Source organism: Anabrus simplex, chromosome 6 (assembly GCF_040414725.1).
Source record: "Anabrus simplex isolate iqAnaSimp1 chromosome 6, ASM4041472v1, whole genome shotgun sequence".
NCBI lineage: Eukaryota > Metazoa > Arthropoda > Insecta > Orthoptera > Tettigoniidae > Anabrus > Anabrus simplex.
Window position 1 is genome coordinate 266,715,101 of NC_090270.1, and position 144,179 is coordinate 266,859,279.

Genomic DNA, 144,179 nt, shown 5'->3' on the forward strand with positions numbered 1-144,179 from the left:
GGGATTGCAAAATACAATGTTTCCAGGAATAATAATAATAATTATTATTATCATCGAATACGCCAAGGATCCTATTCCCATACCGTGTTAAGGCCCTCCCCGTTTTATTTTCGGCGAGTGCATAGTTCGAACTGAGCTGACACATAGGCCTACTGACGAACAACCGAACGAGCATGCAGCTTAGTTGAATGACATTTTCCTTATCACCTCGACTGCTTGTTTACATAATGAGACACTTTCTTAAAACTAAATGTTCAGCGACTTTACAGAAACATCTCATCAAAAAGGCTCACGACATACAGCCACAGGAGAGCGTACGATATAGAACCACAAGAAAACATAAGAATTCCCTTTCGACCTTTCCCTGGAGACTTGGATTTTCCGTGGAGTTTAAATTCTACGCGAGCGGCGTAAGCACTGTACACAGAAACACCGGTCAGCTGCGCGGTCTTTTTCACCACGTCTTCCACAGTCCACACAGGATTCTAATCTCGTAGGCTACTGTAAACGCTTAAAACAATGTGTTTAGATTTCCTACTTAATTTTTCTCCACTTTTGTTAGCTTTAAAGTATTTCACAGGGGACTCACAGCTGGCAGGCATTATTAATACTGAACTGCTGTTGCAACCAGTATTGCCAACAGTTTTCTTGTATCCATTTTCAACGTCGCAAATATTATGCGAACTTATCAGCAATGGAATGAACTCGAACACAGCTTAACAAGTACACAGTGCAATAAGATATCAATCTCATATTAAATTATTATTATTTTGCTACATGCACCACTGAGAACAGGAACTATTCATAGCCATCTACGTATGAAATATAAGAGTTGGTAACGAACCCGAATAACATACAACATGTGATATCTTTTCCATATTTACACAGGGAAAATATTTTTCATTCGTTAAGTCAGTTCACCAGAATATCTAACCAAATGGAAGGAATCTTCTGACTTCAGGAACAAGTAACAAACCTACGGAACTATTTAGCGCTGAGGAAGCCTTTTCACCGACCAGAAGTCTGACTAACATCAAAGGGACCGCTAAGGTCTTGAGTTGACTCTCAGTTTTTTAAAAAATAGTATCCAGTTACGTGTACCTACAGTAGCCGTCAGGTTCTGTACTTAAACCACTCATTCGTGTACCTACCAGTGCATACAATGCCCAACTGCGTATCCTTTATAATTATGTTATACTTCGTCAAAATAGACCTCGGTATAAATGAACGCCCTAGTCGCTTGTTAACACGTATTTACGAAAATGAGAAGGCCCGTGGTTGGCTGTTCGCATATTCGGAACAAACAACAATCAGGTCCGACTACCTGCAGGCCTACGACACGCTGCTCGCCGCACATTGTGGGGACAACGTTCTCGAGATTTCTCAAAATTTCTCGCGAGAAATAATGCCTGCGCTGGCCTTGAGAAATCCCGAGACCTCGTCTCAGACTGCCCATCACTAGAAGCAACCTAATGTGAGCGCATTGTGACAACCTGTCAGGCAGTACACACTACACCAAGCATTTTTGATCGCGTGCGTAACTCGCATGGGACGACGAGCGGAGGCTTGTATTCAAGCTTAAGGTGGTTTTTTTTTTTTTTTTTTTTTTTGCTATGGGCTTTACGTCGCACCGACACAGATAGGTCTTATGGCGACGATGGGATTGGAAAGGCCTAGGAGGTGGAAGGAAGCGGCCGTGGCCTTAATTTAGGTACAGCCCCAGCATTTGCCTGGTGTGAAAATGGGAAACCACGGAAAACCATCTTCAGGGCTGCCGATAGTGGGATTCGAACCTATTATCTCCTGGATGCAAGCTCACAGCCGCGCGCCTCTACGCGCACGGCCAACTCGCCCGGTAAGCTTAAGGTCATCACGTTGAACATTTCCTCAGATACCTGCTCATAGTCTTTCAGCTGCCGTTACAGACGTACCGCGTAAATGTACAAAAGTTTGAATAAATCTGTAAGTATAGATTTCCGGACCGATGTTGTCATAACCTTTTCTTCTCTCTATGTGAGGAATCCATTCCTAAATTTTTGTTGTCGAGTTTTGGTACAACCTGCATATATTTTTTGCAGGAAAAATGAATACAGTTTACTCTATTTTTTATAGCTGAATGAATGATCAACGTTAAGGCCTTTGGTTCAGGGGGTCATGGGTTTGATTCCAAGCCAGGTCGGGGATTTTAATCGCGTCTGATTAATTCTCCTAGCTGGGGGACTGGTGTTTTGTGTTTGTCCCAACATCCTCCTCTGCATATTCAAACAACACACCACATTATCAACCACCACAGAAACACGCAATAGTCATCACATCCCTTTATATAGTGTTGGCACCAGAAGGGCATTCAGCCGTAAAACAGGGCCAAATCCACATGCGCGACACTGTCGTATGCGTAACCCCACGGATATGGGAAAAGCGGCAGAATAATAATATTTAAGTTATAAACTTCATAGTTGGTTCCGTATTGAGTTAAGATTACACGTAAAGTAAATACAAAAAATTATTTTCACCTTCAATACATATCAATCATGCAATGTTTACAATAACATTACAATATTATAAGGTACTAGTTTCGGTCTTGTAAGGACCATCATCAGCCAAGCCAAGACAAGTGTCAATTATATTGCTAAAACAGGTTGATGCGGTGAGATGAAATATGAATTGATGGCCTGAAAATGGGGTGAAAATTATATACATATAAAATGAACAGTTGTATGTGACAAAATTATATAAATAGTGACAATAAAATCTTTAAAAACATAGTATTTGTCAACTATTGTCTCGAAATAGAATAAAATAGACAAACTCTGGACTTTGTTTATATCCGACTGAACCATTTTACATGTGCAACTCTGTCAACTAGAGCCGTTTTATTCTATTTCGAGACAATAGTTGACCATTACGATGTTTTTAAAGATTTTACTGTCACTATTTATATAATTTTGTCACATACAACTGTCCATTTTATATGTATATCATTTTCACCCCATTTTTGGCCATCAATTCATATTTCATCTCACCGCATCAACCTGTTCTAGCAATATAATTTACACTTGTCTTGGCTTGGCTGATGATGGTCCTTACAGGACCGAAACTAGTACCTTATAATATTGTAATGTTATTGTAAACATTGCATGACTGATATGTATTGAGAAGGTGGAAATAATTTGTTGCATTTACTTTACGTGTAGAATAATAATATGTTTATACAACAAACAGTCTGCTGTGGCCAATAGGAGTTAATATTGCTCAAATTTCTTTTTGTAGATGAATTTAGAAATCCCTTCTAAGCTATTTCTGGATATAAGTGCATATTTCTTGAGATTTTAGGTCACAGAAATCTGGGCCTAATGATGACAAACAAGAAGAAAATGAACAAAACACACCAATGTTGCAGCCTTTATTTTAACACACATAAAAGATGAAATAACAATTTTAATGACGAGAGCGGAAGTATCTCTTGAGGTACTTGATCTGAGCTTTGCTCTCCAGCTCAGAGAGCTCCTTGACGGTAGGAGCCATCTGCGCCACGTGGTTCTCGTACAAGGATCCTGTCAGCTGGCGTTTCTGACCGTAGACCACCTTCCCATCAAACTCATCCATGGGTACCTTCATGTCAGGTTCAATCTGCTGAATGGTGACATTCAGATGCTCTTCGATCTCAGCTAGGTACTGCACAATAACAGAGAGGATAATAGTTAGTAAATTTCAAAAAATTAAAACCGGAGGATACTGTATGTAGTGATACAGTAAGTCCAGATCACCAGGAAAATTATTTTGCTTAATGGCTGTGGTGCGATGATGTTTTAAGGCGGGGAGGGGAGCGGGGAAGGGGTGGGGGAAGGACGGACAACAAAATTTATAGTGTAAGAGATATGAACACATAATGGGATTAAAATGACAGGCCAGCATTGAAGAGGGAACAATAGAGAGGTGAGACAAGCACAAACATGCTTTTTCTGCTTCCCAGCTTCATCAGGAGGGTGGGTTTCAACACTCATTGGGGGCATCTTGACAGATCTTCAGTCTTGATGCAAAAAGTGTAGGATAAGAAGAAAGCTGGATAAAGACGGATACAAGAAATGACATGGATAAAGATGGGAAAAAGAAAAGACATAAGACAACGAAGACTATGGTAAAAGATACTTTACTGTGCAAATAAATAATGTTAAAAAGTAGTTTTGTTCTTGTTTGTTTTATGAATGGGCATGTGTTTAATAACTAAGGGCACATAATCTATAGGAATAAAATTATAACTTTTCTGTACACTCCAAATTTTTGTCTAAAACTTCCTTTTTATCTTGGATTAGGTATAGAAAAGTCGGTAGAGAATTCAGTTCAATTCTTGTCTCTTATGACACAATGTAAAAATGGCTCAACAGAATTTCTTGAAACTAAAAATTTAAATTCAAAAATAACCAAGTTGTGCATATTATTTGATTAGCATACAGTGGTGTAGCATTTAAAAGGGGCCCACGATTGGAAATGTCAAATTTTCCCATTACTATCAGCAGCACTGAAAAATTTAAATAATTAAAATTGTGCAAAACATCATTTCCAATCCTTCGTATTTTGTGTGTTTTTACCATTCCAGGAATAATAATGAAATTTTTCTGATTATTATGTTTTTCACAAACTTCCAAATACCTCCAGAAACATTAAGACCTATCTAAAAAGTAAACTTAACAATGACAGAAAATGTGAAAGGAACAGGGTTTCAAAACTCATTGTGGGGCATCTTGACAGATCTTCAATCTTGATGCAAAAAGTGTTTTATACCCAATACAGTCTTACTGTATGAGCTATAGAAAAGTAGAAGTTCACAAATTTGCTTTATTATTATTGTTAAGTCCATCAATGACAATTGTCCACGATATAAAAATACTGTTCAGCCGCCTTGGTAATGAACTAACGGGTGAAAGTGGTGGTTGTTTTGTTTGCTTTTGTAGGATGCACGACCCCTTGATCATTAGCCCCTATTAACATATTGGGACGGGCCCCGAGAATTCTCGTACTTTCTTGGCCGACCGTTTGTGACGGGCTATGAGAATTCTGGTTTTTATGGACCTCATGTTTCCTTGATTGCTGCTACAATCTGATGGCAAAATTATAAGTTTTAAACAGTATAGTTATGGACTAAATAGTATAAGGCAACTATTGCTCCATCATTTGATTGTATTGAATTTGTATTGAAAAGGTGGATCAAAATAACCAACAAATTGTTAGTATATCATAGCAGAATTCAATACGGGTCTAATAATGAGATTAGTTACATGTAAAACTTGCGTTTCCGAGGATGATATCCACACTACGGCTTACTTGTTTGTTTCGTAATCCGATACTACGTGAAAGTGTATGTTTAATTTCATTCTGAAAAAAAATATAGTACCGTATATCTCCGAATCCAAGATGAACCCCACTTTTCCCTTCAAAAAATTTTAATCAGGCTCAAAAAGAAGTTTGTAAAATCATATGAATGCCTTGTTGTACAGCAGGCCTACGCATTTTCAGATTATTTTTAGACGCCGAAAATTGACTTTCGTCACACTGTATTTCTTTATTTTTGGCGGCTACACAATTATTCTTTATTTCCGTGGGTTTAAGGACCATTAACTTAACATTGGCATCATAATACCGAAGAGAACTCGTTGAAAACTTTCCGGCAATACCTATTCCATGCGTCTCTACAATACAACGATCCATCAGGAAATTATTCTTGCTGTCTATAAAACTGTTACTTTTACGCAGCGTCAGATATAACCGGCTGCCGCTACACGCACGTCTCGCTTGTCGGGTTCGGCCAAATTCAGCGGCTAGCGATGTATTGGCCTAATCGCGAACGTTGAAAGTCAACGAACGAGTTTATTGCGCCACGGTATGGCCATTCCGCCCTTGCTTTTTCGTGCACATACCTCAATATTTCATCTTCGACTTCTTTGAAGCGTCCTTGTTGCGGATCACTGATGCATTTTTTGTACAGTACGCATTTTTTAGCTCTTTGTCTTTACCCTAACGCCAAATATTGGCTTTAGTTAGGCCTATGCCGTATTTTCTTGCGGCTGCACAATTATTCTACATTTCCGAGTGTTTAATAAACATTAACTTATAATTGGCATCATAATATCAACTAGAACCCGTTGAAAATTTGCCGGCAATACCTTTCCCACGTACGGTATCTTTACAACACGACTATCCATCACGAAAATATTCCTGCTGTCTATAAACCTTAATTTTACTAAACGTCAAGTACAATAGACGCGTTATGACTCTGCCACTGAGTAGCCATGGTTTTTCTAAGAATTCGAAGGGTCGCATGCTTTGATGCCATTCTGCAGATTTGAGAAACACACAGGCTCTGTACAACCGGTTGTCGCGTCTAGCGATGTGTAGTAAAGAGGCGGTCGTTTATTGTCAACGAGTTCTGTGCCCGTGTGAAAAGAAGCAGCGTGGTTACCGCGGTAGTTGCCAGTGGTATCCATTAACTTACTGTTAGGCCACGAATGCAACAACCCTTGAGTTTTCGCATGAGATTCTGAGAAAAAAATAGTCTTGGATTCGGAGGAATACGGTATCACTACAGAGATTTCTGTGGCAAACACCTCCGCTTTCTTCTTCAAACAGCGTCACCTAACCTAACCGTATATGTAGCCTATCATGAAAACATATTTGAAACGCATGTAGAGAAATAACCTCCTCGCGAAAATTTTACATGTAAATAGCCGTAACTAGACGCGAGAAGATATGAAATATCCTCTGAAATCAGTGATGTACTCTGCCATATCTTGAGGTGTATCACACTCTTACTTAATTTCTGTATATAACATTAAAATTAAGATATCGTTTAGTTCAGTCTTTATTTTTAACGAGTTAACAACTGCTATCGGCCATGTTATTTACGCATTTATTACGAAAACGTGTTTTTCACTTTCATTTCGAATTTTCTTTAGAGAACATCAGTCAATAGGTATTACTAATAAACTCCAACATCGCCTCTGAATGTCAACGAGAGAGCTCGCAAATACCGTACCGAAGATGATCGATAGCATTTTGTTGCAAACGTTTCAGTTTTCTTATTCAAACAGCGTCACATATCCTAACTTAACCGTACTATACGCATGATGAAAACACACTTCAAGCGCCAGTAGAGAAACTATACCTTTCTCGCTATAAATTTTCATATTAGCCTTTCCGTAATTTAACCAGACGCGACAAAATATAAACCAACCTCTGAAATCAATTAAGCACTCTGCCATATCTCAAGGTGTATCCCATTCTTACTTAATTGCAGTATTTAGCCTCAAAATTAAGCGGTCATTTAGTCAGCCTTAATTTTAACGAGTTAACAACCGTTATCGGACATGTTATTTACGCATTTATTACGAAAATATGTTCTCTTTCATTTCGAATTTTCTTTACGGAACAACTGTCGACGGATATTACTAATCTACTCCGACATTGCCTTCGAATGTCGACGAGAGAAATCGCTAGTGCACATAGCGAGGAAATGATGCCGATGGTAATCGATCGCATGCAATATCATCGCTGGGGTGCATAAATATCGGTAACAGAAAAATCGCGCGCCCTTAATCGCTCGTAATAACGGATGCGCCAGTGATAGGGTTCTCGCTGTAACCGAAGGACGATACACAGTTTAATATAGGAATTTTGAAGGGACAGAAAAATGTTGCCGCTATAACGGAGTTCTCGTTATATGCCGTACTCGCTATAGCGGACTTCTACTGTATTAAAAGGTGTGAAAAACACGAGAGAACAAATAGGTAAACATTTTCTTCTCTGGCTCATAAAATAACGAGAGCACTGAAAGGTGTGAGAAACACCGAACAAATATGAAAACATATGCACGGGGGCCAGTAAAAATATCCAAGTATTATTGCAGATCACACTCTTTCTAAAACAAATGTTAGTAGAAGCCTTTTATTTTGGAGCAGTGGGTTATTAAACATCATTTTCTGGTCACACTCTTAAAACAATGAGGGTTCCATTCGACCATGTGCGACCGGGACGAATCAGGAGGAATGACTGACCGCCACTTTGAAAAACTTTGACCGAGTCAAATGATCGAGTCGAATATCGAAGGTGCGAGTTCAACATTCGCGACCTCTGCGCGCTTAAAGATCCGGATGCCAGTCCACTTATTGAAAGATTTTAATGTTGTCTTCATTAGTAAGAAATTTCATGTTTTCCGTATACATAACTAGGCGGCTATCACAAGTCAGATATGCACCACGTCAGTCAATTTCACATGATTATGTTCCTAATCCAGATATAGGTTACCGTATCACGTGACAAAACTTCACTGTACCACTCAACACAAAATAAGTTTCTAACTTCCGCATGGAATGCAAATTCAAGCACAAATAAGTTAACTTTTTCTGTAATCATGAAACTGTGGCGACGGCTCTTACCCGAGTTATAAATGAAGTTTCTTTCATAAGGTATGACAAATAACATTTTCAGGGCTAGGAAAAATGTGATCGTACTCATAGAAAGCCAATTAAATTGAAATAAACAAATAACATAGTTCAACCTATTCAATACAAATAAATAGTGGTGGTCATTTCTGCTGTTTTAGGAAAACGCCAACGAACTGTTTGTTTGTTAAAAACAACTGTTTTCCCAAACAGTTTGAATACAACAGGTCATTCGTTCATAACGAGAAAGTGAAGGACGAGTGAGTCACATGCACAAGGGGGCTGCGGGATAGGAAATGAGATATTTCACCACCTTTCAATCTAACTTGTTTCGTAATGTCTAAGCAGACAGCACAAGCTGAAGGCTGACGAAATACCTGTATGAAGGATATAGAGAAGAACGATAATACGAGTGAAGACTCCATTGTTAAGCAAAGGATATAGTCTGTGAAGACATTTACTTATCATTAGGCTATCAACTGACATTAGCGTTTTGTGATCGCGGCGGTCTGCTCATCGATACGGTTCCACACACCCGGAGTTTTTGTTAACCAGTCTGTTATTAGTGAAGTATCTATAGCAGTATTATTATACAGTGTCTATGTTCATCATATACCATTATAAGATTATTGTTCAACGAGAACTACTTTAAAAAATAGAAGTTACAGAATGTTATAGATAACAGTGATAAATACACACACAAAAAACGAGAGTATTCATAAGATGCACAATATTAGGAAAACACTTAAAAATTAATTATTCATATTTACATTAAGGAACATTAATATTTCGACCTCTTTTTGTAAGAGCTTTGCATTAATTACCAATCCAATTTGGGAAAGTAGGTCTTCAATATGGCACTGATGTGATCACTATGCTACACTTTATTATTCTGTTCACGTGGTACCCGTTATGAAAAATACTCAAGCACTAACTCTTCGTATTTACATTAAGGAACATCAACATTTCTACCTTTCTTGATGACAGCCTTGTTCTCCTTTCATTAATAATCAGTCCAGTTCGGGAAAAAAGTCTTTCACAGGGCACTGAAGTGGCCACTATGTTACACTTTGTTACGAATATTTGTGCTAAATTGGGATACACATGTTGGTGATTTTTCCACCAATCTAAGGGGCAATTAGATTCCCCTGCTTCATTTACACGAGGTAAAATGTCATCTTTCAAATACAAATCCAGTTCCTTGTTGGCTCGTGACAGAGGGCTGGTTTGAGGACGTTTATCTCCAATAATGTCGTTGAAAATGCTCCAAGCGCTTATTGGACAAGAGGGCTGAAATGCACCAGTTGTAGATGGAAGTGAGGAGGACGGAATGTCAATATTCTGCTTCTCGCTGGTCTGGGCGTTTCTCTCTATTAAGTCTACTACTAAATTACGCACCCTCTTTTTGACGTTATCTAGTGCCGCAGGGTCCTGAAAAACGTGGTCTTTATAGCGTGGATCTAATAAAGTGCATAAGGCAAAGGTGCTGTTGTGTTCAACGTTCTTGAACCTTTCTCCTAACCCTTTAATAAGGCTAGCAATTATGGCCCTCACTCCTTCTGTGAACTCGGCTGATTGCCCGAGTTTTTCGCAAATACCTTTCAGGCACCTGACGACCACAATCACAGAACTTCCAGTCATATATGCTTCTCCACTCAGAGAATTAGTCATTTCTTCAAACGGAGCTAGCACATTGCAAAGTTGACGACAAGCTTGCCACTCTTCGCCAGTTATTACGGGCAGATGTTTATCTAGCAGAGCAATAGTGGCCCTGATAGCTTCTTCGAGTTCAACAAATCGACGCAACATATAAAAAGTTGAATTCCAGCGCGTTGTGACGTCTTGGGAAAGGCGTTTAGGCACTGTATGTCCACTTGATATCTGGTACTTCAGTAGTTTTTCGCTTGCTAGTGAACTTCTCCTGAAGTAGCTGACAACTTTCTTGATTTTCTCAATGGTGACTTGCATGTCCTGAAGAGAACCCTGGACAATCAAATTTAATTTATGAGCAAAACAGCCATAGTGTTCCCACTTCAGAATTTCCTCAAACGCGTTTGTTATATTACTAGCGTTATCAGAAATTGAAAAATTCACTTTGTCATGCAGCTTCCAATCGGATAGTATGCACTTAATTTCGTTTGCCAACGCAACGGACGTATGGCTTCCAGAAAAACTAGAACACTTCAGTAAAACCGTCTTGAAGGAAAACTCTTTCGTAATGTAATGCGCTGTTACGGCAATGTAACTCTCTCCAACTAACGAAGTCCACAAATCAGTTGTTATGCACACACTCACTGCTTCATTCTTCACTGTCTCTCTTATTAAAGAAAACTGTTGATGATAGAGTGCTGGAACCATCACATTTGAAATAGTCTTTCTACCAGGTAATTCATAGCCAGGGATCCACTTCATAAGTTTAGAAAACCCTCTATCCTCAACAATACTAAAGGGCTGATAATCTAAAATAAATAAATCAAGTAAGTCACGATCAATTAATTTCTTTTGGGCAGATGAAACATTTTTAGTGACGTAAGACCTAATTAATCTTTGTCTTTTAGGCGCAACACATGAATCAGCAGTCGAGGCTTCGCTATCAGGCCTGCTAGTGCTAATACTAGGTTCCTCTCTACCTTCTGTAGGTCTAGTTGGTCGTTTTTCCGCTGAAGGTATTTCCTTAACACTATGACACGTTAGCTCAGTATATATTGCTATATGTTTTCTTTGCAAATGTCCTTTCAAATTTGTAATAGTTGACTTGTAAGAAATAAGTTGCTTGCAGATAGTGCAAAGCGCCTTATCATTGTCACTTTTCGTGAAATAATTCCACACCTCGCTTCGTTTTGACATGTTGTAAAACAACTCGCCTCGCTCAGCATTCGGCAAACTTAACACCGTTCCGTTTTAAAACGGGCTTGAGAACACCGGTACATCACCCGCCAACAGCCCGCAACCAGCAATAAGCAAAAACGTTGAAGAACTGTTCAACGGCTAAAAGTTGCTTTTCCAAACAGCTCTTGGCTCACTGCCAACTAAATACGAGACAAACAGTCGATTTGACAGCGAGGGAATGGGAGTGGTTAAGTAACGAGCAATGCCGATTTCAGGCCGAATAGCTCCGAACGCGCGGGTAGGTTCAAGGTTACATCAGTGTCTACTCACTAGCGAACAGTGAAAGAAACTGTGGACTGTATTGAAGGAAAAACAGTTTGGTGGAACTTTTAAAAACAGTTCGTTCGTTTTCCACCCGAAAACTGTTTTCTCCAAACAGTTGGGCGTTTTTCTGCCCATCACTACAAATAAATAAGAAATGTAGAGTTACATTCCTATTTAATTATAAGCGGAAGCCGTAATAACAAATATCTGTGATGGAATAGGTATGATAAAGATGTTGATTCCCATAGGGAACCTGAAATATTTGTTCCGAATGAGTAAGTTTATAAGACCAACTATATTGATATGTTTATATGTTCCTAATCCAGATATAGGGTACCGTATCACACGACAAATATTAGTTACACTTCACTGTACCACTCAACACAAAATCTAACTTTGAATTGAATGCGAAATACAAGCACAAATAGACTCACTGTGTTATTCAGCAATCTTGCTGCTAACCGGCAAGCAATACTGAACATTCCTGAGGCTAACAGTTTGCTACCCGAACGTGCAACTTATCATGTGAAATTTAGGAATTTAAGGCCTTTTTCTGTAATGGTGCAAATGTGGCAACAGATCTTACCCGAGTTGGAAATCACGTTTGTTTCACACGGGATGACGAGTAACATTTTGAGAGGTTGGAAAAATGTGATCGTACTAAGCAGTAATAGCAAAAATTGGTCACTCGACAAGTGAGGTACAATGAGAATCAGGACTTCGAATTTACGACGTGCGAAGCAGAAAAACGTGTTAATGAGGAACGGCTACACAAAATATTATAACCGTTCAATGGCAAGTGAGTCAGCTGTTGAGCCATTGAAGGTTATGCTAAAAAAATGATTAACAGGAATTACTCGGAAATACGTGCAGTTGTGTTAAATACCCGGAATAATTCGCCCATTCAAACAGGGAATTGGATGGATATAAGATGAGGAACAAAACTCATAAGCTCAGAACCCCGTGGTCACCGGACGCTTACAGTCACGAAATATTATTTTATATGTGGGCAGAAGTTAGTAAAATAAGTTTACATTCTCAACAGTATTAAGAAGCAAGTCTACCACATGGTATTCAGGTCCAGCGATGACGCAGAGGAGGCCATGACCTGATGCTACAGGTTAAATGATCAAGAAGGCGCTGAAGAGGATAGATCAATTACATACGTCATGGAGACAAAATGGTGAAGTGTTCCTTTGTGCACCTTTCCAATCAGATGGGATGAAGTTATCTTGGAATTCACTTTTTAACTGTCAAAAACAGATGGAAGAGAGGTTACAAGTCAGCGAGTTGAGCCTAACATATGAAATGCAGACCAATATTATTAGTATAACAATTTCAATGAACTTTTGTTTTATGAACAATTGATGGCATAAACTGAGATTGAAGGTTGAACTGATAGTAATTCGCACGTCTTTAAAGGGAACGTCTGCATTAGTAGGACTTAAAAAGAAATATTAAAGGACGTTGTAAAGATAATATTACTGTATCGAATAGCGATCTGAGATTCTAACACTGAATAAGGCAAGTCTTCTAGAATAATTGTGAGATATTGTAAAACGCCTGTGTCACCGTGTTAATTTTGTTTCCTAAGTTTCAGGTCCATGGACTCAAAAATGTGCGAAGATTTTTCCAATGATGTAATGATGAAAGCGAATATGAAAGCTTAAACAACCCAATGTCCTAACAGGCCCGGAAGATGATGCCAAAAACGAGGGCCAGACTATGATCAATGGAGCGAAGGACTGAGAGTGGTGTCACATAATCTTCACTGATAAGTACCAAGATTTCATTTCTTTACCCTATCTTCTTGTAGTTGCATAGCGGTAGAGTAGAGTGTATTTTACTTTTCATGATGAAGCGACATGTTAAAACAACTTGAGTGACCTAATGTGACTGTTACTTGTGCTCAATTATTTGTGATTACAGTTAAGTCTGATGTTATAATATCGAGATCATCTGTCATACGCAATATTTAGCTTGTAAATGCGTGTCTTACCGTGAGTTACCCGGAATTTTCATGTTTACGGTGAATGTAAGAAGGCGTGTCCTCATGAGTGAATCACACTAGTATTTCGTGAGGTGATGTAATTTAATATTCATTTGTAGAAGGTCTTCTTGCGTAGTAATACCAAGTGCATTCGTTGTGCAGTTGCGAATATTTTCGTGATATTAGTGTTGCGTTGATTGTGATACATTGGTGATGATGATAAAATTCTTCGGACGAATGCTTGTGAATTTTTGGGTAAGTAAGTGTGAATATGTATGGTGTGCTTGAATATGGTGAATAATAAGGATAGGGTCGTCGGTAAAATGTTTATGATGAATTAATGCTGTTATGGTAAAGTGGTTCATTGAGAAATAGATAATGGGAGCGTGATAAATAATTCGAGATTTCAATGAACTTACGATTAAGAAATGGACTTAAGCGTTTGTCATACAAATTAAGAACCCAAAATAGGCAAGCAGTTATGTCGTCATTATTCTCTACTATGTAATATGTCCGAAGGTTAGGAGTAGGGATTGATGTAGGGGCATCGAGACACTGTTTTCGCGACATGATACGGTACAGATACCGCTTAGTTTGAAGGAATGGTCACTCATAAGAAGTCTTCAGCATTTAATAAGCATAACATATGTGTAGTAGAAGGTCATACCAATAAAATTATCGTCACCTGGTAGTAGGTTGTATTACTGCGTAGTTGCTTATAGTATGTTTCTTGTAGATAGTGTGCCTTCAATACTTTTTCTTTCAGGAGGACAGTGCTGGTGGAAACAGATGCCACTAATAATTTTTTTAGAACGTTGATTATTTTAGTATCAGCTAGATATTGTGTTCTTTTAGGTGGTTGATGTGAATTCCTGGTACATGCTGTTGTTCATTGAATTATGTCATTGTGAGATCTAATTATTATGTATTTTTACACTGTAAGATCGCATTTTATGGATAGTCATACTGACAACTGGTCACCATTATGGAACTCAAGTTGGTTAGCAATTAGATGATTTATGAGATAATGGATGAAGTGTAGAGCATTGAAGATGAAATCTTGGATAATTTATGATAAAAGCAAGTGAAGTGAATTTGATTTTAAAATGTCATTCCATCCTATTATTTATGAGTGGTGGAGGATTAGTAGCAAATAATGATGATTGCCTTCAGCAAGTTCCGTATTCGTTTCCATCAAGTTTGTGTTTCAGTTCATTTAAGATTTTAATAAAGATTGATTATATATCTTAGCCAACAAAGACTTTCATTTCGTTTACTCAACTATTATCCAATCATCCTATAATGTATTTATCATTGTATTAATTTAAATATTAGACTTCATTAAACTGGAAAAAAAATCCTTCCAAGAAACTAACATTCGTCTTCTTATTTAAATGAGATACACTTAGTCTTACATAGTCTATTGGATATTATTATTACGATCATAAGAATCTTGCGTTAATGTCAGTCAAACTGCATAAATACTTAGTGAACGTCCATGCCCTGAGTGGAGACTGATGGGTCACCACTGACTCCAGCCGAGGCTTATTACAACATCCACGAACCCTCAATATCCCCGGGCAATGGACAGGTACAATACCAAACCATTATTAAACACAGAAGCCAATCTTGATGATTTTTTTATTTTTATTTTTTATTTTTAGAATTTGCTTCGTCCGCCTCTGTTGTGTAGTGGTTAGTGTGATTAGCTGCCAACCCCAGAGGCCCGAGTTTGATTCCCGCCTCTTCCACAAAATTTGAAAAGTGGTACGGGGGCGGGAACTGGATCCATTCAGCCTCGGGAGGTCAACTGAGTACAGGTGGGTTCGATTCCCACCTCAGCCATCCTGGAAGTGGGTTTCCATGGTTTCCCACTTCGTCTCCAGGCAAATGGTGGGATGGTACCTAACTTAACGCCACGGCCGCTTCCTTCCCTATCCTTTCCAATCTTCTCATCTCTCACCAAGGCCCCTGTTCAGCATAGCTGGCGAGGCCGCCTGGGCGAGGTACTGGTCATTCTCCCCAGTTGTATCCCCGACCCAATTTCACACACTCCAGGACACTGCCCTCAAGGCGGTAGAGGTGGGATCCTTCGCTGAGTCCGAGGGAAAAGCCAACCCTGGAGAGTAAGCAGATTAAGAAAAAAAGAAAGAATTTGCTTTACGTTGCACCAACACAGATAATTACATCTATATAAAATGTAAAAAATCCTCCTATTCAATACATCGTAATACCGTATTTATGCAAAAAATACCCACATATTTAAAAAAAAAATTTAGGCACGAAATTGGGGTGCGGGTTTTATTTGCGTCAATATTGGCTTTTTTTTTCTTTCAAAATCAGCCTTCCTAAAGTTAGGGTGCGGGGATTATTCGGTGGCGGATATGGTATATTACATCTATAAAGATGATAAGTTTACATTATCCAAACATGTTTCAACCCATTTTAGAGTAATCTTCAATGGAAATAAAGTCATAAAAACATAAATTACAATAAAACTCTATTTCTAAATAAATTCTTTAACATGTGGCTTATCAAAGTCTTGCAGTGGTGTCCTGGTGACATATTATTGACACCTAATTAAAATTTCTCTTCTTGAAATGTAATCTCTTGTCTTCTCTATATAAAAAAACTGATGTGTAAATTGACTTCCATCATTCTTATCAATGATACTGCATTAGGGAGGTAAGTGTTACATATATCTGTGTGTTGATATCAGCTGAGGTGCCGTATACGATGTACTGAATAAGAAATTTTTTTACATTTTATACTGATATAATTGAAAAACCATCAATACGGAATGAAATTCATACTGTGCAATTGACACAGGTAGGTCTTATGTCGACGATGGGATAGGAAAGGGCTAGAAATGGGAAGGAAGCGGCCATGGCTTTAATTAAGAACCACAGAACCCACTATCTCCCGGATGCAAGTTCACAACTGCGCGCCCCTAACCACATGGCCAACTAGCCTGACTTGATGATTTAGTAGGTCATTATTTATCACTAAAAAAAGTCTTACAAGGTACACTTTAATTCAATTCCCAACTTTTATTTCATCACAATCATTAACTTACATTTACTCCCTAATAATAATAATAATAATAATAATAATAATAATACAAATCATTTCCATGAATGGTGTTGACAGCACCACAAATGACGTAATGGAAAATTACTGTCAACTAGCCAGCCCATTAAATAATGCTCATCAAGTAACCCCCATATCATGAGACAACATTTCCATAAAGATGTGACGGTATGTTTTTACGGCCGGCTTGTCACAGAGCCTGTCGCCAAGCATTTTAGAGCTGCTGCCAGCAGGTAGTTAGGCCGCTCCTGACCTGGAGAACAGACGCCTTTTGTAGCTGCTCCTCTGGAGAACAAACGCTACGTTCCTCTCTGCATTAACTCCCAGAAAGATAGAGTGCCTCATTTGCCAACTACACCGTACCGATGGTCTCCATCTCCTCCGAAGTTGCCATTAAGGACTTTGACACACTTCCAATCCAGAAGAAAATGCAGGAAAATCGTCTGCGCTGGTTTGGACATGTATTGCATGTAGAAGACAATACACTGGCAAAGTCAGCGTATACATTGGAAGTCGCTGGAAAGAGGCCCAAGGGACGACCAAGACAGCGATGGATCGATACAGTGCACAACGACCTGAAAGCTGTAAGACTACATCCTGACGTGGCCTGTGACCGAATTAAATGGAGACAACGAATCCATACAGCGGACCCTGCCACCAGGCGGGACAAACGCTAAAGAAGAAGAAGAAGTAACCCCCATATAATTTCTAAAACAATGAAAATATGATAATATCTCGTGCCAGTGACACAGCATTGCAACACCTTGCATTCTCTGTCGGATCAGCAAAGAGAGAGGACGTACTTCTGGAGCACTTCATTAAGATAAGTTCTAACTTTCAGTATTAAAGGGAATAAACAGAATTTAAACATAAATGTTTCTACATTTATGAAAAATTTTCATCATAAAAAAAGTGTGATTTGATAGAATCTGGTAATAAACTTTCAAGAATGAAACAGGACATTCTTTGTTTAATAGTGTATGTGTTTTACGGGTATGTTACAGTGTTACAGGTGTTATAATTGGTGTTCGACAGACTGAAAACTTAAAAAAGTTACGTTAACTCAGTCAACACTGTTCTTCTTAACAAATTAAAATGAATTCTCACCTGTGGCTCATTGTACCAGATGCAGCAGCCTCCCTCGTCAGTGAGGCGAGTGTTCCAGCAGTTGCGGCCACGAGAGGAACACCATTCTCCGTGGTACCATACCTTCTCTGGGACTGCCGATACCAGAGAGATGGCCAGACCCATCCTCTCTGCTCGTCCTACTCGTCCAATACGGTGGACATAGTTAGACTTTTCGTCCGGCAGAGTCATGTTGATCACTGGAAATAAGATAACACGCAATAATGAGTGATGTAAGATACTGTATTGTTTTATCGCTTTCACTGTTAAATTTACTGAGAGTTAAATCTGCTGATCTGTACTGTAATTACATATTGTATTCATTTTACAGTACATCTGCTATTCTAATGTGTCAAGAGGCCAATTTAGTCTGAAATTTCTTTCATAAATTTCTGGGTCAGATTATCCGAACTTTCAGACTGGCGGAGCTCCAGTGTATTTACCCGACGCTAATGAGCCCATTGAATACAGCATACAATTATTTCACAATGAAGTGAAGACATTTAACCTAAAATTGTAAGTGAGCTTGCATCCGGGAGATAGTAGGTTCGAATCCCACTATCGGCAGCCCTGAAAATGGTTTTCCGTGGTTTCCCATTTTCACACCAGGCAAATGCTGGGGCTGTACCTTAATTAAGGCCACGACCGCTTCCTTCCAACACCTAGGCCTTTCCTATCCCATTGTCGCCATAAGACCTATCTCTGTCAGTGCGACGTATAGCCCCTAGCAAAAAAAAAATGTAAGTGTACACTAATTCAATAAAAAAGCACATTATATTTAAGTAAATAAGAAATCTTAATACAAACTTAAATTAGTATATTCTGAGCTAACCAAAGGTACATAAAGAAAATAAAAATTAATTAACATGGGGTTAATCTCAAGTGTTACAAGGTTTACAGAGCTTCAAATGGATTAAGTTGTTTGCAATAAAGAACTAAGTTGATAATGGACAAGGAGGAGTAAGAAAACAATTTTCGAGGACTACTAAGACTTAAATGCAGCAAATGCAGTATACAGAAAAATTCCTCAATAATAACACTGAAATACACCTACAATACTCAGTTAATGCATGTACTTACTGTAGTCATTCAGCAAGTTTGTTATGTGATTTTTGGTGATGATCCAAAGTACTAAAGAGCCACGATCCTGTGTGGAGAAAAGATTTCTTCAAGTGTAGATTTTGTGTATCAGTTCTTTGCCATGGATGGTTTTTATTAATCATAGTAGGTTATATAAAATGCAGGATCTTGGTATACAATATCTTGTGTGCAAGTAGTGCAACTGAGAGCTGCCTATGTTCTAAAAGTTTTAGGTAGCCTGCTGAAGTTGAACGTAACATGTGTACATGACATTTAATGCCCAAGGTAATGAACACAGACATTTTGAACTCTCTGAAATTTAATATTTCTGATAAACCACTATACATATTAAATCTTCAAGAAGCTAGTAGATATCGACACTATTCCACGTGAAAATGAACCATTCTGGCAATTTCGGGTCCAGTGAAGTAAAGAAGAAAAGCAATGCTGGTGAGTAGCAGTATGCTTTCTGTAGCTTAGATAAGGAGCTCCCTTCCAATGCCTTATGAATGCCAGAAGTTTCCATTCTACAAAAAAATGTCTTGCCATAAATGCTCTCACAAGGTTTTCTAATTAACAAACAATATTTTAAATTCCAACTGTATGTATTATAGATTGTTAATTTTATGTCTGGAGGAAAAAAAAAAAAAAAAAAAAAATCTACGCTGTTCCATTATTTCTTTTACAAACTACCACTAATTTGCTTCAAACCATACTTACAGTACATATAAACGGAGCATATCAGATGATTTAAATCGGTACTTGTTGCCAGGAAGGAATGATAGTACTTACTGAAAGGCAAGCCTGTGATATCCAATCCTCTAGCAGCCACATCTGTGCAAATAAGAAACTTGACTTCTTGCCGTTTGAACCTCTCCAAGTTTCCCTTACGTTCTGCTGGTTTGCGGTCTCCATGCAGGCACACACACGAATAGGGGTTGCTGCGGTTTCCAGATCCACCACCTACAATGCACAAGTCAATTAATCTTCAAGGAAAAACAGATCCTTGATATTCTACACAAATGCTACTTATTATTTTATTTATTATTTTTTTGCTATGGGTTTTATGATGCACTGACAGTTACTTATACAAGTCACACTTAGGAAGACTGGAATGTATTGAAGGATGATAAGAATAAAAGATACGAGAAGACTTTCTTTGTTAGCCTTTTCTGTTGTCCAGAACAGGCAGAATTTTGGCACGCCGAGCCAGACCTGGGAAAATAGCAAGTCATTATTAGGGCTGGATTCTTACGTAATTACATATTCCATTCCTTTACTCGTAGAAAATTGAAAATGAAAAATGTTGATGGATTGTGGTTCTGACATGGTTAGACTTGGGTTTGGGTTTCACTTTACATATTTGTACACATTCTTGGTAATATTACATATGTTACATATTATGCAAAAATGTAACGTTTTTAATCATATAAAACAACATTAACTTTATTTAGTAACATTTAATTTTTTCATTTTCAGGCCATGAAGTCAACAGGAAATTAGCCACAACAATAATTTGCATAAAATACTCTGCAATTTACAGTGCAACGCACCTGGTCACCATGAATGTTAAGACATCAAGTCAGGTTTAACACTGTACATAGCCAGTTCAAGTCCAGTTGGTCAAAAAAATTTTCACCATCAGAAAGTTAGCTGGCAGGAGAGGTGGCAGTAGACAATTTCAAATCACTAGATTGCAAGCCAAAAGCCTTGACTCAGTTCCAAACCTCTCCATGGTGTTCATATGGAGTGAGGGCATATGATGCTGTTCATGGTGATTCATCCGTAGGATGGAGATGTTAGGCCTTCAGCAGAACACTCGGTGCTATTCGACAGGAGTAAGCTATGTGCCGGCATTGAGTCTCGCCCCTTCCCTTTTTACTACCATAGATCATGCCTTTCATTTCATCTCAAGTTGTCTGATGACATTGATGTCAGGAAGGGTATCCAGCTGTAAAAACCTGCTATGAATATTAAACTCATTTCACACCCAAACCCACAGAGAAACAGGAAAATAATTAGACATAAACTCTGTGATTTACTGTCCATAACATTCTTTTTATACATCTGAAGTATTATTATGCCCTTAATATTTTTATTTAATAAGTAACTATACTTACTGTCAAAATTAAAAAAAACAGTAGGTTATGTAAATCATCTAAAGCATCAATGATAATTTGTCCTAAAATATGGAGGTATTTAAAAAAAAACAATTCTCTCACATTACATCTAAAAGTCATAATAAAAGGGATACATGAACATTTTTGTAAATTTATGCATTAATGCTATTTATTACATATTTCTTTTATATTCACAACATTTTTATGTACACATTTTGCACTTTGATATTACATAAAAATATGGGCCCTAATCATTACAACAGCTCTGAAAGATAAACATCTTGAGGGCAGCCTGCCATCTCCAGAACGCAATCTTACTAGTAGGCCTACAAGACTAGTGCGTGGATTTGTGTGTGAACAGGAAGTGATGGAAAAGAGAGAAGGTCAAATATGGATGAAGGAAGTAATAAAAAAACTCACATTTTGGTTTTTCAGTTATTTGAACAGAATAAGCTTTCCTAAATCCAAAAATATGCACACCGATGGGCCATTACGTTATGACCACCTTTAGCCTACAGAACTGTGGGCACTCTGAGAGGTGGCAGAAGGAACACTGGAGTATCTCATACCACAAATGCAATGGCAGGTCTTCCAGCTAATGTACACTACAGGACAGTGGTGATGTAGCAAAAACCCACTTCTCCAAATCAAACTTCTAACCAACCGAGTAGGCAATGTGATTAGGATTGCATAGCTGTAAGCTTGCATTCAGGAAATGGTGGGTTTGAAAACCACTGTCGGCAGACCCAAAGATGGTTTTGCGTGTTTTCCTATTTTCATACCAGGCAAATGCTGGGGCTGTACCTTAATTGAGGTTAGGGCTGCTTCCTTCCCAATCATAGCTCTTTCCCATCCTTGCGCCGCCAAAAAACCTTCAATGTATTAGTGCGACATTAAACCACTACATCAAACCATAAATTGTTCAACTGGTTTCATATCCAGACTATCTGGGGGGCCTTCGCATTAAATGAAATTCACTGCCACGTTCTTCGAACCAGTCCTTTACAATTTTGGCAGTGTAACATTCCGCACTGTAGTGCTAGAAGTTGCAATCATGAGTAGGGAACACTACTGACATGAACACGTGAACAGGTTCCCAATAACGTCCAGATACTGAAAAGCTGTCAGCTATCATGAGTAGGGAACACTATTGACATGAACATGTGAACTGCTTCCCAAAAACGTCCAGATCCTGAAAAGCTGTCAGGTACTGGTGAACCACAATAATGGGCTCCAGTGTGTCCCATTAAAAACTCTCCCGAATCATCACACCTCCTCCACTGTTGTACCTATGGGCAATTTCTCAAACTGTGGCCCTGCAGATGGTTCTGCTGGCTTATGATATCAACAAACCACTACAAACACATGGCTGGACGTCATGCTGTCATTCACCCACTGATGTAAACTTTTGATACGTGCTCAAAACAGCGACATGAGAGCAGCTAACAAGCTGCACTGTTTCAGAGATCGTGGTACCAACGATCTGTGCCATCACAATTTGACCTCTACTCAACTAAGTGAGACTGTCCACTTTCCCCACCCTGACATCAGACACAACTACAGCTAGAAATCTGTGAAATTTGCAAGATGCAATAATTTAAATCTTTTATTTTTGACTTTTTAAAAATATATTAAGCTCACAATTGACCTATTTGAATTCAAAAGCACATTTCTGAATTGTGAAATAATCCAAAATTGGCAAATAATGCAAAATCACAATTTTTATGTGAATTCTGTATTTGACTTTAGAAAAATCTTCTTATATCACACCAATAGACATTGGCTGACATGTGACAAATTGTGAACGCAGCGAACTTCATAATACCAACGTGCAATCTTTGCGCTATGCAATATAGTGGTTATGTCTCTTGATAAAACCTCGTTAAAATCTTTTTTTCAGCTAAAACTTTTATATTATTTTGTTGTTTGAATTAGTATTTAGCAAAGTTTTAAATCTCTGTCAAAACAGATAAGTCTTTCTCAACGGATAACTTTGGAATTCTACAATGTTTGTTCTGATGTATTATATTAGTTTTGGTACACTTACGCCAATAACATTACCCGCGCCAACTACCCAAGCCTGTCTCCAGCACTCGCAAAGACCACGATGTTCTTTTAATAATCCTATATGGCTACTAGTTCAGCAGATGATGATAAAATTGAAAGAATATATCAAGAGATAGAAGATTTAATATAATATTATGTAAATGGTGACGAGAATCTAATTGTGATGGGAGACTGGAATGCAGTGGCAGGCCAAGGAAGAGAAGATAATGCTGTAGGAGAATTTGGATTGGGACAAAGGAATGAAAGAGGAAGCCAGCTGGTTGAATTCTGCACCGATCATAATTTAATCCTCGCTAATACTTGGTGGTGGTGGTGGTGGTGGTGGTGGTGGTGGTGGTGGTGGTGGTGGCAGCAGTAGTAGTAGTAGTAGTAGTAGTAGTAGTAGCAGAAGAGAAAATAAAGTGCTGGGAGAAATTTATTCAAAAACTGAAGGAAGACAGCAGAGGCAATATGAAACTATTGCTCAGAGTGATCAAAAACAAAAGGAATTCAGCTGAAACCATCAAAGCAATTGAGGATCCTAATGGAAAACTGGCCAGGAATGGAGGACATCAGAGAGGTTCTGAGGAATCATTTTGATCACCTACTGAACAGGACAGAGGCAGATCAGAGAACAAAAGAACCAGCTGTTGAAACCTGCCCAGACGAACCTCCCATTACATGGGCAGAAACAAAAGCAGCCCTTAAGAAGATGTCGCAAGGGAAATCCCCAGGAATCAATGAAGTCATCACGGACATGATTAAAGCAGCAGGAGTTCAGGGTTAACAGTGGCTACACAGAGGGCTCAATGCAGTTTGGAAAGATGGCAAAATACCTACTGATTGGAGCAAGGGTGTCATTATCCCCCTGTTTAAGAAAGGAAATCGCCAAAAATGCTCCCAACTACTGGGGAATAACACTTTCTCATGGGCTAAAAATTCTTGAGAAAATCTTAGAGAGCAGATTGCGAGTCATCTTAGAGCCACAGTATGAAGAAGAACAGTATGGCTTCAGGCCTAACAGGTCCACAACAGACCTAATCTTCAGTGTCCGTATGTAAATGGAAAAATATTGGGAAAAAGGCAAAGATCTGTTTATGGTTTTCCTTGACATTGATGACAGCACTGCAAGAAAGAAGATATGGGAATGCCTGAGAAAAAGGAATGTGCCAAAGGGACTGGTGAGGAAAGTTCAGATGCTGTATGAGAACTGTACCAGCTGTGTGTGATTGCGTGACGGACATTCATCCTGGTTCAAGACTGAAAGTGGAGTCCAGCAAGGCAGTGCACTATCCCCATTATTGTTTATCACCATCATGGATGACAATGAAGAACATCAAGAAAACCTCTGGTGAACTAAATGCAAAATAGCCTTTGCTGATGATGTTATGATCTGGGGAGAAACTGAGCAACAAGGACAGTCGAGACTCAATGAATGGAAGGTCAAGTTCCAGGAGTTCAATCTCAAGATAAGCGAACTAAAAACACTAGCAATGGCAATAAACACTGAGGGATGACCAGCAAACATCATGCTAAGAAACCATCCACTAGAAAGTGTGGAAAGCTTTACATACCTCGGCAGTGTAATATCTCGAGATACACTAGCCACAAAGGAGGTGGCAAATAGAGTGCAGAAGAGCTCTCACTTTTACCAGCAAGTACGAACACTCCTATGGGATCCCACAGTACCAACAAAATCAAAGCTGGTGATGTTCTATCAGTACTTCATACCAATCTTAACCAATGGTATTGAAACCTGCACCCTCACTAAGAAAGACTCATCAAGGTTGCACGCACCCGAGATGAAGTTCCTTAGGTCCACAATTCAAAAAACCAAACTGGACAAATTGAGGAATGATGTGGTTAGGAAGGAAGCTGGGATTGTTACATCATTGTTAGATCAGATCAGCATGTCCAGACTGAGGTGGTTGGGGCATGTAATGAGGATGGAGCCAACAAGGACAGCATATGTTAACTTGGAGCGACATGTGCAGAGATGCTAACTTTCAAGAAAGGCAATTCGTAATGCAGCCATTCGGTCACCGGGGGGGGGGGGGGCGCGGCGTAGATTTTTTTTCCCCCCCGAGATCTTACTAACTTACATATCGTTGAAAAAAAAAATCAATGAACAACATACAATTCAACCAGTTATTCAGAGACTGGCATATAAAGAGTGTAAGATTCTTACATGCTAAAGTAACAGGTGATCTGCAGTACATATCTGACTGGAGGTTGAATGATCATTTCTTTTGTTGAGTATTGTAGTTGGCGAACTTGGCGAACGAAATGGAATTCGATGGGGAGCTATCAATATTAATAGGGCTTATGGAAGAAAGAAGGTAGAACTGGCTGAGTCAGCAAAGAGGATGCATCTGGATGTGCTAGGAGTAAGTGATATTCGGGTAAGGGGAGATAATGAGGAAGAGATAGGAGATTATAAGGTGTACTTGACGGGTGTTAGAAAGGGAAGGGCAGAGTCTGGGGTAGGGCTCTTTATCAGGAATACCATTGCACGCAACATAGTTTCTGTTAGGCACGTAAATGAGCGAATGATGTGGGTAGATTTGTCAGTGGGAGGAATTAAGACAAGAATTGTGTCCGTGTATTCACCATGTGAGGGTGCAGATGAGGATGAAGTTGACAAGTTTTATGAAGCATTGAGTGACATCGTGGTCAGGGTCAACAGCAAGGATAGAATAGTGCTAATGGGCGATTTCAATGCGAGAGTTGGGAATAGAACTGAAGGATACGAAAGGGTGATTGGTAAATGTGGGGAAGATATGGAAGCTAATGGGAATGGGAAGCGTTTGCTGGAATTCTGTGCTAGTATGGGTTTAACTGTTACGAATACATTCTTCAAGCATAAGGCTATTCACCGCTACACATGGGAGGCTAGGGGTACCAGATCCATAATAGACTATATCTTAACAGACTTCGAATTCAGGAAATCTGTTAGGAATGTACGAGTTTTCCGCGGATTTTTCGATGATACAGACCACTATCTGATCTGTAGTGAACTAAGGATCTCTAGGCCTAGGGTAGAGAAAGTGAAATCTGTCTGCAAACGAATAAGGGTAGAAAATCTCCAGGACGAGGAAATTAGACAGAAGTACATGGATATGATTAGTGAGAAGTTTCGAACAGTAGACAATAAGCAGGTTCAGGATATAGAAAGTGAATGGGTGGCATACAGGGATGCTGTAGTAGAAACAGCAAGGGAATGCCTAGGAACAACTGTGTGTAAAGATGGGAAAAGGCAAACATCTTGGTGTAATGATGAAGTGAGAGCAGCCTGTAAATGTAAAAAGAAGGCTTATCAGAAATGGCTCCAAACAAGGGCCGAGGCAGACAGGGATTGGTACATAGATGAAAGAAACAGAGAGAAACAAATAGTTGTTGAATCCAAAAAGAAGTCATGGGAAGATTTTGGTAATAACCTGGAAAGGCTAGGTCAAGCAGCAGGGAAACCTTTCTGGACAGTAATAAAAAATCTTAGGAAGGGAGGGAAAAAGGAAATGAACAGTGTTTTGAGTAATTCAGGTGAACTCATAATAGACCCCAGGGAATCACTGGAGAGGTGGAGGGAATATTTTGAACATCTTCTCAATGTAAAAGGAAATCATCATGGTGGTGTTGCAAACAGCCAAGCTCATGGGGAGGAGGAAAATGATGTTGGTGAAATTATGCTTGAGGAAGTGGAAAGGATAGTAAATAAACTCCATTGTCATAAGGCAGCAGGAATAGATGAAATTAGACCTGAAATGGTGAAGTATAGTGGGAAGGCAGGGATGAAATGACTTCATAGAGTAGTAAAATTAGCGTGGAGTGTTGGTAAGGTACCTTCAGATTGGACAAAAGCAGTAATTGCACCTATCTACAAGCAAGGAAACAGGAAGGATTGCAACAACTATCGAGGTATCTCATTGATTACTATACCAGGCAAAGTATTCACTGGCATCTTGGAAGGGAGGGTGCGATCAGTCGTTGAGAGGAAGTTGGATGAAAACCAGTGTGGTTTCAGACCACAGAGAGGCTGTCAGGATCAGATTTTCAGTATGCGCCAGGTAATTGAAAAATGCTACGAGAGGAATAGGCAGTTGTGTTTATGTTTCGTAGATCTAGAGAAAGCATATGACAGGGTACCGAGGGAAAAGATGTTCGCCATACTGGGGGACTATGGAATTAAAGGTAGATTATTAAAATCAATCAAAGGCATTTATGTTGACAATTGGGCATCAGTGAGAATTGATGGTAGAATGAGTTCTTGGTTCAGGGTACTTACAGGAGTTAGACAAGGCTGTAATCTTTCACCTTTGTTGTTCATAGTTTACATGGATCATCTGCTGAAAGGTATAAAATGGCAGGGAGGGATTCAGTTAGGTGGAAATGTAGTAAGCAGTTTGGCCTATGCTGACGACTTGGTCTTAATGGCAGATTGTGCCGAAAGCCTGCAGTCTAATATCTTGGAACTTGAAAATAGGTGCAATGAGTATGGTATGAAAATTAGCCTCTCGAAGACTAAATTGATGTCAGTAGGTAAGAAATTCAACAGAATTGAATGTCAGATTGGTGATAAAAAGCTACAACAGGTCGATAATTTCAAGTATTTAGGTTGTGTGTTCTCCCAGGATGGTAATATCGTGAGATTGAATCAAGGTGTAGTAAAGCTAATGCAGTGAGCTCACAGTTGCGATCAGCAGTATTCTGTAAGAAGGAAGTCAGCTCCCAGACGAAACTATCTTTACGTCGGTCTGTTTTCAGACCAACTTTGCTTTACGGGAGCGAAAGCTGGGTGGACTCAGGATATCTTATTCATAAGTTAGAAGTAACAGACATGAAAGTAGCAAGAATGATTGCTGGTACAAACAGGTGGGAACAATGGCAGGAGGGTACTCGGAATGAGGAGATAAAGGCTATTTTAGGAATGAACTCGATGGATGAAGCTGTACGCATAAACCGGCTTCGGTGGTGGGGTCATGTGAGACGAATGGAGGAGGATAGGTTACCTAGGAGAATAATGGACTCTGTTATGGAGGGTAAGAGAAGTAGAGGGAGACCAAGACGACGATGGTTAGACTCGGTTTCTAACGATTTAAAGATAAGAGGTATAGAACTAAACGAGGCCACAACACTAGTTGCAAATCGAGGATTGTGGCGACATTTAGTAAATTCTCAGATGCTTGCAGACTGAACGCTGAAAGGCATAACAGTCTATAATGATAATGTATGTATGTATGTATGTATGTAGTTGCTGTTTGGCAAACGAACACTGGTGGCATGCTTTTCCTTTTGACATCATGTGCATCCTCTGCACTAACAGAGCACTTAACAGTTCTGTGTTCATATTAGCTGGGAACTCAATCTTGTTCTTCCTCACCATACGCAACTGAAAAATCGTGGCTATACACACTACAACATTAGATTTTGAGGAACGCAGTAAACAGGGCCATTCTTTCAAGTATTCCTCCCTAAATTTTTGAACTATATTTGGTTTATTACTAGCGTCACTAACCACGGTAACGTCACCACAGGTATTTTCCTGCACAAGAAATCGTTTCATTATTTCAAACCTTTCGCATTTTGTAACACACGATTAGATTATATCATAGAAGAGCAATATATGTCAATTTGGCAACCAAAATCGCAATAAATATTTCTTCAACAGTCACGCACACAGTATCCACAATGAAATGGAGTTTGTCATCACTTTGCCGCCAAAACAAAGACAAAAGAACTTGCATACTTGTATGGAAGTCATGTGACGAACAAAGACAACAACTCTGCAAGATATACCACTTCACAGGTGCCTATTTTTCCGGTACTGGAAGCACACACTGCGTTCGGCGCGTGAAAACTCGAAATATTCTTAAACGAGAGACAGGAAAGGGGTATAAATTATTCCTGAAAAATCTGAAAATAATATTCTGAGAATTCAAGTTGGCTAATGGCATTGTGTATCCTTTTGAACACTTCATACACTTAGATTTTAAAATCAACAAAAAATCGTAATTTGTGGTGTGAGATTCATAAAGGCGTAATTGTGATGGGTAATTCATAATTATTACGATTGAATGGTAATAGTTGGCATCTCTGTATGTGGCAGGGAAAATGATGGTGGGAAGACCAAGAACCCACTGGATGGACATAGTAAAGATGGACATTGCAGATCAGGAAAGGACACTGGAGGACGTCATTAACAACAGAACGTATCTCAATAAAACAGAAACACTGGATGGTATCAAATAGACTTCGTTATGATTAGGCACAGATTCAGAAACCAGGAGTTGGATTGCAAGACTTTCCTAGGAGCAGACGTAGACTCTGACCACAATTTGTTGTCATGAAATGCCATTTGAAATTGAAGAAATTGGAGTAAGGAAGGGATGCAAGGAGATGGGATCTATACAAGTTATAAGAAGAGTGTGAGGGATTGTTTCAAGGAACATGTTGCACAAGAACTAAATGAAAAGGCTGAAGGAAACACAAGAGAGGAAGAATGGACAGTTGTAAGGAATGGGGCTAGTAGAGCTGCTGAAGAAAGGCTAGGAAGAAAGGAAAGATCAACTAAGTATCAATGGATAACTCAGGAGATACTAAACCTGATTGACAAACGACGAAAGTACAAGAATGAAAAAGATGATTGGGGCACAAAAGAACACAGGCGATTAAAGAATGAAGTAGATAGAAAGTGCAGGACAATTAAAGAAGAAGGGCTGAAAGATATGTGCAAGGATGCTGAAGGTTGTATAGTTATAGGAAAGGTAGATGTTGCACGTAGGAAAATCAAGGAAACTTTAGGCGAAAGGAAAACTAGGTGTATGAATATTAAGATCTCAGATGAAAAACCACTTCTAGAGAAAGAAAACAAGGCAGAAAGATGGCAGGAACATATCCAACAGTTGTATCAAGGTAAAGAAGTAGATATGGCTCTGGAACAGAGTCTACTGATGCTGATGAAAGGGGAGACCCAATTTTGAGGCCAGAATTCGACAGAGCTTTGAGACACCTAAATAGGAACAAGGCACCTGGAATTGACAACATACCCTCAGAATTACTGCCTTATGAGAAACCAGCATAGCAAAGTTATTCCATTTAGTGTGCAAGGTGTACGATACAGAAGAAGTGCCATCCGATTTTAAGCAGAACGTTATACCTATTCCCAAGAAACCAGGTGCTGACAAGTGTGAAAACTACCATACTATTAGTTTAGTATCTCAAACCTGAAAAATTTTAACATGTATTATTTATAGAAGAATGGAAAGACAGGTTGAAACTGAATTGGGAGATCAATTTGGTTTCAGAAGAAAGGTAGGAACACATGAAGCAATCCTGACTTAATGTCTGATCTTAGAGGATAAGAACTACAAGCCCACATACATGGCATTTGTTGATCTAGAAAAGGCATTCAATGATGTTGACTGGACCAAGCTATTTGAGATTCTGAAGGTAATCTACAACTGAATTTCCGAAAATAAACATCAGAAATAGGTTTTCTGTCCTAAATAATTTAATTCTGGAAGAAAGTGATCGCGCGCGTGAAACCAAATCATCGCGATCCGCTGGCGTTGCCGTGCCGAGGTTAAAATTTAGGCCTAGATTTCAGATTCAAGACCCAGTTAGGCCTAAATCAGCAAAGGTAGCTGTGTTTGGTGATAGCCAAGGAAGGGAAATTGCGGGAGTGATAAACGACGAGAATATAGCAGCAACTGGAGAAATATATCCAGGAGCTACTATCAGCAGTGTCCTGGAAAACGTAGAAGAAGCAACTAGGAACTTCGGGAGCGGCGATGAGGTGCTTATCATCGCTGGGACGAACGATGTAGCTCACGACGACGCCAAGAATGTAAGATCACAACTTTAACATAAACTAGGGAAGCTGACCCACACTAACGTCTTTGTAGTGAACGTGCCCCACAGGCATGATTTGAGTAGAGACTCGTGTGTGAACATTAAAGTGGACAAGGTCAATACAGATATTGTTAAAATTTGTAAATATTTTTGGAATACTCAAGTTATTGAATGCAGCAGTTTTGAGAGATACTGTTATACAAAACATGGCCTCCATCTAAACAATTCAGGTAAACGAAAGATAGCAAATATTGTTGTAGATTTTATTAATCTTAAGATATGTACTGTAAAACAGGCAACTCCCTTGAGTTATAATACTGACCAGGAAAACTAGTAGAAAGAGCCAGCTGTACTTCAAGCTGGCTCAGTCAACTAGAAAATGAAACTCAGGAAAGTAAGGAATTTCAAGTTACCCAATTGCAACAGTCAAGTTTTAGGGAGGAAGGGGGTCTGAGATTGCTCTTGGTAAACTGTCAAAGTGTAGTAAATAAACAATTAAAATTCGGTACATTGATGGAATCTTATGAGACTGATGTGGTGATAGGAGTGGAATCGTGGTTGAGAGAAGGGGTGGGTAATAGAGAAGTATTTCCAGAAGGGTACACAGTCTATCGTAGAGACCGAGGAGATAAAAAGGGATGCGGGGGGGTGTTTATTCTGGTGAAGGAAACTTATTGTTCACATGAATGGTTTACCGATGAAAGGGATGAAATATTACGGATAAAATTAGTTTGTGATAATATGAAGGAGGTGGGAATTATAGGAACATACAGGCCTGGAAGACAGGAAAGAGACATGGAAATATTTGAGAAAATAATAGATTATACTCATAAAAACAATAATAATGATATGGTAATAATTGGGGGAGATCTAAATTTGCCTGAAGTTGAATGGAATGGAGCTGCAAGTGAAGCCCATGAACAGAAACTGGCAAATAAGTTAATTTGGGAGGGAAGATTTACACAAGTAGTACAAGAACCGACTCGTCTCAATAACTTACTAGATGTATTCTTGGTTAAACCATGGGAAATTGTTGATAAAACTGAGGTAATTGAAGGAATAGGAGACCATAAGGCTGTAATAATGGATGTAGGACTCGTACTAAAAAGGCTTAATAAGAGGGTTACACAAGACAAGAAATTGTACAGAAAAACTAAAGTTGATGAATTTGGGATTTACCTTAAATCTCAATTCAGTTGTTGGATAAGTGAAGGGAGTAACGTGGATACACTTTGGGCTAAATTTAAAGGAATCATTTGGGAAGGAGAGAAGAGATTTGTACCTGTTAAGAAGGGTAAAATGACCTCAGACCCTGTTTATTATACAAGGGAAATAAGAAAATTAAAAAGAAAATGTAGAATAGTAAACAGGAAAATCAAAGAGGGTAAGGAGAGCAGAGAAACTAGAAAACAGCTAATGAGGAAACTGAATAGAGTGAAAAAGGAAGCAAAAGAGAATTATATGAATGGCATACTTTAAGAGGGTAATGGCCACAAAGGGAAATGGAAAAAGCTGTATTCCTATATCAGGAATCAAGAAGGAAAAGGAATCCAAATTCCTACAATGGTGGGAGAAGGGGGTGAACACTATTTAACAGATACTGAAAAAGCAAACCTATTTAGTAGGGAATTCAGAGATTCAGTAGATGACTGTCCGGAGTTGGAAACCGAAACAAAAGATAGAGAGGGAGAGACACAGAGGGAAACAAGAAGCTTCTCATTCACAAATGAAGATATTTTCAGAGAAATCCAACTGCTTCAGCAAGGAAAAGCAGCAGAAAGTGATCAAATTACTGGGGAGGTATTAAAGACAATGAGGTGGTACATAGTGCCTTATTTAAAATTTCTCTTTGACTATGTCATAAATAATAGTGTAATACCAAAAGAATGGAAGGAATTTATAATAATACCAATTTATAAAGGAAAGGGTGATAAACGGAAACCAGAGAACTACAGACCAATCAGCCTGACCAATAGAATAGAATATATTTATTTATCACCTACAGGATGTCCCAATTACAGATGATGTAATAGTATAGTTTGTAAAATACTGGAGAGTTTAATATCAAAGTACATCAGAGGGATATGTGATGATAAAAATTGGTTCATGAGGAGCCAGTATGGATTTAGAAAGAAATTTTCTTGTGAGGCACAACTGGTGGGTTTTCAGCAGGACATATCAGATCAATTGGATTCAGGAGGTCAGTTAGATTGCATAGTCATAGATCTTTCCAAAGCCTTTGATAGAGTGGAACATGAAATATTATTAAAGAAATTGGAGGGAATAGGATTGGACGTAAGGGTTACACATTGGATAAGAACATTTCTAAATTCAAGGGTTCAGAAAGTCAAAGTATGAAATAATGTATCGCAGGAAGAGAAAGTTTGGAAGGGAATTGCACAGGGTAGTATAAGTCTTGTTACTTTTCTTAATATACGCAAATGATTTAGGGAACAATATAACATCAAAAATAAGATTGTATGCAGATGGCATAATTGTTTATAGGGAAATAAATAACATTGAGGATTGTTCAGAACTACAAAGGGACCTTGAAAGTATCCAACAATGGGTTGAAGAAAATAATATGAAGGTTAATGGAGGCAAATCAACTGTTACAACTTTTACAAACAGGAGCTTTAAAACCGAATTTGAATATACTTTGGATGAGGTAGTTATCCCAAAAGATGGCAAGTGCAAATACTTAGGTGTGAGATTTGAAAGTAATCTGCAGTGGAAGGGTCATGTTGATGACATTGTTGGGAAAGCATACAGATCGTTACATGTCATAATGAGGCTACTTAAAGGATGCAATAAAGAATTAAAAGAAAAAAGTTACTTGAGTATGGTTCGTCCATTATTGGAATATGCAAACAGTGTTTGGGATCCTCACCAAGAATACCTAATAAACAAAAGAGGAAAGCAGCAAGATTTGTAACATGGGATTTCAGGAGAAAGAGTAGTGTATCAGAAATGTTAAAGGAACTTGGGTGGGAAACTTTAAGAGAAGGGAGAAAACTAGACTTATACGATTATATAGAGCCTATACAAGAGAAGAAGCATGGGGAGATATCCGCGAGAGGCTTCAGTTGGAAAATAATTATATCGGCAGGACAGACCACAAATATAAAATTAGAAGGAATTTTAGCAGAAGCGATTGGGGTAAATTTTCATTCATTGGGAAGGGTGTGAAGGAGTGGAACAGTTTACCAGGGGTAGTGTTTGATCCTTTTCCAAAATCTGTACAGATATTCAAGAAGAGGATAAACAGCAACAGAGAAAATAAATGAAGTGTTAGAGGGCATTTGACCAGTGCAGGTTATTGTAAATAAAAAACTGTGTGTGAATAAATTAATTCCATCCCCTGGTCTAAGGAGTTTGGACAGCCAAAGTAGGGGTGAAGTACAGTGGGGACTTCGAGGGCCCTGGGACCGCTACGGTAGCTGTGAAGGCCCTTCAGGAACTCTGAAAAGTGGTGGCAAAAGGGGCTCTGGTTAAGACGCAGCAGGCCGTTATGCTACTTAGGTTCCAGAATGGCTTTAAAAAAAAAAGTAAATAAATGCAATGTAAAGTTTAATCTTATACCAGTTGTACAGTATCATTTGAAGTAATTTCACATACTGTATATCAGTTGACTATATTGTAAGTAGTACAGGAGATATAAGTAGAATTTTGTAAACAATATAATTTATTAAGGATGAGCTGTGTGTTTAATAGAAAAAATTGTTAGCGTAAATTGTATAATTTTGTATTATAGGAAAATTTTCTTCTCTTGTTAATTTAATATTTAGTGGTTGACAATAATGTATTTTAGTGTACCATTTGCCACCGAGGTAGACACCTCATTTGCAAATGAAGAGATTTTGATTTGATTTGATTTGATTTAATCGAGTAAGATACCGAGAAAGAAGAATTATCTACAATCTGTACAAAAATCAATCTGCAGTGATAAGAATCAAGGACTTCGAAAAAGAAGCAGCAATCTAGAAAGAAGTGAGGCAAGGTAGCAGTTTGGCCCCACTCCTTTTCAATGTTTATATTGAACATGCAGTAAAGGAAATCAAAGAGGAATTTGGAAAGGGAATCAGAAAATCACAATCCAAGGAGAGGAAATCAAAACCCTGAAATTTGCCAATTATATTGTATACTTGCACACACTGTTATATTAATCAGTAATAAAGATTGAAGGACCTACCAAGTTGATTGAGATATTTCTCAAGATTATCACAATCCAATTTTGTTCGACAGAAGATGATTGCTCGGTCCATCTTGTGCACGTCGATGGCACGCACACAATACTCTCCCTTGAGCATCTTGACTGCCTCTGACAGAGTTTCTGCAGTGTTGTTCCCTGGTCGCACATTATCCTTGGCATGGACACCGTCTGTCTGGATATGCTTTCTTAGGTTATGCCAGCTAGTATCCTTTTGAGGGTCTACCATCACGACAACATGGTGAACGGTTTCTGGTACAGCATCCTCACCTTTCAGGTCTACCCATGTGGGGAAGTGCATCAAACGTTCCTGCACAATAGAGTCAGGATTACCTTCAGGCAAACTTTATTGATACAGAAAATATGTAACTAATGAATATTTCAATGGCGGCAATCAAAGTGGAACAGAAGTTTACTTACCGCCATTTTTTTAACTTCAAAAGCATGTAAGGTGGCAGAACAGACTATCATCTGCAGGCGGCGACCATCTGATGTGATCTTTGGAATCTGCTTGTGCAAGCGGTCTATGAGCTCTGTGTAACCTTGCTTCAGTAAGCCATCAGCCTCATCCAAAACAAAGAACCTACACTGAGTCAGTGAAAGATGGCCACCAGAGATTAGGTCCTCCATACGACCAGGAGTGCCCACAACAATGTCAACCTGTGGAGAAATCAACATAATGAATGGCATTACTTTTATTTGGCTAGAAGAAACTTAAAAATCAAGTGGGGGAAAAAATAGAAGCTGAGTAGAATAATTACAATTGACCGTTTTATCCTAGCTTCATTGATTTGTTTTACATATTATCACTATTTCCGTTCATTCATTCATATATATTCCCTCCAAAACTGCTGGAAATGGATAATGTTATTGGTTATTTGCCCACCGTTAGTGAGGATGTTATATGGTCCTGGTGTTGAGTGTACATCATCTACTCAGAATTCTTCAGTAAATTATTTCTAAAAATTAGTTTCAATGCTATACCTGTTTCCTACTGAACCCAAATGGGTCATATCATTGGCCTAGAATATTAAAACTGGTAGAAAGTTACGGGAATAATGAAGTGGAGTTACACGAGATGCTGGATATATGTTACAATCCCGCTTGCTCAAGTCCATAGTCAGATAGTACATGTGTCATGGTCATTTGATTGCACAAGAGAGAAGCAATAGTATCTTCCACTCTAGAGAGAAAGTCAGCAACAGAGCTATTCAAAATTTAAGTTGGTAGGACTTCTGAACAGCTAATCAAAGCACAGTGCGATCGAGGCTGAGTAAGAAAAAAATATGGACACCAACATGAAAGCCCTCCTATATTGGTAAAAATCTGCAGGGAGATAGCATAAAAGAAGATTCAGACTTCTACGTAGTCGTAAAATTAAGACGATATATCCTACTAAATTATTGTAATTCATGAATGTGGCTATTAAAGGCAGGATGTTATGCAACTGATCAGGGGATTCCGTAAGCTCAAAGCCACGAGGTAAGTGCACGACAGGAACCCAAGCACTGTCCAAGAGGCTCACTCTGCTTTTTGGTTCTGGACGACTCGGACAGAGATGTGCGGTGTTCGCTGTGGAACGGGAATTTGAGCATTTCTCAGCCTAAAGCCACGTATACACTTGAGCATTCGCCCCGAATGAGCATGCGTTGCCGATGCGGGAGCGCACAAGCACGACCCGCATGCCAATCTGTTGAACAAGTTTCCACTGTGTTTGGACCTCGTGCGGACCGAGAACACCGTCTGTGTTTAGGTGTGGTGTAGTGTAGTGTTTTGCCTGATCTGAGGCTATAATGGTGAATCGAAAATTGATAGTCGCCAGTTATTGTTATATGTAGTTATTGCATTCCTTGAAAACAAAACGGAGAAAGCGGTGGTGGCAAAGAAAACTGTACGAAGAGAGATGCAATGCTCAATTGTTAAAAACGATTGGACATGAAACAGATGGCAATTTTATAATTTTTACGAGAATGTCATCCAAGGATTTTGAATGGATATTGCATAGTATCAGGGCTACGATTGAGAGGACAATACATTTAGGAAAGCCATATCTGCCGAGGAATGCCCAGCTGTGATACTGCGATTTCTGACTACAGAAGACTCTTACACGAGTTTGGAGTACCTCTTCAAAATTTCGAAACAAGCCATTGGCAGAATCATACTTGAAGTGTGTCAAGCCATCGTAAAGGATTATGTGAGGGTGAGCAAAATAATAATTAAATAAAAAAATAGTTTATGAATAATAATTTTATTATAGCAAGTACAGAGAAAAAATACTCTTAAGTATTGATGAAACTGCAGGTGTTTACATGTTAATTTTCTTGCGGCACTCATCTTTTGGAAATATTGCATGAGGACAGCAATTTCACTCCAAGCATCGTCCTTTCTTAAGGTATTTTAATAGAACTCATCCTTGGGGTTCCACAGAACGGGATACTTGTGGTAGGCCCTAGTACCCCAGGAGGATAAGAGAATTATTCTGGGACAATTACATTTCAAATTGAAATTATCTTTCACACACTTCCTTCACTTCACTTGCACGAGCGAGATCGCATATGCATAGCGGAAGCAGTCGGCTCATACTGTTCGGACTACTCCTCCCATCATCAAACGTCCACACCGAGCACGAACAGAGCACATACTCACTTTAAGGTACCGACAACATTCGGATCGGGCTGAGGCATGCGGATACATTTGGTTCGCCCTGTACTCACCTGAGCAAAACTGGGCAAACACATGCTCATTCGGGGCGAATGCTCAAGTGTATACGCGGCTTAATACATACTATTTTGAGAACGCATAACTGAATCCGCTAGATTTATTTTTATTAGAGAATTGGGAGTATAAATAACCAAGAATTTAGAGATATAAAGTCTCATGTTTATAAACCTGTTCATTGGGCATTATGGACTGAAATGGTATAAAGTCGCGGGACGCTTTGCAGTGCCACGTGTCGGAAATCGCGAAGTTTGAAGAGACGGAGTATTTACTGAATTGTGACAAGAGTGTAATGTGTACTTGTGTATAATATATGTATATATTTTCTTTGTGTCTTTTAGTGTAAAAATGCGAGTGATGTCGTGTGCAATGTTGTACCAAACAAGAGTGAAGAAAATGGATGTCGAGGAAGGCATTTATGTACATATTAACGCTGCCGTTATGACGATGTGAATCAAATAATGGGGCCTACCTGAGGGCCGAAATGCTGTACGGCTGACCATGGAACAACGCCGGATTCAATAAGTACCCCCTGATTCATATTATTTTCACATATGCATGATAAGCTGTAGTTAAACTTGTAAATAATTTTCTTGCATGAAATGATGAAGCTCAATGTTTATTTTTCAATGTAGCAAGGGTTAGCTAGATATAGGGAGTAAATTTCAATACCGATGCCTTGGGGGAGTGAATATGCGTAGAATAAGAAACATGTGTTGAGATATGATCTTCTATAACAATAAGAAACGTGTGTTGGGATATGATCTTCTATAACGTGTGATCTTCTAACATGATACTCGTGTGTGTAAATATGTTAATTAGAATAGATGGCAATCAGTTTGTGTTTATAGTCATTGGGATAGGCTAGTGATAGTTTGTGGCATGCTGCATGCATAATTTTAATCGCTGAGAGAGAGTTCATTGACATCATGAACTAGTGACCAGTCATGCACATTACAGTGGATATTCAGAGTCCATTTCATCAATAAGTAATATGCATTTGACCAGTACATGAAAATGTGCTGTGAGGGAATAGATATTCTGTCATATAATTCATTTTTGTGATTTAGTTGAGATTAGCTTTGCAGTAAGTCCTTTACTATATGAACGCTAGTAGCAGGTAATGAACCGGTGATATTATGGAATGAGATATTTGAATATAGTGCCGGCAAATGAAGTAAAGTGTTTCTCGATATGTTACGACGAATGCTGGTAAAAATTGCACCAGTAGTCATGTGAAGTGTGAGAGAAATATTGTGTATTGAAAGCATATGCTCATGAATAATTGATATTATAGCCCAAGGGGATCTCAGTTATATGGAAGATGATTTTTGAGAGGAACATATGGAGTTAATTAGAACAAAGAGATATTAGTCTGTGTTGACAGAAAGATTGCTGTGCGTGTAAAATAAATAAGGAATGAGTTGCGTTCACAGATAAGACATTCTTACTGCTCTGCGTGTATATTAAAGGGAGATTTAAACTACCTTGACTAGGGTCATAAATGACAGAATGAATGTCATTTATTATATAATTCCGATTGAATGATTGAGGAACAGCACATTGAGGTTTAAAGATTTAATATTATTATTTGCGGTATTCCATGGTAAGCTAGGAAATCATAGGTCACTGTAATGTTGCAATCCAGGTGGTTGAAACTTCGATTCCTGACCAGGTCAATGAACATGATATTCCTGGTAATTATGAATATGACTGATTTTGTTTTTGTTGCATAAGTGACTTGTATTTACTATGGATTTGACAACGCAAATTTTGATTTGCGGTTGCAACCTTTGTGTTTGATGTTGTGAATTCATTTCATGTGGTGGTTGTGTTTGAGGCAATAAGGTTCTGTGCTATTGTCATAGATTCAGTGTAGATTAAGTTTCTGGTGGGAATTCTAATTGGTTTACGTCCCTCTGCTACAAGGTCATGTGTATTTTATGTATTAGCAAAACAGCTGATTATGTGTATGTGAAGTAATATCGTAACAGTAAATTAAAATGTTAACTTGATTTTATTTGCATCAGGAGTAGTTATCGACCCGGTCGCGTTCCGTGTTAAGTGTATATAGATGAGAGGAGGAAGCCGATATAAAAGAACGATTTCAAGAATGATTTAATAAATGTAATAAGTTAATAATTTTAACATTAATATTTTTAACAGATGTAACATTTTGAATGATTTAATAATTTCTAACAGCTTCATGATTTAATGATTGAACTTTTTGTAATGATTTAATAATTTTAATATTAATATTTTTTTCTAATAATTTAATAATTGTGAAAGTATGATGATTAGGTGATTCAGTATCTGGTTCAATAATTTATATTCAGAAAGAACTTTATATTTTTCAATGATTCAAGGATAGAAAGAAGAGTGGATATAAAGTAAAGAGTTCATGTATAGAGGAACGTATTTCAATATTTTTGATTTCAAAAGGTCACTCAAATAAAGATGATAGATGTAAAAATGGTCAACTATATTATTTCTTTAGAAATAGGGTGGTAATCAAATACAATAAAAACCGACATGCATAAAAGGAACAAGTTCATTAAATTAATGTTGGTATATGATAATGAGATGAAAGAAGAGTTCAATTAAGTGAGATGTAGTTGGATGTATTTGGAGTTCAGTAACAAGATTGTTGTTTTCATGGTATAATTGATGATGGAAGTAAATTAATTTTGATACTTAGGCCGATGAATTTCAATAGATAATGTTTGTTAGTGGCCTGGAGTGAATAATTGAGTGAATAAAACAAATTTTACATATGAATTAAACTACAATATGGTTATAGTTGACCGGAGGTTATGGGTGACGTATCCATGTACAGCGAAATGTTAGCCGAATTCCTTTATTTGTGTAGGGATTTTTTTTCTACTTTGCCAAAGTTTATCTTTTTATTTTAATAAATTTGTGTTTTTACCAAAGGTTCTCATTCAGATCTTTTTATTTATCTTCTCTCTTATCCTTCCTGCTCAATAAGTTAAGGTTAGTTATATTATTCGAAGATATCTCTGTGGATATTACCCGTTTAGCGACCCTGGGATTCATTTTTGCTGGTGCCACATTTCAAACGCTGGAAGGGTAGAGGGTAGACTACTCTAGATTCTTTCAGGAAGAGTAGTGTACTGATGCCCTCCTTGTCCTTCCACCATTCCTCTCTATTGTATGTTATAGTGTTACAAGTGATCTAGTTAGTGTTCGAGGAACTGAAAAACTTTAGTCATATTAACTCAGTTGACACTCAAAAGTATGGCTTCCTTCTTAACAAATTTGTTCTTCTGGCATTCTCCTCATGTGCACAAACTACTTCAGCTTCTTTTAATGAGTCCTGTCCTGCAATCTCCCAACATCAACCCTCTATCTTGTCACTTCATTGTGTATCCTGTCTCATCTGTCTTTTCCTGCAATGTTTCTCAGGAACCTTCAGTCACTTGGATCCTACTCTTACTTCTCTCAGTCAATGTCAAGGCAGCAGAAGCATATGTCAGTATCGATGTACTCTAGAGAACTTCCCTGCATTTCGTTAGGTCATCTTTGCCCCATACATCTTGTCTTACAGTGTAGAAATATGTGGCTTGCTCAATTAATGTATTTATCTCTTTGGCCAATTTTCTATTGTCTGACAATCATCATCATCATCATTTCCCATTATCCAGCTGTAGCTGGGTAAGGGCAAATATAGTTCCTCTCGACTTTCTTCAGTTTTTCGACCACTCCTCCTCCAACACCGCGTCCCAGTCCAGGTTTCTTTCTCTAATACTGCGTTGGACTGTGTCCTTCCATCTCAATGGTGGTCGTCCGCGGCCTCTCCTTCCTCGCATCTGCATCACCTTTTTTGCCATTCTTTCATCACTCATTCGTTTTATGTGACCAAACAATCTTAATTGGCTCTTCTCTATTCTATTATTCATTTTGTCCCACTCCAATTTCTTTTCGGATTTTCTCATTTCTTATTTTGTCTCTTCTACTCTTCTGTATCATACTCCCCAAGAACTTCATTTTGGCTGCCTGTATTCGACTCTCATCCTTCTTTGTCATTGTCCAAGTTTCTACTCCGTAAGTTATTATGGGTATGTAATACATCTTGTACATAGTTTCCTTTGCTTCCATTGGCACATCTTTGTCCCATAACATGTTTCTTACACTATGAGAGACACCTTCCAGCTTGAATCCTCTTACTAATCTTAGCATCCAGTTGAACATTTTCCATTAATTCACTCCCCAGGTATTTGAACATCTCCATTGCTTCCAGGGGCTTGTCTGCAAGTCTAATCGGACCTTTCCCTTCTTTCTCCCTTCTAGTCATAACAAGAGTTTTACTTTTCTACACTTATTTTCAATCCACATTCTTCAATTTTCCCACTCACCACATCCAACTGTTCTTGAACATTCATGTCCTCTTCTCCCCAAATCACAATATCATCTGCAAATAACAACATGCTCATTTCTCTTCCTCCATATGCTGCTTTTGCTGTTCTCATGACGTCACCCATTACTATTGTAATCAGGATTGGCGATAGAACACTTCTCTGTCTCAGCCCACTAGTGATTTTGAACCAACTTGTCCTGTCAACTTGTGTTTGCATGCAACTACAACATTCCTTGTACATTGCCATGATCAATTTTATTAATCTCTGTCCAATTCCTTTTGCATCAGACTGTCCCAAACTTTAGTCCTGGGAACACTCTCATATGCCTTTTCAATGTCAATAATGTCATCACCATATCATTCCCATACTCCCATTGCTTTTCCATTAGTTGTCTCATAATGAAAATGGACCTTATTGCTGACCTTCCACTTCTGAAACCAAACTGATTTTCCTGTATCTGATTTTCAACCCTCAACCTTATCCTAATTTCCAGGATCCTCTCCATTATCTTAACAACATGAGATATCAGAGCAATTCCCCTGTAGTTCTTCAATACTTTCTTATTGCCTTTCTTGAAAATTGGGATGATTATTCATTTTTGCTAATCCTCAGGGACCACCTCATTTTCCCAAACAATCTTGAAAACTCAATATGTCCATTGCAGACCTACAGCTCCAGCTGCCTTTATCATCTCCACTGAAATTTCATCTATTCCAGCAGTTTTTCCATTCTTCATCTTTCTTACTGCCATTTCAACTTCCATTCATTGTAATTTCTTTATCCATTTCTTCATCAACTAATTGCCTTTCCTGGTGGTCCGCTGAATGACTCATTAGTTCTCATGTTCAGTAACTTCTGAAAATACTCTCTCCAACTATTTGTTTCTTCTGGCTTTGTTAACCCTCAAGTACCGAGGTCCGGTCACCAAGACCGCTACGGCATGGTTGTTTTTAAATATCTGGAAACTCCGCTGTTGCATTAACTTGTGCTGCTAGCTACCTTATCATTGGGTTCTCAAAATAACTTCACTCCAGTAGTATGACAGTAGCAAGTTCATGGTTACACGCAGTCGTGATTGATGTTCAGGAAGCAGCCTGTGAGACCGGACCTCAGTATTTACGTTATCAATGGATGTGAACTGTCTCAGCGATCATCGCATGCAAGCGGCCCGTGAAACCGGATCTTGCTGTTTTATTTATCAGCGAGTGTGAAGTGAACAGTTTCAGTGATAACACTTCATGTACGAGGTTTATGGTACGAACAGTCTGCAGGAACTAGTGTCACAAATAATACTGTTATGGATACTTCCAAGACGTGTTACAAGTGAAAGTTGTGCAGGAGTGGCTTGAAGAGGATGGAGAGTGATGGAAACAGTTGTGAAGACAATATCGTTATTCATAGTGACCATAGTTCGGACTCAAAAATAGTGAAAATCACGAAGTCGTAGTTACTGCAGTGAACGATGAGATAGAAGAAAACAGTGTGAGCGAATCTTCCGATGAAAGTAATAGCGACGCAGTTCAACCTCGTTATTATTACGGGAAGAATTGATATAAATGGTCATCAAAACCCTACATCCCTAAGCATTCTTGAATATTGAAACACAATATTTTGAGACTCCCAGCTTTACGATGTGCAGCTCAAATTGGTAATGAAAGTGAACCTGTATCTGATTGGAATCTTCTTATAACTCATGATAATCTCGGTATCATTCTTCGATTGACAAACGTAAAACTCACCAGAGAGAAGCGAGTGCAAATTACAAACAGGCTTGAGAAATGTAGATATGATGGAGCTGAAAGCTTTCATAGGTTTGTTATTTTACTCTGCAACTTTCAAATCCAATCATAAAATCACAAAGTCAATTTTTGCGACAGATGGTAGCCTACCGGGAGGGAAATGTTCTGCTTCGTGATGAGTAAAAACAGATTTGAAACTCTTCTCTCAAATCTTAGATTTGACAACACTGAAGACAGAAGTGAAGGCAGAGAGATTGATCCTACGACAGCAAATCTGAGGTATTTGACGCATTTGTCAGGAACTGTCACAGTGTGTTCAGTGTTGGATCCTCTGCGTGTATTGATGAGATGCTGGTCAGTTTCAGGGGGTGGTGTGGATTCAAGATGTAGACTTTATTAAGGCCTGATATTAAGACCATTTTGCTCATTTCCAACATTTCCTTCACTTTCATATGTTATTTAATTACAATCAGGTACCTGATTAATCAACTTTCAGTTTGAGATTTAAGGCTGAAGATGCCCTTAATTAAAGGGCGAAACATGTTCCTTTAATTTTATTTAATTCATTATCTCTTCTTATGTATTGAACAGGTGGAATCAATAAACTAATATTTATCTGACTTCTATGCCCAGTAAGCCGTGCAAGTATGGACTAAAACTAATGTGCCTTACTGACACTAGGAACAATTACTTCTATAATGGGTACATCTACTGTGGTCAGAACTCGGACGGGTTTACACTTAGTGTAGGAGAATGTCGTCTATCAAAACCTACTCAAGCAGTACTTCGACTCAGTGCTCCCCTATACAGATCTAACTGACATATTACTGCAGACAACTGGTTTAGTTCAATAGAGGTCTTGAAGTGTCTGAAAGACAAGAAACTTACATACGTAGCAATTCTCAAAAGGAATAAACTGGAAATTCCACGGGTATTTTTGCCATCAAAGATGAGAGAAGCAGAATCGTGTCAGTTTGGATTTACCAGAGACATTACTTTGGTATCAAAAGTCCCAAAGAAGGGGCGAGCCATGATTATCGTATCTTCTATGCACCACGACAGTGCAATAATGTTGAGACTAATAAGTCTGAAATTACAGTACACTATACCATAACTGCAATAAACGAGGTGAAGACGCCTTGGAAGAAAAATATGTGGTTTATTGCACTGGACGGTGCACACGGCGGTGGCCCATGGCCATTTTCTATGGGGTCCTGGACATCAGTGCTGTCAATGCCTTTGTCATGTACAATGCCTACAGGGATAATCCTGTGAGAACTAGGTGAGAATTCATGTTGGATTTCGCCTCCTCTCTTGTGAAGCCGCAGATGGAAAGAAGAGTGAACAATTATCATCTCACGTTCGAGCTGAGAGCTTGCATCCGCAAAGTTATGAGAATGCCAGAAGAACCACAACCCTCAAATGAAAAGTTGCAAAAAAAGGAAAACATGTTACCAGTGTGACTCAAAGAAGAAAAGGAAAACCTCGTACTTGGGCCACGGGTGCATAAAAACAATCTGTTTGGAGTGCGCTAGTGAAGTATTTACTTGCTGCATTCAGTACGAGTAGAAACGAGGACCAAGTTTCTGCCTTGCAGATTTTTTCCATGTTAATAATTTTAATTATTTTCCACCATTTCTGGTTACTCGTGACTGTGTTCTAAGTGACTGCAGTAGAATTTTGCATGTTACTTAGTGATATATTGTATTGTACCTTAGTTCTTTTATTGTTGTAATATTTTTCTGTGTTGCTACCTTTCGTCATAATTAAAAAGATTTGTCATCAAGTGACAGATTATTCCATAAGGCCTACTATTTGCGTATTTCCCCATCAGGAAAGGTAACTATTGAGTACTAGAAACGTTTCTAGACAATGTTGGAATTTATACATGCATTAAAATGTAAAACACTTTTGGCAGTCTCACTGACCGAACCTCGGGGTTAGTGTTACAAATCAAGACCTCGGTTTTTACGGGTTAGTATTATGCCGCCTTCATCTTTTACAAATCCGGTGTTTACTAACTTGATCCCTCTTTTTGTTTCTTAAGATACCATACAATAATTTCTTGCTGCCCTGCATATCATCTCTCAATTTCTGTGTGAATAAGGCCCAGCTTTTCCTCTTTTCTTCCTTCACTACTTTCTTGGCCAAATTCTTTGCTTCCACATATTTTCTTCTACTTTCTTTGGTCTTAGATGTTTTCCATGCTTTCCATGCTATTTTCTTTTCCTTCACTTTAATCTTTACCCTATCATTCCACCAACGTGTCTCTTTGTCTTTCACATTTCCTGATGTTCTACCACATACCTTTTCTGTACATCCAACCAGTGCTTCTTTCAAATCCTTTCCATTCATCTTCAACATTCCCCATCTCCGTTCTGGGTACCAACGGTATGATTTCCCTCTGAAATTCTTCTTGTATGCTTTTCTCCTTCAACTTCCATATTTTAATTATTTTCTCTCTTCTTAATGGGGATTTTTCAATCTTGCCCACTTTCAGTTTTCCTATCACAACTCTATGAACTCCACCAAAGGTTTCTTCAGGCATGGCTGTAACATCTAAAAGGTTCTTCTGGTGTTCTTTCTCTATGATTAAATAATCAATCATGGTCTTTGTCCATCAATCTCCCCAACCATACCTTGTAATCTTCTGACTGTTCTTCTTCCTAAACCAGCTGTTTCCAACGATCATTTGGTTCCTCATACAAAAATCCAACAACAACTTGCCTTCTGGATTTACATTTCCATATCCAAAGGGCCCTACAACATCTTATTTTCCCTGTCTTTGCATTCCAACTTGTGCATTTAGATCTCCCATCAATAGCACTTAATTTTCTTCTATCTGCCTCTCCACTTCCTCTAAAAAGTCCTCTATATGTTCACCCTATGCAATCCGTTTGTGGAGCATACAACTGAAATTGATCTTTCATTCCATTTTCAAACTGGAGTCTCATCTTTTCTTCCGAACATTATAAAATTATTATAAATTCAAATTTCACATGAAGGTTTTGAAGTACAGTACATACAGGCACCTCCAAAAAGTTCAGTGACACAGGCACAAAGTTGTCTACTTCAAGTGGCTCTAGATTGTTATAATATACAGCCCCATGAGATGACTGCCAAATCTCACCTTCAGCATGTGTATTCACATCATGTAGTCCCAACACAGAAATGTCTTGCTTATTACTTGTAACTGACATTACTCATACCTGCCAACTTTCAAAAAGAGAAATCCGGAAGATCCTCAAGCGGAATTTTTTTTAACAACACGTGCATGCGTAACAGTATTGAGACCTAATGAAAAAGGACGGCAAGGAGAAGGGGGGAGAGATTATAAACAATACTAATACAAGTCAAATACAATAGAACCTCGATGCATCATTCCCGGAACTGTCGTTTTCCCATATTCATCACTGAATTTATTCAATCCCAAAAATGTGCCATATAAACCAATGTTAAATTTCCCCGCATCTATCGTTTCTCGAACTATCGTTTTATCGCATGAATCGTCGAAAAATTATTTGTCCTGGGTCACAATTTTCTCGCATTGATCGATCATACGTAAGAAAAACATACGCAAAAGTTTTTTTGAACTTAGAGGGACTGCTGAATACTCTTAGCATATAACAGCGGCAACCTGTTACGCGAGAATATATGAGCAATTCGGAGATGCTAGTCTTAAACAAGGATCCGTAGTGCTGTGCGCAGGTTATTCACACGCAACCTTACTACGAGCCTCCTGGTGCCAACGGTTCTCCTCGGCCCATTAACAGACACCTAGAAGTTTTCTTATTTACAAGAATTAAAACGTACAGCATAAAACTCATAGGGCTGCCAAATTCGTTTAAAAAAAAAGAGAGAAAATCGCGCAGTGCGCCAGATACGTTTTAATTAGTCACAGGGTGATTAATCGCGTCGTACCCTGTGGAGTGTGTGGGATGTTAGAGGCCTGTTGACCGCTTTGTTGCCCTCTGCCCAATAGTCTTGTCGCAAGCCGGACCTAACCAACACAGACCAATAATCTTTTCTCATAGCCTACTCTTGTAACTAGTTCCTAAGTTGGCAGCTTCGCACAAGTCGCTGTGACATCGTTCGAGACGCGCCGCGTTGAATTTCTAACTTCTGTGACATAGTGTGGGCTGAGCTGCGAGAGCCGCGCTGTGTTGGGTATCTAACCTATCGTTCGCAAAGGGTCTGCGGAATCTTTTCCTAAATACAGGTTATCGCCGTAATATCCACGTATATCTTTAATTTGCAATAAGAGAACTGGACTTAAAGGTTTTCAATTATTACAAAATGTAAAGAAATGTAAAACGAAGCGGCGTAAAGGTCACGCTTATTATTTTCATCTCGCAGGCCTATATCATGGTTGCAATATTCTGATACCGGTATGTACTGTATAGTATGAGCTAAATGGTTAGCACGTGTTGTCCTTTGGTTCAAGGGGTCTCGATTGGGTCGAGGATTTTAACTTTCCTTGGTTAATTCCAACGGTTCGGGAGCTGTCTGTCTGATGAATTAAACATTAGAATTCATCTTAGATTGGGCCGCATTTTCATATGCGCCTATCACGCAACAACTTGAAAGACCTGCACCCGGCTCCGGAGGCCACGTGCCAGTATTGTTGTTTTTATTATAATAATAATAATAATAATAATAATAATAATAATAATAATAATAATAATAATAATAATATACTGTATTTACATAACGAAAAATGTCCCAATACAGTACCCGCATTTTATTATTCTGCTTTCCCCGTTTTTTTACGTTGCTCGCATTTATAGTTTTCCCGCATCCGTCGTCATTATCCCCCTGCCCCCTGAAAAACAAGGTTTTACTGTATATGTTATGATCACCCCTGAAATTAAATACACAAAATTACATCTTGATGAGTAACTCATCTGTTTTCACTTAACATTGGGAACACTCACCGTGATCGTATAAAACAAGAAAATTAAGCAGAATATGCCGTCCGAAAAGAATGATAATATAGTTTCTTAGTTGAACTCGTTACAAACACCACTAAAAATACTAAATCCCTTAGAAATTCGTCACACAATTCTACAAGTTTCAAAACTACCGCCAATGTTACACACTCACACAAACAAAGCCTTTCAGCTGCTACGCAGCAAGACGCAGTTACTAAAGTTGTTTTATATAAATTCACAGCCTGCTACTTTTCACGGATTTCTTTTCTTCAAAATTGCAGCCTGCTACCTGTTTGGGAACATCTCACTGAATGAAGTAGCAGTTGAGGTAGAACAGGTGACAAAAGCACGGTGATTATCGATACATTTACCGGTCGAATTTCAAACACTGTATCTCGTATTACCAGCTACTATCGAAAGTCAAACAAATCCGATTTGACCGCAGAAAGCAAAACCAAGCGCAGATATTCAAAATCCGTACAATAAAGTTGTTCATCCGTACAACCGTAAAACACACTCAAAAACCATACATTTTACAGAAAAACTGGAATATTTGGCAGGTATGCATTACGCTATTATTATTTGGATTCTAGAATAGTAACAAAATGATCGAAATATGACTACAATATATTGTATCATTACGATTCTAATACTGATGATTATCAATATTACTGATACCTAAACAATGATATGTCTACAGAAATGGCCATGTTTTCATTATTCTGACCTGGAATTCATTGATTTGGTGCATATTACCTAGCATAACATGGTAAAACACTGTTACAGTGAAACTTTCGCAGCTTTTTCAAATAAGTATATCGATACAGAAATAATGCTTTCATTGCAAAATACCCTATTAGATACAATACAACAATCTCATTTTGATACTAACCTTAGAAAGATCTTCTAGAGAATGATTCTCCGATGTACTCCGATGTAACCTTCCTAGCAAGCTGCATTAGTAGCATTGTCCTTCTTACTTTTGGAAGTACTTGATACATCGCTGAACTTCGTCACTTGATAAACCACTCAATATATCACCACGTAAATATGGTAGCACTATCGAAAACACAGGCTCTCTCGCTGTCATCCGCACGCAATGGGAGGAATGTGGCGCTTGGTCTAATGATGCAAACTGGAACATCGCATAGTCTACTGATGCAATTTACATTTTTACTAATTCCCTCTTTGTCGCTTAGGTTTTGTGTTTACTGACAACTAACGGCCTCTTGTAATGCAGCGGGGAATTTTTTATAAATAGTTCAAGCCTTCCTCCACAAGATAGCGCTAAAATCTCAATTATCGTCAAATGGCGCTTAGTCTACTGATGCATAACGGCACCCAATTTAACATGCTTTCTGCTTAGAAAATTCAAATGATCCATTAATTTTGCCAGTCAGTGTAGTTGCACACCTCTTAAAACTTTGTCTCCCTCTATGTCTCTTAGTGGGTTAAGAAATTGTTTTCAATAATATTAAGGAATATGTTCACTATTATTCCTGATAATGATGAGCCCATGGATAACCCTTCCTTTACACAGATTTTTTTTGGTGAATGCAAAACTGCTTCAGTTTAAGGTTGTACTTATAACGTTATACTGTACATGATTTTCCATAAAAGTCGGGAAAGATACCAAACTCGCACAAAACAAAAACCACATTAAAATCTGTATCAAACAGCAATCTGCTTGTTTAAACATTTTCGAGGATGTTTTCCAAGCAGCGGCTTGCTCATTAGCATGTATTTTCTAATTTCAACGGGTTGAACACGCATATTCGTCTTCATTCTTAAAAAATTGTAATGGCATCATCCAGAGGCTTGTGTCAAACATTTCCATTTTCTTACTTCAAACGGCATCACCTAACCTAGGTTAAACCGTGCATGTATTATGAAAACATATTTCAAGCTCCCTGTAGAATAATGTTAACCTTATCACTAAATTTACATAGGAACAGCTAACCTCTGAAAATAGTTATGCAAACCGCTGTATCTTGAGAAGAAGTATCACATTCTTATTTTATTTCAGTACCCAGTGTGTCCGGCTTCATGGCTAAATGGTTAGCGTGCTTGCCTTTGGTCCAGAGTGTCCTGGGTTTGATTCCCGGCTGGGTCAGGGATTTTAACCTTCATTGGTTAATTCCAATGGCTTGGAGGCTGGGTGTGTGTGTCATCTTCGCATTACAATTCATCACAGGTAGGGCCCCACTCTCATGGACGCGCTGGTCACCTACATGGCGTTAACTCATCGTAAGAACTGCACCCGGCCTCTTCGGAGGCCACATGCTATTATTAGTACCTAGTATTAAAATTAAGCAATCATTTACTTTAGCCTTTATTTCCAAGGACTTAACAACTGCTGTCATTGCACTTATTGCTATCCCAATGTTTGTTTCCACCAGTCGGAGTTGTGAGGAGAGCTCTGGTTCGCTCAAGATCGGCTCGTTTGTGCGTAATGAGGAACTGATACGGAAGATGATCAATCGCATTCAATATAAACGCTGGAATAGAGTGTATGAATATTGATAACAGATAAAAACTAACACGCCCGAATTTTCCTATAATAACAAATGAATCAGTAAAGGGCTTCTCATTGTAACCGAAAAATACTGCACAGATCAATATAGGAATTTTCGAAGGGCATAATAACATTGTCATTATAACGGAGGTTCTCTTCTACTACGGCCGCGGTCGGATGTGTATCCGAGTCGGACATCTCACTTTAGCCCTAACTGACCCTGCTCTAAATTCCTCTTCTGCCTTGAATCCTCCTTAGCAAGCTTATGATGCCTCTTGTCAAAGGTTCTTAATGTCCCATAACCAAACGAATGGAAATATTTGAGAATTTTAACATTTCCTTAATGTTAAATACGGGTTTTGCCCTATTGTGAATTACGTTAAATCGAATATACAATTGCACTGCTCTTATGGAATAATTTTTGGGACTTGAAATTTCTTCTGTTAAATGCGGGTTTACACTAAATCGAGGTCGCGCAAAATCAAAGTTATACTGTATATTTAAAAATATATTGTAATACAGTTCTATGTACCTTTATTTATTTTGCCCAGGGTGTAAGGACATCATCTATATACAGGCCTGACTATATCCAAAGTGATAAGACTATTCATCTACGAAATCACCAGTTTTATACTCTCATGCATATCTTAAGCAAAAATTGAACCTAATGGTTTAGCAGTACCAATAATAGAGTTATTGCTTTTAAGTCCCACTATCTACTTTTGAAGGTTTTTGGAGACACCAAGGTGCTGGAATTTTGTCGCGCAGGAGTTCTTTTATGTGCCAGTAAATCTACTGATATGAGGCTGACGTATTTGAGCACCTTCAAATACCACCCAACTGAGCCAGGATCGAACCTGCCAAATTGGGGTCAGAAGGTCAGCACCTCAACCATCTGAGTCACTCAGCCTGGCTTTAGCAGTACCAACATACTATCATTACCTTTTCAAGAGTTCAAGATTTTTCCCTAAACATATTGTATAAGCATCACTGGGAAATAGTCCAGCTCCTTGGCTGAAGGGTCAGCCTAGTGGGCATTGTTCAGATAAAATTTAAAAGAAAGAAAAAAAAAAAAAAAGGAGTTCATCTTTGACAGAAGTATTACACAATGCATTCAAGTTTTAAAAAAACCTTTTACTGATTCACAAGATGAATGAACACACGGTTGTTTTACAATGACAATGCACTGAACAACTACAACAAGGCAGTCAGTCACCTTAGCTACTTCAGAGCGTGCAAGAGATTGTCTATTAAGGATAAAGACAAAGGACAAAGATTCAAGGCTGAGGAACAATTCAGATGAAATCATTAAGAGCACAATGAACGAACGCTGTGGTTGTGGCAAAAGTATTGCATTTGCAGTATCAATTCCAGGTAGGTTTGTCTGTGTAATGGATATAATGAAAATTGACACTTCTATATAGTTAGGAGATCTGCAATTTTACTGAATAACACTTCTAAACATTGTCCCAGTAAAAATATGTAGGAATAATTGATTAGAAAAGAAACTAAAAAGCAGACTATGTAACTCTCAGCACTTACCCCAGAGTTCAATTCAGCAATCTGTTCCTTAACATTGACACCTCCAATGACGAGCAAAGCTTTCACCGTAGGGTTCTCAAGATACTTCTTGAATTTTATGATCTGGTTGTAGGTCTGCTCTGCCAATTCTCGAGATGGCTGGAAACAAGCATCATCATACGTTGAGTTTTAGGCAAAATCAATTCTACAGTATGTTATAGAAGGTAAATTTCATTTGCAATGCTCACAGGCCTTTAATGAGCCCCCTTTATTTTTAGTCATCGCACAGAGAAAAACATATTTGCACATAATCAAATTGTGAAACAAACATCATTACATTTCCATCACTTGTTGTATAGTGACCTGTATGATTCTTTTCCCCTTTTGTCTTTGTACTGTATTCCTAGTCTTTTCCCACCTGTACAACTTTTATATTTCTCATCTCTTCCCTTTTCAGTGCTTATAAAATCTATTTATACCAACATTTCCAAAAATCAAGAATGAAGATATGTTCAGAATGACCTTGCAACAAGTATATTGCCCTCCCTTCTGTATAATAATAATAACAACAACAACAGAGATTTTTACAGCGTCTTCCGCAACAGATTGAATGGGTACACGCCCACGAACCTCTGCTTCAGAAAACAAAACGGAAAATTGGCACTCGCAGATGATGAAAACACCAAGGAACTCGCAAGATACTTCGAGCCACTACTTAACTGCCCAGAACCAATGGAAAGGTTTCCACTTAAACCCCACCCGAACCCAAACCCAGACTCATCCCCACCTACACAAGAGGAAATACACCGACACATACAATGACTGAAAAACAACAAGGCATCTGGAGACAACAGCATAGTAGCAGAGCTTCTTAAAACATCTAGGAAAGAATTCTCTCCAAGAACTCACACAAATCATACAAGAAATTTGGACAACGGAAAAACTACCAGAAAATTGGACAAACGCCCTCCTCGTTCCACTTCACAAAAAAGGTGACCGAACAGATGTGAACAATTACAGGAGAATTTTCCTGGTGCAAGTCGCATACAAAATCCTCTCCACAGTCCTCCAAAGAACACAGGAACAACTAGAACCACTCATAGCCAAATACCAAGCGGGTTTCAGGCCCCACAGATCCTGTGCAGAACAGATACTCAACCTGAAAACCATCTTGAAACTATGACACACAAGAAAACAACCCACAATCTGCACTTTCGTGGACTTCCAGAAAGCATACGACTCCATTGACCGGCAATCCCTCTTCCAAACACTGAGTGAATACAGACTGGACAACAAGACTCAAAAAATCATCAGACTAACTCTCACCAACACAACCTCCTAAGTAAAATTCATGGGAAATATATCTGAAAAATTTCAGATAAAAAACGGGTGTCCGACTAGAAGATGGACTTTCGCAACTACTCTTTAACAAAGTCCTGGACAAAATCATGAGAGAATGGGAACAAGCTCTAAAAGCTCAAGGAAATTGGCAACCATTAAGTATGACAAGAAAACATGTAAAAATCTCCCGTCTCGCTTTCGCAGATGATCTCGCGATCCTCGCAACAAACAAACAACAGGCAATCAGCCAAATCGAAACCCTCACAAAATGCTCAGAAAAATTCGGCCTACAAATCTCCTCCTTGAAAACCAAGGACATGTGCAACCACTGTAGCCTCCAGAATTTGAACACGAAATTTGGCACAATCGAGAAAGTAACCGAGTTCCGATATCTCAGAGAAATTATAGTACCAACAGGAAAAGAACAGAAGGACCTCGAAGTCCGCATCCAGAAAATGAAGAGAGCCCTCGGCCGAATGCAAAACATTTACAACAAAAAATGCCTTTCAATCTTCACCAAAATTCGAAATTACAATACTGTGATCAAACCTGAAATACTATACGCGAGTGAAACACTGGATCTCCACAGGAAAACAGTACTTGAAGACATCCTGAAAGAGGAACGTAAAATCATCAGAAAAATTCTCGGCCCAAACCTGACTGACGAAGGATACAGACTGCAATCTCGTACAAAAACCGAGGAGCTCTCAAACCTTACGGCCGACATCAGAAAAAGACGCCTGAAATTTTACGGACACATCAAACGCCTTCCAGAAAACAGACTGACAAGAATCTTACTTGAGGCAACAGAGAACATCAAAACAAATAGGTGGACAACGGAAATCTGCCAAGACCTGGAAAAATCAGGAATCAAAGTGGCCGACATCGCTGACCAAACCTGCTACAGAACAAAAATCAACAAGTGGGAAGTAGAGTCAGAGAGAAACCACAAGAAGAAGACAGGAGCTAAGTGGACAGAAGAACGAAGAACCACGATGAGAGAAAAATTGAAGGCTACCTGGCAAAGAAAGAAGTGCACAACTTGTAAGTGAGCTTTGCGTGATCAGTTTTCTGGTCTTTTTCACATCTAATAATAATAATAATAATAATAATAATAATAATAATAATAATAATAATAATAATAACAAGGAGGAGGAGGCTGATCTGGGGCTGAGAAGAAATGGAACTGGGTTTAACTGAGTCCATATGTGTGAAGACAGAAGTGTATAAAGATGTGGAAATTGGCTTCGTCTTCCTTCTGTTGCACCCTCTTACCACAGTGACCTGTCATCATGTGAAGGAATATTTAACACGTTGAGTGCCAAGCGACCCCATATGGGTACGTGAGAGTAGTCACGTTTTTGAACTTCACGTCCCCATATGGGGTCGTACGTTCGTTCTAAATCGAGAACTGTGCGAACCCATTTGGGTGCGCAGTAAGTATGTGATTCGAAGCTGTATAAGTTATCTTCCTGCCATCTGCTGGTTGTCTATTTAAGTACGTGCATAGTCCACCTTCCATTCTGCAATTCCTGTTTTGGCGCGACCCCGTATGGGTAAGTCAAGAGTGCTATGTAGGGTGAAAAAGTAATTGTCTATCTCGCGCACGGATTGTTTATGTAATTGTGCAGTGCTGCGAGTTTTCTTTTCTTTTTTTAAGTCGTTACTAGTAAATCGAGCAGTAAAATACTTAGTGCAGGTAGTCTGGACGATATATCGAACAAGTCGGAAAATTACGCAAACGTAGTATATAGTTACAGTGATTTTGAACTCAGTACAGAGCAAATAGCGATCTCGCACGTTCATCCACATTGACAAATTACAGTCTTCAGCATACTCATCCTCGCTGTATTCTGGGTTTCCAAGCCAGCTGTTGCAACAATTATCACCGTCTTCAACGATATAGTCACTGGTTTCCCATATTGCATGATCATCGCTGCTAGGTTCTCTCACTCAAATTAAATGTTATACAAATAAAATTATATACTTATTCAATATTCCGTAACTACTTATTCTTCTTATAATAATATTCTGCTACGTCCTAATTAACCAAACTTACATGATTTTCACTACTTTATATAACAACATTTTATACAAGAATTCCCTACCTAAAATTGGAAGATCACCATTTACAAATATTTCCTGACCTAAAATCGGGGATCCTACTTTTTACGGCCCCAGTATGAACAAGCTAACACATCTCTCATAATCAACAGCATATATCGCGTCCCTGCAAAGGAAAAGATAATTATGACCGAGCGTCGGGACAGTAACTACTGTATAAGTACGACCCCATATGGGGGCGCGTGTTCGTGTACAATTCGTAATGACCAATACGACCCCATATGGGGTCGCAATATTTTACCTAATATACATAATAAGTTGACGTAATATATCATAAATACATCCTCATTTCAGCGATCATTTGCTTGGTTAAGTCTGTGAACGTTTTGGCACCAGGGAGTAACTCGATGTTATTAGCTCACGGCACTAGACGGCAGTCCTATGATATTCGGTCTGGCACTCAACGTGTTAAACAGGCAACAAAATGTCCAGCAATCTCGAGAAATATGTACTCTTAAACTTGCCACAGTATTTCCTGGCAATAATGGTCAAGAAAGACTGCGGAAACTTGCTCAGAAATGTAGAGCAACTGAATGGATGGACAAGAAGTTATTTAGACGACAAATCAAGTCTCACCATGTTGCCTGGCGGTTCGCACTATGGATTTTGCAGTTGCAGCAGCGTTGTATATAATAATTCATAAAATAATTACCAACCGACTGCAACAAAGGAAGAGGTGTTTGTGGATAAGGTTGTATTTGGATACAAAACACTGGAATCCGAATTTGTGTCGTGAAATAAGACTTGACAATGATCAGTTTGAAAACTCACTACATTGTTATAAAGTTCAAATGCCAGTTGTTTGTAGAGAATCCAGGAGCTCTCTTGTTCACCACCTCCACTGCCACTCTCCTTCTTGGCCAATAATTTATTATTTTCACTCCTACCATGTCCTTAAACTTTTACATTTCAAATGCACAATGCCTACCAAATCACCAAAATTTGTGATTTCAGACCAGTTATAATTTTTTTTTTAAATTTCGGTCTTGGTACTTGTTGGATGATATGTCGCACAGTTCAGTATGTAACTGGATAATACTGAAAAGGTTGATTCATTTCTCTTTACTCCAAGATATTTTGATGTGAAAACCACAAAACAGAATACCACACTAACGTATATAGCGTCTGCAGTCTCACACTAATCTAGCAATATTGCCGTGTTTCCCACCTCCATTGGAACACACTGCAATTCTAGAGGCAACACAATAATTGCCGGAATCAGTGCTGGCAATGCACAGCAACACTTGCTGGTAATCGAAACATATTGCTTAACATTGCTTCAAATTTCTTCGCCGTACTCAGCAAGTATATTGCCACGATATATTTCCGCAAAAATATTGCCCATCTAAATGCGCCTTCAAATCAATGTTCCCACCCAGGCAAGTCACATGAAATCAAAGCAACTGAACAGGGTAAAATGCCTGACATGCCTTAAAATTTTACAGCAAAAACGCAGCAAACAAAACTGAGTACCTCCTTCCCCATAATTTTTTTTTGTTCAACAATGCCGATTTCCTAATGTCTAACACTCAAGAAACATCCATGCAAGCTAGAAGCCTTGTCACTACTATGCAAAAGAATTTAACTACTACTTGTTCATCACACCACCCAAATATGCTGGCGCTGTACCTTAATTAATGACGCGGCCGCTTCTTTCCTACTCCTAGGCCTTTCCTATCCCATCGTCGCCATAAGACCTATCTAAGTCGGTGTGACGCAAAGCCAATTGTACAAAAAAAATATTTGTTCCTAAGTGTTTATCCTAGTGTCCCAGCCCCCTCCATTTGATTCCATCGTGGGCTATATAATTTTCATACTGATGTGTAGCATATCGGCCCATCGCTGTTTAGATCATTCCTCGAGTCTGTCTTCAACAGGTTTCCAATGCATAGTTCATCTTTGGAACTATATCTGAATTTGCTCAAAGCACATTTCCAAGCCACAGTAATCTGCTTTTGCCCATTTTCACTTGAACTGCCACAATGCAAAGTTGTATTTTTATGTCTATGTTGGAAACACAACCTAGTGACACAGGTTGACCATCGGAGCATCTCCGTCCCCCACGACTTTTCGTCAACTTTTTGTCTCTTCCGTAGTCGTCCAAAATTCTGTACCCCAGAGTATGACAGGATGGACAAGAGTGATAGATCTTGAATGTGAGGCCATTAATCCAGCGACTGCAGGGGAAGCCTGGTGTTGTCACTTTAACCATACTGCAATAAACCTCGTGTACACCTATTCCATAAATTGTCCATCATTCTTGTTAAATTCAAGATCTTTAAACTTCGTTACTCGAGGCAGGTCATTGCTATCAATCTAGATAGTTTCAATTTCTAGTGGCTCTGGTGACATACATCTGGTATTTATTTTGTACAGTTGCAGGCAATATTACACCAATCTGTTATGCTCTACTTGGGTTTAGTGTTGATCAAGCATGTTTTTAGTAGCCAATTCATTATCAGTGTAGAGAACAGCCCAGGTCATGCAGATTTGCGTAGCATCCATAATAAGCAGAAACAAAAGTGGTAATAAGGACAATTCCTGGCAGACACCAACAGTAATGGGGAAAGTTTTTAGATCCTACCACAATGGTTTGATGTAGCTATTCAGTACTGCATCAAACAGCTGTATCTACCTGACGAAGTACCCCAGGACACTATACTGTTAAATCAGGTGATGCAACTAGAGGCTCCTCAGCTAGGAGTTATGCAGCAATCCTTCACAAATTCAGCTTGGTACAGTAAAACATCATTAAGACGTTTCTGCAGAGGACAACAAAAATGAACATGTTAAGCGAGAAAATGTACTACTGAATATACGAATAAAAACTATCCAACAGGGATATAGAAACACTAGACACGATTTTTTCCGACATGAGGGCACTTTACGTCTTGTATCTGCGGGTACAGTGAAAACTATAACATGTCTTAAACGGTGTGAAAAACACGAGAGATTAAATATAAAAACCTTTTCTGCTGGGGCTTATAAAATAACAAGTGCACTGGAAGGTGTGAAAAACACCAAACAACAAATATAAAAACATAATATGCATGGGGGCCAATAAAAATATCCAAGTATTATTGTGGATCACACTCTTTCTAAAACAAATGTTAGTAAAGTCTTTTATTTCAGAGCAGTGGGATATTAAACATTATTTTCTAGTCACACTCTTAGACAATGAATTGGAGGTTACACTCAACTTGACCGGGAGGAATCAGGAGGAATGACTTTGACCGCCATTTTGAAACACTTTGACCAAGTCGAATGATAGAGTCGAAAGTCGAAGGTGCAAGTTCAACATTCATGACCCCTGCGCGCTTAAAGATGCGTATGCTAGTCCACTTTCTAAAAGATTTTTATTTTGTCTTCATTAGTACAGAATTTCACGACTTTTTCCATATTCATAACTAGGCTATCACAAGCCAAATACACAGCACGCTAGTTAATTTCACACGATTATGTTCCTAACTCAGATATAGGTTACCAAATCACGCAACAAAACTTCACTGCTCCACTCAACACAAAATAAATTTCTAACTTCTGAATGGAATATGAAATACAAGCACAAATGGGTACACTTTTTCTGTAATCACGAAACTGTAGCGACGGCTCTTACCCGAGTTGTAAATAACGTTCCTTTCACAAGGGATGACAAACAGCATTTTCAGGGCTAAGAAAAATGTGATCGTACTTGTAGTAAGCGGTAATAGCGAAAATTCATGATGCGATAGGTATGGTAATACGCTCCTAATCCAAACATAGGCTACTGTATCAGGCGAAAAATATTTGCTACACTTCACTGTACCGCTCAACACAAAATCAATTTCCAACTTCTGAATGGAATGCGAAATACAAGCTCAAACAGACTCACTGTATTATTGCTGCTAACCAGCAAGCCAAACTGAACATTCGTGAGGCTAACGGCTTGCTCCCCGAATATGCAACTTATCCTGTGAAGTTCAGAAATTTAAGGCCTTTCTCCATAATCACTTACAGGACATGTTTCGACCACTTAGTCCTGAGTGGTCGAAACATGTCCTGTAAGTGCTAATTTTATATTTCATTTTGCCTGAGGCAATAATAAAGTATCGATTAGGTGGTTATTTTACTAACTTCTTGACTAAGCGGTAATAGCGAAAATTCGTGACGCGATAAGCGAAGTATTTTTATATAGATTTAATACGAGCATCGGGACTTCCAATTTACGATGTGCTAAGCGGGAAAACGTGTTAATGAGGAATGCACTAACAAAGTTTCACTGTATTTTATCATGATATTCATGCAAATGTGTTAGAACTTCATTATTTGATACGGAAGTCTGATTGGGCAATGCTGAAACATTTTTGGTGATGGGTTAATTGATGACCTATCTGTTGTTAGTAAGTATTAAACCCACTTTAATTGTTAGATTGAAGAGCAACGTCAACCAGTTTGCTACATTCCCAATTTGAAAGAACGACACACCTGCAGCAGGTTCTTCTCAGCCAGTGTATTTTTCCTAGTTTCATTTGAAAGCAGCAATGAATTTGGTGATGTCTATTTATTCAAGGAGTCCTTTGACGGCTAAGGAGTGAGGGATAGGTGAGCAGAGGGATTTTTTAATACAGCTCAAAGCAACATGGCTGGTATTCTCTCGCTTTCTTCCGGTCAACCTGTGAATGGTCTATTCTATCGCTGATGATGTAGAAAGATTAGATTTTGCAATGTCTCTCTCCCTCCCCCCTATAGTTTTGTCCATTTTATAGGGTTTGCTATTCAGCTACATTTTTGCCATTTGGCCCTGTCTAGAACGTTTTCAGGGTTGAGATCCACAGCATGCATATCTTCCATAATGTTGTCAATCCCCCGCATCGGCAGTCTCCCTCACTGTCTGCATTCACCTGGGTCAAGCTTAGGACCGTTTTAATAACTGAATTGTCGTTGCTTCGCATGACATGACCATACCATCGGAGTTGAGCCTCTCTAGCTTTCTCCACGATTGGGGCCACATCAAGTCTATGTCGCACATCCTCATGTCTGACATGGCCCAAGAGAGTCAGCTCCAACCCCATCTCCGAAGCATAGAGGATCTGTCCATGTTTCCTTGTAAAACGGTGATATTCAACTCCATAGAGAGCAACTGGTCTTATCACTGTCTTGTAAATTATAGCCTTCTGGTATTTGGTCATCTCTTTATCACAGAGGTCACCAGTTACCTGTCTCCACTTTGACAATGCTGTGCTGACTCTCATTCGCGTGTCAGTGCGATCCAAGATATTTAAAATGGGTGACTTTTGGTAAAATCTGGCCATTGATGGAAATGGTTTCATTGGTTTGGGTGCACATTCTAGATATTCTAACTTTTTAATGCTGCACTCTTGTGGAATTACCAAATCATCCGCATATAAGAGTGCCCAGGGATGGGAACAATGAATATCAGCTGTTGCAGTATCCATACAAAGGTTGAAGATTAGGGGTGAGAGGGATGAACCCTGATGAACAGCAACAGAAATGTTAAAAGGCGGTGAGAGCTCAGCCGGACAATGAATCACGCTTGTGACGTTACGATACAGAAGCTGGATCCATTGTACAAATACCTCTGGAATTTCAGTTTTTATGTCTATACTCTACCTACTATGTTCACCAAACCTGGGTACTTTTTGCTGTCTGAACTGTTAAAAACCATCAAACATAAGCCCTGCTACGTGTTCAATATTCATGTTCATCAAAACTTACAGTTATACCTGAACTCCTGACACACACACACACACACACACACACACACACACACACACACACACGCGCTCACTCTCTCTCCCCCCATCTATCTCTCTCTCTCTCTCTCTATTGCTTAGAATTTATAAAGGATGGTATTTCTGTATCAGCTGTGTCCACAGTAACAAGGAAATTCACTTTCTAATTTTCCGTAATTTCTGTCTCTGTATGCACAAACATCACGAGAAAACGACTGACGAGAATAAATAATTTTATTCACACTGAGTGAAATGGTAGTTTAGGGGAGGCCTAACATTTATTTTTCAAATATTTACGTTATTAGTGGTCGTATCTTAATGAAAATCGGTATGCAATGTCGGGGAATAAGTTGATCTAGGCCAAAAATAATTGTATTCACGCTGAGTGAAATGGTAGTTTAGGGGAAGGCCTAAAATTTAACTATAAAATATTTATTAGTGCTCGTATCTTAATGAAAAACGGTACGCAAAATCGCGGAATAAGTCGCTACAATTTAGGCTTAAAATAATTGTATTCACACTGAGAAAAATGCTAGTTTAGGGGATGGCCTAAAATTTAATTCTCAAATATTAATGTTATTAGTGGTCGCATCTTAATGAAAATCAGTATGCAAAGTCGGGGAATAATTTGCTATAATCTAGGTCATAAATAATTTTATTCACACTGAGTGAAATGGTAGTTTAAGGGCAGGCCTACAATTTAATTCTCAAATATTTATGTTATTAGTGGTCGTATCGATAAATACTACATAACTAAAGTTATATAGTATTATATTTCCAATCATTTATGTCTTATACATTGTTACCGTGCTGGCTATGATCACAGATATTCATGAATTTGGTTTTTTGTTACTAAGTCCATATCAGCGCCGAGTCAAGAGAAAATAGGTAAACATAATTTAATGAAAATCAGTATGTAGTCAGAGAATAAGGAACTACAGTCTACGTTATAAATAATGTAATAAGACGCCTTAATATCACAGAGTCGAAAGAAAACTAAATGTGTAGGGCTACAATATAGAAAGCTCATAAAAATGATCAACAATAACATTACATTGACCATTGTTTGTTGTGATGTGCTTTGTGTCTTCTGTTGCCACTCATCTCCAATAGATAGGATTACTGCTGTGTACAGAGAATTTTTTTTAAATTTGCTTTATGCCGCACCGAAACAGATAGGTCTTATGGTGAGGATGGGATAGGAAGGGGCTAGGAGTGTGAAGGAAGCGGCCTTGGCCATAATTAAGGTACAGCCCCAGCATAGTCCTAGTGTGAAAATGGGATACTACGGAATACGATCTTCAGGGCTGCGGACAATGGGGTTCGAATCCACTATCTCCCGGATCTAAGCTCACAGCTGTGTCCCCCCTAATCACACGGCCAACATGCCCTGTCGTACAGAGTGTAACAGACTGCCTGAATATTGGCGGGAAGTAACTGGGGAGTTAGATAACTTCCTTCTTTAGCATGGCATTGCTCTGGTTCATAAATTTTCTGATACTACTGGTACGTAACACACTGGTTCATCACAGCGTTCGAGCTATTCAATCCCTATTCTGAGGCACTGATTGGAAAGAGCAGTGTGCATATTTAACGGAATAATGGCAGAGGAGTGTTCAAGGCTGTCTACGGCTTGGTCATTCCAGCTCTGGAACTTTGGACTGTTAGATCGGCACCGTAGTACTGTTTGTTAAGTGAGAAAAGGTGCAGTTTTTCATTTGATTGAGTATTTGATATGATAACATTGCTTTTAAACGCTACATTCCTACTGACGTTTTTTTAATGACCTATGTTGACTTCAGTTAGGAAAACCACAATATCAGTCTTTCTGAGAATCCCGTAGCAAAGCACGGGTACATCAGCTAGTCTTCTAATATATGTTGACTATTATTTACCACCTAGTCATTAGATGAGGTAAAAATATCACTTCCATTCGAACATCACTTTCAGTCTCTTTTAGGTTGGTACTTGAGAATTTCTATGGAAATCTTCCTGTATCCATTCTTTAAACACGATTTTTCCATCTTTCTTGATAACAATGTATATATTGTATCGCTGATTCAATTTTCAGTTCCTTCAATACTGTTTCATTTGAGTTGTGTAGTTTCAAAACCCCCCTATCTCTAAGAAAAATTTTTCAGGAAGGGTAAAAAACTGCCACGACTGCATTTTACACTCCTTTTCAACATTTTTTAAACTTTTATTTTAATTACCTGATACTGAACAATATACACAAAATGTATGCAGTTTCATCTCTACATTTTTGTACTAGGGCAATATTTATCTTGAACATAGGGGGTTTTGAAAGTCACAGGTGGACATGGCGGGGTTTGAAAGTAAACATGGATATCGCAAACGTACTCTTGCTGTCTAATGCTCAATTTTTACTTCACTTACTAGCATCTATGTAGCACACTGAGATGGAAAACGAATTGCAAACATGAAATACAGTATAAAATGTTTAAATGTTCATTGAGAATATGCAATGCATTTGTCTCTGAAGAATAAAAACATAATCATATTATTGCAATCTAATACAAGGATACAGAATCATCTCTTGGTTCACAGTATTCTTCTTCCTCTTGCTCTTCTGTAGTACTGCTACGATGTTCAGCCTGTTGTGTTTCCAGCGAAACATAAAACTGGAGATCTGCAAGCTCCATCCATCTAGCCCCTTAATGTTTCTCAACCAATCTGCACACATCCTTCACTTTTGCATTGTTTAATGGAACATTGCCTTTTTCGATTAACTGTGGAACCAGTCCAGAAAAGGTTTTGCCTCTCCTTAACACACTCTTTGACTGGCCAAATGTGCAACGGTAAGCAACTTCCCCTTGTACCAATATGTTGTTTTTCTTCCTTTTTAGAAAAATTATTTTCGCAGGACTGAACTGAAAATGCCACAAGTCGACAGGTTTTAAAAGTTACAAGTAACTATTCTCATTTTGGTTCCGTATTGAAGTTGACATATATCTCTATAAATATTATAATAATATAGGTTTTAAAAGTCTCGAACAGCAGTCTTCCAGTCAAATATTGGTACTTCATAACCAGGCTGGAGAAGCTTCCCATGTCCACTGAAAATATTGTTGTATACCTCCGGCCTAAGGATAACTTCTCTTTTTCGAACAACTTTCTCTATACGTGCAAACACCCTGTCGGGTAGTAAAAACGAATGACCAACTACAGGAAAGTAAATTTCAACTTCTTTCACATTCACTGGTGCATACAGAAGCCACTTACTAACCATACCAACAAGAATACTGTTTTTATTTTGTCCGCCGCATCCATCTGCAAATAGGCGTACAGTTTTCTTTTGTGACAGATCAATGCTGTTAAGAGCATGAAACAAACAACTTGCAATTTTATTTCATTTGCACCTCTACGAAAGTCAGCTTCATTCCATGAATAGATCATCACATTTTCGTGCGTCAGTGATGTCTTAGAGCTTCCAAACACTACAGTGAAGTTGTACACATTTATTTGCCTGCTGAAGTAAGCACTTTGGTCATTTAGCTTGGGCAATAGCATGTTCTTCTGACAATGAAAGGAAACACACTGAATAGACTCATCTTCTCTTAAATATTCATAGAATGCACTGTATTTTAACTTGTAGATTCGTTTCTTGGTCTGCAGGGCAACTTTTGCATGTTCTGATGTGCAATTTTGTAGTTCCTCGTCTAGTTGTGAGCAAGTTGAGCAAACATCAGTCTTCGGACTTCCGAAACCAATATTATAGTTACGATTCAAGATCTTCCTGAAGAAGGCGTGCTTTGCCTGCAGTTCAGGTTCAACAGTAGTATTGTATTGTCTCCACATTTCTTTGATATTTAGTTCACATGGCAGGTACATACATGCCGCTGACTTCGTACAGCAGTAGTGCAGCTTTTTAGCACGAAACGATTCAATAAATTTACAGATGGCCTCACGTTTTGGTTTATTGGCATAGCTTCTTCTGTCTTCCCCTCTTCTCTCCACCAGTATTCCCTCAGATTCAAAATGACGCTTTAGAACCCCTTGAATTCTTCCCTTCTTCAATAGGAGAGCTCCTATAAATGCTTCTCGGCAAACTGGTACCATCGTTCCATCCCGTTTCCGAATAGTGTACATGAACGTATGAGCTTTTCTGGATCTGATACTGTAACCCGACCTGCGTCTCGCCAGTGGTATACACGAAACATGCTTGATAATGAAACTATCCTGCTGCAGTTTTGATGCTGTAGAGTAGAATACCAAGTGAAACTAATTCACATCTAACAAAGAAATATCTCCGCACTGGTAGGCCTTGGATTTATGGCCGCACATTAGTGTGGCAGAAGGTCCAGCCGACGAGTACCTGCGTAATAAACACCCTTTTCACTTACGAGAATGTGTATGTTTACTAAAATATCATAGGTATTTATGAATGGCCTGCATCGAAAAAGAAAGGGAAATTCGCTTCTCAACGTGAGCATAGAAGTTAATATCAGAAGCTGCACAAAGCCACAATGGTACGGGCTTTCGGGAATCAAACGTGCACTGGCCGAGATTCGAACTGCGGCCATTTTTGTGAGAGGAGAACGACCAATCCAGCACAACACCGTGCGCTGAGTTCATGCAGCACTGCATGTCTTCTAAAGCTTATTCTAGAAGTACAGTTTCTGCTACAGTACTACAATTATGTTCACAAGAGAGGAACGTATAAGAAAACATACCTTGATATTTTTGTTTCCTTGCATTTCCACTGCTGTTCGTTATGTAATTTCTTCCTACCCTTGCCAGGGCTACACTTCTCAATACATCTATGAGGAGAATCCATTAGCAATAGACAATACACGACAATGTGTCAACACAAATGCTTCCTCTCACGGTCACGCCAAGAGCTCCTCACGTGCTTCACACATGGCCACGTATTGCCTTCCTATTGGCCGGCGGAGATGGCGGGTTATGTTATCTATGCTCGAGCGCAAGGTGTTGGAGATGGCGGAATATGAAAATAACCCTGTACTTTGATATTGAATTTCGAACGGTTAGAGCAGGTTTTGATGCGTACTAATAGTATACAGCGGTGAACATGCCCACAGTGAAAATTGGAGATAGGGGTTTTTGAAACTACACGATTCATTTCTTTTATGATCCCATCAAGTATAACCAGCTGTTTTTCTCACGTATTTCACCTCATTAGTGGGTAACTATTAGCATCAGTTTTTCTTATTGTCCATGCTTCACTTCCATAGCACAGGATTGAAATGCTAAGGTTTTATATACAGGTATGCAGGTATGTGAACTACAAATGGCATCATAACCTGACTTATAACTCCCAAAATGTTACTATATTTTGTGATTTTATGAAGTATGTCAGCTTCTCCTGTATAATTTATAATTCAGGTAAGTAAATTCAATTACTCTTTCCAGTAATTAAGTGTTTAAACAACTTTTGATTAACATGGGTTTTTCCCCATAGGAATTGGGGACAGACAATAGAAATCAATTAATAGAGGTGTAGGGTAAGGATGTGGACTTCCCCATCTGCTACTTATAATTTACATAAATATTGTTATCAAAGAGTAGAGGCAAGAAAAACATGGCAATATACTGTACAAATCATATTTCCTCGTGTATCAGACCTCCTTTTTGTTCATTTTTATAGCCACAAAAAGTAAGTGGAGGGAGGCAAGTCCAATATGTGACAGCCTACAATTTCATGAGGTGAACATATGACTTTTGGCTATAAATTTTACATGTGTGTGGACTGTACTATTCTCTAACAAATTAATGATATTGTTAGTCTTACTGCTACCTTCATTGTTTCGGGTACAGGACATGCGTTTTCTGTGCTCTCAAAACTGTTCGTTAGTCCACAGTGAGCAAATATTAGAGTAATACTGCATCATATAAACTCGCAGTGATCAGTTACGCCAAAACATACGGGAATAGGGAAGTGGACAGCAAGTATTCAGTGTTTAAAGTTAAAAACTTCATCACTGATCTGTATTGAACTAATAGTTACAATGCTAAAAAGAGAAAGATGTTCCACCTTTTCAATACAATAACACTGTTGCACGAATCAATGTAGCAACATATTTAATTTATTATGGGACCGGTTTCGACATCTGTCCATGTCATCAGCCTACAAAAATGGCAAGAAGTCAACACAATTGTAACACTTATGACACTTTTCAAGATCAGCAAGAGTGCTCAAGAACCTCTACATGAACTTCTATTTTTAATTCAAGAAAAGTGTCATAAGTGTTGCAATTATTGTGTTGACTTCTTGCCATTTTTGTAGGCTGATGATGACATGGACAGATGTCGAAACCGGTCCCATAATAAATTAAATATGTTGCTACATTGATTCGTGCAACAGCGTTATTGTACTGAAAAAGTGGAACATCTTTCTCTTTTTAGCATTGTAAGTATTCAGTGCCTGAATGCAACGTGCGTTACCGCGGTAACAGAGAGGTGCACTTCAAGCGACCAACAAACCTCGCAAAGCATTTCGCGGACCAAAAAGCGGCCAGTACCCAAAAGTAGGGGACGATCTGTTTAAATACAGGATTTCATTACGCAACGTTGAATATGCCGTTTCTCGCGGAATGCTGTATTTTAAATGACGAGAAATAGCTGTTGCATGTGGAATCAGTTTCTCGGATTTGAAGGTTGGTCGAGGCTTGATGTTTAATTTTATGAAGAGAAATGGACGAATAACATTATGCTACAAAATGCCGAATGATTTCAACCAAAAAGTAATTGATTTTCATCGCTTTGTGATTGAGAAGCGTAAAGTGAAATAATATTTGCTCTCCCAAATAGGAACCACAGGTCAGTTACCAATCAGTTTCCGTATGCCACAAAGTCAAACAATCGATAATAAAAGGGACATCAAATGTAATCGTAAATGCTATCGGAAGCGAAAAAGAACGATGTACTGTAACGCTTGCTGTAACAGGTGATGGCAGAAAGCTTGCGCCTTATACTGTCCTAAAACAAAAAACAATGCCTAAAGTAAAATTTCCACAAGGGATCTGTGTTTAAAAGGGTGGATGGACACGTCACTCGTACAACATTGTATACGAATGGTTTGGGGATATATAGCAGGGGTCCCTCCTTCAATGCCCGGACCTTCTCATGTTGAGACAGTTTTCTTTCTTTTTTTGTTTGTTGCCGGTATGTCATTATTATGTACTTACGTGAATTGTACTTTAATTAGTACATGTTTATTTCACTTCAGATTGTATTGTGATGCAAGTGTAATGGACTAGTATAACTTCAAGTTTAAAAACTTCATCATATATCTGTATTGAACTGAGAATAAAATAGGAACAAAATAATGGGTCCACCTATTCAATACAAAATAATGCTATAATATTACTTACAACATTTAATTATTAACGCTTATTCCACGTCATCTTCAGCCAAAAAAAACTTTGAAAACAGACATTGGCATAATTAAAATAAACATACAAAAAATGCACAGTACACACGAATATATAATAATCTTGCGAATGATTGAATGGGTTGGGATTGAAATGATTAAGCGTGATGTGAGATCACTTCTTACAACACTACTTTAAAATTATTAAAAATATATAACACCACTCCTTAAAACACGGTTTAATCATGATAGTAACTTGATGTTCTGAGTTCAAATTTGCGTCACCAAAGTTCAATGTACAAAAAGAGTTTGTGCCACTGTTCAAAGAAAAGGACGGTAAAACCTTGTTCATTCGAAGTCGCTGGGACGCAAAAATCGGACTTCGAATTACGTGATTTCAAATTAATCGCCAACTCCTAATTCAGAAATGCCAACCCTTGCCGTATCACAAAAGATTCTAAGACCCATTACTGAATGCACTTAACCTTGATTCACAGTTTAAACCTTTCAAATGCCATGGCAAAAATCTACTTCCAAAATGTATCCAACAAGGTGCATTTACAGTATTCAAATAATGCACTTGGATAACTTACTGACAAACATAACCTCACAAAATGCAAGAAATAAATAAAAAAGCATGATTCAAACATGAGGATAAATCGATGCTGGCTCCCCTGTGCACGTGCTGTATTCATTGGACTACTGTACTGTATGCATTTTAGATGCCCTGTACTTGCACGAGGGGAGAAAGTCTCTCACTTCCGTTTGCATTACAACATTCTTCGATTTCCCGCCATGGCACCTCTCTTGAAATTCAGAAATGCCAGCTCTTGCCATGTCACAAAGTATTCCAAGACGCATTAATGCATGCAATCGCTTTGATTCACAGTTTAAACCTTTCAAGTGCCATGGAGAAAACTATTTTCAAAATGTATCCAACAAAGTGCAATGACATTAGTCCTATTCAAATAATGCACTTCGATAAATCACAGACAATCATAATCTCGCGCAACGAAAAAAATCCACGATTCAAAGACAAAGACAAATATTGCTGGCTCCCCTGCGCAAATGGTTCTTTTATTACTTTACTGTTTGCATTTTTTAAATGTCTTGTACTGGCACAGAAAGTGCCCGATGCCCTTAAAACATCATAGCTTTTCGAACTTTCCTATGACAAGGGGAGGAAGTCTCTCACTTCCGTGTGCATTACAACACAATGACTCCCACCCTTGTACGATTTCCCAGCTGGCGCTTCTCTCGTTTAAAACCTTAAGTCCGTTGGGGCTCGGCATTAAAAAACGATGTAGTTTCATCGACAATGACAGCACTGTTTGGTGCGCATGGATTATATGAGCCACTCTTTTTCGCCAACTGTCGGCATCGCCATCGCCAGTGTTTGCAGATTCTGCTTCTCTGCACACTGTCTGCTACGTGATATTATGGGGCATTCCTTTAAAAGCTGAATACAAAAGACATGATTTCACTTGAACTTAGCAAATGTGAAGCACACTGTAGACACACCGAAGTGAGTGAAAGTGTGGTTAGCCCCTGTACGTTTTGGAAGACACGTTCTATCACAACGTGGATAAATTTTGAATTCAAATTACTCTGTAAAATACTACTTTTTTAAAACTTAAAGGCAGTTTTGAATTAAAAGTCTGATTTTGGTAATGTCGCTGACATTGTTCTTCGAATTACGAATAATCCGTATTTTGAATTAAACAATTTAAAATAACGTGCAAAACTATACCTCATGTTTCTGGGAACGAGAGCTTCTTCGAATTAGGCGTGATTTTGAATTAACCGATTTCGAATTATCGAGGTTCTACTGTACATGTCTTCTATGGGCGAGACATATGAAAACAAAACACAAGACCAAAATGGCAGTATTGAGTGGTTAGATGGCTTGAGATTTAAAATAAGTATTGCCTAATATAATACTGAGTAAAAATAATCTTAAGGAAATTTCACCAGGTCTTGAATTGCCAAGTTATAAAATTGTAAGGAACTTAGGTCCAAATGCAAAATTCAGTTTCAAAATACTGTGTATGTACCAGTTTAAAAATATATATTATGTTCCTTCTTAAAACACTACGTAACACTTTAAAGCCTAAAAGGAACTTAGAGATTCCAAGTTCTACTTTGCATTAACAATTTTAAAATGTGAGATGACTTAAGTCAATTATCGAAGGTAAGAAAAATGTCTTCTCTAATTGAAAATTCCCATTGACAAAACTTTGGCTGAAGTTGGCCTGGATGAAACTTTCTTCTAAGAGTTTTATTTTTTTCTGTAACTTTTAAGAGTTAGGCGAAAAGGACACCATTTTTGCCCCAGGGTACTAGGAGATATGCTTAGTTCAATATGGGACCTGAAGCAAAAAAGGAAAAGAGGGAAATTAGAAAAATGGAAAAAGAAGAAATCCTGCTTTAGAAGTTTAAGTGAATATGAGACTCACCTATGGCGGCGTGTGGAGACGTATGTTAGAGAAGACACTGAGTGTCGTAAGACACCAAGACCAGTATATACTCTGTATTGTGGTAGAAGGGGGAGGTGAAGGAGGGGAATCAGGGGAGGTGATAAGAGGGAGTGGGAGTAGGGACGGGGGAGGAGGGGCAGGAGGAGGAGGGGAATTTAGGTAGGGTAAGGCTGGTATGGCATGAAAATGTATTGTGTATGATTTGAAAAACTCATTTGCTATTGGAAATTTTTCTAATCCTAAAAAATGCAATCAGAAAATCAAATAATATTTTTGGTTTTTCAGAAATATCATTGGGATTTAAACCTGAATTAAAATACAGTATTGGTCTAGGTGAATGTAACAACTCTCAGTGAAGTCTAGCAAAGGACCTTTGTTAAGAACTTGTAGTACTGTAAGGTCTTGTTCGATATTGGTAAAATTATGTTGAAAATCTTTCATGTGCTGGCCTATTGCTGAGAACTTATTATATCTGACGGCGTTGACGTGTTCTGCATATCTAATCCCGAAATCTCGTCCTGTTTGTCCCATATACGAACTGCTGCAGTCTTGACAGCAGAATCTGTATAATCCGGAATTGTGACAAACGTTACTCGTTTACTTAGGTAGAGTTATGAAGAATGTCGATGCTTCTACTACTAGTTCTGTAGGATAAATTCACATTATGTTTTTTTGAAAACGTTACTGATATTGTAAATTTCATTGGTAAAAGTGAAAGTTGAAAAAATGTCAGCTTTGGATTTACTTCTCAATACGGTATTGTTAGGGCGATGCCTGAATATGTTTATCATTCTTTCGATACAGGCTTCCTTGAATCCATTGCTTTTGGCTATAGAACGAATTATATTGAGTTCCTTGTGTAAGTTCTCTTTTGAGATGGTTATTCTAAATGCATGGTCTACCAGGCTGTTATATGTAGCAGTTTTGTGAGCTTGAGGATGAGAAGAGTCATACCTTATGGTATTGGCCGTTTGAGTTGGTTTTCTATAGATGTTATATGTGAAAGAGGAAAGCGATCTAGTGATTGTTAAATCCAAAAAATTTATACGATTATTAGTCTCTGATTCTAAAGTGAATTTGATATCTTGGTCTAAACTGTTAAGATTGTCAAGGGTAGACTGTGCATTTGTGGAATGTTCATCAAGGATTACAAATGTATCGTCCACATACCTGGCCCAGAGATGAATATTATTAAACTTAAAATAGTTATCTATACCCGTCTTTCCCAAAAAATCGAGATAAATCTCAGCCAGAATCCCCGAGGCCGGTGACCCCATTGCTAGACCGTTCTGCTTGTAAATAACATTATCGAACATGAAGTAATTATTATTGATTAGCAAGCTTAGAATGCTCATGAAATTGAGAACTTCTGCCTGCTGAGTTAATTATTGGCAAGTAAATTCTTCTTGATGACAGGGAACAGAGAATTGGTATTTATGCTAGGGTACATGTTAACTATGTCGAAGGAATGTATAGTGTGAAAAGGTTGAAGATTAAAATTGTCTAATCTTTTAATTAGTTCTGTCGTGTTCTGAATGGATTTACAGTAGAACCTCGATAATTTGAAATCGGTTAATTCAAAATCCCGCCTAATTCGAAGAAGCTCTCGCTCCCGGAAACATGAAATACAGTTTTGCATGTTATTTCAATTGTTTAATTCGAAATACAGATAATTCGTAATTCGAAGTACAATGTCGGCCCCATTACCGAAATTCAGACTTTTAATTCAAAACTGCCTTTACATTTAAAAACAATAGTATGTTACAGAGTAATTTCAACTCGAAATTTAACCGCTCCGCATCATAATAGAACGCGCGTTCCAGAACGTGGAGGGGTAGCTTTCCGCACTTACACTCACTTCCGTGGGTCTACAGTGCGCTTCATGATTGCTAAGTTGAATGAAATCGAAATTCTTTTGTGTTCAACCTTTTAAGGAACGCCGTAATATCACGCAACATGCATGCGGAAAAACAGAATCCGCGAACACTGGTGATGCCGACAGTTGACGAAAAACGTGGTAAATATAATAAATTCGTAGGCACCGAACAATGTTTATATTGCCAGTGAAACTGCATTGCTTTATTTTAATGCGAGCCCAAACGGTCTTATGGTTTTAAAGGAGAAATTGCCAGCCGGAAAATCGTACAGTGTGCGGGATGGGGGTCATAGTAGTGCGTTGCAATGCACATGGAAGCGAGATACTTTATCCCCTCGTCATAAGAAACTTCGATAAGCCACAATGTTTTAAGAGCGTCGGGCACTTTCCATGCCAGTACAAAGCATCTACAATAAAAATGCAGACAGTAACAGGGGAACCGGCATAATTTATCCTCGTCTTTGAATAGTGCGATTTTTTTTCTTTCATTGCGTGAGGTTATGTTTGTCAGTGATTTATCCAAGCTCATTATTTGAACAGTGTAAATGCACCTTGTTGGATACATTTCGGAAATAGTTTTTTTCCATGGCATTTGAAAGGTTTAAACTGTGAATCGAGGCGATTGCATGAATTAATGGGTCTTAGAATACTTCGTGACGCGGCAAGTGTTTACATTTCTGAAGTACGAGAGAAGTGCCATGGCGGGAAATCGTACAAGGATAGAGTCATAGGAAAGTTCGATTTTAAGGGCATCGGGTACTTTCTGTGTAAATACAAGGCATTAACAAAGCACTTGCACATGGGAGCGAGCATAGATTTCTCCTCGTCTTTGAATCGTGCTTTTTTTTTTTCTTTCTTTCGTTGCGTGAGGTTATGTTTACCAGTGAGATATCCGAGTGCATTATTTGAATACTGTAAATGCACCTTCTTGGATACATTTTGGAAATAGTTCTTTTTTCATGGCATTTGAAAGTTATAAACTGTGAATCAAGGTTAAATGCATGCAGTAACGGGCCTTAGAATATTTTGTAACGCGGCAAGGGTTGGTACTTCTGAATTGCGAATTGGCGGTTAATTTGAAATCACGTAATTCGAAGTACGTTTTTTGAGGCCCAACGACTTTGAATTAACAAGGTTTTACTGTATTTGAAGAAAATTTGTAATGGTTAATAAGAAATGTCTGAATGAACTGTGTTAACTTATAAAGAGGACTAGGTCTATAATTAATAATAGGTCGAATGGGGACACCGGCCTTGTGGATTTTGGAGAGTGATCTAGCTGTCGGCAAGCTCAAATTCATAATTATTAGTTTGTGTTTTTCTTGTTCAGTGAAAAGAAAGGAAGTATATTTTTAATATTTGTTTTAAATTGAGTTGAATTGACTGTGTGGGGTCTTTCTTAGTGATTGAAAACGAGTCACTGGTTTTCTGAATGTAATCCGTTCTGTCCATGACCACTGTTGTATTGCCTTTATCAGCTTTCGTGATGAGATGATTATCAATTACTTTTTTTTTCGAGATTCTGAATCTTCTTCCTTTCCCTGAACGATTCTTTTTGATAGTATTGGGGGCTGTTGTACAGTTTTTAGACACAAAAGTTGCTTTTCCACGTCAACTCTAAGTTCCTCTTGAAGGTCGTGTGGCATTCTACTGATGGCCATTTCTGACTCAATGAGTTTTGCAGCTGTATTGGCAGGGTTTAAGCTCGGCCAACTATGCTTTGGGCCCTTAGAAAGAATAGTTTTGTCGTCTTCGTCCAAGATTTTATTGGAGAGATCGATTAACACTATGCGCCCGCCGGTAGTAATATTACTACCACGCAGCGTGCACCTGAGTGCCGCTATTAGTAATACTACTACCACGATCTTTGAAATTCAGCAACTCAAAAGCTATTAACATTATCGAATAAGTTTTTGCTTTGATGTGTTGTTGATTTCCTTTACTATCGTTAGGTGGTGATGTCGATCGATAGTGATTGGAGGTGCAACTTAGGGACAATGTTTCGTAGCCACGTGCGCTCAGATCTTACATAATTGCTGACATACGTACTCCTCGCACGCTCCGGTTAGATAAGCTCAAATTTCTTTGCAAGTGTTCTAATGATAGATTATTTGACTTCACAGATTTAGAATGAAAGTGTAGTGAGGCAACAGTCTGCAATCATCTCTCAAGTAGTCGATTTATACTGTATAATTATTGAGATATGGATCCCGGACCTTGTACAAGTAAAGGAAATCCTATGCATGCATACAACCCACAGATAAGTGAACAAATTATTACGGAACTGGTGAAAGATTCAGATTCTGATCTGTATGAAAGTGATCGTGAAGAAGAAAATGAAAATATAAAAGTCCCTCAGGATGCTGAATCATCAGATTCATCACCAGAAGAACCAGTCGCAAAAAAACGAAGGGAGGTGAGAAGCACGGGAACACAATGGAAACAAGATATTACTCCTGTGAACAGGCCTGTTTTTTCTGGCGCACCGGGACTGCATGCTAATAACCTTGGTATTTCTACAGAATTTTCACCTCTAGATTTCTTTAGTTAATTTTTTGACAGTAATGTATTGAACGTTATCCGAGTGGAAAGTAACAGATATGCCCTACAGCAAATACATCTAAAGAAGCAAGAACGCCCTTTGAAACCTAAATCAGTGCATGCGCAGTGGAAACCAGTGACTCTGAATGAACTAAAGTTATTTTTTGCAGTAGTGATTCACATGTGTTTGATTCGTAAACCTTTTCTCCGGGACTACTGGAGCATCAGAATGGACCAATATTGTAGCTTAAGTTTCTTTCCAATGCTGAAGGTAAGCATTTTTTATTTGATTTCGTGGGATAGCCCACTCTTTGTACAATATGTATATAAATTTGTTAATTTATAATGCGAAAACTGACAGAACTGTGATTTTTTTCCTGAGAGTCTAAATTACGCCAGCACAGGGTAGGGACGCCATCTTGAAACGTCCGGGCTAGTGTTAATGGAGGATGGAAATGAGCTAAAAGATCAGTAGTAGTTCCTGGATTACCGACAGATTTGAGTGGAAAATTTTTAGACGTTGCTTTATCTAAAAGTAATTTAAGCTGTTTACGTCTATTATTATTATTGTTATTTTTTTTTTTTACGGAATTATGAACAAACTTTATTTGGTATAAATCGTGGTCGTATCATTTATTATTTGTGTGTTGTATGATCTGTCTTGTGTAACAAAACATGTGAGGTTATGTCACGATATATCTTTATTTAATGTAAGAACACACAATTAATAGTATATAATTTATTATTACCCGTAAATATGACGTATAAATCCTATGTAATGTTGTGCAACACAGGGTAATAGTCAGGAACAACGCATCTTTGCCACTAGCGCTTTATAGAGTGTTGTATTCATTTTTACACAGGTTATTGGAGACTCGAGAAAATACGAGGAAACATGTGTCAGACTTTTCTAGAAGCCTGGCCAGGCAAGGTATATAGAGAGACAGTCTTGGGAGTTGTAGTTGAGCTGTTAGCGAGACTTGTTAGTAAAAGTCGTTAGTCGAGTGTGGAGACTTGTTAGTGAAAGTCGTTAGTCGAGTGTATGAACTCATGTTGTGATTTTGTTGTGCTGGTAATTGGTTGACATGTTAATGTAGCAGCCAAGTGTTTGTCAAGATGGCGGTTCATTAATGTGTGTGTGTGTGTGTGTGTATAATGTGTATATAATTTGTAAATAAAATAGTGTACACAACTGGCAGCATCTCGTGTGAGCGTCTTTGTGATTAAGACACTTATCAGCTCGTAGCGGGAAGAATATTTTCCAGTGTCGGTACTTCAAAACCACGTGTTCAACTTACCTGATGTACCCTATTTAACATTTCAGAAAAACTCATGCCAGAATTTTACGCCAAATGACTTAACCGCAAATGAGTTGAACCAATTGCGTGTATATTATATTTGATGCATCCTTTAAATGTACATGAATTGTAAGTATTTCTTTTCTAAATCTGAATTCCTCAAATAATTTACGCATCCGAAGTTTCTACCTGTATTTTTCATCAAAAAAGTGGGTTAATTCCGTGAGAAAATACAGTACTGCTAGTTTGCTAAAGCATAATTAATTTTTTTGTCAGTCACGAATACAGCTCTCATTCATGTTTTATTTTCTTCCTGCTGCACGATTTCCAATTTCTTCTGTGCTTATATAATCTGCAGCTTTTCTTTGGCCGTGAAAGGCCTATAGTGTGTACCTTTAGCTGCCATTTCGAACACGTGATTCAACTTCACTTCACTTCAACTGATGCACACAGAAGAATGACACCAAGGCCCACGCAGAGTTGCCGATGTGTTTGGCACAGTTTCATTAGGCTTATCTTATAAATCCAGTTTTTCTCCAAATTCCAATAGAATTTCAAACTACTATATCTACTAGAAAAAGGGGCATGTTAAATAAAGATGATCACTTACTAAATGACATGACGACCAATATACCACAGTTTCATTTCCAAATTACACAACATGCAAAATAGGCGTATTCCACCATTTCCAGAAGAGGTAAGGGTGAGCTGGCGGCAAACGAGACGGGAATAACTGTCATCACTTGTTGACAGGTCACTGAGATTGGGACCATATAGTATACTTCTGAGATACAGTGGCTCCCCTGTCATACGAAGTAGAGCCGCAAGAAGAGAGACAGACAATTACAACAGCAAGACTCCAATTTCCTAAATTCCTATTTTCAGCAAAATAAGAAATAAAGCCATGATGCATCATTACACAGACTTTTCATTTTCATTAACATTAAAATGCACAAGTTGGAATGGAAAGAGAAAGGAAAATAAGATGTTGTAGGGCCCTCTGGATATGGAAATGTAAATCCAGAAGGCGAGTTGTTGGTGGATTTTTGCATGAGGAACCAAGGGTTTGTTGGAAACATCTGGTTTAGGAAGAAGAACAGTATGGTTGGGGAGACAGACGAACAAAGACCCTGATTGCTTATATAATCACAGAAAAAGAACTCCAGAAAAACCTTTTCGATTTTACACCGATGCCTGAAGAACCCTTTGGTGGAGATCATAGAGTTGTGATACGAAAATTGAAAGTGGGAAAGATTGAAAAAAAAAAACATTAAAAAGAGAGAAAAGAATTGAGAAACGCATACAAGAAGAATTTCAAAGGGAAATCATATCCTTGGTTCCCAGGACAGAGATGCGGAATGTTGAAGATGGATGGAAAAGATTTCAGAAAGCACTGGTTGGATGTACAGAAAAGGTATGTCGTAGAACATCAGGAAATGTGAAAGACAAACAGACACACTGGTGGAATGATAGGGTAAAGATTAAAGAGAAGGAAAAGAAAATGGCATGGAAAGCATGGAAAACATCTAAGACTGAAGAAAGTAGAAGAAAATATGTGGAGGCAAAGAATTTGACCAAGAAAGTAGTTGAGGAAGAAAAGAGGAAGAGCTGAGCCTTATTCACACAGAAATAGAGATGATATGCAGGGCAGCAAGATATTACTGTATGGTATTTTAAGAAACAAAAAGAGAGATCAAGTAAACACCAGATTTGTGAAGGATGAAGGCGGCATATTATTAACAAAGCCAGAAGAAATAAGAAATAGATGGAAAGAGTATTTTCAGAAGTTTCTGAACATGAGAACTAATGACAATCAATCAATGGATGACCAGGAAATGCAATTAGTTGATGAAGAAATTGATAAAGAAATTACAACGAATGAAATTGAAATGGCAGTAAGAAAGATGAAGAATGGAAAAACTGCTTGAATAGATTACATTTCAATAGAGATGATGAAGGCAGCTGGAGCTGTAGGTCTGCGGTGGACATACGAGTTCTCAGGATTGCCTGAGAGAATAAGGAGACCCCTGAGGATTGACAAAAAGGAATAATCATCCCAATTTCCAAGAAAGGTGATAAGAAAGTATTGAAGAACCACAGGGGTATTACTCTAATATCCCATGTTGCTAAGATAATGGAGAGAGGATACTGGAAAGTAGGATAAGGTTGAGGGTTGAAAATCAGATGCAGTAAAACCAGTTTGGTTTCAGAAGTGAAAGGTCTACAATAGAGCTCATTTTCATTATGAGACAACTAATGGAAAAGTAATGGGAGTATGGGAATGATATGGTTATAACATTCACTGACATTGAAAAGGCATATGAGAATGTCCCCAGGACTAAAGTTTGGGACAGTTTAGTGCAAAAAGGAATTGGATAGGGATTAATAAAAATGATCATGGCAATGTACAAGGAATGTTGTAGTTGGGTGCAAATACAAGTTGACAGGACAAGTTAGTTCAAAATCACTAGTGGGCTGAGAAGGGAAGTGTTCTATCACCAATCCTATTTACAATAGTAATGGATGACATTATGAGAACAGCAAAAGCAACATATGGAGGAAGAGAAATTAACATCATGTTATTTGCAGATGATACTGTAATTTGGAGAGAAGTGGACATGAAGGTTCAAGAACAGTTGGATGTGGTGAATGGGAAGATCGAAGAATATGAATTGAAAACAAGTGTAGAAAAGAGTCAAACTCTTGTTATGACTAGAGGGGAGAAAGAAGGAAACGGTCAGATTTTTTAAAAGTTGTTTTACGTCGCACCGACACAGGTAAGTCTTATGGCGACGATGGGATAGGAAAGGCTAGGAGGGGGAAGAAAGCGGCCATGGCCTTACTTAAGCTACAGCCCCAGCATCTGCCTTGTGTGAAAATGGGAACCACGGAAAACCATCTTCGGGGCTGCCGACAATGGGATTCGAACCGAACCGACCCTCCCGAATACTGGATACTGGCCGCACTTAAACGACTGCAGCTATCGAGCTCGGTAAAGGTCAGATTAGACTTGCAGACAAGCCCCTAGAAGTAATGGACATATTCAAATACCTGGGGAGTCAATTAATGGAGAATGATCGACTGGATGCTGAGATTAGTAAGAGAATTCAAGCTGGAAGCTATTTCTACCATAGTGTAAGAAACATGTTATGGGACAAAGGTGTGCCAATGGAAGCAAATGAAACTTTGCACAAGATGTATTATGTATCCATTACAACTTACGGAGCAGAAACTTGGACAATGACAAAGAAGGATGAGAGTCGAATATAGGCAGCCAAAATGACGTTCTTGAGGAGTATGATACAGATGAGACAAAATAAGGAATGAGAAAATCCAGGAAGAAATTGGAGTGGAAAAAATGAATGAGGGAAAAGAGAAGACCTGACTAAGATGGTTTGTGCACATAAAGCAAATGAGTGATGAAAGAATGCCAAAAAAGGTGATGGAAATGGAAATGCAAGGAAGGAGAGGCCGTGGACGACCACGACTGAGATAAAAGGCACAATCCAATGCAGTATTATAGAAAGAAACCTGGACTGGGACACAGCGTTGCAAGAGTAATGGAAAGATGGAAGAAAGTGGAGAAGAACCATATTTGCCCCAACCTGGCTACAGCTGGATAAAGGGAAATGATGATGATGATGGTGGTGATGATGATGATATTTCCAGCTAGATTAAGCTATTTATAAGTTAAGAACCCTCCAGAAAACCTGCTAGCCGCTAACTTAACATTAAAAGCCTCCAGATCTAGCAGGAAAACCACTGAATTGGCAACGCTGGACCCACGCACAACTACACAATTTTCCCATCATCGCAAACCCCGTTCAGATGTGTATATATTCGTAATAGTATGTACATTTACTTCCTTTCAGTTGCCAGGCACATTGCCAAAATTGACACAAATAATACCTGCACCCCAATTTCTTACCTCAAAATATTTTTTAAAATATGCGAGGATTATTTGCATAAATACGGTACATCGATTATGGCTTTTAAAGGGAATAAGATCCATAAGTCATCCAATGAAATGTTGGCAAGAGAATACGTTATGGATTATAACAGGCCAATGTAACCAATACCTGAATGGATGCGATGAAGATTATTATTTATTCTTTGCAACAATTAATGTATACCTTGTACAAACTACGAATACGACAGAAATAATTTTACCACTTACCTCAATGATGATAGCCTGGGGAGCGTTCTTCACAAGCTTAGTCTGTACAGCTCCTCCACTACCAATTTCACTATCTTTGACACACTCTTTGGGTGCCTCACAAACAGCAATCCACTCCTTGCTGGGGGGATATTTGAAGGGCTGGCTGCCGAAGTTGAAAGACATCTCTGCATTCTGCAACCACAAGAGATCTTATCAGATGACAGCATGCAGAGTAAAAAACAAATAGCACAAACCAACAAGAGAGAGGCTTACCTTCAAAACAACTGATGGAAAAAAAGCAGATCCCTTAAGCTGTGGTGGGATGGAGAAAGCCTTTCCCAGGTCCACTCCATTCTTAGAGAACTTGATTTCCAATTTATCCAAGTCCAAGTAGCAGCCAATTGTATCAGACATACCAAATGGTTCACCATAGTTGTCAAAATTCTTATTGTTCGACTTCTTGCCAGTACCTCCATAACCAAAACCAAATTTATCAGTACCCAGATCCAAACTGGCCTAGAATGAAGGAAACAAGATTACAAAACTATGTAATGATGATGATGATGATGATAATGATGAAGATAATAATAATAATAATAATAATAATAATAATAATAATAATAATAATAATAATAATAATAATAATAATAATAATAATAATAATAATAATAATTTTTGGAGATGCTAAGGTGCTGGAATATTTTCCCACCAGGAGTTCTTTAACATGCTGATACTGACATGAAGCTGATGTATTTGAGCATCTTCAAATACCACCGGACTCAGCCAGGATTGAACCTGCCAAGTTGGACTCAGAAGGCCTGCACACAACCACTGAGTTACTCAGCCAGGCTATAGTAAATTAAGTTTATAAAACAAACCTGAGTTAAGGTACCTCCATAAACATGTTATCATTTAACAACGTAACATCCATGAGAAATGACAGAGAACTAATATTTTCTGTATCTTCTTATCACTGGAACTCAATTATAAATTAATGAATGAATCCAGAGCAATATAAAGAAAAGTTTGAGATTCAAACTGATTCTGAATCTAAATTGCAAACTTCTTTCTTCATCCATTCCCTTTTCCAGATTCTCTCTGGGTAGGGTAGTGTACACAAGCCCTCCACCTTACTCGATCTTTCCACCATTCCTCTTCTAGTACTTTATTGCTATCGACTCCTCTATTTGCAATACAGTCCACAACAGAGCTCCTCAATCCCATTCTAGGACGTCCCCTAGGCCTCTTTCCAGTCTTTGTATCCATGAGTGTTCTCTCTGGAATTCTCTCTTCTGGCATTTTCATCACATGTCCAAACCACCTTAGCTTTGCTATATCAATCTCTTCTTGAAGTTTACACACTCCCACGCTTCTCCTTATTTCCTCATTTCGTATTCTATCTCACTTTGCCTTTCCCTGTATACTCCTCAAGAACCTCATATCAGCTGCTTAGTTAAAGTCCAGGCTGCTGAAGCATAGGTCAGTATAGGTTTATAATAGGACGAGTATAAAACCTTGCACTTCACTGGCACATCTTTGTTCCATACAATGTCTCTCACACTGGTAGAAACTTGCAGACTGCTGTATTATTATATCAATTTCTCCATCCAAATTTCCATCTTGTGATATCATGCTGCCCCAATATTTAAAAAATTTCACTACTTCAAAAGGTTCATTTCCTATTTTTATCATTTCCCTGGATTTTCTGTTAACTCTTGTCATGATCGAAGTCTTACTTTTTGCAGTACTAATCTTCATTCCAAAATTTCTTATCTCCTCATTCCATAAATCAACCTGTGTCTGTACTTCCTCTTCATTATCTCCCCAAACTACAATGTCATTAGCAAAGAGCATAGGCTTTATTTGCTCGTCCATCATCTCCTGCTTGATATTATGTAGAATTCTATCCATGATGATAATGAAGAGTACGGGAGACAATACACTTCTTGTATAGGGTCACAGTAGAATTAGAGTCTAACAATAGCAAGAAATTGAAACGAAGCTCCCTTCACAAAAATTGATCAGCAATCAGCTTCAAAGTTCCACATTAGACTCAAAGGCACCACAAGCAAACTCATAATATATAAAAACTTACCTGGAAGGAACAGAAGATAAAACATTCAATAATTTGAACAGTGTTACGAAGTCAAACATTTTAAAACTTTTAACCGAAAACAGACATTTTAATGTAACAAAATGAGATTGTTAACAACTATTCAAATGAATAGACATAGTTTTTAAGCTGACCAAATATGTAATCATTCGTTCTCATAACATTAACACACTAACCCCTATATTGTTTTTAATATCATTGAATTTAATTGGTATTTTTAGCAGTTTTTAAGTGAATCAATGTACGTGCAAATTAACGTGTTTAAAAATCTTAGCAATTCACCTAAGCTACAGTAACAGCTGAGGATGTTCCTACATAAGGAACGAAACTTGCACTGTTGACAAATAAATTTGCCAAAAGGCAAAAAAAGTATCAAAACGGTGGAAGAATTTTAAATATTGTAAAACTTAGTGATAGCCTTCCAATGTCGACGAGAGAGCTCATAAGTGTATATAGCGAGACAACGATAACGTCACATTCTGTGGCAAATGTTTTAGTTTTCTTATTCAAACAGCGTCATCTAACCTAGCTTAACCGTACTAGATGTATCATGACAACATATTCCAAGCGGCAGTAGAGAAATGATAACATTCTCGCTATAAATTTACATGGGAATAGCCTTACCGAAATTTAACCAGATGCGAGAAAATATAATCTTACCTCAGAAGTAATGCGCTCTACCATATCTTGAGGTGTATTGAATTCTTACTTAATTTCAGTGTACAGTACTAAATTACGCGATCGTTTACTTACCCTTTACATTCTAACAAGTTAACAACTTTTACCGACCACGTTACGTATTTATTACGAAAACATGTTCTCTTTCATTTCTGATTTTCTCTATGGAACAGCAGTTGACGGGAATTACTAATCGACTCCAACATCGCCTTCAAATGTCAACGAGGGAGCTCGCAAGTGCACATAGCGAGAAAATGATACCGTACCAAAGATGATCGATAGAATTTTGCGATAAACGTTTCAGTTTACTTATACAAACAGCGTCACCTAACCGAAATTAACTGTACTATATGTATCAAGAAAACATATTTCAAGCGCCAGTTGAGAAACGATAACCTTCTCGCTATAAATTTGCATACTAGCCTTTCCAAAATTTAACCAGGCACGAGAAAATATAAAACTAACCTCTGAAATAAATGATGCACTCTGCCATATCTTAAGGTGTATCCCATTCTTACTTAACTGCAGTAATTAGCATTAAAATTAAGCAATTGTTTACTTCAGCCTTTATTTTAAACAAATTAATAACTGCAATCGGACATGTTATTTACGCATTTATTCCGAAAACATGTTCTCTTTCATTTCCGATTTTCATTATGGAACAAATTTGACGGGTATTACTAATCGACTCCTACATTGGCTTCGAATGTTGACGAGGGAGCTCGCTAGTGGACATAGCGAGGAAACTATACCAAAGATGATAGATCTCATGCAATATAATCGCTGGGTGCATAGCTATCGGTAACGAAAAAAGTGCACGCTTAATCGCTCGTAATAACGAATGCATCACTGATAGGGCTATCTCTGTAACCGAACGATAATACACATTTAAAATAGGAATTTTGAAGGGACAAACAAAAACGGTCGTTATAACGTTGTTCTTGTTATATGTCGTACTCCTTATAGCAGACTTCTACTGTACGTATGTACGTTCCAGCATAGCTCTCAATCAAACTTGGTACACATATGACTTACTATCTGGAAAAAAAGAAAAAAAATACTATGGAGGTGAGAAATACATTCTCCCGCTATGGGTGAGGAATGCAAGGGGATGATAAGTAAAAATAATGAAAAATAACTGACATTTATGTCAAATTCATTGTTTATGTGTCGCTGAAATGAACTGTGACGGTCTATATACCAGTTAAGCCCACGTTCAGCCTCCATTGGAACAGCGGCTGAGATGGGGTGAAAATTAAATAGTTTAAAATGACTGAGATTAGTGCTGAAACCACAGTTTTGGGATCGCAAGGCTGATTGGTGACAGTCTTAATGACAGCTGGAATTGTGTACACCATATCTGTAACGTGACAGATAAATACATATTTTTTGAAAGGATCAAATATTTCCCAGTCAATTTGGGCTTCCACAATTACAAAGTTTTACTTGAATTTGAAATAATCTAAAACTTGAAATCGAGCACGCATAAATAACTCTAAAACTACATAATAATAGATCTTAAAATATCAGTCAACATCTCAATAACGAATTCTACAAAAATTCACTTCACACGCACTTAACGGGCAATACAAACCTTAAAGGTAAGTAATCTAAAACTCTCTGGGCAATGCCGGGTACTACAGCTAGTTTAGAATAAACTGCATTACAGATAAATTCCACTGTACATTAGCTCCATGACCCCAAGAGGATGACAATTTTAGGCTTTAAATTGATTCTCGAACCAAACCAACCCCATGTCATTGTAGAGTTATATATACTTAAATAAACAGTCCCCTTATACATTACATAAAATGCTGCTGTGGCATGAATATTGTAATTGCAATGCATAAAAAATATTCATACATAAATAGTGTAATATGTGTATCCTACATAAATAGTTTAATATGTGTGAAGTATGTACCTTGTCTGGTGGCTGAGATCTTAAGACGCCATATTAAGGTCCAACACCCTGGTTAGCCAGTTCGAGTTCCGTAAGTCAAAAAATATTTTTACCATCAGAATGTTGGTCGGCAGGGTAGGAGATGTGGTAGTATACAAGTTTTAACTACTAGATTGTATGCCAAAGGCTGGATTCAATTCCAAACCTCAATGCCGTGTTTATATGTAGTGAGAATATACGATGCAGTTGATAGTAATTCGTCCGTCGGATGGTGACAATAAGCCTTCAGCAGACACGTAAGTGCTACTAGCCAGGATTAAGCTATGTGCTGGCACTGGCTTTCACTCTTTTCCTTCCTACTATTATTATATATAACGTCATTTGTTTCATCTCATCTCTTAACTAGTCTGATGTGGTTGACGTCAGGAAAGGCATCCAGTCATAAAAATTTGATATGAAGATTAATTTCATTTCATACCCGAACCCATAGAGAAATGGAACAAGGGTTGGACACACACACACATGTGATGAACATAGTGCATTTATGAGCTGTGAAAATCTTAGTTCACTTTAATTACAGTTAGATAACAAGTGGTCATTTTTTCTACACTTCTATTAGAATTAAATATGTTCAGGTTTTAGTTGCAAAATATGCACCGAGTTTACATTCTAGGCTGCTATATAAAAAATAGCTGGAAGGAATTAGGGAATTGGAACTTTGCTAGTGGCATGTCATTAGATCTAATAGTTTTTCCTTGGGTATTATAAGGTCAAATATAATATAAATCAGAACACAAGCAGAAAAAACTGCAGAAACAGTCCAGCTCAAAGATCAAGTCCACCAGTAAAACTAATGAAATCCAGATCACATGTACATCCTGCTTGGAAGGGGTATCTTCTTGTGCTAACGACAGCCCTTTACTGTGATGTAGATGTTGATTCCCATAGGGAACCTAAAATACTTGTCCTGAATGAGTAAATTTATAATACCAATATAATGGTCCGTTATTGGACATTATGAATTTTCCAGCTAACTCATTCTTGGTTGCCTGCGTTTCGCCCTCGTGTGCTAAGTTAGGCTCGTCATTTGGGACTTAGCACACCACCCAAGATGCAAGGCTAGAGCATACAGTGGAGGCCACTGCATAGGCTATTTGAAGCCACCAGCAGTGCCAATGCACTATGAGAATTATGTCTTATTTCCAAAAATAGATGCCTGCCTGGCCATCAAATGATGTAGATGTTGATTCCCATAGGGAACCTATGAGTTAGCTGGATAATTTATAATGTCCAATAACGGACCATTATATTGGTATTATAAATTTACTCATTCAGGACAAATATTTTAGCTTCTCTATGGGAATCAACATCTACATCATTTGATGGCCAGGCAGGCATCTATTTTTGGAAATGAGACATAGCTCTCATAGTGCATTGGCACTGCTGGTGGTTTCAAATAGCCTATGCAGTGGCCTCCACGGTATGCACTAGCCTTGCGTCTTGGGTGGTGTGCTAAGTCCCAAATGACGAGCCTAACTTAGCACACGAGGGCGAAACACAGGCAACCAAGAATGAGTTAGCTGGAAAATTTATAATGTCCAATAACGGACCATTATATTGGTATTGGCCCTTTACTGTGTTCAATTAAGCATCAAGATTGGGGAAGTTTTACAGTATCTCTCAAGAAAATTTGCCTTTCCATTGAGGAAAGCCCTTACATTTACAAAGCATGCAATAAACTATGCAGGAAAAACTATTATAAAAATATTGTCATTAGCAGCATTGAAGTTTAAAAAAATATTTAAATGGCCCAACTGTCATCATGCTCAGTTAACTAATCTGATACTTTCCAAGTTCTTCCAACCTATTCTTGACAATTGCACTTGAAAAATATTGAATGACCATGATGCTGTGAAAGATTTATAGGAAAAAAAAAAAAACTCAGAGGAAAAGTTCCAAAATTAGTACAGTACCACCACAGTTTGATTTTCGAGTGATCTGGGTTTTCAGATTTGATCAAATACTACAGGACTTAGAAAATGTGGTTTTTTGGACATTCTTACGAAAATAAGAACTATATTCAATACATCTTCATGGAATCACAAAAATAATAAAATGTTGTTCCATGCTTGCTAGTAAATTAGTAATACAATAAATTATAGTTCAGAATGTTTTATTGCAACTACTGTTAGCATACCAGTAACAGAAATAATGCTATAGGGAGAGGAACATTATGCATACAATATTACATAACGAGACCTAGGTTATGTTTTTAACGAGGTGGGAATCAAATGATACATCTCCTAGAGTCTTCTTCAATGGTCTGTCTGCTGGATCTGAGGTGTGTGAGTTTGATCCTGACTGAGGACAATGGATTTTCATAGGAGACAGATACCAAACATGCTTGGAAATTGTTTTCTTGAAATTCACAGAAAAATTTATTTTCTGAGGAAAAGAATATTGCTATAGAGCGTTCCAACCTTAAATTGCAGTACAGTAGTAATGGGATAATTCCGTCTCTTTCCTTCTCCCATGTTTTGTGGGTAGCGCTGTCCTACTCTAATGCAGTGGGTTTGCCAAATATCCATAAATCACAATGTTATCGGTTAAAATGGGTGAATATCGTGTTATGTACAGAATTTCAAGGCGCATTTGATGCCGTTTACAAAAAAAAAAAAAAAAAAAAAAGTAATAAAATAATTTAGTGTGAAAATGGTAATAAAATGGAAAGTTCAGCCAAATGCAAAATCTTCATTGCATAGAACTTATCATGTCATAACTCCTATTTTATATTCATTATTTTCTGAATTTTTTCACTGCTGGTAAAGAAACATTTCAGTTCGATATAGATAAGTTTATTTTTAAATTTAAATGAAAACAAAATGCAGTATATGCGTTTATTTTCAGTCATGTTCAGGGAATTTTACGTGCAGGCACGAAAAATTCAGTCGCTGGCCAGCGTCTTTCCTATTGAATTTGCTTAGGGGGTCAAAGCGAGGCAAATGGTCTTCAGATACGGAAGTTATTTTTAAAACAATCCCGAAGTTCTTATCTTGCTTAGTTCTTAATTTGTGACAGGAAGAATATCTCCTTGAATTTTGGTTTCGCACGTGACTCAGCTGTCTGTCTGGCTGAAGTAGCGGTAGTGATCTCCCAAACATGCGCTTTTAACATTTCCAGACAGTCGCATGCAGTGCAGTGCTCATTTCGTCAGTAGTATGTATAATAGTGATTAAATACATATCAGTGACATGTACAATTCTTGAGGGTAAGTGTATTTCGTTTGTGTGGTTCGTGAGTTTGTGCTCGTGCGTGGGGATCTAATTTCGAAGAAAAAGTGCAGAAGGATCATGGAGTGGTTAAAGCAAAACAAACGGTCTTCGGATATGGAAGTTATTTTTAAATCATACCTCAAGTCCTTATCCCATTATCTCTTAATTTATGACAGGGAGAACGTCCCGTTTGTTTACGTTTCATGAGTGACTCGACTGGCTGAGCTTTTCAATATACTGACAGCCGTGTGCAGTGGTGTTCATTTAATCAGTATTATAAGATTGATTAAATAAAGATCACTGATATATATAATATTTAATGGCGTGTGACCTCCGAAGAGGCCAAGTCCAGGTCTTTCGAGTTGACGCCGCATAGGCGACCTGCGCGCCTATAAGAATGGGGCCCTACCTGTGATGAATTCTAATGCCGAAGACGGCACACACACTCAGCCCCCGAGCCATTGGAATTAACCAATGAAGGTTAAAATCCTCGAGCCGGCCGGGAATCGAACCCGGGGCCCTCTGGACCAAAGGCCAGCACGCTAACCATGCAGCCATGGAGCCGGACAAGATCAGTGATAAATGTATAGTTATTGAGGACAAGTGGATTGTGTTTGTGTAGTCTGTGTAGTTGTCCGTTCGTGCTCATGCGGGGGGTTCTTAGTTCGAAGAAAGAGTGCAGAAGGATGTATAATGGATCGTCAAATTAAAAAGAAACGTTCCGTAGGTAAACTCAGGGGAAAAGAACGCAATATTATGAGTGTCCTCGATTTTTTTTAAAGACTATGAATATGAGCAGCGCAGTCAGTGAAACAGCTAAAGCTACAGGTTGTTCCGATAGAACAATCTATGCTATAAGGAAGGAACACACACATGGTCCTTTGAGAACTCCCACAAAAAAACAACAAAAAAAAGCAAACAAGAGAAGGACGGCAGAAAAATGCAAGGAAAATTAAATATGATGAAATTGTGCGAAGTGGAGTGCGTCGGGTGGTTCAGTCTCTTTTATTTGCTAACATACCACCGACATTGAACATGATTTTGAGTCGGGTAAATGGAGAAGATTCTTTGCCACGATTTTCCAAAACTACGTTGTATCGCTTCTTACATTATATACGCTTCCGTTATTTAAGACGGGGTAATAAAGCAGCTTTCACTGAAACCGATGAAATTATTAATTGGAGGCACAGATATCTCAGGGAGATAAAACGTTTGAGGGCACAAAATAAAGCTATAATTTACACAGATGAATCGTGGGTAAATATTTGGCAGACAGTGACCAAAAAATGGAAGGATACGACAGTGAAAAGTGCACGGCAGGCCGCCACTGAAGGGGCGAGTTCGGGACTTAGGCCACCGAAAAGCCGAGGACCGTGACTTTCCTTAGTCCGCGCGGGCAATGAACATGGTTTTGTTCCAAATGCTGAACAAACATTTTTATGCCATAAAAACATGAGGCAATTGGGCAAATTACGTGAACGAAGTAAAGAAAAATGAAAGAGATTTGTGTAAAGCAGACGAATTACAGGACGATGTCGACGATGAAAATTTTTAATAAGACTTTCTTCATCATCCGGATCATCCTCAAGTTCATCTCCCGAACCCGGTTCATTCAAAGCGGGAACATCAGGCCTTGCAGAAATTATAGGTGTACGTACAATGTCTGAGAGCATCGCCAGTGATTAAGGTATGTTGTATTTATTTTACCATCCTACAAATATTAATTTATGAATGAATGAACTTAAAATTACAAAATTAAAAACGAAAAATGTGGAACTGTAACGCCCTGTTTGAGTCACACTCGAGCGTGATCTTCACGAGTCGATTTCGCAACAGCGCGCTCCATCTACGCTGTACTGCAATTTAAGGTTGGAACGCTCTATGGAAGACCTGAATCTTTATATAATTAAATGGTTCTGCTTGTTCCATAGAGTGTTATAGACATCACAAAACATGTAATAGGCCCACGGACTTATTTATTATAAAGCCTGTTAGAGAAAAATATGAAATAAAAATACTTTCCAAGAAATTGAAGAAAACAATGTGTAAACACAACACTTCAACTAGTGACTTTACGTCGCACTGACACAGATAGGTCTTGTAGCGATGATGGGAGAGGGAAGCCCTAGGAGTTTGAAGGAAGCGACCGTGGCCTTAATTAAGATACAGCCCCAGCATTTGCCTGGTGTGAACATGGGAAACCACGGAAAACCATCCTCAGGGTTGCCGACAGTGGAATTCAAACCTACTATCTCCAAGATGCAAGCTCTCAGCCGCATGCTCCTAACCGCACGGCCAACTCACCCGGTCAGCGGTTCAGAACAATACAATCGTAACTAGCATTTTCCACATCTTACGTCAAAGCAAATTAAAAGTTCATGTGTGTCACAAATCACCATGGAGACTTATGGCTGTTAGCGTTCTAGGGAAAAGTGAAGGGGATGGGGAAGAAGAGTGCATCACAATTGTCAATCGTGTATACCTTCAGACTGCACTGGAGTCAGCCAAGACTTTAATGGACCTTGGAGTAAGATGATACAAATTTTTCAGACATTCTTGTAATTAGAAAGCTTAGAATGGACACAATGAAGAAAATAAGTTGTACGAGAGTGCAGAAAAAGTAACATACTTTTTTAAAGCAGCCCACATGACACCAGGAGGATTTAATTTATTCTTGTTGTACTGATAATTTAGGCCCATGTGAATATTTAGTATTGTTGTTGCAACTGACTACCTGTAAGTAGTTTTTAAGATGGATTAAAGTAATTGATAAATATACAGTAAAACTTCTTTTATATGTTTCACACTTACAGACATTTTTTATGCTCATTTTATTTTTCAACCATTCTGGCAAATTTTTCTTTTTTATGATTTTTATGCTTATACGATCACACCTTAAGTCCCCAAGGGCAAAATACATAGTTTATAAGTTTATGATGGTTTCCATCCTTAAAAATCTTAAGCACAGACATATGACTTGTACTGTACATTTCTTGGATATCATCCCTCGATATGCACAATGGGTAGCAGCAAAAGCACCCTTGAAGCTATTTTCAAGCAAATGTTATGAAATACCAAACAAATTAACTGAGTCGAAACTGAAAAGATATGGCTACAGATATCACAAATTTAATGATGCTGTCAATGTTCTATGGACTATCAAACATTTTGTGATGTGCCATAATATTTCTGAAGAAATAATGGTCAAAATGTTCTGCTTTGAGAATACTGTTCATGCTGTGAACAACAAAGAACAAGCCAAAATAACAGACTACTGTATTTCACATCTCAACATCACATTTACAGGCTTTCATTTAAACATTTTTCACACACGGAAGTTCTGCTGTATTTAGGTAGTTCAAAGTTCATTAAAATTGGTAATATGGATTACAAGTTTTCTTTTTCTTTTGATTAACCATTACAACATATAATTAAGGTTTTTTTCTGCAACCTTAAAAATACTTCTGAGTTTTCAGCTAAAATTATTTATGAAGAGTATGCAAGTGATAAAGATATCAATTGCTTAGGAATGAACTTGTCTAGTAAATGGAGGACTGTGCATCAAAAATTTTACAGCAACATATGAAAATAGTGCAATACTTCTCTTCATTAGGAAACAACAATGGTAGTAAACAAAAATTGAATATTACACAGAAATCATGTAAATAAATAAATGAATGAATAAATAAATAAATAAATAAATAAATAAATAAATAAATAAACAAACAAACAAACAAACAAACAAAATAATAAATTTCACTGCAGATGAGATCTGTAACTTATAATTTGCCTTCTATATTACATTAAAAAATTTAACTGCAGACAAAACACAAGTCAATAAGATATTCTTAAAACGTAGACTTTCAAGATCACTAAATGACCTAATGGTATGTTGGGTTTAATAGGCCATGTTATAATTATTACAAGCTGATGAGTTTCAATTTTGCGACCAAGATAGCTTTCAGAGCAATAATAACGAACCTATCACTGGCAATTGTCACTCCATAATAAACAGACTCACAACAGAAAGACCCGGTCAGAATTTTAGTTCATTCCCGGGCCCCCAAGTCGGCTCATAATAATAATAATAATAATAATAATAATAATAATAATAATAATAATAATAATAATAATAATAATAATAATAATAATAATAATAATGTGATGGCCTAATATTCTCAACATACCATCATGTCAATACAATATTCTCAATTAGGCCTAAAGGTTCTAGCAAAACTCACTTGAGCAGTAGACCATCCCACACGACACAGGCCTTCATCTGTGACAGTAGCCTCGTAGTAATATTTCCCCTTGCTATGAACTCCTTTGGTAGCCCGACAGCCATGCCATTCCTTAGGTTCTCGAGACTGACACCGAAGTCCATCTGGTGTTACGGCCATTGCTGGACCTCGGTCAAAGAAGCTCAGCACCCACAAATGCGCTGACAACAAATGTTACAGGATATATAATAATTCTCAAGTTAATGGTACCAATTGCAGTTGTAACTCATGGGCATATAGTCATGGCTCTCAGCCATGCAGCAGCATGTGGGACAACATGAACACACAACTCTCATGAGCGAGAGCCACACGAGCTTGATCATATCTGAACAAGTATTTTATATGTTCTGCCAAGAAATGGAATGGCGTGTTATAAATTGTTCAAAAGAGGATGCATGGGTCTTTCTTGCAAGAAGAACTACATTTGATTATCTAGACTAGTTCATGTTTTATTCGCCACTGAGCTTGAATCTCCAACATGCCTGCCTCCATCCAACCCAAGGACAGTTGTAGTAATCATGCTGCATAGAAAGCAGAAGTTAGCAAGCAGTAATATTTCCAAAATTCTGATCAGAAGACAGAAAGAAAGCTAGTCAGAAATGTCAGATTGTGAATTGTTTAGTGGCAGTGGTAACAAAGATGGATCCAACAAAAGCAGCAGTGAATAAGAAAATTCTGCAAATGACGAATGCCAAGTTGAGCAGCTAGGTTTAAGTCAAAAACCAGAAGTGAACGGTGGAAATGTGTGTGCGTGTTTGGGGGAGGGGGGGGGGGGGGTGCAACCACAAAAAAATACACTTTCTGGGACTAGTAACATAGCTCAAATATTACAGGCAATGATGTGACCCACAAAAGCTGATATGAATGCGAAAAATGTCTCGTGGCTTTACATATCCCCGACTGCTTCTGAATTTTCCATTGAAATGCCAAAAAAATCTGTAGGTATGATTTTATGATTCATTCATTTTATAAATAGTTGCATGGGAACCTAGAAATAGCTGTGCGTAATAAATTTCGCACGAGAACTTACAAACAGCTGTAACTAATAAAGTTTGCATTAGAACACACCGATAGCTTTGACTCAAGTAAATTAAATACTAATTCTGGCTGTGGAAAGGCTGGAAAATTAGAATACCAATAGGTTAAAGAAGAATCAGTATGATGAGTAGAACTGATAGGGGCACAAAGGAAAGTAGAATACTTTATACGAGACTATTACATAACATTCATGACATAGGCCAAGAAATATATAAAAGTATATAGACTTCAAAGACTGCATCTGAGAGTGAAAAAGTGTTAGGTACATGGGATGGGTGGTATACAGCAGTAAGTCCTAAATGCAGAATATTTCAAATATTCAAAAATCTTGTATCTATCCCTACAATCGATCTGGATATCCTTTACAATGCAATTAGCCAGACTTAAGATCTATGGTTAGAATATATACCAGGGTGAACAAAAAAGTAAGTTACACTAGCTCGCCGCAAGAGCACACTGTGTGTCGTGACCGTGGCCAACGCGGAGCAAGCTACAGTAACTGCTGACACATCCGATAGGAAGGTTGGTGTGATAATCCATCATGTTGTGTGTGCAGAGTGGGCTAGGCTCAATGGCGCGTCAACTGGATGTTCACTCCAAATTGAGGGCGAGTGCAATGATCAGATTTCTATGGGCTAAAAGGATCAATTGCACGGGCAATCATCGTGAAATCGCTGCTGTATATGGTAGGCGTGCAATTTCTCGCCCAGGTATTGTAAAGTGGTGTAAGCAATTTGACGCCAGACGCACGGATCTCATGGAAGAATATCGCGAAGGCAGGCCCGCAACGTCCGTTACCGTGTTCTCCATTGTTCACCAGCACCTTGGATTTTGTAAACTGTGTCAAAGATGGGTCCCACGTCTGCTCACTGATGTTCACTAGGGACAACGTTTCCAATCGTCACTGGCATTTTTGCAACAGTATTCTGTGGAGGGCAACAAGTTTCTGCGGTGAATCATCAGAGGGGATGTAATGTGGATCCACCACTTCACCTCCGAAACAAAGAGAACATCAAAGGAATAAGTGCACACCACATAACCACCACAAAAGAAGGCCAAGGTCTAACCTTCAGCAGGAAAGGTAATGGCAAAAGTGTTCTTTGATATGGAAGGTGTGGCGCACGTGGAATTTATGCCGAAAGGCACGACAATCGACTCAGCTTTGTACTGTCAAACATTGAACTGGTTGTGTAAGGCAATTAAAGAAAAGTAGTGGGTAAAATTGAGTGCCGGTGTGATTCTGTTGCGTGATAAAACAACACCTCACATGGCCAGCCAAACGCCCGAACTGCTGCAGCGATTCAAGTGGGAGGTATGGCAATATCCTCCATACAGTCTAGACTTAATGCCGTGCGATTATCATGTGTTTGGTAAGCTGAAAAAGAATCTTGGTGGACGACTATTCTGAAACAATGAGGAGGCGAAAACAGCTGTCTCCAGGTGGTTACATAGTGCTGGAGGTGATTTCTACGCATCCAGAATCAAAAAGTTGGTTGACCATTCCAAGAAATGTTTCTTTCTTGGGGATTTAGAAATGTGAACTTACATTGTACGTTGTCATAGCCGTGTTGCCTATGTGTAGGTGGTTTCATAAATGGCCATAACTTGGGAGTGAAACTTACTTTTTGATTTGCCCTCGTATATGGACAACTCAATTACTCTTAAACATAGTTACATTTTTCCCTGAAACATCAATCGAAATCCCAAGTCAGGTAGGAAATTTTTTGTAGAAGGTAATTCCAATAGTCGAGACAGAGAAATTTAATAAAAGATATACTTTAATTTTCATTCAACTTCAATCAATCACCACTGATCTGCATTTAAGGCTGGCGCCCAGATGGCAGATTCCCCATCAGTTGTTTATCTAGTCTTAACACCAGGATGCTGCCATTGATGCGACTGATGAACCAGAAATAACCTAATGAAACACACCACTTAAGGAGAGCATTCAAGAAAGACGGATGAAGAGGAGACTCTAGGTGAAAGTACAGTACTCTAGGTGAAATTACAGTAACATTAAGAGGTCAATTATTGAAGAAGATCCATTTCGAAACCTATTTCTCAAACGAAGTTTACCCATCACTGAATAAAATTTACACTCTGTACATTATGAAAATGATCATTTTGTTTGACTAAAAAAGGCTTTCCATTTCATTTAGAGCCCTTAGAGACCACCATTCAATATTTTTATGAATGTATTTATGTACAGGATGGTGCACAAAATGATCCCCATTTCTTTTCCATATAAGTCATATGATCTATCACATTCTGTCTCTTAACACCAGTTGCAGTAGTCTTTGGAGAAACAAGTGTAATTCATGTCACTGTTGCTGCAAGTGTTAGTGTGTGCAGCATGTTGGACAAAGCAAAACTTACAATACAACAGCAATTATGAACTGTGTTATTTGTTTGCTGAATCAAGAAGCTATGTTGTGATCACAGATATCTGCCAACTTTACAAAACCAAATATCAGGAGATTTTGATATGAAAATCAGGAATAATCAGGAGATGCAATTGGTCAAAACTGCTTATTCTACATGTACTGTGCAGTCCAGGAGTTTTATTATATTTTCTTTTTTACAATTTGTTTTACGTCGCACCGACACAGATAGGTCTTATGGCAACAATTGGATAGGAAAGGCCTGGGAGTGGGAAGGAAGTGGCCATGGCCTTAATTAAGGTACAGCCGCAGCATTTGCTTAGTGTGAAAATGGGAAACCACAGAAAACCATCTTCAGGGCCGCCTACAGTGGAGTTTGAACCCACTATCTCACAGATGCAAGCTCACAGCTGCACGCCACTAACAGCACAGCCAACTCGCCCGGTCAACACAGGAGTACTATGGTATATATATTATAACACTTATTGTCTCAAAACCTGACTGTTGCTATACGAGGCTACAAGCATACAGCCTCTATTCCCTCGCAGAAAGTATGCGAGTGAGATGATCGGTCTTTGATATGCCTTCGGAAAATAGTATGAACTTATGCTCCACGCGTGTGAATCAGTCATGCACTTAAGATGCCATTACTTAGCAAATGCATAGATTAATATATAGCATCAGCGATTATGCTAAGCGCAATGCTATTTTTATAAGGTAATAAACAATATTTGCCAGAATTGTCTCCAAATGGCTCCTAAAATCTCTAGAAAAGTCACTAGTCGCTGTCTTTGAAATTCTGTCACTAAGTTACTAAAAAAGACTCCAAATCTAGTGACTAGTCTCTAGAATCGACTAGACTGATGTGTAACAAGTAATAAATCTCATTGTAGACTGTATTGGACATCAGATTATAAACATTAAATAAGAATAATATTTTACACCACCTTCCCAATAATTATCTTTCCTTATATTTAAGATATAAACATTACAACTGGTGTTGTAAGTTGGGACATGTTTCGCTTAACTGTCGTAAGCATCATCAGCCGAAATAAATCTTAGCCTAAAGTTAAGTTAGGGCCCCGAACCTAGTGTCCTTAAAATATGTGGTACCCTAAGAATCAACATTTAATTATAGAAAATCAATAGCCTTAAAACTAGTGTGAAAACATATAACAGTTTGAGATGGCTAAGAGAACAACACACAATCGTGTTGACAGAGGTTAAAAACAAAGTACAATAATGAGCGTGAATTGAAGTCTGCAAAATGGAAAGAGAGGGAAAAAAAGTTGTACTCAGTGCCCTGAAAATAGTGTGTTCAAAAATGAGATTCTAAGATCGCTTACCTCTTATACAGGAAGAGCGGTGACTAGTCACCTTAGCCGCTCGAGGGGGTCTGGTAAACGTCTGCCCGTTCCTACATGTGTTGTATCGGTGTGCTTCCTTGGGCAGAGAGCAAGTTGTGAGGGGAGGGATAGACGCAACAATGAGAGCGCTAGAAGTTAGCGGCGGAGATGTGGTATGGGGAGGGGGTAAGGTGGAATCTGTCATTACGACCGGAGGGATATTTAAAGGTATATAAATGAAAATTTTTGTGAAATTATTATGATTTATATTAAAATTAGTAAGTAACTTGGAGACTTGTTCAATTATCGGGCTATTGTTCTCAGAGACTTCAAATTATTATTATTGTTATTAAAATGTTGATCCAAAAAACTAAGTATTTTCCAATCCGGTCATTAAGCTGCTTTTACTTACATATAACTGTGGCCGGAATCCCTCATATGGTTGCTCATTGCGTCTTATTTTCTCCATCTATGATCTTAAACTCCCAGTAACAATGAGGACACCTGTTTTCAGCTTTAACCATTATTTTAAAGGAACTGGATATTGGCCTCTACCTAAAAGCAGCTTCAGGAATTATCAATTTTGTTGAAGTGTTACTACTCCATAGTCAACTACAATATGTGATTTCTTGTACCCGAATCACGTGTCTATGCAAGAATGAGATTTAATTAGTTAACCATTCTAATTACCTTCTTCATTCCAATGAACATAAAAAATAATCATTCTTATGTATATTCATTCGGGCTCCATCCAAAATTAATCAAATTGATTGAACTCACCTTAACCAACACTAAATCAAAAGTCAAGTTCAGAGGGGAATTCTCTGAGCCATTCATCATAAAAACAGGCTCATACAATGAGATTGCTTGTCACCATTGCTGTTCAACTGTGCCTTGGAATATATAATGAGGGAATGGTACAAGAGTAACCCAAAGAACATCCGAATTGGAAAACCCAAAGACAAGTTTAAATTGCCTAAGTTTTGCCGGTGACCTTGCTCTCTTGTCCAACGATATTCAGGAAACCAGACAAGTTATGTCACTACAGGACATAGTACAGAAAATTGGTCTTGGAATATCTTTTGAAAAGACAGTAATCATGTTTACTGACCCACCACTCATAAACAAAATTGCCATAGGAAACCAAGAAATCAAAATTGTAAATAAATTTAAATATCTGGGAGAAATCATAACATATAACCTCAATGAAAAGCCAGCATGGCATAACAGAATAAATAAACTGACCAGAGCACAATATGTCACCAAGAATACCTACAACAAAAAAGGCCTATCAATAGCAACAAAATTAAAACATTACAAAACAGTCATTCAACCAGAAATAACATAAGCAAGCGAAACCATCTTCAAAACAACTAACACTGCACAAATAGACAAAATACTCAAGATAGAGAGAAGAATCATTAGAACATGCATCAACAAATCATACCAAAAAGATGGACACTGGAGAGTAGCTTCTAATGAAACAGTCTACAAGGAAATAGAACCAGTAATGAGCTCAATCAGGAAGAAACGCATTTCATTTTTTGGACATCTAATCAGGACACCAGAGAACAGGATCATCAGGAGAATAGAAAAATTATGGAATAGTAAGTGCAACATTAAGTGGATTACAGAAATCAAGGAAGATATGGATGAACTACAAATTACAGTGGAAGACCTAAGAAACAAAACAGACAAAATCAAGAAACTCACAGACAAACAAACCAGACTGCAAATCAGAATCAACAAACAGACAATAGGAAGGGTGATTTCCGATGAAGAAAGAAGGATAAGATCAGAGAATGAAGAAGTACTGGGCTGACAGGAAACTAAAAAATTCTTTGTATAAAGTTGGCTAGAGTGGTCCAATGAAGGCCATACAATGTAAATAAATAAATGTTCATTCTTATTAATTGACTGATAGCAATGATATCCTACATGATTTTAATTAATATCCGCACACTTTATCTTGGTGCATTTACACCCTAGTGCTGAATCGGTCGACCTCGGCGATCTTCGAGATTCGTACTGGCAACCTTTGAAACACAAACTATGAATCGCTTAAGCAACGTTGTGCGACATCTGGCGTACACTTTACGTACTAGAACTGTTGTTGTTTACACAACAAAGCCAAAGTATAGAATTCTTGCTAGGAACAAGATTTGCATCGAGAAATGTTTTATAATGTTATATAATGTGTATGTGACATAGTTGTTGGCTTAAGATGATAACGGTTTAGAAATTTCATATCGATCGATCATATTCTCAATTCAATTCAGATTTCATTTTCATTCAGTTGGCAGCACCAGGCAGCATTATCGATACCGGGACAGCTCCCTCCTTACTCCTCACCACCGTACACAAATGCACCAAGATAAAGTGTGCGGATAATACTTCACTACCAGTTCTATGTTGTACTTTATGTTTTTAATATCTGTCCACAAGATTGTGTGTGATTCTCTTAGCCATGTCGAACTGTTTTCACACTAGTTTTAAGGCTATTGATTTTCTATAATGTAAATGGTGAATCTTGCGGTACTACACTAGGTTCAGGACCCTGACCTAACTTTAGGCTAAGATTTTTTTTTTTTTTTTTTGCTAGGGGCTTTACGTCGCACCGACACAGACAGGTCTTTTGGCGATGATGGGATAGGAAAGGCCTAGGAGTTGGAAGGAAGCGGCCGTGGCCTTAATTAAGGTGCAGCCCCAGCATTTGCCTGGTGTGAAAATGGGAAACCACGGAAAACCATCTTCAGGGCTGCTGATAGTGGGATTCGAACCTACTATGTCCCGGATGCAAGCTCACAGCCGCGAGCCTCTACGCGCACGCCCAACTCGCCCGGTAGGCTAAGAGTTATTTTGGCTTATGATGCTTACGACAGTTAAGCGAAACATGTTCCAACTTACAACACCAGTTATAATATTTATATCCTAAATATAAGGTAAGATAAGTATTGGAAAGGTGATGTAAATTATTATTCTTATTTAATGTTTATAGACTGATGTGAACGAACACAAACATAGCACGCGAGAACGAGAGATTGACAATCGGTATACGTGACGCTATATACAGGTTTCAATAAACATCACACATTGGCGCACATTTCTTGTATTAATAAACGTCCATATTTCATTTGAAAGCGGCCAATGAGTGAAGGGCTTCCGGCCACTGGCGTACAAAGCTGGAATGGTGGGATTTGAAAACAAATGTTTGAAGTTCACCAAAAGATAAGCTAAAATGAGGAGAAATAATATAACCGGGAAAAAAAACTGTAGAAAATCGGGAGTCTCCCGCCTAAATCAGGAAAGTTGCCAGGTATGTAACAGTATTGGCTTTACATCCCGCCAACTACTTTTTACGTGGTGGGATCCTTCAGGAAAAATCATACCCAAATTATATATATATTTTTTTGCTTCTTCATGTCGCACCGACACAGACAGGTCTTATGGAGATGATGGGACAGAAAAGTCCTAGGAATGGGAAAGGAGCAGCCGTGGACTTGGCCATCATGCACTCTTGTTGTATAAGCCAGAAGAATCAGGTGTATTACTAGGTTGGAGGTTGAACATGTGTGTTTACAACTTACGTGACAAAGGTGAAGCATGTTTGAACATTTATATGTGTGTATTTTGGGATGAAATTCCTAAAATAGACAATTTATCCAATATTGTTGACCAAATTATTGGTTCTAATTTGCTTACTGCTTATGCAACACAGAACGCAATGACTGCTGCTAACAAATTATGTTGGTGTTCTAAAAGGAAGGCTAAATTATGGAGGGAACACGTACTGACTGTTGTAATAAATATAAAGTCAGAAGAGAGTTCATTGAAATTAAATTTGTTTGGTAATGCAACATTATACTTTAAAGTTTAACCCTTTCCTGATTCCTATCCTTTCCTGTCTGACCAGGCTTGCCTGGGAGGTCCAATGGCCCTTTTAAGGGCATTTGCCCGGTGTGAAAATGGGAAACCACAGAAAATCTTCAGGGCTGCCGACAGTGGGGTTCGAACCCACTATCTCCTCAATCGGAGCCTGTTCATTCTCCTTACAATACTGAAGCTGTCAAAGTCACGATGGAGAGAAGCTCCGGCAAATCATCCCTGGGGGTTTCAAAAGGCAAAAGTGTTTCCGAAGAAAGAAAAGAGAGAGAGTGTGTGTGTGTGTGAGAGAGAGAGAGAGAGTGTGTGTGTGTGTAACATAACTCAAACTCATAAGACTTGCTGCACAAGCCTGTAATGATATTATGAATTATTTAAGTTAATGATCAAAATTGTGTCACATATTGAAGATGTATTGTGTTAGATTTGTGTGTATTTCTAAACACTTGTAAAATATAAGTTACATCTTATCTAATTAAAAAAAAAGGGGGGGGGGGTTACTTTATATGCCACCCTATATATGCACTGCTGACCATTAAAATTGCAGCACCAAACATGACACACCTGATGGACCCCACCTTGGGGGAATGTGTAGAGTAGGGTAGGAAAGCGACATGATTAGCCATTCAGCTGAGTGGTGCAGCACGTGCGCCAATGGTGACACTGATAAGTGTATGTCGGAGAGTCACTTGGATTTCCAAGTCATTTATGTGCAGTGATGGAGTTAGCATGCTATGTCAAAGAACACAACGACCTTCTGTCTCTGACTGCAAGAGAATTATTGCCTCCACCGTGGTGGTTGCCTGGCTGAGTCCTGCATTAAAAACTGTTAATACCAGCCCAACACCCCAGTTATGGTATGGAGTACACGCATAGCATTTTAAGTTGCTTGATTCATCTACACGATACAGTGCAGGCCTCTAATAGCTGTGATGTTGTAAAGTACGGTATTTTACTTATATTACTGAACAACTGGGACAAGGGTGGGATGAACATCCATCATACGCCACTGCGACGAGGAAGCCATCGCTGCAAGAAAGTAAAGAGAGTGAAGGCATCATTGCCAATCTGCGCAAGTTTTCCAAACTCCGGCTGATAATACCGAAATGCAAATAATGTTAAATTCAGACAGATTCAAAAGCTAATTAAAGAAGCATGTGAGGTGGGTAAACAACTGTTAAAAACATTAAACAGGCTATAGATAATGCTGAAGGCAATGAATATGCCATGGAAACACTTCAAAAGAGAGAAACAAGTAACTGAATTAGACGAGTTTGATAAGGAAATAGTGTGTAGATCTGTTTTCAGTTCTTTTGATTGTGGAAAGTACCGAACTGCTGAGGTCCGGCATGATTTGGTTGAAAAACTAAATTTTCAAGGTTCAAAGAAATCCATGGTTCACATTTTGAATGTCCAATGATGGACAAAAGTTCCTAAAGGAAGGAAGAGACACTGCTTGTGCACATGCCATGTTCCTTCGTAAAATGTATGTTGTAAGAAATGATGGTCTTAAGACCTATATTTTATTTAGATGAAGCATTTATGAACAAACATCAGAGCAGGAAAATGATTAGGCAAGATTTGCCAGTGGCAGTCAGAAGAGGTAGGAAAATAGTTCTCCATGTTGGGTCAGCAGAAATAGGATTACTACAGTAAAACAATGCAACTGATATTTTGTTCCAACAAATGCTCCTTGAATGTAAATTATCAATCAGAATGATTATAACAGTCTTTAAGGAATGGTTTACTGACTTTCTTCTGTTACTGGAAGAAAGCTCTATTACTGTCATTGATAACATTAGTTACCATTCTGTTCAAGCAGACCAAATCCCACGTTTAAACCACGAGGGTCAACACTCAGCAATGGCTTCTGGTACAAGAAACACCAGGGAAGAGCTGTTAAGCAATGAAGAATGCACCAAAAACCTATGAGCACGATAAAAATGCAAATGAAATACGTCACGAAGTCAATCATCTGCCCCCGTATCATGAACAGTACAACCTGATAGAGCTGATCTGGACACAGGTGAAAGCTGAGGTAGCTGACAGCAACATCTCCTTTAAATAACAGTTATTGAAAAACTGTTGCATAACAATAATGACTAACATCAGAGGACATGACAAAGTACGTTTGACATGTGGAAGACATGCAGGGCAAAGATTACTGCAAGCAGTGTGTGCAAGACATGGCCATTGAGCCAATAGTGATAACTTTGAGAGAAGGCAGTTCAGATAATAGCTCTTTCAATTATGAGCCCAACCCCTGTAATGAGTGAGGTAGGCCTACTCATGCTGAGTGCATGCTTATTGGCTTGTGCGAGGTAAAGTGCTGTCTTATGAACTTCTACCTTTCTTTGTTGTGCTTTTGCACAGTTGGCATTAGGCTGTGATGATCAAAGGAAAGTCCTGCTTCCATCATAAATTTTCCTCCGTTTCTCAACATGGAATTAGCTTCTAAGATGTAGCATAATATTTTATATGTATATATGTACTGTATTAGGTTGCAAAAAGAATGAGTGAAAAAAAGAATACAAGAAGGGAATATGAAAGAGAAGTAAAGAGAAAAAGACCAGTGGGCAGACCAGAGAAAAAGGGAATGATCTAATAAAGAAAGATGTTGAGGAGAGGACAAGACTGGGAGGAGGTTATGACAGAACAGTGATTCATGAACAAAGATGGAGGGGGCTCATATACCACACCCGGGCAACTGGAGTTGGTCAACGATGATTATGACATGCATTAAGTTGTGATCTGATACACGTATACATATAAAATATGAATCATTGATCACAAAAAAGACATTAGTATGTAGCATAATAGCAGACAAGTCATCTGGTGCTCTATCTTTTTGTTTGCAACTGCTTGCATGTTTCTTTTGGCTTAACACTTCCTTATTCCTTCCATGTGCTATCTCTCTTCTGCTGTCACCCATCTGTACTAGAAGACATTACTGATGTGACTGTACAAAAAACAAGCTGTCTGTGACTGGTCAGTAGCTGGTAGGCTTATATTCCAGAGTTAGTATGAGAGGAAAGAGGTAAGAAAATGTGCTAGGTTACCACTCCCCTACCACCATATAGTGAGAAACTAACAAGCAATTTTGTTGGTCATAGCAAATCTGACTTGCAGCACTTCACTACAGCATGCATGGACACACCTAGCAACTTACTTTAATAACACAACTGAAGACAATGGAATGATGTTAGTCAACATTAAGAGAAGTTATCCTGTGAACATGTCTATAACAGATCATAATACATCATATGCAAGCTCTCGGGAACAAATAAAAATGTATTTCATCCCTTCGTAGTAATTTGAACAATATGGCCTCTGTGTACAGAATTCTGAACACCTTGTTAGTCTGAGTGTTCAGCATGTGTCACTTGGCATTCACCAGTGATGAGCACAATGTTTGAAATATAACAGAAATGACTCAATGAAGAAATATGGCCAAACATAGTGAACAAGGAGACCTCTTCCTATTTGTACACAAGCTTCACTTCAACTTAGTAACAAAGCTCACACTTTTTTAAAAACATCCATTTACAGAGATGTCGCTTCCTTTTCTCCTTTTTTTTTTCGATATTTGTTTCACGTCATATGGTAATGATGGGATAGGAAACAGCTTGGACTGGCGGGCATCAACTCTCGTTGAGGAGCCATCTTGTCAGATCTTCATGAGGGAAGTGTAGGATAAGAAGAAAGCCGGATAAGTACAGGGCAATTCAAAATGTTGGATCCAATTTAATAAATTTTTTCTGTGAAATCTAATAAACATATCATAATGTGAGACATGTGCTAGGAACAGTAAACTCTCAAAGTTTTTTTCAGTCATATCACAAGTGTTATATGTGAGCACCTCACGTAACATGACATACATCAAGCCGATAGTCTAACTCCTGCCAAACCTTGTGTAGTGTGTCGCGGTCAATCTCTGCAACAGCTGCTGTGATGCGGGCACGAGGGTCATCCAATGTTGGTGGAAGAGGTGGTACGTAAACATGATCCTTTACGAAACCCCACAAGAAGAAATCATATGGGGTTAAGTCGGGGGAACGTGGTGGCCAACGAATAAGAGTTCAATCCCCCTGAGATGCATGACCTATCCAGCGTTGTGCCAGTGTCTCGTTGAGATGGCTCCGAACGTCGCCATGGTAATGCAGAGGGACACCATCCAGTTGAAGGGCGAAATCTGCACTATCCTCTTCGAGCTGTGGCAGGGGCCATTGTTGCAGCATATCGAGAAAAACATTTCTTATCACAGTAGGTTCAATGAAGAAAAAGGGTCCATAAACCTTCTCACGGGAATTGGCACAAAACACATTCACCTTGGGGGAATCGCACTGGTGTTCCACAAGATGGGGATTAGAAGTTCCCCAGATCCTTATGTTGTGTCCATTCACAGTCCCGGAAAGGTGAAAAGTTGCTTCATCACTGAAAATTACCCTTTTGGAGAACCCATCCTCTTCCATTAATGCGAGAAAATCAGCACAAAAGGACGCTCGAGCAGCATAATCAGTGTCTTTTAAGGACTGCACCAGTTACAAGCGGTAGGGTTTCATTCATAAACGTTTCCGCAGAATGCGCCAAACAGTTGCCTGTGGAAGTTCAAGTTGCCTCGCTGCCCGGTAGGTAGACTTCTGCGGACTCCGCACGAAACTGGCGCGAACATGTTCCACCGTCTCTTCCCCGGTCGAAGGACGGCCAGTCAACTCTCGCTTACAGAAGCAGCCTGTGTCTCTGAATTTTGTATACCACGCACAAATGGCTTTTCCAGTAGGTGGGTCTCTTCCATACCTGGTACGGAAATGCCGTTCAACACTAATCACAGACTTGTTTACATGGTAATCAAGCACATAGAACGACTTCTGCTCTCCAGCCGCAGCCATTTTCTTTACTCGCTTCCTGCGCGCTCTTAACGGCTCAAAATGAAACCACGTGGGATGAAATGTAAACTCAAGTAAACTTTGAGAGTTTGCCTTTCTTTGCGCATATCTCACAGTATATATTCATTAGATTTCATAGAATAAATTTATGAAATCAGGTCCATCATTTTGAATTGCCCTGTACAGGAAAAGGGAAGAAACATAAGACAAAGATAAATACTGTACAGGTGATGAAAGATTTTTTTCAAGTTGCTCTACGTCGCACCAACACAGATAGGTCTTATGGCGACGATTCGACAGGAAAGGGCTAGAAGTGGGAAGGAAGCGGGTGTGGCCTTAATTAAGGTACCTCGTGTGAAAAATGGGAAAACACGGAAAACCATCTTCAGGGCTGACAACAGTGGGGTTCGAACCCACTATCTCCCTAATACTGGATACTGGCTGCACTTAAGTGACTGCAGCTATCGAGCTCGGTAGGTGGTGAAGAAAGATCAGGAACATAAAACAAAAAGAAAAGGAAAGGATCCCAACGGGATAATATACAGTATATAGGCCTATGACTAGATTTGACATTTATTTGTTCTTTTCCAACATTTTCTCAGAAATACGTGAACCTATATCCAGTACAGTATATATAGCCTATATATATAGGCCTATATATAATTTTTGTGGGTATCCACAAGGTTTGCATCTACATGGGAGGTGAATTATATTTTGATAATAATTACAATTAAGTCTGATAAAATATTAAATGCAAGGAACATAAAACACCACACGTTCATTCTTTTCTTGAGCGACAGTACAATGTCAATGCAATTTGACACATTCTGAAATCCTGATTATTACTCATTAGTACTACTGATATGTCAAGAGAACACATTTCTTCGGACATTCATTGATGGGTTTATTTCTGTAGCCTAATGGAACCAATTTCATTTAGTTACTACTTCCCTAAACCATAAGTTTTTGATTCACGCCTTGACAACCCAGAATAATAGAAAGTCTTTATGGTCCATAATGTGTAAAATGAGACTAATGGCTTCAATTAATTATAATGGAAAATTAACTTTAATGAGTGAAGTTTCCTAGCATGGAAACTATGGAAGAGGAAAACTTACAATTTAAGACTGTATCACACAGGATTCTAAACTTGTATGAACATGAATGAGACCATTATCAAAAGTGTCAATCAATCAATCAATCAATACTGATCTGCATTTAGGGCAGTCGCCCAGGTGGCAGATTCCCTATTTGTTGTTTTCCTAGCCTTTTCCGAAATGATTTCAAAGAAATTGGAAATTTATTGAACATCTCCCTTGGTAAGTTATTCCAGTCCCTAACTCCCCTTCCTATAAATGAATATTTGCCCCAGTTTGTCCTCTTGAATTCCAACTTTATCTTCATATTGTGATCTTTCCTACTTTTATAGACGCCATTCAAACCTATTCGTCTACTAATGTCATTCCACGCCATCTCTCCACTGACAGCTCGGAACATACCACTTAGTCGAGCAGCTCTTCTTCTTTCTCTCAATTCTTCCCAACCCAAACATTGCAACATTTTTGTAACGCTACTCTTTTGTCGGAAATCACCCAGAACAAATCGAGCTGCTTTTCTTTGGATTTTTTCCAGTTCTTGAATCAGGTAATCCTGGTGAGGGTCCCATACACTGGAACCATACTCTAGTTGGGGTCTTACCAGAGACTTATATGCACTCTCCTTTACATCCTTACTACAACCCCTAAACACCCTCATAACCATGTGCAGAGATCGGTACCCTTTATTTACAATCCCATTTATGTGATTACCCCAGTGAAGATCTTTCCTTATATTAACACCTAGATACTTACAATGATCCCCAAAAGGAACTTTCACCCCATCAACGCAGTAATTAAAACTGAGAGGACTTTTCCTATTTGTAAAACTCACAACCTGACTTTTAGCCCCGTTTATCAACATACCATTGCCTGCTGTCCATCTCACAATATTTTCGAGGTCACGTTGCAGTTGCTCACAATCTTGTAACTTATTTATCACTCTATAGAGAATTACATCATCCGCAAAAAGCCTTACCTCCGATTCCACTCCTTTACTCATATCATTTATATATATAAGAAAACATAAAGGTCCGATAACACTGCCCTGAGGAACTCCCCTCTCAACTATTACAGGGTCAGACAAAGCTTCACCTACTCTAACTCTCTGAGATCTATTTTCTAGAAATATAGCAACCCATTCAGTCACTCTTTTGTCTAGTCCAATTGCACTCATTTTTGCCAGTAGTCTCCCATGATCCACCCTATCAAATGCTTTAGACATGTCAATCGCGATACAGTCCATTTGACCTCCAGAATCCAAGATATCTGCTATATCTTCCTGGAATCCTACAAGTTGAGCTTCAGTGGAATAACCTTTCCTAAAACCGAATTGCCTTCTATCGAACCAGTTATTAATTTCACAAACATGTCTAATATAATCAGAAAGAATGCCTTCCCAAAGCTTACATACAATGCATGTCAAACTTACTGGCCTGTAATTTTCAGCTTTATGTCTATCACCCTTTCCTTTATACACAGGGGCTACTATAGCAACTCTCCATTCATCTGGTATAGCTCCTTCGGCCAAACAATAATCAAATAAGTACTTCAGATATGGTACTATATCCCAACCCATTGTCTTTAGTATATCCCCAGAAATCTGATCAATTCCAGCCGCTTTTCTACTTTTCAACTTTTGTATCTTATTGTAAATGTCATTGTTATCATACGTAAATTTTATTACTTCTTTGGCCTTAGTCTCTTCCTCTATCTTGACATTATCCTTGTAACCAACAATCTTTACATACTGCTGACTGAATACTTCTGCCTTTTGAAGATCCTCACATACACACTCCCCTTGTTCATTAATTATTCCTGGAATGTCCTTCTTGGAACCTGTTTCTGCCTTAAAATACCTATACATACCCTTCCATTTTTCACTAAAATTTGTATGACTGCCAATTATGCTTGCCATCATGTTATCCTTAGCTGCCTTCTTTGCTAGATTCAATTTTCTAGTAAGTTCCTTCAATTTCTCCTTACTTCCACAGCCATTTCTAACTCTATTTCTTTCCAGTCTGCACCTCCTTCTTAGTCTCTTTATTTCTCTATTATAATAAGGTGGGTCTTTACCATTCCTTACCACCCTTAAAGGTACAAACCCGTTTTCGCATTCCTCAACAATTTCTTTAAACCCATCCCAGAGTTTGTTTACATTTTTATTTACCGTTTTCCACCGATCATAGTTACTTTTTAGAAACTGCCTCATACCTGCTTTATCAGCCATATGGTACTGCCTAACAGTCCTACTTTTAAGACCTTCCTTTCTATCACATTTATTTTTAACTACCACAAAAACAGCTTCATGATCACTAATACCATCTATTACTTCAGTTTCCCTATAGAGCTCATCTGGTTTTATCAGCACCACATCCAGGATATTTTTCCCTCTGGTTGGTTCCATCACTTTCTGAATCTTCAGTTCACTTCATATAGGCTATGTACTTCAGGGTATTAATAATCACAGTTTCATCGATTCTATATGAAAAGCAGGGAATTCTGTGAAAGAGCTCTTAGAGGCTTAGGTGTACATAGGCCTATACAATTATCACAGTTAAATGAACAGCTCTGAAAATAAATTTCCACCTGTAGCCTTGATAGTTAATTTAATCAATAGGCCTACAATATATTTTGTTTGTTGCTACTTGGACTCCATCAGCATCATCATCATCATACAGTTCCAGTTTTCCAGGTAATATTGACGAGCTCTTCCATTCTGTCTTATTGAGATATGTTCCGTTGTTAATGGCAGTGGCGAAGCGCGAACTAAGTAAGAGGGTAGACAGAGATTTATTTTATTTAAACTGTTTTAATCATATTATTGTATGGAATTTTGTTTTCGACGCATAGATCTGTATTCGGTATTATATTAATGACTCTGAAAATAAGACAAACCCTATAACAACCTATAACCCTACGTGCACTTGCCTTATTTTTAAATATAGAAGAAATAGGCCGCGGGAGTTGTGAACTAACAACATACTTTTAAGAATAAAAATAGCAATATATTTCATTGTTATGTAGATTTAATAAGATAAATAAGAAATAAATAGTTGTTCGTACAAGTCACCTTAAACAATATTCTTGTAAACGAGTTTAATCCGCCTGTCCTTTATTTCGGCAAATATATCTATTACTCTCGTCTTGAAGTCAGGCGTCTTGCTAAGATTCCACAGAAATGTCTTCTCTATAGCTAGAGAAATACGTTTTAATTCATTTTAATGCACTCATAGTGCGTTCACTAGAAACCGACTTTAACGGAATATATAGCATCAAGTTAAGCAATTTTTTCCGTATGCGTACTCTGGAGTAGCTTATTAAGACTGGAAGCCAATAGTTGTTGGGGTTATAATACCGCAACTAATATTGGCGGGCAAGAAAATGCACGTACTTGAAGGGTTTTGATGCTGTCATTCATTTATTAGGTGTAAGTTTACTCTACTTCATATTTAAATATTATTAATTTATTTTTAGACGTGTCTTATAATAAAGTAAATTCAAATTAATAACATTAAAAGCATGTCCAAGATGGTAGCCAATAAGAGCACCTTTATAAGAGAGATCCAAATACTAGCCAATGAGAGCAAGAAGAGACGCTGGTAAGTCTGTCTACTGGGCGGAGACATCTTACTATAGAAAAGTCATAGTTCCACAGTCAGCACCTACAGATAGCGTTAGTGTTGCTCTATCTGAAAGCTTTGAAAATCAAAGGGAAAATACACAGAATGGACAGCGTCTACTTTTGCCTACGTGCTTCGTGTAACTAACGCGAGCCTTAGCATTGCCGAAGTGAGACGAAAATAAGAAAAGCGGGGAATACAATAATGTCACGAATCTAGAAATAATTAATGTTCTAAGAAGTAACTGAATTAACTAGACAATATTTCTTTCACAAAATGTTAAGGGTACACGCTGTCTACCCTGTCGCTTCACCCCTGGTTAATGGCGTCCTCCAGTGTCCTTCCTCGATCTGCAATGTCGATCTTTATGATACCCATCCAGTGAGTTCTTGGTCTTCCCACCATCCATTTTCCTGCCACATGTCTCTCCAAGTTAACATATGCTGTCCTTGTTGGCCCCATCCTCATTAAATGCCCAAACGACCTCAATCTGGACATGCTGACCCGATCTAACAATAACGTCTCAATCCGAGCTTCCTTTCTAACCACATCATTCCGAACTTGTCCAGTATGGTTTTTTGAATTGAGGACCTAACCTTGATGAGTCTTTCTTAGTGAGGGTGGAGATTTCAATACCATAGGTTAAGATTGGTATGAAGTACTGATTGAACATCATCAGCTTTGATTTTATTGGTACCTGGGAATAACTTATATCTTGTTGAAATTTCAGCCTTACAAAGTATTCATCAAGAACTGCACACAGGAAAATCATAACTTATTAAAAGTTTAAAGAGTTACATATCATGATCACAAGTTGATGAAAAATGTAATTACTCACAAGTTTGGGCCACAACTTTGCTTCCCTTGCCAGCCTCTATATCCTTCAAAGTCTCCCAAACAATCTGGATGATAGGCAGACAGAAGGCTCCTGTCTTACCACTGCCGGTCTCAGCAGCCATGAGGACATCACCACCACCTAGGATAAGTGGGATGGCCTCTGCTTGTACATCCATGGGCAACATCCAATCCATTTCTTCCACGGCTTTTGCCAATTCGGGCAAGACGCCCATTTCTAAAACACAACAAAATTAAACAATGCAAATAATGTTTAGAAGTTCACAAAGAATTTCCAAAACACTTGCAAAATATAAAAAACTCTTAAGCTATTTACCAAACTCTCAGAACAGTGAATTATTGAGCAGTTTAAAAATGATTGTACCTCAGCCCACCACAAAAGCTGCTAGGGTACAAGAGAAACATTTCATAAGGGTTTGACAACAATTCATAACAATCTGTGCAGATATCAGTCCAGAATTTTGTCCTACAGCATTTTATTTTAAATGGTGGTGGTAATTATTCTGTTAAGAAGTAGTACAAATGAGCAATCATCCTCTCTTTAAGATTAATCAGAGGGAAAATGGAAGGAGGTCCAACCTTCCTAAAAAGGATGGCATCAGCAAAAGAAAAGGGAAGGACCTTGAAGGGCATGTAAATGAAAGACTCTCTAGGCCTTGCAATGCCATCAGAGGAGATTACAAGATGACCAAGGGAGGCCGGATAGGAAAGCAATGCTAAACTCAACTAGGGGACCCACACCCCCAAGCTGAGAGCCCTGAGGATTATCCCCTTCCACTCAGAGTCTGAGTCTTCTACTAAATGCAGCTTTCTCCTCTGCTATTAACTGTCCTTGAGATTTTAATAAGTTGAGTGAAATAGACACTTATTTTAGCACAATGAGTATAAGTTATCTTGACAAGGCTGGATTGTGAGTAGAATATAGTTTGATTAGTAACACAGATTGTAGTTTAACTAGGAGATGTTATAACCTGTAAAGCAACTCATTCTAAGTAGATTTATACCGGTAACCATATGATGGTGTATATTATAATGTTATAGATAATAGGTCTAAGATTTTGGGGCAATTATTACAACTGCTGAAGAAGAGAGAATTGCTGCTCTCGAAACATGCACGGGATGTAATGTGGTAATAAACATTTACCGGTAACATATAATTTTAAGTATTACTAGGTTGACGATATATGTAGGCCTATGTGTAATGTTAATGAAAAAATGGTAGTCAATATGGGCCAAATATAAAACCAATATGGTTAAGATAATAAACTCAAAACGTTACCATTTTCACAAAGGCTAGAAATGTGCTTAACGTAAGTCTGTAAAAAAAAAAAAAAACAGGAAACAAAATGATGACACGTCAAAGAAATTTGAACTTTACACATTACAAAAAGAGGAGGTCTCAACAATTTCACAAATGCACGTATCTGTATAAATAATAATGGTCAGGAAAGGCTTAAAAGTGAAAGATTTCCCAGATCTTCCTAACATATACTAATGAAGCAGGAAGAGATCAAGATTTGACCAGGAAGCAGTGATGATTACTAAGGAGGAAATACAACTGGGCAATCATCGTCTCTTAACACCAAGTGGAGGAAGAAGGATGAGGTCTGACCCTTTGCAGAATGACTGCAATGGAAAAGACCTGGAAGGGTATGAAAATGAAAACACCCTAGGCCTCATAAACTTTATACTGTACCTTTGAAAACAGAGGAAAACAAAAGTTGGGCAATGCAAGACCCAAAGAAAAGATTAAAGCGAGAAGTCTAGCACACGGGGATGCGTGGTCGCAACACACACACCCAAGTTGAGAGCCCCTGGGGGAATACCACATATAGTTGCCCCTTCCAACAGCATGGGATACTATGGATGGATTTCCTATTTTTTGCTAGTGGTTTCATGTCACACCAACACAGCAAAGGTTTTTTCAGTGATGCAAGTATGGCGAAGGTAGTGGCTATGGCCTTAATTACGGTACAGCCTCAGCATTTACCTGGTGTAAAAATGTGAAACGAGGGAAAACCACCTTTAGGACTACCAACTGTGGGATTCGAACACTCCATCTGCCGAATGCCAGCCCATAGTTACGCGACCCTAACCACACTGCCAACTCTCTCGGTTACCATGTATTTATTCTACCCCCACCCTTCATCCACCTTGGGGAGACAAAGGGAGATTTAACAGAAACAATTAATTTGAAAAGCCTAGTACAAGACATGGTAATCCCAGGTTTATTTGGGATACATGGTCCTAGCTTCAAGCCCATGACCAACATTCGGACTTGCTCGCCTCTCCAACGAGGTCCACCTTGGTGTTATGTTTCACGCAGAGCTGAGCTCTCCTGTTAGCATGCTAGAAGATGGTTTTCACCATGCAGAGCATCCACAACGAACCACCATCTGTTAAACTGATCACAGAGAATCATTCTCTTCTCAATACAAACATCATACATGATTCTCTATTTTAGGCTAGTACATTCTATTATCTGCCTACTGCCATTTTGTGATCGATGCAGTACTTTTGTATCTGTCTGTTGACACAGGCCAGAGCAAAAAGTAGCTTCCACCAAAAACCCAGTCTTATCCATGGCTGTGACAATATGGAAGCTCCTGGGGTATGGGTAATACTGAGCGATGACATTTGGAGCATGACCAGTGCTCACAGGGTCAGTCATGCAGCAATAGCACTTTCTGGCGCAGTGAGGATAGCAATGGTAAACTACCTCACTCCTCGTCTTGCCTAGAACACCTCATTTTGGCGCTGCCATCGGCATTTGCGATTTCCCTATAACCGCATATCATTTGGTGGTGCTATATGAGGATCCAACCCGCCTCTGGGAAGATAACTTGGCACACACAAATTCTAACGAGTTTTTACAATCCGATATCTCCTATGGGCTTACGACTATCCCTTTTTATATTGACACATTAAATCTCCATAACTGAAAATAGATTATTGGTGCTTAATTCGACGAGCTGAAAGGCCAGACATCCGAAAAATGACCGAATGTTTCCACTGCGGGACGACAAAAACAAAGTTTGAAATCAAGGGACTACAATTAGACTAAAAATAACAATGATCAATATATATAAATTTTGGTACCTTCAAATGCCGTCATCTTGCTGACTGCTGTAAAAATATGTCACCACTTAATAACGTTTTATTCAGCGAAACCGAACCAACGTAACCACAAAACTCTTATTTCACCCTATTGCACCTCTAAAGCCGGTAGCAAAGAGCTTCAATAAACAGAAGTGTTGTAAGCTTGTCTTGTCTTGTCTTGCGGATATTTGTTTGGGATTCAAAAGACTCTTTCCCAGTCACTAGTGTTGTAAGCGAATGACACCTGGAATCGCGAGAATCGGTTCCTACTTCTTCTTTAGTGTTGTTGGGCGCTGCACAGACGCAATTTACGAACGATTGGTCATTATTATCAGAAGAATGTATGTTGAAATTACGAAGAACTAGATACATCACATTGAGTAATTTAAATTGTGTGAGAGTATTCAAAGACAAATGTTACATTGATTTAAGTAGTCCGTGATGGCCAGCACAATTTACGGTGTGAGATTGGATCATGATCCTTGGATTGGATACTAGGCAAGAGACACATGTGGGAAAGGCAACCTGTTGTTCTAATAATCGTTGAAAGAGAATGTTTCGTTGTGAGTTAAATGTTTTACATTGTAGAATAATGTGATTAGCATCCCCCATAGCGTTACCACAATTACATAGCAGTGAGTCATTTAACTGAAATCGAAATTTATAGGCTGGTGTGAGTGCATGGTTAAAACGAAGGCGAATGATAGTGGTAACATGCCGACGTGTGTATTTCCCTTTAGCAAACCATGGCCGTAAACAGATAGAAGGTTGCACATTAAAATAAAAACCACCCTTTAAAGTCGCAGATCCTTTCCAATCGTCCTGCCATTCCTGACAAAGTGCATGTTTTATGAGAGGTTGAATATCGGTAGCGGGAATAGCGATGTTACAGTTAACCCATTTCCTAAAGCAGCGTCTTTGGCAAGTAAATCAGCTTTAAGATTGCCATTAATATTAGAATGGCCTGGAATCCAGTCCAACGTTATATCCTGATGGTTTTGGTCTAGGTTAAATAATAGTTTTTTTTTAAATATTGATGACATACCACGAACTTGGACTTTGAGTTGATTGTATGCATTTTAGAGCACTCTGTGAATCAGAAAATATGATGGCTTTTGGTATAGCATGAAGTTTGACATATAATAGGGCCTGCCGAATGGCGAATGCTTCAGCAGTGAAGATAGAAGCATGTTTTGGTAGTGTGAATTTGCCGGAGGTTTTAGATGAAGGTATATAGTAGGCTGCTCCGACACCTTGGTCATTTCGAGAACCATCCGTGTAAATACTTAATGTATCCTGATGAGGAGATAGGCATACTGGGAATGGAAAAGAAACAATATGAGAAGATTGTATGCTTTGTTTGGTATTGAATCCGAATTGGGATATAATAAGTTGTGGTTTATACAATGATACAGAGTATGGGAAGGAATAATGAGGTAGAGAGGGACACTTAATGACTTGATTGTTATAATCTCTAATGTTTTCAAAGGCTGTTAAGAGGTCAGGTGGTTTTCATTTAGTATTAGGGTATTTTTGAAAATATTCCGAGAGAAGTTGTAATTTAGGAAATAACAAATAGGAGGTAAGCGAGATTTTTCTTAGTAAGAACTTGTTTGCTAGAAACTTTCTCCGTAAGAACAACGGCATTTCTCCAGCTTCAACCAGCAACGCATTAGTGGGGGTTGATTTCAATGCATAGTCGTATCGCTTTGTATTGAATAACGTCTAATTTATGGACAAGGGTGGCAGATGCCATGTTAAAAAAGAAGCATCCGTAATCTAACCTTGATCGTATGGTATTCTTATAGATTGCCAACGCCATGACTGGGTCCGCCCCACCAGTTCCTCCTTACGATAGCTTTGAGAATATTTGAAAAGTTATTTTTTTATAGTGTAGGGATTCAAAATGATATTTCCAGGTTAACTTATTATCTAAATATGTACCTAAATATTTATAGGTTGTACGAATCGGAATGATTAAAGTACTACTTTGTATTGGTGATTGATCATAAATTCGTTTATTGGTGAATACCATGGCAGCACACTTATTCTGCGAAACTTCGAATCCATGGTCATTGAACCAATTATTTGCGTTGTCTAGTACTTGCGAGATGGTTTGTCTGGCTTCCAATACTGTACTTTTAGTAACGTATATTAGGACATCATCCGCGTACGTAATTATGCGAGCATCACGGGTAATGAGTGTTTCTAGATCCTTGAGGTATAATGCAAATAATATACCACTTAGTACGTCACCTTGGTGTAAGCCCTTGGAACTATAACGAATGTTAGGAGGCTGCCAAGATGATTTAACGTGTAGGCATCGATAGTATAAAAGTTGCCCTATGATAGTGATAAAATTGGGAGGAAATTGCATATCCGTTAATTTTTGGAGTAATACATGAATATTAACATTATCATATGCCTGTTTGATGTCTATGAAAATGGCAAGAGTATTCTGTTTTCGAAATCTAGCTAAAGTAAGATCCGTTAAGAAAATGTTTATAGCGTCAAAAGTACTTCTTCCCTTGATAAAAGCAAATTGGTATTTTGGCAATAAATTATAATATTCCAAGCACCATAGTAGGCGACTGAGCAGTATACGTAGAAAAACCTTCCTAATACAGGATCCCAAGGTTATGCTTCGATACCGTGGATATACATGTCATTCAGTTGGTGGTTTTTCCAATGGCACAAGGAGAAATTGATTCCAATCCTGTGGAGTTGTGGCGGACGTTAAAACCGAATTGAAGTACGTGATTAAAATTTTTTGAGCTCTGTGTGGAAGATGTGTATCATTTTGTAAGTTATACAATCCGGACCCGGGGAAGTGGAAGTCTTACCTTCAACAGCGGTGAGGAATTCTATTAGGTCAATGGGTTGCTTAAGTGTGTCAAACTGAACATTATGTATGGACGAAGACAGCGGAAATTGGGGTATCACGAAATCTGGACTTAGTTCATTATAAAATGTCTGTAGATTATCAGGATGAATGGTAACAGTATTGTGTCGTCGTTGAATGCGACCTAGGGATCGAATAGCAGTCCAAATCATTTGTGGATTAGTATTTCTATGAATAGTAGAGATGAATTTTTTCCAGGATTCCTTTCGTTTATGATTATAGGTGCGTTTCATAAGTGCAGTATACTTCTGGTAAAGGATATAGTGATAATATGTGAAGTTAGTTCGAAGTTGTCGAAAAAGAATTTTGCGGCGTTTGACCATTGCATCACATTGTTTATCCCACCATCTTATTACAATTTGTTCAGGCTTGGACGTGAATGTTTTGGGGTGAATAGGATGATACATATTGAGATATTCGGTAATTGTAGTAAGAAATGATGAATATTGCATGATAGGGGAAGAACTGAGTTTGAGCTTGGCATGTAAATAGCTATGAAACATATCAAAATCAAAATCATAGAGTGATCTGTCGAGCCGGTGTTGGTTATTTGTAGAAGAATCGAAATTTTGTAGTGCCAATATTCCCACTAAGTGAAAGAAATATGGGGAAATGGTCACTGAGATGGGTATCTTTAATTGTTTGCCAAAAACTACGGTGACCCAACGAGATACTACAAATAGAAAGATCGACAGCGCTTTTAGCTTGCCCCGGTGCTGTGAGTCGTGTAGGAGATCCATCATTTAATATTAGTAGGTCTAGGGTCTGCGTTACATTAAGAATTTTCCTACCCTTAGCAGAAATGTGCTGAGATCCCCATGCGGTGTGATGGGCATTCATATCTCCGGCAATTATAAAATAAGGATAAGAAGTAAACTGAGAGAAAAAATTATACCACTGTGTAGCTGTACCCTGTATACGAGGGGGACAATAAAGATTCACAATGACCAGTTCATTAATTTTCACTGCTACAAAAAAGGTGCCTGTTATATGATGGGCAACCTCCAACCGTTGATATGTTATTCCAGTGGCAATAAGCGTTAGTACGCCGCCATATCCACCACCATCAAATTCGTTCCGTTTTATAACCCGCAAATCGAAACGTATACATGGGTTTCAACCAGGATTCTTGAATTAATATTATATGGGGATGATATTCATTAATAAGTTTAACTAACTCATGTCTCTTACCTAGTATGCTTTTACAATTCCACTGGAGAATCGAAATTGCCATGTTCGATGAGACTATTGACTTTGTCATTTATACTCTTATCCAAGTGACTCCATTGTGGGTTACCCCCTAATAATTCCATGAGTATTAAAAACTCAGCACGTAGTGCCGATTGTAGTTTACTTGGGTTAAAGGATAATGAATTATCCTTCTGGAAACTACTTCCTGGTTCATTATTAGAGGATGACACTGTAGACCGAATCCCTGAACCACTCGGCGCGTGGATAGTATTAGTTATGGGAGATGAACGATGTTCTGTTCTGGTGGGTCCAAGTATTTGAAGGTAACCGTCCCTATCATAACCAGGGGGAGGTGTGATTCGAGGTTCACGATAGATAACTTCCGTGAATTTTCTTTTTTTTGGAAGCTCGACTGTTTGGTTTGATTCGGAAGAGTGTAATGGGGGAAATTGCTGCGTTACTGAAAGTGGGTTATATGCCTTTGGCTGTACTTGATTTTGTGCCTTTTCGAAAGATATATTTTGAATGAACATAATTTTTTAATAGTAACTTGTTTGTTATGAACTTCGCATAAATGTGATCCCACTGAATGATTAAGATTGCAGTGTAGACATTTTAACATTGTTTGCTGACATTCCCGTGTTGAATGGGATAGAGAACATCTCCCACAACGAGAATTGCTGGCCCTACAATTTTTAGCAATGTGTCCATATCGCTGACAATTTTGACAGATAATAGGATTATAAATAAATACTTCAACCTCTAAGGGCACATTAAAAATAGATACATGATCCGGTAGGTTTTGAGATCGGAAGGTTACTTTCACGGAACCAGTAAGCACGTAATCTATTTTATCACCAACACTAATCCTTCTGATCATTCGCTGCACTTGTTTAATGGGTTCGGTAGAGTCAATGAATTGCATTCTGTCTTCGTTGGATAAATTTTTAACCACACCACGAATAAATCCGATACGATAAATACTGGATGATGGAATGTAGGCTTTTAGATTCTTTTCTGGTAAGATTGGATGGTGCAAAAAACTATTGGCGTGTTGACCAGACTTAAATGCAATTTGAATCCGGCGAGCACCTTTGCGACTAACAGTTTTTATGCCACTGATTTTATTGTCATAAAAAAGTCGACCTAAGGCCATAGGATGCAAATTGCCCGTATTATTATTACCCACAGGTTCAACATTAATCAAATAAGGACCCCTATGAGTACGTGGATACAATTCTGTAGGTGATGAGCTATTGTCGCTTTTTGAGAGATTTTTATCAGCCGGAGGCCTTTCATCGTTAGAGTTCACTGCTACCTGTTCATTCTTTGCGGGAATTTCTTCTTCGTGGTCGACCTCCAAATCCATGTCCAGATTCAGGGGACGGTTGGTGCCACCGCCTCCAACTGCTTTCTCCATTTAACACACTCACCCCCTACTAACTATACTACGCTGAAGCACACGTCAGCTGAGGAACGATGTTCGCTGCACCGCAGGTACTGACGAACTCAATCGGTTCCTACGACTCCGATGTCGCACTCATCTTTTTCTTCTTAGGAATTTCTTGGACGCTGCTGAAAAACCATTACCCAGTCACATCACTTTTTGTCACAAATCGTCAAGAGAAACCAGAGAAACAGACTAATTTTTACTTATGATGGATAGAGTTGTTGAACAATTGTAGAAACCGTTGCCTACGTTATAATATAAGGCCTGGAAATAGAGCCCGTAAAACGCAATGGAAGTGGTTACACTGAAGTTCAATGCCGGGCCGCTAGGATAACTTTCTTGCCCCCATGTCAACCAGATTCGCGCCTTTAAAAGTGTCCATTAACTGAGTTGGTTGTGAATGTATTATGTACTCGTCTGGTGTTAAGCACTCGCTGTTCCAGTCATGGGTTATTCACGAGAAATTAAAGGTAGTGGTATTTCATTTCACAAGTTTCCAGTGAGTGTTCAATGTTCGAAACATTATACAGAAAAAGTATTGCGCATGAGATACGAATCCAAACTGATCGAAGTGGGCCTCTATTCATTAGTTTTGATCCGAATTACGTCCTAAGAATCGGGCGATCCCAAAATTTGTCGCTGGAATTTTTTGTAAACAATGCTACCGTGACCAGCGATCATTTGAGAGGCATCTTCAAACTCAGAAATCTTAAATTAGGAAACCAACGAGGAAAATAATTTGGCGAAAATTAATGTAGCAAGAGCTAAAAAATGTATTCCCCCCCCCCCCGAAATAGTCTCTGGTTTGAAAAGTATGGAGGTGGTTTGTCCCGAGAGCATTAAATGTAATTTAAAATAAACCATTTGCTTTATGGAGAATTTTATGAAATTGTTCGATGCTCATGACGTCTGCAACACCTCACATGGTGCATATTGCAGGAACGAGAACAAACGAGCATCTTTTAATCGGGCGAGTTGGTCGTACGGTTAGGGGCGCGCGGCTGTTAGCTTGCATCCGGGAGATAGTGGGTTTGAATCCCACTGTCGGAAGCCCTGAAGATGTTTTTCCGTGATTTCCCATTTTGAAACCAGGCAAATGCTGGGGCTGTACTTTAATGAAGGCCACGGTCGCTTCCTTCCAACTCCTAAGGTTTTCCTATCCCATCGTCGCCATACTACCTATCTGTGTCGGTGCGACGTAAGGCCACTAGCAAAAAAACCCTTTTAGTACTGAAGTTGGTTAATAAATGATTTCCTGTCATATATTAAGAAACTTCAAATGCATTCAGAGAAAGTAAAAAAGATTCATGACAGAAATGTATCAGGCATAGATCTCGACTACCCAATCCACTATGGCCTGTGTAAAATAACTCATAAGTATACATTTGCATTATGCATTGACGAGGAACCTAAAGAGCTATGACATTGAGATCTTCTTCAGCTAACTAAGACGCCAAGCGGAATAAAATGACATATGGTTCGTGTGGCAAAAGAAAAAACAGACTGTAAAGGCCGTTTAGAACATATCTCTTCTCGAGCTACTCGAAGTCCAACATTGTGTCTTATTCGTTTTCAAGACCGAGAAGCCCTCAGATACCGAAAATCATCGTCTGTGGCACTTCTGCAGTGAACGACGGAATTTGTCACCTCCGCTACGCAGTACTTGCCCCGAAAAGAGTTACTAAAAGGTGTACGTTTATTTTTTCGAAAGACATGTTCAACAGTGAAATTAAGTGCGGAAAGTGTAAAGGCGACAAACCACCTCTTTTTCTACTATGAAAATTTCTGAGACCTCTGTTAGACAACATTGCTTTGAGCCACTCAAGTAGACGAGAGAAAGTTTTTAAACTAGATAAGAAGCCCCTCAAAAGGAAAATTTTGAAACTTCAATGACATATCCAAGCCAATGCAACACCGCTCTATAAATAAAGTACTGTCAATACTCGCAAAAAATATTCAGTTCTTTTTATTTAGGATATAATTTACTTATTGACATATACGGCCATGCGAATACCAGGGGGCAAGAATGCGATCCCAGCAGCTGAATGGTGAACTAGGAAGCAACCCGTTTCCACGAGTGCATTTCAAGGCCTTGTATTATAGCGTAGGTCGAGAACGTGACGTCATCATAGGGTACAGCAAAGAGATTGGGTTACAGTTATATAGAGGATGATGCGTGGTAAGAAGCTCATAAGACTCACTAGTCAAAATAAAAGTTGAATGTTACAATTATGCAAAAATTCTTGAATAGCAAGAACAAGTGAAGGTGTAGGCTGTTGAACGAGGCGAGCGACTGTTGAGACTACTTGCATTTCTTGCGAGCGTAAAGTGTGTAAAAAACGTTTTCTATGTAGGGCGAAATGAGAACATTGAAAGAATATGTGATTAATGTCGGCCATACTATTATTACATGAACACATGGGTGTATCCGTTAACTTTAATTTGAATTTATATGCTGGAGTCAGAGCGTGATTAAAGCGTAATCTGATAATTGTTATAATATGTCTGCGTGAATGTTTTGTTGTTGAAAACCATGGGTGACTAGCAATACTTGGTTGCAGCTGATAGTAATATTTTCCTTTAAGTTTCGCCGATTGTGTCCAGTTGTGCTGCTATTTGTGTTGAAATGCAAGTTTAATAATCGGCGTGAAATCTGTGTAGGGAAGGGCTATGGAAGCATTTATTCCGGTTCCGGATGCAGCTTGTTTTGCCATTTTATCAGCTTGATCATTACTTGCATTGTTCGAATGACATTTTATCCGTGTTAAAGTTATATCAGCACCATTTTCATCGAGTTCAAATAAAAGGCGTCGAATATTGCAGATGTACCAATTTATATAGGACTTATGTGGATTAAACTTTGAAGCACACTTAAGGAATCTGTAAAAATGATCGCTTTGGAAACGTGGTTATTTTTTAGGTATAGCAAAGCTTGTCGTATAGCGAAAGCCTCAGCAGTAAATATTGAGGCATAGTTTGGAAGTGTGTATTTCTCACAAACGTGTAATTGCGGAATGTAATATACGGCCCCCCTGCCGACATTTTGTTTGGATCCATGTCGCACTCAATGTCGCATGCGAGGAATCCGTTCCCGATGACGTCACCAGAGTGTCCCGGGCGTACTCACTAGAGTGAGTCTTCCGTATATAAGTGAAGCAAATTCGAACGTGCAATATTTACTATTTCTTTTGTATACAGTGAAATGTCTTATTGGTTGTCATTAATGAATTATGCCACATAATAATGAAATAACAATTTATCCTGGTTGTCGGGAAATCAGATGACATATTTTGACACTGGTTGTAGCAATCGCCATTGTTATTTATGATTATACTGTATTTTTCTAACGTGGTTTTCAAATATCACTAGTATAAACGTATAAAGCTTGTGGAATTAAGTCACATTTATATAAGTACACTACTTGTTTCGTAGCATACCTGTCTTCCATTACATTTAATTTGCAATGAACATTTCGTGCTACTGTCCGACTCATTGGCTGAATAGTCAGCGTTCAGGCCTTCGATTCAGAGGGTACTGGGTTCGATTCCCGGCCAGGTGGGGCATTTTAATCACCTCTGTTTAGTTCTTTTGGCCCTGGGACTGGATGTTTGTGTTTGTCCCAACTTTTTTATCTTCATATTCAGACAACACACTACACTACCAACCACCACAGGAACAAGCAATAGTGCTTACATCCCTCCACATAGGGTTAGAGACAGGAAGAGCATCCGTTTGTTAAACAGGGAAAAAACACATGTGCGATACAGTTCACACCTGCGACCCCACAGGTGTGGGAAAAGTGGTAGAAAAGATGAAGAAGAACATTTCATACTACTGATAAATATTATTATGAGAAACTGTCAGAATTCCTATTTTTGTTTTCATCACTGCTTAACATTAGTTAAGGTTGTCTCTTTAGTACTGTACCGGGTGGTACACCTCTAAGCCGCACATTCGAATTTTCCGCCTTAAAGTTTTCCTCTACTGGAGAAACACTGAACTTAAAAGTGGACCTACTTAAAATTTTGCCCTGAAGATGTCACTGTGTGAATTTCGACGTGTTTTTGTTTACTATTTATCAAAAAATTTGGACATTCTCTCATAGATGTCACTGCCCAAAAAACTATGATCATGCACCCTGGTGCGAAGTGAAGGAACTTTCTTGAAGAAATTTTGTACTCATAAGTTTTCCTTTATTAAATTTCGTTCTTTCATTTGTGGGTTGGCAATATTAATCTTTTCTTTCCGCCAGTTTTGAAGTTAGCCAATCAAATATTTCTGTAATTAATTTTCAGCCAATCCCGTATGTCTTCTTCGATTTTGTGTGTAACTGTGTACTGTAGCCTATAAAAGCCTGTGGGTGTGTCTTAATTATTCATGAAAGGTCTCGAATCTTCCCCGAGGGTATAAAAACTGATGATTTTCTTGTCTCTCGGCCACTTCATCAACATCTAACTTAGTGTATGGATGTGTAGCAGGAAGCGGGAAGCGCCTCTTCCATCTGGCAGCAGTTCTTCAGTAAGGTAATGCTCGCTTAACATCTTTATTTCTTGCTAGCTCAGCAGTTTAACCCGCGGGAAAGGTCCGAAACTTTTACAATGTAACCTACCTTCTAAAAATGTAAACTTGTGCCGGCTTATGTAAAAACTGCATATATCTGTAACTGTAAAACGGGGATAGAGAGTGCTTTACCTTCTCGAGCTCCCCTTCATTTTGACTTGAGGTGACTACGTCTTGGTAACTGATTTCCTACTCTTCCTTAATGTGTTAAATTTATTCATTATACGAGTCACCTCCATACATTGAGAATGGCCCCGTTTTCATCGGCCTAGTGCCTCTTAGGTTTTAAGAAGTTTCATGAAGGAGTGCAAATTCACGCCTCCATTCATTTTTGCATTTTGGGCAATATACTTAACCTATTCCTTTTCTACTAAGGCCCAGTAGGTTGGGTAGAAGTAATATACCCCCGTTTCATTTTGTGTAAGTTGTGCCTTGATGGCAATTAAGGATAAATATTTGTATCGTCTTTAATAGGCTTGAAAAACTGAGAGCGTGTTAGCTCCTTTCCAGTGTATAAAGGTGCCTCTGGGAGGCTTTAGGTTGAAAGTTGGGAGGAAGTGCTCCAGGTATTAGGGGTTTTCTGCCCTTTGAACAAATTAGTGCCTTGGTAAAGTTGGGCTAGTAGCTCAAGGATTGTAAAACTTGGGGCTTGAAGCCCAGATTGTTAAATTGTCTCTAAATTTTGTATTTTCTTGTTTTTGTTAAAACCTTGTCATTTTACCTAACGTTTCATTGTTATAAAATTTGCTAAAGTTAAATTTTTTAAAAAAAGGAAATATATACTTCAGTTCAAGTTTTAATTTTTTCTTTTCTTGGCATTTGTAGTTAGACCCATTCAACCCCGCACCTTCCTTCACCTCTGCTGATCCACCAAACCACGGTAACAAGTGGTAGCAGAGTGTGGTTGAATGGGTCTCAATTAAGCCCCTTTTGTTGGCTAAACATTGCTGTTGATTTGGACTCTAACAATTTTCTCAGTCGCTGGAATTTTCTCTTCCGATCTTTTAAAGTTGTAAATTTTGTAAAGTTTCTGTCATCATGTCCGGCCCTCGCGAATCTTCCATCCCGGCTATTTGCGCAAGGAGGAATTGATCTATGAATTAACCATTAGAAATGTTCAATCTGAAGGCACGGTTGCGGCCGATACTACCAAGCTTAAAGAATCCAATGGATTGCCAATTAGCATCCCAAACTTGGGAGAGACAGATATTGATGAGGCTCTTTCCACGATCACTGACAATACTACTGAGCTAGCATCCGTAGTTAGTTTTTTGAAGTAGGTGTTCCATCCCCAAATCAACTTAAAAGAGTAACAGCTAGACTGTTCCATTTTTACCATAGAGTTACTGATCTTTTGAATCTTAAGTTAAACGACGTTCAGGGTAAGGATGCTAGTGCTCTTGTTGAACACCTTTCTAAAATGTCCAGTAAGGTTAGTCAATTGTTATCTGGGTCTGCTACTCCCAAAACCGACCACCCCTCTGTGGTAAACATAACTAGAGAGGAGGATTCTTCGAAGGGTGAAGAAGGTAGAAAATCGGTGGCACCTCAACAAACTTCTGCCCCATTAGAAAATGAATCTGAGCGTCGTACCTCAATCCCACCATTTGTGTTGAATAATGCAGTCGCTGAAACAGCTTCTCCGCCCCTTAGGTCTTTACCTACTATGTCACCCGGGTTTAGTAGTTTGCCTCATCCTTTGGCTATGTTACTTAGGGGAATTTCTAAATTTCGGTCAATTCTACTAGTGATGTCGTTTCATTTTTAAGATTTTTAGTCGAGTTCCAGGATCACGCTCTTGTCTCTTCTCTTTCTCCGTGTCAAATGCTTCAAATTATTTACCCCTACTCCATAGGTGTCCTCTCAGAAAAAATAGTCAGAGCCATAACTGAGCAATCTTCTATTGAAGACTTCCATGCACATCTTCTGGCAAACTTCTTTCCCGCTCGAGCAATGTCTTCATTAATACAAAAGTATTATTACAGAGTACAACGACTGAACGAAAACTGGGCAGACTTCATCCAAGATATTAAGCTTTATACTAGAGTATTTACTCTCCATTTCCCTGAAGATCAAATTGTGCAGGCCGTTGTGGAAGGCATTTCCCCACCATACAGGTCATATCTGTGTTTTGCGTCGCTTCATCAAACCTTTGCTGAATTAGAGGCTATGGCTGTCTCAGCCGAAGGCGTTAGATATGCCGACACATTACGTGTCGCGAAGGAGCACCCTCCGTCGTCGAGTAATTTTCGGCCTCCACCTCACCGAACATTCACAACCCGCAAATGTTTTGCTTGTGGGTCGGCCGATCATCTCCAGAAAAAGTGCGATTTGGTTAAATCTAGCGGGACAAGGAATGGAGCAGGGTCATCCAAAGGCTGTTTTAAATGCGGCACGTTTTCCCATATCGCCAAGAATTGTCCGAATGCTAATAGCACCCCCTCCCGCTCAACTTCTGGTGCAACCTCCACCAACGCAAATAATCAAAAGTGGCTTCGGCTGAGTCGAAAAATTCATCTTTTCAAGGCTCAGCCCCAAGTAAACCATCCGAAATCTCAGGCTCGGAACATGGTGGAAAGTCTTCCAACCCCACATTTGAATGCCCTAAAGAATGTCTTAAGATTGCGGTGGAGTCCCCCGCACCGGTACCTTTCCTGAACATTGAATTGAATAATGAACCTGTTACAGCTCTATTAGACTCTGGGAGTGTATGTTCCATTATTTCGGCTAAATGGTACTCTAAATTAAAGTCTGCCTGTAAGTTTTCTGATTATTGTTCGTCTTCGGTTCAATGTATTTCGGCATACCTTTCTCCATTAGAAATTGTAGGCTTCATATATGCCAAAATTCGCATTACGAAATTCACTTGGAAAATTAAACTGTTTGTGGCTGAGCACTTGTCTTGCCGCTTTATAATAGGAGCAGACTTCATGTCTCACACTGGTCTTGTGCTCGACATTCAGAGAAAGTCGTGCACTTTCAAATTTGCTAGTAATTTCAAAATCCCCTTACTAAAATGTAATTCTGTGTCGTGTTCATCTGTTTCGCCTACCCAGGATGAGATGTTGTTAGACCTTAGACATCTACCCGTGGAGCAGGCTGAGAGTATTCGTAAGATGTGTCAGTCCTTTCCTGATGTTTTTCTGATACTCTTGGTGTTATTACTGACCTTATCGAATACAAGATCGAGGTTACGGATTCGATTCTAGTCCGATTTCCACCTTATAGGTTATCTCCTCCTAAAATGAAGGCTCCGAAGGAGATCATAGATCAAATACTAAAAGATGGTATAATTCGACCCTCTAAGTCGGCGTATTCATCGCCTATCTTCCTCTTTCCGAAACCTCAAAGTGGCTTCAGGCCTGTGATTGACTATAAGGCATTAAATCTGAAGGTGGTGTTACAATCTGTGCCCCTTCCGGACCTTCACTCTTGTTTCTCATGGTTTCCGAAAGCTAAGTTCTTCACCATCTTAAACCTTAATCAGGCGTATAACCAGGTCCCTCTTGCAGAGGAATCCAAACACCTCACAACTTTTGCCACGTATTGGAACTTGTATTTCCCGTCGATTGGTTGAAGGAGGCCTGCACTCCCGGCGTCCGCTCAGAAGACTACCATTGACTCCACAGCATAGACGTGCACGCCTGGCATGGTGCCGGGCTAGAGCGACTTGGATGAGGGAATGGCGGAACGTCGTGTTCTCCGATGAGTCACGCTTCTGTTCTGTCAGTGATAGTCACCGCAGACGAGTGTGGCGTCGGCGTGGAGAAAGGTCAAATCCGGCAGTAACTGTGGAGCGCCCTAACGCTAGACAACGCGGCGTCATGGTTTGGGGCGCTATTGCGTATGATTCCACGTCACCTCTAGTGCGTATTCAAGGCACGTTAAATGCCCACCGCTACGTGCAGCATGTGCTCCGAACGGTGGCACTCCCGTACCTTCAGGGGCTGCCCAATGCTCTGTTTCAGTAGGATAATGCCCGCCCACACACTGCTCGCATCTCCCAACAGGCTCTACGAGGTGTACAGATGCTTCCGTGGCCAGCGTACTCTCCGGATCTCTCACCAATCGAACACGTGTGGGGTCTCATTGGACGCCGTTTGCAAACTCTGCCCCAGCCTCGTACGGACGACCAACTGTGGCAAATGGTTGACAGAGAATGGAGAACCATCCCTCAGGACACCATCCGCACTCTTATTGACTCTGTACCTCGACGTGTTTCTGCGTGCATCGCCGCTCGCGGTGGTCCTACATCCTACTGAGTCGATGCCGTGCGCATTGTGTAACCTGCATATCGGTTTTAAATAAACATCAATTATTCGTCCGTGCCGTCTCTGTTTTTCCCCAACTTTCATCCATTTCGAACCACTCCTCCTTGGTGTTGCATTGTCACTGTCAGTCAGTGTATTTCTAATGTATACAGCAACTAAGACACTCTCAAGCCGCAGTTCAACTAACTCCTACCTATCTACTTCAAAAACAATACTTTGAAATTGTGTTACGTTCTTCAAAATTCTTCTACAAATCAACGTTAAAAGACTGTGGAATTTCTTATAATGTCTCATCCATATTCTTCCACAAATCTATTTGCAAAGAAGCAGAATTTTCTTCAATTATTGATGATCAATTTTTGAAAAAATCGTCTTCTGTGTCACCCCGTGGAAGGACATTTGGGGTGGGGGAAGGTCTATACCGGGTGGTTCACCTCTACGCCGCACATTCGAAATCTGCGCCTTATAGTACTCCTCTACTGGAGAAACACTGAACTTAAAAGTGGACCTACTTAAGAGATAAGGTTTACGTATAACAAGGAATGTTTTACAAATACTGATTTACATCATAATATCCTTACATCATAATATCATTATTTTACATGGAAAAAAGAAGATATTCAAAATAAACTAAACGTAGGTGGAAATATACACAGTTCTCCAATATATTGTTCAAGGAAGTACCTGCGTACTTCTTTTTTTAATCTGTACAACTTATTGATTTGTTTCAATTTTGGAGGTAAATTGTTAAAGACTGTGCTTGCTGAATAAGAAATGCTTTTAACACCTTATTTGGTAGTGTTGTGGAATCTTTATTAAACTGGTTTGCTGATCTTTTGTTATGGGTGTGAATATCTTTGCTATATCGTAGTTCTGTATTAACAGAAATCATATTGCTTTTATACCTGCACATACATAATGCTTGAGAGTATTTAATCTGGCATTGTACTGGTAATATTGTACCATTTCATTGCCCTGATTATGTTGAAACGAGGTGTTAAAATCGTCACTTTTGCCGTGAATTGCGATAAAATGTCGGAAATCATGCTGTAGAAAAATATGTTGCAAGGAAATACAGACGTATGGAATTAAATAGGCCGTGAATATGTTGTGAGAAACAACAGACATTTGGAATCAAATAGGCTATGAACGAGAAGTAAAAATGTACAGACCATCGGAATCCAAATGGCCGTGATAATAAAATGCAGAACTTTTAAATTGTTAAAACAGCAAGGTGAACAATCAAATACTACATCGAATATCAAGACGAAGTTATATGAGGGAATTAACACGCAAGGAAAATAGCTTGTTTTGGAAAGATGATTTCTTGAATTATTGAAGAAACGAGTAATAATATAGAAACATAACGCTAATCTTCGTATACTTAACAAGATTATTAAGCGCAATATCTATAAGGACAAAGAAAAGATAATCTGACGGCAGACTAGGACTGAATCGAAAATTATCAAGGATTAATTGGAACTGAAATTTGATATCGCTAATTTGAAGTATATTCACGTTAAACAAGGAGATATTTGAAGCATTTTCTGAAATCATTCAATCTGGAATATTGACGTCTACGGTGTTATAACCTACCTTGCCTAGCATAAATACGATTGAAGAAAACTCAATAGATAATAGAATTATGAAAATAATGATATCTTTAATTATATTTATGATGCATGTATTCGAGAACATCGTAATAGCCAACTAAGCTGAGGATGGGATTGGCATCTCACGGAAACCAGACGGCTATTCCTGCGAACCCCAGACATGTGACAACAACCCGGACATGACGCAGCCATAACCCGGAGATGGATGTCCCTGAGAAGAACGAAATAACACCCATCCCAGTGCAGTTACGCGGGAAGAATAAGCTAATTTCCATGATATTAATTAAAATGAATTCATATCTAACCTTATGTCTAGTTGGTTAATATTTGTGTTATTATGAAGGAAAGGTCGATATATGTATCTTCAAGAGATAATTTCAATTTGCAATGTCATCGCGAAAGAACTCATAATGTTGTTTTTAATGATTTAGGTAGTCCTCAATTACATATAATAACATTCATATTTAGGGAAGATAATGTTCGCTAATGAAGAGCTTTGATAACCATTTTTCGACTTATTTCTAAATAATTATACCATGCACAATGTGGCCTAATATAGTTGAAATATGAAACGGAAACAGATTGAATTGTACGTTATTGAGAACGGATTCGACACCAACCTATCACCAAATGTAAATATAGGCTTGATATGTTCATTCCTTGACAAGAAAAGTGCATCATTTATACACTTAAGAAAATGGAAATTACAACACCATGCAGGCATTGCAGTTCAGCTTTAGCCACGGTCGAGCGTGGACGTATTGCGTGGAGGGTCCCGGGAGTGGGAGCAGGGAGAGAGAGTGTGGAATGCTGGAAGGTTGTGTGGAGTTGTAACGACAATGATTGGTGTTGAACAATACAGAGCAACTATAGGAAGATGGCAGGGGAGAAAGAAGAAAGAAGAAGCGAAATCAGGTGGGTGTAAAATGGAAATGGAGATTAAAGGAGAATTATAGCTTGCAGCGGCGGTGGTTATGATGTTGCTATGGATTGGGGGGTCGTGCTGAATCCAGGTCCGACATCTAGTAGAAATGAGGAATGGGCAGACTTTGAAGAATTCAGAAGCCTTCTAAAAGAAGTGGTAGAAGAAGCCTGCCCCTTTGAGCAACTGAAAAATTTTATTCAAGAACAAACCAGGGAGTTCGAGAAAATGAAAGCATGGCTACGGGAAACGTCTGACGATATAACACCTCAAGTGAGGAGTAATGCCGAAGAAGTGGCAACACTGAAAAAGAAAATAGGACGATTAGAAGAGGAGACGCAGAAACTGAAAGCAGAAGTGGAAGCTAACACTTTAAATCGCAGGAAGAAGTGCCTATTTATATATGGTGTGCCGGAGGAGCGGAGAGAAGACAGAGTGATTACAACCTATAAAGAAGTGGACTTAATACATGGGAAAATGAAAGTTAATTTTAGTGAAGAGGACATAGACGATGTGCAGAGAGTGGGAAGAATTAGGGGCAACAGGTCTATCAAAATTCAACCGTTTTCTACGCTGATGGCTGATGCTGTGATAGGCAACGCGGGTAATGTGCAGAGGGAAAAATATGGATTAAGAGAGACGTGGGAAGAGAGGCGAATAGAAATGATAAAATACTTAGAAAGCACAGGATTCTAGCTATAAATCAGTGGCTGAGAGCAACTATCAAAGGTCAAGAACTAGTGGTGTCAGGCAGCAACTGGAAGAAAATCTGGACTGTGAATAGCTTGATGGACTTAGAAAGGAAGATAAAACAAGATGAAGAAAAAGAGAGAAGTGCTGCGATCAGTGGGGAAGATAGGCAAAATACCAAAAGTAACAGTATACTGTGTGATCAGAAGCAGGGAGAGGTACCAAGTGAAAATGTGACCAGAAACAGTGAAGAGGAAAGGCAGGAAAGTCAAGGCAGTAAAGTAACGGAAGAGCAGGGGAAAAAAGGCAAGGTCAGAGGCAACATGGGGGAGTCTTGATCTGAGTAGGAGCAGAGGGAGGAGCAGAAGCTTAAGAGACCTGAAGGGAGCTGAAGTTGGTGGCAAAGGAAGTCAACAGAGTGAAGATAGCGAGGAAACGGCGGCCAAGAGAGGTGGTAAAGAAGCAGGAAGGAATAGAAAATTGACAGACATGTGGGGTACAGGTGGAAATGAAGGGCTGTGATTACTCGAAGTAAAAAACATTAGAGTATTGAATAGTGATGACAGAAGTTGTAATTGGATGTATAAAGTGTAGTTGGTGGACGGTTATTTATTGATGAAATGTGTGAGTGTTGAGAGGGAGTAGAGTTAGGATGTGGACGTTGAAATGCGGTGATGGAGATGTATAATGTGTAGTTGGTGGATGGTTAGTTGTTAATGAAATGTGTGAATGCGGAGAGGGAATAGAGTTATGATTGTGGAGGTTGAAATGTGGTGATGGAGAAGTGATGGTATAGATTTGTATTATTAGATATTGACGAATATTAGGTATCGATGTATTATTCATTAGAGGATGGACGTGGCATGAAGGCAGTGGGGATGGCTACTGGGTGACCCTGTGGGGGTCATATATTCGGAGTATCCGATGAACTTCATAGCATGTCCAAGGAGTATGAATATGCACGGGTATTGAATGATGGAGAAGCGATATTGTAATTGGATGTATAATGCGTAGTCGGTGGATGGTTATGTATTGATGAAATGCATGAATGTGGAGAGGGAGCAGATTTATGATTGTGGAGATTAAAATGTGGTGATGGAGAAAGGATGGTAGAAGGTTGTAGTAATTGGATGTATAATGAGAAGTTGGTGGAGGGTTATTTATTGGAATGTGGTACTGGAGAAGTAATTAAGAAGTTTTGGTGTGTTTATTGTTGTATAAAATAATTAAAAAGTGAAGTTAAAGTATTGGCTGAGAGGTGATGATAGAGGTAAATAATGAAGTGTGTGTGGTATGATGATATGGGGTGTTAGAGAAATAGGGTGAGGCGATGGTGTATGTATTGCGTATTATGTAAATTTATTTGTGGTGGAATTGAGGAGATGGAGGGCTGTGTGATGTATTCATTGCTGTAAGTTGGAGGTGGAGAAAAGATGGCAGAGGTGTGTCTTTTGGCTATATTGTATTTGGGAGAAGTGGTACATAGGGGTCTGTATGTACACTGACTGACAGAGCAAATGCAACACCAAGAAGGAGTGGTCACAACTTTATGCCATTTGCAGGGTAGACTGACGTCACTGAGGTATGCTCATGATGATAAATGCGCCGCTGTGCTGCGCACGTAGCGAACGATAAATGGGACACGGCGTTGGCGAATGGCCCACTTCGTACCGTGATTTCTCAGCCGACAGTCATTGTAGAACGTGTTGTCGTGTGCCACAGGACACGTGTATAGCTAAGAATGCCAGGCCGCTGTCAACGGAGGCATTTCCAGCAGACAGACGACTTTACGAGGGGTATGGTGATCGGGCTGAGAAGGGCAGGTTGGTCGCTTCGTCAAATCGCAGCCGATACCCATAGTGATGTGTCCACGGTGCAGCGCCTGTGGCGAAGATGGTTGGCGCAGAGACATGTTGCACGTGCGAGTGGTCCAGGCGCAGCCCGAGTGACGTCAGCACGCGAGGATCGGCGCATCCGCCGCCAAGCGGTGGCAGCCCCACACGCCACGTCAACCGCCATTCTTAAGCATGTGCAAGACACCCTGGCTGTTCCAATATCGACCAGAACAATTTCCCGTCGATTGGTTGAAGGAGGCCTGCACTCCCGGCGTCCGCTCAGAAGACTACCATTGACTCCACAGCATAGACGTGCACGCCTGGCATGGTGCCGGGCTAGAGCGACTTGGATGAGGGAATGGCGGAACGTCGTGTTCTCCGATGAGTCACGCTTCTGTTCTGCCAGTGATAGTCACCGCAGACGAGTGTGGCGTCGGCGTGGAGAAAGGTCAAATCCGGCAGTAACTGTGGAGCGCCCTACCGCTAGACAACGCGGCGTCATGGTTTGGGGCGCTATTGCGTATGATTCCACGTCACCTCTAGTGCGTATTCAAGGCACGTTAAATGCCCACCGCTACGTGCAGCATGTGCTGCGGCCGGTGGCAGTCCCGTACCATCAGGGACTGCCCAATGCTCTGTTTCAGTAGGATAATGCCCGCCCACACTCTGCTCGCATCTCCCAACAGGCTCTACGAGGTGTACAGATGCTTCCGTGGCCAGCGTACTCTCCGGATCTCTCACCAATCGAACACGTATGGGATCTCATTGGACGCCGTTTGCAAACTCTGCCCCAGCCTCGTACGGACGACCAACTGTGGCAAATGGTTGACAGAGAATGGAGAACCATCCCTCAGGACACCATCCGCACTCTTATTGACTCTGTACCTCGACGTGTTTCTGCGTGCATCGCCGCTCGCGGTGGTCCTACATCCTACTGAGTCGATGCCGTGCGCATTGTGTAACCTGCATATCGGTTTGAAATAAACATCAATTATTCTTCCGTGCCGTCTCTGTTTTTTCCCCAACCTTCATCCCTTTCGAACCACTCCTCCTTGGTGTTGCATTGTCACTGTCAGTCAGTGTATTTGTGAGAGTTTGGCATATTGTGGTTTGTGGATGGGATGGTAAATTTAATGTAGAGTACGGCTTGGTATTTTAATTAGATCAAGTATGGTTAAGCAAGGATGAAGCAAGGACGAAGTTGCAACAGGAGAGGAATAAAGTCTGTGTGAGATGTTGAAATGCGGTACTGGAGTAGTATAGAAGAGTGGTGGTGTATTTATTGTTGTAATAAATTATTAAAGAGTGAAGGTAAAGAATTGGCTGAGAGGTGATGGTAGAGGTAAATAATGAAGTGTGTGTGGTATGATGTAATGGGGTGTTTGAGAAGTAGGGTGAGGTGATGGTGTAGGTATTGTGTATTATGTAAATCTATTTGTGGCGGAAGTGAGGAGATGGAGGGGTGTGTGGTGTATGTCTTTTAGCTATATGGTATTTTAGAGAAGTAGCACATAGGGGTCTATATGTATTTGTGAGAGCTGGCAAATTGTGGTTTTGTGGATGAGATGGCAAATTTAATGTAGAGTATGGCTTGGTATTTGAATTAGATCTAGCATGATTAAGCAAGGATGAAGCAAGGATTAAGTTGCAACAGGAGATGGAGAATGTAAACACAGACACGGCTGGTGAGGTAAGGCTGTCTGGGCTCAGCAATCCGGAATAGGTCAAGCAGAAGAACAATGGCGGTGATGGAATGTGCCGTGTCGACAAGGACAGTGGGTAGAAGGTGTAGTCTTGCTCCGGGATTGCATATGTGGTATGCTATGTTTTTATTTAAGTATGTGCTGGCCTTTCTTTGTGTATTTTTTCTTCTTCTTTCTATGACCAACGGTTCATTGAATGAAATGACCATGGGCCATTTGTTTGTTTATATGTAGTTTAGTAAGTATAGAGAAATAATGGTGTAGATGGCAAGGAAAGAGGGGCAAGGGTGCAAGGAAAGAGGGACAAGGGTGAGGAGGACTCACCCGTAAGAAGTTGAGGTGGGGAAGGGCCCAAGACAAATATATTTAGGCTGGACATGACATGAAAACACTGAGGATGACTACTGGGTGACCATATTAGAGGGAGTCACATATCCGGGGTATCCGAAGGACTTCATGGCATGGCCAAGGGGTACGTTTAGAAATGGAATGGTGAGAGGGGAAACATGTAAGGGTTGTTGTAATGGTAAGGGCTGGGTATTTTTGAAGTGATTATTTTGGGCTGAATTTTATGCTGGAATGTGGTGCAGGAGAAGTATAGAGAAATGATGGTGTAGATGGGAAGGAAAGAGAGACAAGGGTGAGGAGGACTCATCCGTAAGAAGTCGGGGTGGGGAAGGGCCCAAGACAAATATACTTAGGCGGGACATGACATGAAAGCACTGAGGATGATTACTGGGTGACCCTATCAGAGGGAGTCACATATCCGGATTATCCAACGGACTTCATGACATGTCCAAGGGGTACGTTTAGAAATGGAATAGTGAGAGGGATAACATTGTCATCTGGTTAGATCTTGGGGCTTTCAGGAAGTCTCCACGGGCAGGGCCGGTTGGGTCATCATCGGGAGGGCGGCCTTCTTCTCACCAGGGGTGATGACTCGGCCGGACAGTAGGTTTTTATGTGGTGTTCTTTTCCTTTTTGTCTTTGCCTATAATGTGTGGTGTTCTTTTCTTTCTTTGTATGTATATTAACTATGTCTGTTTTTTAAAGTTAGTAGAAGTTGTGTGTGTGGCTAAAGTTGAACGCTGTTAATTTTCTCATTCAACGGATCAATTTGGTATTTGTTTACTGTGATCTAGAGAGAAAATAATAATAAAATAAATGAATAACATGAAGGCATTGGTCGTTTGTGATGATTTTCAAGATATGGAACGATGCCATGTAGGTATGTAAACGATCAAAGTTTCAGACCCATTGGATTGTTGCTACAGGTCTTCCCACGTGATTGGTCGCGGAGGAATCAACTCCAGTATACGGACTCTGGTGTAGCGTAGTTGACGTACAGTCTGTGCAGTGAAGTGTTCCCCGTCAAACACGCCTCGACGACAGAGAAGAGCACGCTATCAACAACTGTCGTCGTTTGAGATGGCTCGGATAATTGGGCGGTGTGAGGTTGGATTATCGCTAAGGACTGTCGCTGCACGTGTTGGCCGACAGGCATCTACGGTGCAACATGTATGGCAGCAGTGGTCAAATGAAGGTACCCACACTCGTAGACCTGGCAGAGGCCCAGCGCAACAGACATCTGTGAGAGAATCGCCGCATCATTCGGATGGCCCGGATGGAACCCCATGCAACAGCAGCGCAAATTCGAGCAGCTGTGACACCCCACGTCACACAACAAACAGTTGGTAATCGCCTGTGTGCAGCTGGCTTACGAGCCCGTGTCACTGAAGAAGGTGTTCCATCAACATACCATTGCCTGCTGTCCATCTCACAACATTTGCAACGTGACCTCGAAAATGTTGTGAGATGGACAGCAGGCAATGGTATGTTGATAAACGGGGTTAAAAGTCAAGTTGTGAGTTTCACAAATAGGAAAAGTCCTCTCAGTTTTAATTACTGCGTTGATGGGTGAAAGTTCCTATTGGGGATCATTGTAAGTATCTAGGTGTTAATATAAGGAAAGATCTTCATTGGGGTAATCACATAAATGGGATTGCAAATAAAGGGTACAGATCTCTGCACATGGTTATGAGGGTGTTTAGGGGTTGTAGTAAGGATGTAAAGGAGAGTGCATATAAGTCTCTGGTAAGACCCCAACTAGATTATGGTTCCAGTGTATGGGACCCTCACCAGGATTACCTGATTCAAGAACTGGAAAAATTCAAAGAAAAGCAGCTCGATTTGTTATGGGTGATTTCCGACAAAAGAGTAGCGTTACAAAAATGTTGCAAAGTTTGGGTTGGGAAGAATTGAGAGAAAGAAGAAGAGCTGCTCGACTAAGTGGTATGTTCCGAGGTGTCAGCGGAGAGATGGCGTGGAATGACATTAGTAGACGAATAAGTTTGAATGGCGTCTATAAAAGTAGGAAAGATCACAATATGAAGATAAAGTTGGAATTCAAGAGGACAAACTGGGGCAAATATTCATTTATAGGAAGGGGAGTAAGGGATTGGAATAACTTACCAAGGGAGATGTTCAATAAATATCCAATTTCTTTGAAATCATTTAGGAAAAGGCTAGGAAAGCAACAGATAGGGAATCTGCCACCTGGGCGACTGCCCTAAATGCAGATCAGTATTGATTGATTGATTGATTGATACCCCACATCAGCGACGTGTAAGGCTGGCCTGGTGTCGAGAAAGATCGACATGGTTCGACGAATGGCATAAGGTCGTCTATAGTGATGAATCGCGCGTCTGACTTGCCCGTAGTGATCGCCGGAATCGTGTGCGCCGACGTATCGGGGAGAGGGGCCGTCCAGATCTTATTTTCTAGAGGCACACAGGGCCAACACCAAGCATTATGGTCTGGGGAGCTATTGGTTTTAATGTGAAATCACAATTAGTGATTGTTGAGGGCACTATGACTGCTCGACATTACGTTGATAGGGTACTCAATCCAGTGGTTGTTCCTATGATGGCGAACATTTCTAATGGATTGTTTCAGCAGGACAATGCCCGGGTTCACACTGAACGCATCTCCAGAGAAGCTCTCCACGACATCACAACCTTAGATTGGACCGCCAGATTCCCGGACCTCAGTCCTATTGGGCATGTGTGTGACATGATGGGTCGACAACTGGCCAACAGTCCTCAACCACCCACAACTCTGGAACAACTGACCCGTGCCGTGCAGCAAGCATGGGCCACAATTCCTAAGGAGGCGATCCAGGACCTTCTTGACTCCACGCCTCGACGAATACATCAATGTATTGCAGCTCGTGGTGGGCACATCCCGTATTGATTGATGTCCAAACTTACGGTCAGAGGGACCTGAAAGTGTAATAATCGAATCACAATCAAACACCTGTCCTGCATGTTCAATTGCAGCAATGTAGCACCACTCTTTCAAGATGTTGCAATTACCATTTTCTTCAGTGTATGTATGGTAATTAGTGACCCATAAAGCGTCATTTGGTTAAGAGATGGAATTTGATGAGTTATGCGTTGCTTAGAAAGGATTAATTGATATTTACCGTATATGTGTGGCAAAATCGAATACGACGGAAATATGTGGTAAGAGATGTGAATGTTGTGATTGATATGTATTTGTTGATATACTTGTTGTGGACGCAATTCTAATTCAAGGTTATATTTGTCGTGATAGTGAGGTGTATAATGGAGTGATGTATAATGTGGGTTGGCGTAATATACATGTGGTGATATTTGTTTATTGAATTTACAGGGTAATAACGGTGTACGATCATCAAAAGATTATTTCCAAATAACAGAATGATGGTATTTTCAAGGAGAAAGTCCCGTGTTGCGTAGTATTTTCACTGATTTAAGTTGGTATGGTTCCAGTGTATGGGACCCTCACCAGGATTACCTGATTCAAGAACTGGAAAAAATCCAAAGAAAAGCAGCTCGATTTGTTCTGGGTGATTTCCGACAAAAGAGTAGCGTTACAAAAATGTTGCAATGTTTGGGTTGGGAAGAATTGAGAGAAAGAAGAAGAGCTGCTCGACTAAGTGGTATGTTCCGAGGTGTCAGCGGAGAGATGGCGTGGAATGACATTAGTAGACGAATAGGTTTGAATGGCGTCTATAAAAGTAGGAAAGATCACAATATGAAGATAAAGTTGGAATTCAAGAGGACAAACTGGGGCAAATATTCATTTATAGGAAGGGGAGTTAGGGATTGGAATAACGTACCAAGGGAGATGTTCAATAAATTTCCAATTTCTTTGAAATCATTTCGGAAAAGGCTAGGAAAGCAACAGATAGGGAATCTGCCACCTGGGCGACTGCCCTAAATGCAGATCAGTATTGATTGATTGATTGATTGATTGATTCAATTACTGCCATTAGCGAATTAAGAAATGTCTTCTATTGTATTCCTTGAAATTTCACGACTATATGATAGAATTTTTGAAAAGTTACGACCATGATAAATATATAACCTATTTACAAATATGATGAGGCTATGTTAGAGAATTCCTACATATATATCAGGAAATATTTTGAATATATCCAATTACAATTAGTATATATATCACTTTTGTTTATTTATTGATAAATTATAATATGTAGCCATTGGAAGTTATGCATATGGAACATTACTTATTCTGCGTACGTTATTAATGAAAAGAAGTGAACAAACTAAAGCAATGAATAGATTTTGAATATTATAGAAGCATTTCTGACATTCATAATGCCTGACATTCACCATTTTTGACATTTTTCTTTTAAATATGTTAATAATTTAGTTACAAAACAAGATGTTTTCTTTATCTTTCTGAGTGAGATTACGATGTATGTAAATGAATGTTTAGATAATTTATTAATTCGTCCTGAGTTATTGATGGTTATAAATAAATCTAGTAATTTAAGAACATAAATGATTATTATTGCTATTTTTATTATAGAAGATTAATTTTAAGTCGATTTCTTGCAGGATGATGAAAAGTTGAACTTGAAAGTTGATTACAATTACATTCAATTATCAGACGGAAATGCAGGTGTACTGGATAATTAGAGTAGAATTCACGTAAAAATGTTTCTTTACTTCATAATCCTTATCCCTGAGTTGTATAGTGAAGCTAGCTGGAGATTTTCTTGAATGCCGGCGTGTAGCTAGTATGGAGGAGAGAATAAATGTCTGTTCGCCATAAATAAGTTATTCGTTCACCCGATTGCTAGAACGGTTCAAGAAGAATTTTCGCCCAACGTGGCGAAATTAAAATTGATGGCTCATTTAAAATTGCCTCCCAACTGTGGGGCAAGGAAAGAGAAAGATGTCGCGGGACTAAGCGAATGGTTCATTTAAAGCTGGTCGCCCAACGTGGCGCAAGAAAAATATTCCCTCAACGCGGTGCAATATGTTTGTTTCCTGAAAAACTTCCACAGATGGTTTTAGTAAATCATATCCATTCATAATTTTTAAAGCTCTCTTTTGGAGTATTTATAGTTCTTTTACAAATTCCTGTGTACAATTTCCCCATGTAATATACATGTACATAAGGTGTGAATGTATGAGGGAGCTATAAATGTTTCTTAAATGTTGGTTGTTTATTCCAGAGTCCTTCAATCTTTTTAGTACTCCAATTACACTAACATTTATTTCTTTACATTTGAGATATGCTTATTCCAACTTAAGTTATTGTCTAAAGCCAGGCCTAAATATGAAAACTGCTTCTCTTTCGATGGACTCGTTGCCAATTTTTACTACATTACATGTATTGATAATTTGTGTTGGTTTATGGAATATCATGTATTTTGTTTCCGAGGTGCTTATTACTAGATTATTTTTTGTTCAGCCAGGATGTTAGTATGTCCAAATCTTTTTGCATATACCCCATAATCTTTTGTTCGCAACTGCTGTCATAAAATATAAATATATCATTGTTCGTGGCGTCGACCTCTGCAGATCTTTTGCCATTGCGGAAGTGTAAAGTGTTGAATGTGAGGAAAGGAAAATTAAGGACGACACAAACACCCTGGCCAGGGATATTAATCATTTACAACTGCTGGCTGCTGGACCAAGGGACTAACCTGTGGCCCAAAGCCCAGACGCCTGCAGACCCGAGTCGCACCAGGAAGTGACAAGAAGAACTGATTCCCCATAATAATTGACAAAAGCTAGGTAAATGGTTATGATTGCATAACACATACTCCTAACTGATACAACCTCTGGACTTTTCCAGACCACATCCTTGCATGTGCTATCAAAAGATGTCAGGTTTTTCATGTAGGCTCTTTCTCTCTTCTGCCTATGTGATTTTTCCCTGACCCTTCAATACCATACCTTAAATCTATCCTACCAATACAAACTCGTCTGGGAACGTGTTTAACATGGAAACAGGCAGATACTCCTTGTATAATTTCCCACTCTTCCCAGCTATCTCTTTTCTACCTAGAAACTAATAGCATGTCGGAGGCAATGTAGATTGAGTCGTTTGCCACGATGGGGGATCGGGCTATGGCAAGACCAACACCAATCCTCAGACCTTAATGATACTCTCGATCGTCCAAAGATGGCGAATCGAGTAGCCGGACATGTCGGAAATGTGGGTTTGTTTTGGTTAGTTGTAATGGTATGTAGTCAGTATAAGTTCATCAGTTCGTGTTTGCTCGCCGTGCGATACACTAGCTAGTGAGTGAGTGTTAATCGTGTACGGTGTAGGTGACTAGTTTCCCTTGAGTGTGCGTAGTGAGTGGGTGGTAGGCCATGGCTGCCTCCAGTGGAGGGCCATTGCCAGTGACGGGTGATCAGATAGTAGTAGGACGTGAAATTGAACATCCAATGGAAGAAGAATCCATGTCTGATAAATCGTCTGATAACGAG

General features: G+C 38.9%; 1 protein-coding gene across 1 annotated transcript; it reads right to left on the bottom strand.

The window, feature by feature from the left end:
* Positions 1–3,388: 3,388 nt before the first annotated feature.
* Positions 3,389–116,451, bottom strand: Ddx1 (ATP-dependent RNA helicase Ddx1). The gene is made up of 11 exons (XM_067149290.2): positions 116,249–116,451; positions 113,133–113,366; positions 94,006–94,205; positions 82,075–82,317; positions 81,820–81,993; positions 52,922–53,059; positions 35,518–35,757; positions 35,080–35,407; positions 19,666–19,836; positions 17,776–17,993; positions 3,389–3,675 (listed from the first exon to the last, which is right to left on the bottom strand). The coding sequence occupies exons 1-11, from the start codon at positions 116,262–116,264 to the stop codon at positions 3,439–3,441; spliced, it is 2,199 nt and encodes a 732-aa protein (XP_067005391.1). The 5' UTR covers positions 116,265–116,451; the 3' UTR covers positions 3,389–3,438.
* Between the last annotated feature and the right edge of the window lie 27,728 nt (positions 116,452–144,179).

What these genes read in the sequence shown, in the direction of transcription:
- Ddx1 (XM_067149290.2), bottom strand. An exon ending in CAAAGTTGTGGCCCAAACTT is followed by an intron (nt 94,206 to 113,132) that starts GTGAGTAATTAC and finishes ATTTGTTGTCAG; the next exon opens with CGCATTTGTGGGTGCTGAGC. An exon ending in TTCCATCAGTTGTTTTGAAG is followed by an intron (nt 81,994 to 82,074) that starts GTAAGCCTCTCT and finishes TTGTGGTTGCAG; the next exon opens with AATGCAGAGATGTCTTTCAA.